Source organism: Bombina bombina, chromosome 2 (assembly GCF_027579735.1).
Source record: "Bombina bombina isolate aBomBom1 chromosome 2, aBomBom1.pri, whole genome shotgun sequence".
NCBI classification, from domain to species: domain Eukaryota; kingdom Metazoa; phylum Chordata; class Amphibia; order Anura; family Bombinatoridae; genus Bombina; species Bombina bombina.
In genome coordinates this window covers 493,816,621-493,960,799 of record NC_069500.1, presented here as the reverse complement: position 1 = coordinate 493,960,799, position 144,179 = coordinate 493,816,621, and the positions used below count along the sequence as shown (strand labels likewise).

Here is a 144,179-nt window from a genome sequence, read left to right as displayed (position 1 = left end):
GATAGGGCGAGAAGAAGGATATAACAATCCTTTAAACAATATGGAGATACAAAAAAACATAAGGTGCACACTTTTACTTACACCAGATGTTTAGGAACTGTCTCGGGGGGCTCCTCTCAGGGCAAACCGCTTGTATTTTCTCAGCGTGCTACTAATCCACCAGGAGCTTGCTTGACGCCCTTTCAGCTTATTTTAACTCATCAACCAGCACAACCTTTTTCCTAAAAGACTTTTAACATACGGACCATTTTCTTCTAAAGAGACTGTGCATTTGCTTGTGCTCTCCCCCCCCCCCTTTTTTTTATCAATTATAATATTTTATTGTATTTGTTGTATATGTTTATTGTATATGTTTTTGTACCGGATTTTATTGTATATGTGTAGTATTTAATATTATATGTGCTTTTACCTATAGGGATCAAATATAAGCCATTAAAATTAAAATTAAAATTAATTTTAAATTTAACCCTTTCACTTTCTTTTGGTTACTGCACTCATTTAGCTGTCTGTATAGATAGCGCAGCAGTGGTTAATTACCTAGTTGCAGTTCTCTGCAATTAGCATAATTAAATCTTCTTTTGGAATTCATTTACTCCTTCTAAACGTTTTAAGCAATTATATCCTGTGCCGTCTGACAGATTAGAATTTTGGGACAAAATCCCTAAAGTTGATGGGGCTATTTCTACCCTTGCTAAACGTACTACTATTCCTACGTCAGATGGTACTTCGTTTAAGGATCCTTTAGATAGGAAAATTTAATCCTTTCTAAGAAAAGCTTATCTGTGTTCAGGTAATCTTCTTAGACCTGCTATATCTTTGGCTGATGTTGCTGCAGCTTCAACTTTTTGGTTGGAAACTTTAGCGCAACAAGTAACAGATCATGATTCTCATGATATTATTCTTCTTCTTCAGCATGCTAATAATTTTATCTGTGATGCCATTTTTGATATTATCAGAGTTGATGTCAGGTTTATGTCTCTAGCTATTTTAGCTAGAAGAGCTTTATGGCTTAAGACTTGGAATGCTGATATGGCTTCTAAATCAACTCTACTTTCCATTTCTTTCCAGGGTAACAAATTATTTGGTTCTCAGTTGGATTCTATTATCTCAACTGTTACTGGTGGGAAAGGAACTTTTTTACCACAGGATAAAAAATCTAAAGGTAAAAACAGGGCTAATAATCGTTTTCGTTCCTTTCGTTTCAACAAAGAACAAAAGCCTAATCCTTCATCCTCAGGAGCAGTTTCAGTTTGGAAACCATCTCCAGTCTGGAATAAATCCAAGCCTGCTAGAAAGGCAAAGCCTGCTTCTAAGTCCTCATGAAGGTGCGGCCCTCATTCCAGCTCAGCTGGTAGGGGGCAAGTTACGTTTTTTCAAAGAAATTTGGATCAATTCTGTTCACAATCTTTGGATTCAGAACATTGTTTCAGAAGGGTACAGAATTGGTTTCAAGATGAGACCTCCTGCAAAGAGATTTTTTCTTTCCCGTGTCCCAGTAAATCCAGTGAAAGCTCAAGCATTTCTGAATTGTGTTTCAGATCTAGAGTTGGCTGGAGTAATTATGCCAGTTCCAGTTCCGGAACAGGGGATGGGGTTTTATTCAAATCTCTTCATTGTACCAAAGAAGGAGAATTCCTTCAGACCAGTTCTGGATCTAAAAATATTGAATCGTTATGTAAGGATACCAACGTTCAAGATGGTAACTGTAAGGACTATCTTGCCTTTTGTTCAGCAAGGGCATTATATGTCCACAATAGATTTACAGGATGCATATCTGCATATTCCGATTCATCCAGATCATTATCAGTTCCTGAGATTCTCTTTTCTGGACAAGCATTACCAGTTTGTGGCTCTGCCGTTTGGCCTAGCTACAGCTCCAAGAATTTTTACAAAGGTTCTCGGTGCCCTTCTGTCTGTAATCAGAGAACAGGTTATTGTGGTATTTCCTTATTTGGACGATATCTTGGTACTTGCTCAGTCTTTACATTTAGCAGAATCTCATACGAATCGACTTGTGTTGTTTCTTCAAGATCATGGTTGGAGGATCAATTTACCAAAAAGTTCATTGATTCCTCAGACAAGGGTAACCTTTCTGGGTTTCCAGATAGATTCAGTGTCCATGACTCTGTCTTTAACAGACAAGAGACGTCTAAAATTGATTTCAGCTTGTCGAAACCTTCAGTCACAATCATTCCCTTCGGTAGCCTTATGCATGGAAATTCTAGGTCTTATGACTGCTGCATCGGACGCGATCCCCTTTGCTCGTTTTCACATGCGACCTCTTCAGCTCTGTATGCTGAATCAATGGTGCAAGGATTACACAAAGATATCTCAATTAATATCTTTAAAACCGATTGTTCGACACTCTCTAACGTGGTGGACAGATCACCATCGTTTAATTCAGGGGGCTTCTTTTGTGCGTCCGACCTGGACTGTAATTTCAACAGATGCAAGTCTCACAGGTTGGGGAGCTGTGTGGGGATCTCTGACGGCACAAGGAGTTTGGGAATCTCAGGAGGTGAGATTACCGATCAATATTTTGGAACTCCGTGCAATTTTCAGAGCTCTTCAGTTTTGGCCTCTTCTGAAGAGAGAATCGTTCATTTGTTTTCAGACAGACAATGTCACAACTGTGGCATACATCAATCATCAAGGAGGGACTCACAGTCCTCTGGCTATGAAAGAAGTATCTCGAATTTTGGTTTGGGCGGAATCCAGCTCCTGTCTAATTTCTGCGGTTCATATCCCAGGTGTAGACAATTGGGAAGCGGATTATCTTAGTCGCCAAACGTTGCATCGGGGCGAATGGTCTCTTCACCCAGAGGTATTTCTTCAGATTGTTCAAATGTGGGAACTTCCAGAAATAGATCTGATGGCGTCTCATCTAAACAAGAAACTTCCCAGATATCTGTCCAGATCCCGGGATCCTCAGGCAGAGGCAGTGGATGCATTATCACTTCCTTGGAAGTATCATCCTGCCTATATCTTTCCGCCTCTAGTTCTTCTTCCAAGAGTAATCTCCAAGATTCTGAGGGAATGCTCGTTTGTTCTGCTGGTAGCTCCGGCATGGCCTCACAGGTTTTGGTATGCGGATCTTGTCCGGATGGCCTCTTGCCAACCGTGGACTCTTCCGTTAAGACCAGACCTTCTGTCACAAGGTCCTTTTTTCCATCAGGATCTGAAATCCTTAAATTTAAAGGTATGGAGATTGAACGCTTGATTCTTGGTCAAAGAGGTTTCTCTGACTCTTTGATTAATACTATGTTACAGGCTCGTAAATCTGTATCTAGAGAGATATATTATAGAGTCTGGAAGACTTATATTTCTTGGTGTCTTTCTCATAATTTTTCTTGGCATTCTTTTAGAATACCGAGAATTTTACAGTTTCTTCAGGATGGTTTAGATAAGGGTTTGTCTGCAAGTTCCTTGAAGGGACAAATCTCTGCTCTTTCTGTTCTTTTTCACAGAAAGATTGCTATTCTTCCTGATATTCATTGTTTTGTACAAGCTTTGGTTCGTATAAAACCTGTCATTAAGTCAATTTCTCCTCCTTGGAGTTTGAATTTGGTTCTGGGAGCTCTTCAAGCTCCTCCCTTTGAACCTATGCATTCATTGGACATTAAATTACTTTCTTGGAAAGTTTTGTTCCTTTTGGCCATCTTTTCTGCCAGAAGAGTTTCTGAATTATCTGCTCTTTCTTGTGAGTCTCCTTTTCTGATTTTTCATCAGGATAAGGCGGTGTTGCGAACTTCTTTTGAATTTTTACCTAAAGTTGTGAATTCCAATAACATTAGTAGAGAAATTGTGGTTCCTTCATTATGTCCTAATCCTAAGAATTCTAAGGAGAAATCATTGCATTCTTTGGATGTTGTTAGAGCTTTGAAATATTATGTTGAAGCTACTAAGTCTTTCCGAAAGACTTCTAGTCTATTTGTTATCTTTTCCGGTTCTAGAAAAGGCCAGAAAGCTTCTGCCATTTCTTTGGCATCTTGGTTGAAATCTTTAATTCATCTTGCCTATGTTGAGTCGGGTAAAACTCCGCCTCAGAGGATTACAGCTCATTCTACCAGGTCAGTTTCTACTTCCTGGGCGTTTAGGAATGAAGCTTCGGTTCATCAGATTTGCAAAGCAGCAACTTGGTCCTCTTTGCATACTTTTACTAAATTCTACCATTTTGATGTATTTTCTTCTTCTGAAGCAGTTTTTGGTAGAAAAGTACTTCAGGCAGCGGTTTCAGTCTGAATCTTCTGCTTATGTTTTTCATTAAACTTTATTTTGGGTGTGGATTATTTTCAGCAGGAATTGGCTGTCTTTATTTTATCCCTCCCTCTCTAGTGACTCTTGTGTGGAAAGATCCACATCTTGGATAATCATTATCCCATACGTCACTAGCTCATGGACTCTTGCTAATTACATGAAAGAAAACATAATTTATGTAAGAACTTACCTGATAAATTCATTTCTTTCATATTAGCAAGAGTCCATGAGGCCCGCCCTTTTTTTGTGGTGGTTATGATTTTTGTATAAAGCACAATTATTCCAATTCCTTATTGTATATGCTTTCGCACTTTTTTATCACCCCACTTCTTGGCTATTCGTTAAACTGAATTGTGGGTGTGGTGAGGGGTGTATTTATAGGCATTTTGAGGTTTGGGAAACTTTGCCCCTCCTGGTAGGAATGTATATCCCATACGTCACTAGCTCATGGACTCTTGCTAATATGAAAGAAATGAATTTATCAGGTAAGTTCTTACATAAATTATGTTTTCTGAAGCGGCATCTCTCAAGATCCCACTGGTAGCCCTGTCACTTTATGCTGAAAAAGCATTTGACAGGGTGCTGTGGGACTATACGAAGCAGGTACTTTGATCATTCCACTTTCCTGACAAGTTAATTTTTGCAGTTATGGCATTATACGCGGCCCCCTCAGCTAGAGTGGGAGGCTCATGATTTTGTGGCACCAGACACCGGTGTCTCCTCTCTCCACTCCTCTTTGTTTTGACCATTGAGCCTCTGGCCAGTAAACTCAGGACAAGCACAGACATTCAAGGTTTGATGTTATACGATACCCCCCATATTTTGGCATTGTTTGCTGATGACCTGACTGTGTTTTTATCAGAACCGGAGGATGCCCTGCCGGCTTTGTTTGACTTGTTGTCAGAATTTGGAAGATTATCTTACTATAAGAATAACTATACAAAGACGGATGCATTTGCCCTGGGCTTGTCATCTGCTAGTCTGGAGAAGCTGAGGAGATTATATCCTTTCAAATGGTTCATTGAAGAGCTGAAGCATCTAGGAGTCGTGCTATCCCCTGATCCCAAGACAATCATTACTAAAAATTATGAGCCTCTTCTACAGGACTTCAGACAATTGTCCACAAAATGGTCTCCATTGGAAGTGTCTTGGACAGGTAGAGAGATGGCTCTGAAAATGATGCTACTCCCCAATCTAACTTATTTCTTCAAGTGTCTCCAAGTGGGTGGCTGTTCCTGTCTATCTTATAAACCACTTCCAATCAGTTTTCTCAAAGTTTATCTGGAAGGGTCGCCCTTCTAGAATTTCGCTTCTGCAACTTCAAAAGCCAATAAAATGTGGCGGCCTATCGGCCCCTAACATTACCACTATTACAAGGCTGCAATGTTGTCACATATCACCGATTGGGCGGTTAAATCTGACAACTTGAGATGGTATCAGCTTGAGCAGGCATCCCTGCCAGCAGGAATGAATCTAGATGATCTGATATGGATTCCCGACCATGCCGATGTCCTTAAAGGGGTGCATAACCCTATTATAAAGACTTGTCTTAGGTACTGGTGGGAACTAAGCTCTCACCAGCAGGGGGCCCCTCACCCCTCTCCGGTACACTCAATTAAGGTGTTACTATATTATCTGCTTGATTCCTGACCTAGATGTTGTGATACATTGGGGATTAGGCAGGTATCAGATCTATATAGGGGAGACACTCTTATGTTGCCACCTAACGACTTCCCAGACACTGATTTCCCTAGAAACGTACAATTTGAATACCTTTGGCTGACCTCATTGCTTTTATCTTGGGGGTTCCCCAAAGCCGGTACCCGGACCCTTACACAATGGGAAAGACGATGGACTGGGGGCAGACCCCTGCGTGGTTCTCTGTCCTGTCACTATAAACTCCTACTTTGTTCCCCTTCATTTACCAAGTCTCAGGCTACGAGGGTCTGGGAGAGAGACCTGGGAGTAGTGCATCGGGATGTGATCTGGCAAAAAGCTATCCAAGACACTAAAACTGCAGTTCGCTGCTTTAACCTATTCGAACTCTATATTAAAATATTACTTAGATGGCATATGGTCCCGACCAGGTTGCATTGAATTTTCCCGCTTCGACAAGCCGGCTGCTGGAGAGGCTGTGATCAGAGGGGCACCCATTTGCACATATGGTGGGGCTGTCATAAACTAGATTTAGTTTTGATCCCAGGTTGTGCATTTGCTGTTCCAGCAACAACTAGTACAACATCTAACTAGCGACATTGCCCTCTTTCATTTGGGGCTACGGAGACTGCGGAAACCAGCTAGGGCTTTGTGTGTTTCCATCCTTTTAGCTACTAATTAGCAATAGATAGGCAGTGGGCAAAAGATACCCCTATCACCTTGTCAATGGTCCTAGACATTCTCACTTATATCCAAAGAATGGAAGAATATTTATTGAGAGTAGAAGGACGTTTAGATTACGAGTTTTGAGCGCTATAGGGAAATTAACGACCGCCACAAAAGCGGCGATATGGTTGCGTTGAGCTCCATACCTCACCCCAATACAAGCAGTGTTTTGACGTGCTTGTGCACGATTTCCCCATAGACACCTGCGATCGCAGAAAAAAAAGCTCTGTAACGCAGCCCCATTGATGTCTAAATAAAACTATTACCCACTAATCTGCTGCCCTTAACATCCCTACCACCTACATTACAGTTATTAACCCCTAATCTGCCGCCCCTAACATTGCCGCCACCTAAATAAAACTATTAACCACTAATCTGCCACTCCCGATATCGCCGCCACCTAAATACACTTATTAACCCCTAATCTGCTGCCCCTAACATCGCCGCCACCTAAATAAAACTATTAACCCCTAATCTGCTGCTCCCGATATCGCCGCCACCAAAATACACTTTTTAACCCTTAATCTGCTGCCCCAACATCGCCGCCACCTACAGTACAGTTATTAACCCCTTATCTGCCGCCCCAATGTCGCCACCGCCACTCCAACATCACTAACACTAAATAAATATATTAACCCCTATATCCTAACCCTAACGTAACCCTATCCCTAAGCATAACCCTAACGTAACCCTAAGCCTAAGTCTAACCCTAACCCCCCTAACTTAAATATAATTAAAATAAATCTAAATTAAACTTACAATTATTACCTAAATAATTCCTATTTAAAACTAAATATTTACCTGTAAAAAAAAAATCTAAGTTAGCTACAATATAACTAATAGTTACATTGTAGCTAGCCTAGATTTTATTTTTATTTCACAGTTAAGTTTGTATTTATTTTAACTAGGTAGACTAGTTAGTAAATAGTTATTAACCTACCTAATAAGTAATTATCTAGCTAAAATAAATACACATTTACCTGTAAAATAAAATAAATTAAATTAAGAAAATACAGTTATATAACAAAAACATTAAATTACACAAAATAAAAAAACAAAATTATCAAAAATAAAAAGGAATTACTCCTAATCTATTTGCCCTATGAAAAAAAAAACAAAAAAACAAAATAAACTAAACTGCCAATAGCCATTAAAAGGGCCTTTGCAGGGCATTGCCCCAAAGAAATCAGCTCTTTTACCTGTAAAAAAATATACAAACAACCCCCTTACAGTAAAACCCACCACTCACACAACCAAACCCCCCAAATAAAAAAACCTATCTAAATAAACCTAAGCTAACCATTGCCCTGAAAATGGCATTTGGATGGGCATTGCCCTTAAAAGGGCATTTAGCTCTTTTACATTGCCCAAAACCTTACTCTAAAAATAAAACCCACCCAATAAACCCTTAAAAAAAACTAACACTACCCCCCGAAGATCCACTTACAGTTTTCGAAGACCGGACATCCATCCTCATCCTTGTGGCAGAAGTCTTCATCCAAGCAGGCCAAAGTCCTCATCGAAGCCGGCAGAAGTCTTCATTCAGACGGCATCTTCTATCAGCCATCCGGCGCGGAGCAGGTCCATCTTCAAGACATCCGGCGCGGAGCATCCTCTTTTTTCGATGGTTGCTGAAGAATGAAGTTTCCCTTTAAGTGACGTCATCCAAGATGGCGTCCCTTACATTCCGATTGGCTGATAGAATTCTATCAGCCAATAGGAATTAAAGGTGAAAAAATCCTTTTGGCTGATCAAATTGACCCTCTTTCACTTTTCATTTGTATAATTGTATCATTAAAAAGGTAGCACTAAAATTTTAGGACGATCATGGTAGTATTTTTTAATATAAAAGCCAGACAGATATAATTTATAGGTTCACAGATTTAACATCTTCAGCTATCATTTCTGACCTTGTATATCTGTAAGAGACATGTAGCTGGTTACCCTTCTGCAGAATCTTAAAGGATGAGATATGTTATCTGGATTGACCCTTCTAAACTCCCTTCCTGTATCAGTATGTTTAGTTCTGGATGCCAACAGATTAACATTGTTTAAATTCTGATGAATAAATAGGCAATTATAAAATACATTACAATATTGAGAATAGTAATTATATGAATAAACTGCATAACTGCTTGTCACAGACATACCAACTTAAAGGGATATTAAACCCCAAACTTTTCTTTTGTGATTCAGAGCAAATTATTTTTTAAAAGTTTCCAATTTGCTTATCAAATTTGCCTTGTTCCCATGATATTCAGTGTTGAAGAGATACCTAGGTAGACACCTGGAGCACTGCATGGCAGGAAATAGTGCTGTCATCTAATGCTCGTGCAAATGGATAACATTCTTGCAAAAATGCTGCCATATAGGGCTACAGAAATTGGCTGGCTCCTAAGCATACGTCCCTGCTTTTCAACATAAGATACCAAGAGAACAAAGAATAATTGATAATAGAAGTAAACTAGAAAGTTGTTTAAAATGGCATGCTCTATCTGAGTCATGAAAGAAAAACTTTGAGTTTCATATCCCTTTAAAATAATATTTCATAAAGTGCACCAATGTGCATAAATTATGTCACAAAGAAGGTTTTTCATGAGTATCTCCTTAAAGGGACATGAAACCCAAAAATTTTCTTTCATGGTTTAGGTAGAACATACAATTTTAAACAACTTTCCAATAAACTTCTATTATTTAATTTGCTTCCTTCTCTTGTTATCTTTTGCTGAAAGGTTTATCAAGGAATGCTCAGGAGCAGCAAAAAAAACTAGGTTCTATCTGCTGATTGGTGGCTGCATATATATATATATATACCGATTGTCATTGGCTCAACCATGTGTTCAGTCAGCAACCAGTAGTGCATTGTTGCTCCTTTAAAGGGCCATAATACCCAAATGTTTAAACACGTGAAAGTGATGCAGCATAGCTGTAAAAAGCTGACTAGAAAATATCACCTGAACATCTCTATGTAAAAAAGAAAGATATTTTACCTCAAAAGTTCCTCAGTAGCCACATCCCATTGTTAAGGATTTCTAAGCAGCATATTAGTATGTCTGTCCCAGGACAGCTGAAGGTATGAGCCTTGTGCACTCTCATGTTATTTCCCTATTCAGTGTAACAATGAAATCTCATGAGAGTTAAGTCAAATCTCATGATCACAGTAAAAGAGTTCATGACCTCAGCACTGCTGATGCTGATTGGCTGCTGTTCATTTTTTTTTTTTTTACCTGCAGCTGGGAGCAGCTGAAGTATAACTTTTTACACAGAATTTACTCTGCTGAGCTGAGGAGATTGTGAGGTAAAATATCTTCCTTTTTTACATAGAGATGCTCAGATGATATTTTCCTGTCAGCTTTTTACAGTTATACTGCATCAGTTTCAAGTGATTTAGCATATGAGTATTATGTCCCTTTAACAAAGCATACCAAAAGAGTTAAGCAAATTTGATAATAGAAGTAAACTGAAAAGTTGTTTAACCCCTTAGTGACCAGACCACTTTTCAATTTGTTGACCATCTGGGACCAAGGCTATGTTTGCATTTCTGTGATGTTTGTGTTTAACTGTAATTTTCCTCTTACTCATTTACTGTACCCACACATATTATATACTTTTTTTCTCGCCATTAAATGGACTTTCTAAAGATATGATTATTTTCATCATATCTTATAATTTACTATAAAAAAAATATAAAATATGAGGAAAAAATGAGAAAAAATGCACTTTTTCTAACTTTGAGCCCCAAAATCTCTTACACATCTACAACCACCATAAAATACCAATGCTAAACAGTTTCTAAATTTTGTCCTGAGTTTATAAATACCCAATGTTTACATGTTCTTTGCTTTTTTTGCAAGTTATAGGGCAATAAGTACAAGTAGCACTTTGCTATTTCAAAACCATGTTTTTTCAAAATTGGCGATAGTTACATTGTAACACCAATATCTGTCAGGAATCCCTGAATAACCCTTCAAATGTATATATTTTTTAAAAGAAGACAACCTAAGGTATTAAATTTGGGGTATTTTGACTTTTTTCATGCAACCATTTTACCACCAATCTATGCCAAAGTTTGGGGGGGGGGAAATAATTAGATTTTTTGACAAAATAGCAATTTAAGAATACATTTACTGATAATATTAAGGGTTACTGCCAAATAACACCCTAATATGTCTTCAGCAGCATCTCCTGGGTACAGTGATACCACCCATGTATAGGTGTGTCGGGTTCTCGGGGGGCTAAAAGCTCGTATTTTTAGAGAGCGCATTCCAGTTTTTCAACTTGGAATTTTCACATCGGTCATCATGCACCCATGTCCTATTTGGGACATTTCTGAAGCTGGCTAATGGAATTTACCCCCATAAAACCATATATTTTTGAAAAGTAGACACCCTAGGGTATTTCAAATGCTGGTATTTTAACACTTTCCATGCACTAATTCAACCACCAGTCTTTGTCAAACTTTTGGGTAGTCATTTTTTGTGTTATTTTTCACACACAATGTACTTTAGGCATGGATTCTCAGTTCCTGTTATGTGTTACTGCCAAAAAACACCTCAATATGTGTTCAACAACATCTCCTGAGTACAGTGATACCACCCATGTATAGGTGTGTCGGGTTCTCTGGGGGCTAAAGGGCCTTAATTTTAGGAAGCGCATTCCAGTTTTTCAACTTGGAATTTTCACATCGGTCATCATGCACCCATGTCCTATTTGGGACATTTCTGAAGCTGGCCAATGGAATTTACCCCCATCAAACCATATATTTTTTAAAAGTAGACACCCTAGGGTATTTCAAATGCTGGTATTTTAACACTTTCCATGCACTAATTCAACCACCAGTCTTTGTCAAACTTTTGGGTAGTCATTTTTTTGTGTTATTTTTCACACACATTGTAATTTAGGCATGGATTCTCAGTTCCTGTTATGTGTTACTGCCAAAAAACACCTCAATATGTGTTCAACAACATCTCCTGAGTACAGTGATACCACCCATGTATAGGTGTGTCGGGTTCTCTGGGGGCTAAAAGGCCTTAATTTTAGGAAGCGCATTTCAGTTTTTCAACTTGGAATTTTCACATCGGTCATCATGCACCCATGTCCTATTTGGGACATTTCTGAAGCTGGCCGATGGAATTTACCCCCATCAAACCATATATTTTTGAAAAGTAGACACCCTAGGGTATTTCAAATGCTGGTATTTTAACACTTTCCATGAACTTATTTAACCACCAGTCTTTGTCAAACTTTTGGGTAGTCATTTTTTTGTGTTATTTTTCACACACATTGTACTTTAGGCATGGATTCTCAGTTCCTGTTATGTGTTACTGCCAAAAAACACCTCAATATGTGTTCAACAACATCTCCTGAGTACAGTGATACCACCCATGTATAGGTGTGTTGGGTTCTCTGGGGGCTAGAAGGCCTTATTTTTAGAAAACGCATTCCAGTTTTTCAACTTGGAATTTTCACATCGGTCATCATGCACCCATGTCCTGTTTGGGACATTTCTGAAGTTGGCCAATGAAATTTACCCCCATAAAACCATATATTTTTGAGAAGTAGACCCCCTAGGGTATTTGAAATGCTGGTATTTTCACACTTTCCATGAACTTATTTAACCACCAGTCTTTGTCAAACGTTTGGGTAGTTATTTTTTTGTGTTATTTTTCACACACATTGTACTTTAGGCATGGATTCTCAGTTCCTGTTATGTGTTACTGCCAAAAAACACCTCAATATGTGTTCAACAACATCTCCTGAGTACAGTGATACCACCCATGTATAGGTGTGTCGGGTTCTCTGGGGGCTAAAGGGCCTTATTTTTAGGAAGCGCATTCCAGTTTTTCAACTTGGAATTTTCACATCGGTCATCATGCACCCATGACCTATTTGGGACATTTCTGAAGCTGGCTAATGGAATTTACCCCCATAAAACCATATATTTTTGAAAAGTAGACACCCTAGGGTATTTGAAATGCTGGTATTTTAACACTTTCCATGCACTAATTCAACCACCAGTCTTTGTCAAACTTTTGGGTAGTCATTTTTTGTGTTATTTTTCACACACAATGTACTTTAGGCATGGATTCTCAGTTCCTGTTATGTGTTACTGCCAAAAAACACCTCAATATGTGTTCAACAACATCTCCTGAGTACAGTGATACCACCCATGTATAGGTGTGTCGGGTTCTCTGGGGGCTAAAGGGCCTTAATTTTAGGAAGCGCATTCCAGTTTTTCAACTTGGAATTTTCACATCGGTCATCATGCACCCATGTCCTATTTGGGACATTTCTGAAGCTGGCCAATGGAATTTACCCCCATCAAACCATATATTTTTTAAAAGTAGACACCCTAGGGTATTTCAAATGCTGGTATTTTAACACTTTCCATGCACTAATTCAACCACCAGTCTTTGTCAAACTTTTGGGTAGTCATTTTTTTGTGTTATTTTTCACACACATTGTAATTTAGGCATGGATTCTCAGTTCCTGTTATGTGTTACTGCCAAAAAACACCTCAATATGTGTTCAACAACATCTCCTGAGTACAGTGATACCACCCATGTATAGGTGTGTCGGGTTCTCTGGGGGCTAAAAGGCCTTAATTTTAGGAAGCGCATTTCAGTTTTTCAACTTGGAATTTTCACATCGGTCATCATGCACCCATGTCCTATTTGGGACATTTCTGAAGCTGGCCGATGGAATTTACCCCCATCAAACCATATATTTTTGAAAAGTAGACCCCCTAGGGTATTTCAAATGCTGGTATTTTAACACTTTCCATGAACTTATTTAACCACCAGTCTTTGTCAAACTTTTGGGTAGTCATTTTTTTGTGTTATTTTTCACACACATTGTACTTTAGGCATGGATTCTCAGTTCCTGTTATGTGTTACTGCCAAAAAACACCTCAATATGTGTTCAACAACATCTCCTGAGTACAGTGATACCACCCATGTATAGGTGTGTTGGGTTCTCTGGGGGCTAGAAGGCCTTATTTTTAGAAAACGCATTCCAGTTTTTCAACTTGGAATTTTCACATCGGTCATCATGCACCCATGTCCTGTTTGGGACATTTCTGAAGTTGGCCAATGAAATTTACCCCCATAAAACCATATATTTTTGAGAAGTAGACCTCCTAGGGTATTTGAAATGCTGGTATTTTCACACTTTCCATGAACTTATTTAACCACCAGTCTTTGTCAAACGTTTGGGTAGTTATTTTTTTGTGTTATTTTTCACACACATTGTACTTTAGGCATGGATTCTCAGTTCCTGTTATGTGTTACTGCCAAAAAACACCTCAATATGTGTTCAACAACATCTCCTGAGTACAGTGATACCACCCATGTATAGGTGTGTTGGGTTCTCTGGGGGCTAGAAGGCCTTATTTTTAGGAAGCGCATTCCAGTTTTTCAACTTGGAATTTTCACATCGGTCATCATGCACCCATGTCCTATTTGGGACATTTCTGAAGCCGGCCAATGAAATTTACCCCCATCAAACCATATATTTTTGAGAAGTAGACCCCCTAGGGTATTTGAAATGCTGGTATTTTCACACTTTCCATGAACTTATTTAACCACCAGTCTTTGTCAAACTTTTGGGTAGTCATTTTTTTGTGTTATTTTTCACACACATTGTACTTTAGGCATGGATTCTCAGTTCCTGTTATGTGTTACTGCCAAAAAACACCTCAATATGTGTTCAACAACATCTCCTGAGTACAGTGATACCACCCATGTATAGGTGTGTTGGGTTCTCTGGGGGCTAGAAGGCCTTATTTTTAGGAAGCGCATTCCAGTTTTTCAACTTGGAATTTTCACATCGGTCATCATGCACCCATGACCTATTTGGGACATTTCTGAAGCTGGCTAATGGAATTTACCCCCATAAAACCATATATTTTTGAAAAGTAGACACCCTAGGGTATTTGAAATGCTGGTATTTTAACACTTTCCATGCACTAATTCAACCACCAGTCTTTGTCAAACTTTTGGGTAGTCATTTTTTGTGTTATTTTTCACACACATTGTACTTTAGGCATGGATTCTCAGTTCCTGTTATGTGTTACTGCCAAAAAACACCTCAATATGTGTTCAACAACATCTCCTGAGTACAGTGATACCACCCATGTATAGGTGTGTCGGGTTCTCTGGGGGCTAAAAGGCCTTAATTTTAGGAAGCGCATTCCAGTTTTTCAACTTGGAATTTTCACATCGGTCATCATGCACCCATGTCCTATTTGGGACATTTCTGAAGCCGGCCAATGAAATTTACCCCCATCAAACCATATATTTTTGAGAAGTAGACCCCCTAGGGTATTTGAAATGCTGGTATTTTCACACTTTCCATGAACTTATTTAACCACCAGTCTTTGTCAAACTTTTGGGTAGTCATTTTTTTGTGTTATTTTTCACACACATTGTACTTTAGGCATGGATTCTCAGTTCCTGTTATGTGTTACTGCCAAAAAACACCTCAATATGTGTTCAACAACATCTCCTGAGTACAGTGATACCACCCATGTATAGGTGTGTTAGGTTCTCTGGGGGCTAGAAGGCCTTATTTTTAGGAAGCGCATTCCAGTTTTTCAACTTGGAATTTTCACATCGGTCATCATGCACCCATGACCTATTTGGGACATTTCTGAAGCTGGCTAATGGAATTTACCCCCATAAAACCATATATTTTTGAAAAGTAGACACCCTAGGGTATTTGAAATGCTGGTATTTTAACACTTTCCATGCACTAATTCAACCACCAGTCTTTGTCAAACTTTTGGGTAGTCATTTTTTGTGTTATTTTTCACACACATTGTACTTTAGGCATGGATTCTCAGTTCCTGTTATGTGTTACTGCCAAAAAAACACCTCAATATGTGTTCAACAACATCTCCTGAGTACAGTGATACCACCCATGTATAGGTGTGTCGGGTTCTCTGGGGGCTAAAAGGCCTTAATTTTAGGAAGCGCATTCCAGTTTTTCAACTTGGAATTTTCACATCGGTCATCATGCACCCATGTCCTATTTGGGACATTTCTGAAGCTGGCCAATGGAATTTACCCCCATCAAACCATATATTTTTTAAAAGTAGACACCCTAGGGTATTTCAAATGCTGGTATTTTCACACTTTCCATGAACTTATTTAACCACCAGTCTTTGTCAAACTTTTGGGTAGTCATGTTTTTGTGTTATTTTTCACACACATTGTACTTTAGGCATGGATTCTCAGTTCCTGTTATGTGTTACTGCCAAAAAACACCTCAATATGTGTTCAACAACATCTCCTGAGTACAGTGATACCACCCATGTATAGGTGTGTCGGGTTCTCTGGGGGCTAGAAGGCCTTATTTTTAGGAAGCGCATTCCAGTTTTTCAACTTGGAATTTTCACATCGGTCATCATGCACCCATGTCCTATTTGGGACATTTCTGAAGCCGGCCAATAAAATTTACCCCCATAAAACCATATATTTTTAAGAAGTAGACCCCCTAGGGTATTTGAAATGCTGGTATTTTCACACTTTCCATGAACTTATTTAACCACCAGTCTTTGTCAAACTTTTGGGTAGTCATTTTTTTGTGTTATTTTTCACACACATTGTATTTTAGGCATGGATTCTCAGTTCCTGTTATGTGTTACTGCCAAAAAACACCTCAATATGTGTTCAACAACATCTCCTGAGTACAGTGATATCACCCATGTATAGGTGTGTCGGGTTCTCTGGGGGCTAGAAGGCCTTATTTTTAGGAAGCGCATTCCATTATTTACACTTCCCATTTTCACATCCCATGCACCCATGTTCTATTTAAGACATTTCTGAAGCCGGCCAATGTAATTTACCCCCATCAAACCATATATTTTTGAAAAGTAGACATCCTAGGGTATTTCAAATGCAGATATTTTAACACTTTCCATACACTAATTCAACCACTAGTCTTTGTCAAACTATTGGGCATTCATTTATTTGTGTTATTTTTCACATACATTGTACTTTAGACATGGATTCACAGCTCCTGTTATGTGTTACTACCAAAGAAGACACCAATATGTGGTCACCAACATCTCCTGAGTTCAGTGATACCACCTATGCATAGGTTTGGTGGCTTGTTTGGGCGGTGCAATGCCAAATGTCTGACATGTGTTTGTGATTTTTTTTCACATTTAACATATTTTCTTTGCCTATCGTCTTTTTTGGGGGTCTTTTAACATACCCCAATTTATTTGTTTTCCATAAATGTGATTATATTTAAAAAGTTGACACCCCAAGGTATTATACATGGAGTGGTTTGATGACTTTGATGCAACCGTTTTAGCCCAAAAAATTGGAGAAAGTATATGGTGGTAATTTTTCAATTTTCATTGTTACAGACACATTGCTTTTTTACTATGATTTAGGAGAGACTGTTGTAAGTTATTGCAAAAGAATACTTCAGGTTGTTTTCTGCAAGGCACCCCGAGTACACCTATGCCCCCCATGCATAGGTTTGCCAGGATTTTGGGAAGGTTATGTTACATGATTTTAGTTATTAAAAATGAGAGTATTTCTTCTGATAGGCCTATCTTTAGTTTGGGGCCTATCGCATACCCCACTTTTATTTATTGCATTCAAAGTGTATATTTTTTAAATGTTGACACCCCAAGGTATTGTATATGGTGTGCTTTGATGCCTTTGAAGCAACCGTTTTAGCCCAAAAAATTGGAGAAAGTGCATGGTGGTAATTTTTCAATTTTCATTTTTACAGACACATTGCTTTTTGACTATGATTTAGGAGAGATTGTTGTAAGTTATTGCAAAAGAATACTTCAGGTTGTTTTCTGCAAGGCACCCTGAGTACACCCATGCCCCCCATGCATAGGTTTGCCAGGATTTTGGGAAGGTTATGTTACAATTTTATGACTTGTGATTTTAGTTATTAAAAATGAGAGTATTTCTTCTGATAGGCCTATCTTTAGTTTGGGGCCTATCGCATACCCCACTTTTATTTATTGCATTCAAAGTGTATATTTTTTAAATGTTGACACCCCAAGGTATTGTATATGGTGTGCTTTGATGCCTTTGAAGCAACCGTTTTAGCCCAAAAAATTGGAGAAAGTGTATGGTGGTAATTTTTCAATTTTCATTTTTGCAGACACATTGCTTTTTGACTATGATTTAGGAGAGATTGTTGTAAGTTATTGCAAAAGAATACTTCAGGTTGTTTTCTGCAAGGCACCCTGAGTACACCTATGACCCCCATGCATAGGTTTGCCAGGATTTTGGGAAGGTTATGTTACAATTTTATGACTTGTGATTTTAGTTATTAAAAATTAGAGTATTTCTTCTGATAGGCCTATCTTTAGTTTGGGGCCTATCGCATACCCCACTTTTATTTATTGCATTCAAAGTGTATATTTTTTAAATGTTGACACCCCAAGGTATTGTATATGGTGTGCTTTGATGCCTTTGAAGCAACCGTTTTAGCCCAAAAAGTTATAAGTTATTACAAAAACATACTTCAGGTTGTTTTCTGCAAGGCACCCTGAGAACATCTATGTCCCCCATGCATAGGTTTGACAGGGGTTTTGGTTTAAAAAAAAAGTGAAATGTAAAAATCTGGCACAGTAAAAGTAAAGAAAACAAAAAAAATCTAACTGTAAACATACCCAAAAAAAAATATATATAACAGCAAATGTATTTATTTTTTTAAAAATTGACCATTGTATGGTACCGCTTGAAGCAGTCCCCAATGCAGAGTGCAGGCTGTCCAGGGCAATCAGGACAGTGATATATGGTGTCCCTTCTCTTCCCCCTCTTGGTACAGACTCTGCATTTTTTTTGTGGTTTCTGCTTTGCGGCAGTAGGGGGGATTTTAAAAATAAAATGGGTAGCCCCAACTCTGCTCTCTCCCATCACCGCCCGGGGAGCAGGTGCATCATGGTACAAAATCCCCGTAATAATCTGGAGCTGAAACTGTAAAAAGGTCTTTTTAACTCTGGGGTTTGCTTTTTTGAACAACAAAAAAGCGTTGTGGGTTGCAATCTGCATTAGGTAAATTGCAACCTTTTTGTACCAGGCCCTTGTCTTCCGCATAATTAGGTAGGGCTGCAGCAGCTGATCAGCCAGATCAACCCCACCCATATGCCGGTTATAAGACTTGATGCACACTGGCTTCCTTATGATCTCAGCTCTGCCACGTACAGAAACCGCCACCGTCCTCTCTGTGTGGATGGTGGTAAGAAGGTATACATCCTTCTTGTCTCTGTACTTAAGTGCCAACAGCTCCTCTTGGCGCAGAGCTGAGGTCTCCCCCCTTCGTAGCCGGGTGCGTACAAGCTGTCCTGGGAAACCTGCGCGGTTCTTTTTAATTGTACCGCAAGCTACTGTATCAAAGCAATACAGTAGCTTGAACAAAAGGACACTTGTATAAAAATTGTCTAAGTACAAGTGATACCCTTTGTTCATTAGGGGTAATATCAGGTCCCAGACAATCTTGCCAGTGGTTCCCATATGTTCTGGGCAACCTGGAGGGTCAAGGTGGCTATCCTTTCCCTCATACACCCGGAAGGCCTGAGTATACCCATTCTCGCTGTCACAGAGCTTATACACCTTTACCCCATATCTGGAGCGCTTGGAAGGAATAAACTGCTTGAATCCCAGCCTTCCCTTATACTTCATTAGGGATTCATCAACGCATATATTCCTTCCAGGTGTATAAGCCTCTGCAAACCTGGCAGAAAAGTGGGTTATCAGGGGGCGGATTTTATACAGCCTGTCAAATTGGGGATGCTCCCTAGGGGGGCACAGGCTGTTGTCGCTGAAGTGCATGAAATGCAGAATCATTTCATACCTCTTCCTCGACATAATCTGGGAGAAAATGGGGGTAGAGCAGATGGGGCTAGTACTCCAGTAGGAGCGAATGGAGGGTTTCTTTATGATGCCCATCAGCATGGTCAATGCCCAGAATTTTTTGAATTCTGGCACATTGATGGGGGCCCATTGCTGCTTTGCCAAATATGTTCCAGGCTTTGCAGCACGGAACTGATGGGCATATAAATTAGTTTGGGCGACAATGTTCCCCAATACATCATCGCCCAGAAACACTTCCAGAAACTGCTGGGGGCTAAAACCTGCCACATCTATATTTATGCCAGCATTTTCTGTGAAGGGTGGGATATCTGGCCTCTGGAGATGAGGTGTTACCCACTCTTCAGCAGCAATGGCAGCAACACGCCTCCTTCTGGCAGGGGGGCTAGCAGGGGGGCTGGTAGGGGGTCTAGCAGCCACAGATACATCACTATCAGTTGAGACTGCATCTAGTGATGTATCTGAGCATATGGCAGGGTCAAAATTGGGGTCTGATTCAGACATAGAGGCATCTGACTCTGACACAAGGATGGCATACGCCTCCTCAGCACTATATATTTTCTGTGACATTTTTGTATCTGTCACAGAAAAAATGTACTAAATTTTTTTAAATTAAATTAATGAACTAAATTAATTAACTAAATAAACTAGCAAAAAAGTACTGCTATGCTACTGCCAGTGATTTATAGCGATCACTGGCAAGCTAGGGGTTAATGGCTCTGAAAATTAAATTAAATTAACTAAATGGTTCTGAAAAGAGCCTCTGGATTTTTAAAAAATTACAACAACAAAATTAACCCCTAAAAAAATGCACAGACAGCAAAAAAGTACAACTATGCTACTGCCAGTGATTTATAGCGATCACTGGCAAGCTAGGGGTTAATGGCTCTGAAAATTAAATTAACTAAATTGTTCTGAAAAGAGCCTCTGGATTTTTAAAAAATTACAACAACAAAATTAACCCCTAAAAAAATGCACAGACAGCAAAAAAGTACAGCTATGCTACTGCCAGTGATTTATAGCGATCACTGGCAAGCTAGGGGTTAATGACTCTGGAAATTAAATTAAATTAGCTAAATGGCTCTGAAAAGAGCCTTTGGGTTTTTTAAAAAAAATACAACAAAATAAATTAACCCCTAAAAAAATGCACAGACAGCAAAAAAAAGTGCAGCTATGCTAATGCCAGTGATTTATAGTGATCACTGGCAAGCTAGGGGTTAATGGCTCTGAAAAGAGCCTTTGGTTCTATATTTTTTAACAAATAAAATAATTAAATCTCTCTCTGCAAAAAAACAGGTCTCTCTCTCTCTCCAACAAAATCGCAAGTGAGGAGAGGGAGGGAGATCCACACTGATCAGTGTCAATATTTACAAATATTGACATGATCAGACAAATGGGGTATTTTATTTATTTATTTATTTTTTGGGGTGGGAGGCTCAGATTGGGTGACCCTAGCTTGCCCCTATGATGAGGCAGGCTAGGGACACCCCCAGAGGCCCCATGATGCACTGGGCATCGCCATCTTGGATGCCTAGTGAAGGGGGAGGGGGGGCTATTTAGGGCTTTTTTTTATTTATTTACGTTTTTTTTTAACTTTTATTATTTTATTTTATAACTAACTAAGTGCCTCGACCCACCGAGGCACTTAGCACACAAGCAGAGCATTGGAAGCGTGTCCGATCGCTTCCGATGCTCTGAAACACTGCCGGGCTCCACATGGAGCGAAACCGGAAGTGATCACTCGTGGGGGAGTGATCAATCCGGTCCCGGCACTCGGGAACAGTATTGCAGGATGCCTAGACCTCAAGGCAAGCCTGCAATACTGTTAGAGCAGCTGGAAGCGATTTCGATCGCTTCCAGTGCTCTGTTTAACCGACGACGTATGCCATACGTCCTCGGTCGTTAAGTGCTTTTTTTTTGAGGACGTATGGCATACATCGTCGGTCGTTAAGGGGTTAAAATTGTATGTTCTACCTAAATCAGGAAATAATTTTTTGGGGTTTCATGTCCCTTTAACTTGATTTTACTATTTTAAATTTTTGGACAGGAACTTATCTTTTTAAAGGGACATGAAACCCCAGAATTTTGTTTCAGGGATAGAGCATGTAATTTTAAAGAATTTTCCAAATTACTTCTACTACCAATTTTGCTTCATTCTCTTGGTATCCTTTATTGAAGATGCAACAATGCTTCATTCTTTAGATATCTTTTATTGAAGAAATAGCAATGCACAAAGGTGAGCCAATCACACAAGGCATCTATGTGAAGCCACCAATCAGCAGCTACTGAGCCTAACTATATATGCTTTTCAGCAAAGGATATCAAGAGAATAAAGCAAATTAGATAATAGACGCAAATTAGAAAGTTGTTTAAAATTGCTTGCTCTTTCTAAATCATGTAAGACAAAATGTGGGTTTCATGCCCCTTTAACAACAAACATGACATGATTTCATCAACACAGGTACAATATAGTTTTTAACATAAAATAGTCTGTTTTTATATAAAAAAACTAATTCTCATTTTTACTATGCTGAACCCATAAAATGTGTTAATAACGAAGTGAAAGGTGTTCAGCTAGTGTTTTACTGTGAAGCTCATGAGAAAATGGTTGGTTTTTGGGTTATACAGACATATGCTACTCCTAACTGGCTTATTGGCTGCATCTTCATTAAAAGGGTATTAAACAGTACTCCTATAGTAAAAACAAATATGTTAATTAAACATAAAAAGAAATAGATAGTGTAAAAAGCAGCAAACAGCTAGCTTCTTTTCTTGCAAAATGAGCACTTTTTTTTTTGTCAGAGAATAATGTAAAAAAAATAAATCCAAAATAAATATTCCCACACGCACAGTCAGACAAATGCACATTTATCTATTGCTGCAGCAATATATATATATATATATATATATATATATATATATAACACAAACACAGATTTCTTGAAACAATACTTCCCCAAACACAGTGCTGAAAGCCAACACAACTAAAGGCAATAGCTACCTGAATAAAAGAGAGGTTCAGAGTTACCTCTAAACTGTAAGCTCAATGGGCAGTCTCTCATCATACTCCCCTAGAATGTAAACTCTTTGGTCAAAATCTAAAATTACAAACTTATAATACTACTAAAATAACTAAGTTTCTTACAAATATAGCCACGGAGAAGTGCTGCCCCGTCCCAATCTGCCGCCCTAGGCAAGTGCCTTGTTTGCCTATGCCAAAATATGCTCGTGCTGAATAGTAAACCAGATCAAATTACTCTAGAAGATGTAGGACATAAAGCTAGATGAGTCTTCCTGTAGAGACCACAGCCTCCTTTTAGAGCTGTGGTAGAGATGTGCATTCGGAGGTTTCGTTAGCTGCCACTTGCAGCACTCGGCTCTTTTTGGAACCGGATTTCTTCTTGTAAAAGTACAACACACTAAGATCTGGATTTGCACAGATCCTAATGTGTTGCACTTTCACAAGAAGAAATCTGGCTTTGAAAAGAGCTGAATGCCGCTAGCGGCTGCTGCCTCCCTCATCCAATCACTAATAAAACTGCCTAATGCACATCCCTAATTGACACTGCAAAAATGAAGTTAAAAATAATAATACTAATTAAAAAAAAAGGTAAAATCCTTTTAAAATTATGCAAAATGCTAGTTAAACAATTCAGGGTTTAGTAATTGGCTGATTAGAAAATGGCTGGAGTTTAAACATTTTAACCAGGAGTATGAATCTAAACCAGAGATATTTTGGGAGACTGCCAAGGCAGTGCTCAGAGGAGAAATTAATGCTTATTTGGTTAAAAAAAAATATGCTGTTTTTATATGTTTGTTTGTTACCTCCATATGGACTGTTAAATCTGAAAAGATCAGCATTTATCTTCCAACAGACTCAATGGAACTCTCCAGGAGAGCATTGTATTCATTCTACTGTTGTTTACTATATTCTGTGTTTTGTCTTGGAAACTTCAATAAAGCTGATTTATTAAAAAAAAATAAAAAATCTGGAAAGCTAGAGAACTCCAATTGGCGAACCAACTTAGGAACAAATACATAACGTATATACAACAGCAGAATAAGGATAATTGGAAGGAATATCAAAAAGCAAGATTGGAAAGAGAAACCATCTTTAATCAACAGATGGTCAAAGCAGAGATAAAAAATAAAGCTATTTTTAATAAATTTGGCCCCAAATCTTCCAAATTCTTGGTTAATATTGTGAAAAATAGGGAAAAAAAATAATCTCATTGAAGCGAATAGAATAGGTGATCAACGGCTGACTAATACCAAATAGATCCAGGAGGTTTTTTTCAGTATTTACAAAAGATATACACTCAGGACCAAATATCTTTGACCAATAAGGAAGCTTTTTGGCGTTCATTAAATCTCCCTAAAATTTCTACAGATTCCCTATTAGAGCTGAATAGAGAAATTCAGCAAGATAAAATTGTACAAGCAATTAAGAGTTTGGCTAACTTGAAAGCCTCATGTCCATCCGAGTTCTATAAGATTCTAGCAGATTATATTACACCTACTCTCCTCTCTTTATACAATAAATATATACAAAATGAGATGTTATCTAAGTTGTTTACAGTATCTAATATAGTCTTAATCTTAAAAAAGGAGATCCTGAGTAAATGGATTCTTATTGTCCTATCTCTCTCCTTAACGCTGACTATACTGTAGATTTCTTGCGTCTATCATAGCGAACCGCCTTTAAAAAGTACTAGACCCTCTTATACACCCCGATCAGACGGGTTTCATGCAGGGGAGAGCATCAATGAAAAATATAAGAACTGTTTTGCCACTCATTGAGTACTACTGGGATAATCTTCATTTTCAGGATGGTAAAAATCAGAATTCAGGGGACTTTGCGCTGATCACTCTAGATGCCGAAAAGGCGTTTGATTCAATCTCATGGGATCATCTGTTTACCTTTCTTGAACAATTTGGGATAGCCGGTCATTTCTTAAACTTTATTAAAATGATCTACAGAAACCCTGCATCTTCCCTTATTATCAATGGTATTAAGTCACCAAACATCTATCTCCAGAAAGGGACTAGACAGGGGATGTCCACTCTCCCCATTGTTATTTAACATCTCTTTAGTATCGTTGGCAGTATCCTGTAGAAATAGACTGGCAGGAGTTTCGATAGGGGGTAGGGGTGTATCTCTATACATAGGCTCTCCCGCACTAAAGAGGATGGAGTCATGGCGCTGCCTGATATTAAAATATAAAATTGGTCTAGTATGGACAAAATTGTGCTAGAATAGCTATCAGGGACGGATTATATCACAAACTCTCAAATGGAAGAGAATATAATTACTCTCTTAAAGCACTTCTGCATATGCCCAAAATTGACGATCTAAAATATAATATTCTTAAATTCACCTTTCTTAATAAATATAGTAAAGGCCTGGAATAAAATTTGTACAGGGCTCAATATAGATAATGCTTTTTCTTCTTTCCTCCCTATTCAAGGGAACCCGGAATTCGAGCCTGGATTAAACTCCAGACTCTTTCATATTTGGGCGCAGAAGGGTCTTAGATTTGTGATTCAATTTCTGACTGAAGAAACAGATTCTATTAAGTAATTTGAACAATTAGTTCAAGATTTATGTTTAAGGAATAAAGATTTTTTTGCGTATCTCCAAGTCAGACATTTTCTCTCAGTAAAGGTGATCTGTAGAAAAAAATATCCTTCTCTGGGAGTCATTGATATGATAATTAAATTGTATAACTCTGGTCTACATTCTACTGCCCTTCTGTATAAAACATATATATCACATCAAGGTAATAAAGATATCAGTTCGCTTTACTCTAAATGGGCCATTGATTTAGAGAACTTGCAATTTGTTGATTTTAAAGATGTCTTCACTAGAATTAATAAATATACCACATCGATATCTTGGAAGGAGTCGCATATGAAACTAGTAAACAGAGCATATATTACTACTTATGAGGTCAAAATGGAACCCTACTGATAGAAGTTTATGCTCTAGATGCCAGTCATGGGAGGCGGACCCTTTTTCACTGTTTTTGGCAATGTCAAGGTGCAAAAACTATGGCCCCGAATTGGATTCTGGCTGAATAGATTTCTTGATACTAAAGTTATCCTAAATAAATTATATATTATTTTTTTGTGTAATGACGTGAGTATTTAGAATAGAGACTTAAAGTGAAGATCAATTTTGATGAATTAGTGCCCGGTTTTTAATAATCCTATTAAAAACAAGGGCACTTTAACTCATCAAAATTGACATTTCACTGTTTTCTTCAAAAACGTACCTTTTAATCCTGGCAGCCGCTCCAGCACTTCCTCCGCCCGTTGCAAGCCGTCTTCGCAGGTCCAAAATGACGAATCCGGCTTCCTCCGATCACTGTGTTTCCCCCCGGGGGGGGGAAGCCGTGATTGGAGGAAGCTGGATTTGTCATTTCTGACATCTGCAGAGGCTTCCGACAGCCAAGGGAATCGCTGGAGCGGCTGCCAGGATTAAAAGGTAAGTTTTTGAAGAAAACAGTGAAATGTCAATTTTGATTAATTAAAGTGCCCTTGTTTTAAATAGGATTATTAAAAACTGGGCACTAATTCATCAAAATTGACCTTCACTTTAATTAATTCAGCTATTCTAATTGCTAGACAACTCATTCTTAAATCTTGGAAGGATAAGTATAGCCCCAGTTTCAAATCCTTTTTAAAGGAAGCTAGATTCCAAATAGCAGTGGAGTAATACGGTACCTTAATTCCCCCTAAGAGCAAAATTAAATATTTTTTAGGTAAATAGGATAAGGTTCTTATGTCCCTCCCACTAGTTTTCCAACTAAAAATTCTCTACCCTATGAGACATTCGTCTGAATTTATGCTAGCAATCCTAGCAACCGATTGGTATCCTGCGGAGTGGAAAAATATTCTGTAATATTGCGAGATGGGGGGGGGTGGAGAAGAATGGGGGGGTTCACACTAGGGGGTGGAAAGATGGAGAACTGAGGAGGTTTTCCTCCTTTTTTCTATTTTTTTGTGTACGTTTGGCTTTCTTTTGTTTGATTGCTGTTTTTCTTGTAATTTTGTTTGTTATTATAATAGTAAAAACTCTAACAATAGGTATACATGGGATATTTGCTATATTTTCTGGGTGTTAAAGGTTTAAGCCATATTAATAGATTTGGAATGAATCTGAAAGTACATTTATATAAAATATGCATGTTTTGCTGATTTTATGTTGGAATATTTTGTTTTGTTCTATTTTCTGCCCTGTAATTGATGTAACATTGTCCATAGATCTTGACAATGTCTCTTATGTTTTGCTTCACCCTGTACTTTTGCATTAACGTGCCACTTGTTGGTCAATAAAAAGTAAAAAAAAACTTAAAAATTAAAAAAAAAAAAAAATATATATAATTTATGTAAGAACTTACCTGATAAATTCATTTCTTTCATATTAGCAAGAGTCCATGAGCTAGTGACGTATGGGATACACATTCCTACCAGGAGGGGCAAAGTTTCCCAAACCTCAAAATGCCTATAAATACACCCCTCACCACACCCACAATTCAGTTTAACGAATAGCCAAGAAGTGGGGTGATAAGAAAAAAGTGTGAAAGCATAAAAAATAAGGAATTGGAATAATTGTGCTTTATACAAAAAAAATCATAACCACCACAAAAAAGGGCGGGCCTCATGGACTCTTGCTAATATGAAAGAAATGAATTTATCAGGTAAGTTCTTACATAAATTATGTTTTCTTTCATGTAATTAGCAAGAGTCCATGAGCTAGTGACGTATGGGATAATGATTACCCAAGATGTGGATCTTTCCACGCAAGAGTCACTAGAGAGGGAGGGATAAAATAAAGACAGCCAATTCCTGCTGAAAATAATAATATTATGAGAATCATGATCTGTTACTTGTTGCGCTAAAGTTTCCAACCAAAAAGTTGAAGCTGCAGCAACATCAGCCAATGATATAGCAGGTCTAAGAAGATTACCTGAACACAGATAAGCTTTTCTTAGAAAGGATTCAATTTTCCTATCTAAAGGATCTTTAAACAAAGTACCATCTGACGTAGGAATAGTAGTACGTTTAGCAAGGGTAGAAATAGCCCCATCAACCTTAGGGATCTTGTCCCAAAATTCTAATCTGTCAGACGGCACAGGATATAATTGCTTAAAACGTTTAGAAGGAGTAAATGAATTACCCAATTTATCCCATTCTCTGAAAATTACTTCAGAAATAGCATTAGGAACAGGAAAAACCTCTGGAATAACCACAGGAGATTTAAAGACCTTATCTAAACGTTTAGAATTAGTATCAAGATGACCAGAATCCTCGATTTCTAAAGCAATTAGTACTTCTTTAAGTAAAGAACGAATAAATTCCATTTTAAATATGAAGATTTATCAGCATCAATCTCTGAGACAGAATCCTCTGAACCAGAAGAGTCATCAGAATCAGAATGATGATGTTCATTTAAAAATTCATCTGTAGAGAGAGAAGTTTTAAAAGATTTTTTATGTTTACTAGAAGGAGAAATAACAGACATAGCCTTCTTGATGGATTCAGAAACAAAATCTCTTATGTTATCAGGAACATTCTGCACCTTAGATGTTGAAGGAACTGCAACAGGCAATGGTACATTACTAAAGGAAATATTATCTGCATTAACAAGTTTGTCATGATAATTAATACAAACAACAGCCGGAGGAATAGCTACCAAAAGTTTACAGCAGATATACTTAGCTTTGGTAGTTCCAGCACTAGACAGCGATTTTCCTGAAGTATCTTCTGACTCGGATGCAACGTGAGACATCTTGCAATATGTAAGAGAAAAAACAACATATAAAGCAAAATTGATCAAATTCCTTAAATGACAGTTTCAGGAATGGGAAAAAATGCCAATAAACAAGCTTCTAGCAACCAGAAGCAAAGAAAAAATGAGACTGAAATAATGTGGAGACAAAAGCGATGCCCAAATTTTTTAGCGCCAAATAAGACGCCCACATTATTTGGCGCCTAAATGTTTTTTGGCGCCAAAAATGACGCCACATCCGGAACGCCGACATTTTTGGCGCAAAAGGACGTCAAAAATGACGCAACTTCCGGCGACACGTATGACGCCGGAAACAGAAAAGATTTTTTGCGCCAAAAAAGTCAGCACCAAGAATGACGCAATAAAATGAAGCATTTTCAGCCCCCGCGAGCCTAACAGCCCACAGGGAAAAAAGAGTCAAATTTTTTAAGGTAAGAAAAAATGATTGAATCAAATGCATTATCCCAAATATGAAACTGACTGTCTGAAAATAAGGAATGTTGAACATCCTGAGTCAAGGCAAATAAATGTTTGAATACATATATTTAGAACTTTATAAACAAAGTGCCCAACCATAGCTTAGAGTGTCACAGAAAATAAGATTTACTTACCCCAGGACACTCATCTACATGTTTGTAGAAAGCCAAACCAGTACTGAAACGAAAATCAGCAGAGGTAATGGTATATAAATAAGAGTATATCGTCGATCTGAAAAGGGAGGTAAGAGATGAATCTCTACGACCGATAACAGAGAACCTATGAAATAGACCCCGTAGAAGGAGATCACTGTATTCAAAATAGGCAATACTCTCCTCACATCCCTCTGATCTTCACTGCACGCTGAGAGGAAAACCAGGCTTTTTTCTGAGGAGACTTGGTGTATCAGAACTGGCTGGCATTATTTCCCTGTATGGGAATGGGGTAAGCAGTAAAACCTATTTTAATAAGAGGGGTGTCCCTATATTATATTTATCATTAGTTGATATTTGGGCATTATGTGACATGGGAGACAATATAAAAAACAATGTTTTATGTTTTTTATTTTTGGCACTTATAACTTATTGGTTTTATGCTTGAGGGTTGTATTGTGTGTGTATTTTTACTTTGGTGCAAAACCGCATTCCCATGCGGTGTTGTTTGGGCCTACTCCGACTTTTGACCTTAAGGGGCGGAGCCTATTTTAGCGCACTTCCTTCAGGCTTAGCAGCAGAAAACAGTAACTCGGTGGCTCCTAGACTGTGTAGCTGGTCTGAAGGGTTGGAAACTTGATTCGAATTACCCTGGGGGCAGGTAGGTCCTCAGGATAGGTCGGTTAAAATGAGGGGTAAACAGAATAATTTTCGTTCCTTTCGGAACTTTAAAGGAACTTTAAAGGAGGACCCCCGCTTCTTCTTCTTCCAGGAAGGGAATTTTTCCCAATCTAAGTCAGTCTGGAGACCCAATCAGAACTGGAATAAGGGTAAACAATCCAAAAAACCCACTGCTGTTCCTAAGACAGCATGAAGGGGTGGCCCCCGATCTGGGACCGGATCTCGTAGGGAGCAGACTTTCTTTCTTTGCTCAGGCTTGGGCAAGAGATGTTCAGGATTCCTGGGCACTAGAAATAGTGACCCACGGTTATCAATTGGAATTTAAGGATTTTCTCCCAAGAGGGAGATTTCATCTTTCAAAATTATTTGGAAACCAGATAAAGAGAGAGGCGTTCTTACGCTGTGTAAAAGACCTTTTTACTATGGGAGTAATCTGTCCTGTTCCAAAATTGGAACAGGGACAAGGGTTTTACTCAAACCTATTTGTGGTCCCCAAAAAAAGAGGGAACGTTCAGACCCATTTTGGACCTCAAGTGTCTAAACAAATTTCTAAGAGTTCCATAATTCAAGATGGAGACAATTCGAACTATTTTGCCTATGATCCAGGAGGGTCAATATATGACTACCGTGGATTTGAAGGATGCTTACCTTCATATTCCAATCCACAAAGATCATCATCGGTTTCTAAGGTTTGCCTTCTTGGACAAACATTATCAGTTCGTGGCTCTTCCTTTCGGGTTGGCCACAGCACCCAGAATCTTCACAAAGGTTCTAGGGTCTCTTTTGGCAGTTCTCAGACCGCAAGGGATATCGGTGGCGCCTTATCTGGACGATATTCTGATTCAGGCGTCAACATACCATCTGACAAAATCTCACACGGACACAGTGTTGTCTTTTCTGAGAACTCACGGCTGGAAGGTGAACATAGAGAAGAGTTCACTTGTTCCACAGACAAGGGTTCCTTTCTTGGGAACTCTGATAGACTCGGTAGCCATGAAAGTATTTCTGACGGAGGTCAGAAAATCGAAGATTTTGAATACTTGCCGAGCACTTCAGTCCATTCCTCGGCCATCAGTGGCTCAGTGTATGGAGGTAATCGGATTAATGGTAGCGGCAATGGACATCGTTCCGTTTGCTCGCTTTCATCTCAGACCACTGCAACTGTGCATGCTCGGTCAGTGGAATGGGGATTATGAGGATTTATCTCCAAAGATAATTCTGGATCAAGAGGCCAGAAACTCTCTTCTTTGGTGGTTGTTGCCGGCTCATCTGTCCCAGGGGACTTGTTTCCGCAGACCCTCGTGGGTGATAGTGACAACAGATGCCAGCCTTCTGGGCTGGGGTGCAGTTTGGAATTCCCTGAAGGCTCAGGGTGTTTGGGCTCAAGGGGAGTCTCTACTTCCAATCAATATTTTGGAACTGAGGGCAATATTCAATGCACTTCAGGCGTGGCCTCAGTTGGCTTCGGCCAAATTCATCAGATTCCAGTTGTCAGTTGGGCAGAGGCCCACTCTTGTCATCTGTCAGTGATCTACATCCCATTGGTAGAGAACTGCGAAGCAGATTTTCTAAGTTGACAGACTTTTCATCCGGGGGAGTGGGAACTTCACCCGGAGGTATTTTCCTCATTGATTTTCAGATGGGGCAGACCGGAATTGGATTTGATGGCATCTCATCAGAATGCCAAGCTTCCAAGATAGGAATCCCGGTCAAGGGATCCTCAGGCCGAACTGATAGATGCCTTGGCAGTACCTTGGTTGTTCAGCCTAGCTTATGTGTTTCCGCCATTTCCTCTCCTCCCACGCGTGATTGCTCAAATCAAACAGGAGAGAGCTTCAGTGATCCTGATAGTGCCTGCGTGGCCACACAGGACTTGGTATGCGGATCTAGTGGACATGTCCTCTCTGCCACCGTGGAAACTTCCGTTGAGACAGGACCTTCTCATTCAAGGTCCTTTCCAACATCCAAATCTAATTTCTCTGCAACTGACTGCATGGAGATTGAACGCTTGATTTCATTGAAGCGAGGATTCTCTGATTCAGTTATCAATACTTTGATACAGGCTAGAAAGCCTGTCACTAGAAAAATCTATCATAAGATATGGCGTAAATATCTTTATTGGTGTGAATCCAAGGGTTACTCATGGAGTAAAGTTAGGATTCCTAGGATTTTGTCTTTTCTCCAAGAAGGATTGGAGAAAGGGTTATCAGCAAGTTCCTTAAAGGGACAAATTTCTGCTTTGTCAATTCTGTTTCACAAACGTTTGGCAAATGTATCAGATGTTCAGTCTTTTTGTCAGGCTCTATCTAGAATTAAGCCTGTATTTAGACCTATTACTCCTCCCTGGAGTTTGAATTTAGTTCTTCGAGTTCTGCAAGGGGTTCTGTTTGAACCTATGCATTCCATAGATATTAAACTATTATCTTGGAAAGTTCTATTTTTGGTTGCTATTTCTTCTGCTTGAAGAGTTTCTGAGCTTTCAGCATTACAGTGTGATTCGCCTTATCTCATATTTCATTCTGATACGGTGGTTTTACGTACCAAACCTGGGTTCCTTCCTAAGGTTGTTTCAAATAAGAATATTAATCACAAAATTGTTGTTCCTTCCTTGTGTCCTAATCCTTCTTCTAAGAAGGAGCGTCTGTTACATAACTTGGACGTGGTCTGTGCCTTAAAGTTTTACTTACAGGCAACTAAGGATTTCCGTCAATCATCTTCATTATTCATTGTTTATTCTGGAAAGTGTAGGGGTCAGAAAGCTACGGCTACCTCTCTTTCTTTTTGGCTGAGAAGTATCATCCGCCTGGCATATGAGACTGCTGGACAGCAGCCTCCTGAAAGAATTACGGCTCATTCTACTAGGGCTGTGGCTTCCACATGGGCCTTTAAAAACGATGCCTCTGTTGAACAGATTTGTAAGGCTGTGACTTGGTCGTCCCTTCACACTTTTTCCAAATTTTACAAATTTGATACTTTTGCTTCTTCTGAGGCTTTCTTTGGGAGAAAGGTTCTTCAAGCAGTGGTGCCTTCCATTTAGGTTCCTGTCTTGTCCCTCCCTTTCATCCGTGTCCTATTGCTTTGGTATTGGTTTCCCACAAGTAAGGATGAAATCCGTGGACTCGTCATATCTTTGAAAAAAAAAAAAAACTAAATTTATGCTTACCTGATAAATTACTTTCTTTTACGATATGACGAGTCCACGGCCCACCCTGTTCTTTTTAAGACAGTTTTTTCTTTATATTTTTTGTAAACTTCAGTCACCTCTGCACCTTTTAGCCTTTCCTTTTTCTCTTCCTATAACCTTCAGCTGAATGACTGAGGGTGGAGGGGAAGGGGAGTGGTTATATATACAGCTCTGCTGTGGTACTCTTTGCCACTTCCTGTTAGCAGGAGGTTAATATCCCACAAGTAAGGATGAAATCCGTGGACTCGTCATATCATAAAAGAAAGTAATTTATCAGGTAAGCATAAATTTAGTTTTTTTCTTTCATGATTTAGAAAGAGCATGTAATTTTAAACAACTTTCTAATTTACTTCTATTATCTAATTTGCTTCATTTTCTTGTTATACTTTGCTGAAAAGCATATCTAGATAGGCTCAGTAGCTGCTGATTGGTTACTGCCCATAGATGCCTTGTGTGATTGGCTCACCCATATACATTGCTATTTCTTCAACAAAGGATAGCTAAAGAATGAAGAAAATTAAATACTAGAAGTAAATTGGAATGTTGTTTAAAATTATATTCTCTATCTGAATCATGAAAGAAAATGTTTGGGTTTAGTGACCCTTTAAATGGACAATAAACACTTTGTTACTTTTATATACTATATATATATATATATATATATATATATATATATATATATATATATATATATATATATATATATATATATATATATATATATATATATAACATTTACAACTTTACAATATATTTTAATTATTCCTTGTCCCCTTTTCATGCAGCTTAGCACTGAAAATTGAGCAAATTCTAATTTAAAAACATGAAATGCACCCTACTGACTTTGCAAGGCTAACTCCGCTTCATATATGCTCCTAATTGGCTTTCTTAGCTAACAACTGCAAAACAATGCACTTTTTACTAACTTTATGATAGTGACATGCCTGGTTGTCTGACTAAAGCCCAGATTGGCTCCTCCAAATAAGGCAAATGGTGGGTGGAGTTTCGCTGCTGAAAAATAATTTCAGTAAAAAGGATGTTAAATGGACATAAAACAGGTTGAGATTTGTGCATATCTGGCAAGTATTTTAAAATCATTTAAAAAAATAAGCAAAATTAATTACATAGCTAAGCTACTTAGAGCATCTAACTTCACCCCTCTTATCAGTGTTTAGACACAGGCATTGTATTTCAACTAAGTTCACAGCTTCTAGGCATGCTCCAACAGATAATCCCTATGCAATTGTGCATTCTACCAAAACAACAATAGATATAGTTATAGAAGGAAATATGTGGGGGGAGTTAGAGCTTTACAATTCAGAAACTAAAAAGAAAGGGTTAATGGCGAGGCACTGCAGTATAAATTTGCAGGTAAAGTAATTAAAGTACATATTATATTTTGTCTCTATCCTAACTTGTTTTATGTCCCTTTAATTGTTTTTAAAAACTTTTGGCTGATATGTTATTCTAAAGCAACAGAAATGGCTTGTAATAACAAGGTGTTTACTGTCTATTTAAATATTATATATGGTATCCCCATTCAGCAGGGACAAATAAGAAATTAATTGACAATATATCCAATCTCTAAAATTTTTGAGATTACACAGGAGATTTACATGGTTTGAGCATCAACCTTAAAATAGAATAATATGCTTATCCATCATAGTGTGATCTGTAAAGTAGACAGGGGCGAAACTACAGGGGGTGCAGAGTTCATAACTGGGACTGGGCTCCCAAGGGTGGGGGCCCAGCTTCAAAAACAAATTATTATTTTTTTAATAAAAAACGTTGACCTGCCACTGTCTGCACTGATATCATGTGAGTGTGATTTGATGCTTCACTAGTGTCTCTGACTACAGGAGTTAGTATTTCTGTTTTACCCATTGGTGTTTATGTGTGTGTGTGTGTGTATTTATGCATGTATGTGTGTGTGTGTATTTATGCATGTATGTGTGTGTATGTTTGTGGAACCAGCAAATTACAGACCTTGTTACTACAGCATGGGGGGTAAACAATGTCACTATACAGTACAGTACGGGGGGCTGGACCATGTCACAGACTACTGTGGTCACTTTATAAAGTACTGAGGCGGGTAGGGTCAGGCCAGCCATCTCACCGACAGATTACAGACTGTGTCACTAACTCACTATATACAGTACTGGTGGGTTAAACAGTGTCACTATATACAGTAATAGGGGGTCAGACCATCTCACAGACTGTGGGCACAGGGTACCTCCTTTTGCAGACATGTAATCTGATTCACCATTTTTTTTCTGGGTTAAATGTTAAAAAGAAGAAGAAAATATGTATCAAATTCACTTTTTTTGGGGGGGGGGCCCTTCGTAGATTCATTTACCTAGGCCCTGTGGTTTCTAGTTACGCCTCTGAAAGTAGACCCCCAAATAATGTGTCATACTAATGATATCGATATGATGAACCTTTGCAATGTTTATTAAGTTAGAGAGGGGGCGAATGACTAACTACTATACAAAAAGTGTTAAATGCTATCCGCCAGATTACAAGTTTTTTCGTTTTGAGCTGTGCGGTGCTAACGAGCAGTTTTTACTCACTGCTCACTTACATGCAGTGCTGGTATTACGAGTTTTTACAAACCCGGCGTTACAAGGCAAGAACTGAGCGTTGAGCAAAATTTTGCTCCTTACCGCACTCCAATACCAGCACTGCTTAAATCAGCGGTGAGCTGGTCGTATATGCTCGTGCACGATTTCCCCATAGGAATGAACAGGGAGAGCCGCCTGAGAAAAAGTCTAACACCTGCAAAAAAGCAGAGTAAAGCTCAGTAATGCAGCCCCATTGATTCCTATAGGGAAATAAAATTTATGTTTACACCTAACACCCTAACATGAACCCCGAGTCTAAACACCCCTAATCTTGCACTTATTAACCCTAATCTGCCACCCCCGACATCGCCGACACCTACATTATACTTATTAACCCCTAATCTGCCACTCCGGACACCGCCGCCACCTACATTATAGTTATGAACCCCTAATCTGCTGCCCCCAACATCGCCGACACCTACATTATATTTATTAACCCCTAATCTGCCGCCTCCTATGTCGCAGCAACCTACCTGCATTTATTAACCCCTAATCTGCTGCCCCCAACGTCGCCGCCACTATAATAAACATATTAACCCCTAAACCGCTGCACTCCCGCCTCGTAAACATTAGTTAAATATTAACCTCTAATCTGCCGTCCCTAACATTGCTACCACCTACCTACATTTATTAACCCTATTCTGCCATCCCCAACGTTGCCAACACTATAGTAAATGTATTAACCCCTAAATCTAAGTCTAACCCTAACCCTAACACCCCCTAACTTAAATATAATTAAAAGAAATCTAAATAAAATTCCTATCATTACCTAAATAATTCATATTTAAAACTAAATACCTATAAAATAAACCCTAAGCTAGCTACAATATAACTAATAGTTACATTGTATCTAGCTTAGGGTTTAATTTTATTTTACAGGCAAGTTTATATTTATTTTAACTAGGTAGAATAGTTATTAAATAGTTACTAACTACTTAATAACTACCTAGCTAAAATAAATACAAAAGTACCTGTAAAATAAAACCTAACCTAAGTTACAATAACACCTAACACTACACTATAATTAAATAAATTAACTAAATAACTACAATTAAATAAATTAAATTAGCTAAAGTACAAAAAAAAACCCACTAAATTACAGAAAATAATAAACAAATTACAAGATATTTAAACTAATTACACCTAATCTAATAGCCCTATCAAAATAAAAAAAAATCTAGCCTAAACTAAACTATCAATAGCCCTTAAAAGGACCTTTTGCGGGGCATTGCCCCAAAGTAATCAGCTCTTTTACCTGGGAAAAAAATACAAACAACCCCCCAACAGTAAAACCCACCATCCACACAACCAACCCCCTAAATAAAATACTATCTAAAAAAACCTAAGCTCCCCATTGCCCTGAAAAGGGCATTTGGATGAGCATTGCCCTTAAAAGGGCAGTTAGCTCTTTTGCGGCCCAAACCCTAACCTAAAAAAACCCCCACCCAATATACCCTTAAAAAACCTAACACTAACCCCCTGAGATCGACTTACAGTTCTGAAGACCGGACATCCATCCTCAAGGAAGCGGCAGAAGTCTTCATCCAACCAGGCCGAAGTCTTCATCCAAGCCGGGCGAAGTGGTCCTCCAGACGAACAGAAGTCTTCATCCAGACGGCATCTTCTATCTTCATCCATCCGACGCGGAGCGGCTCCATCTTCAAGACATCCGACGCGGAGCATCCTCTTCTTCCGACGACTAAAGACGAATGAAGGTTCCTTTAAGTGACGTCATCCAAGATGGCGTCCCTTAGATTCCGATTGGCTGATAAAATTCTATCAGCCAATCGGAATTAAGGTAGAAAAATCAGCCAATAGAATGCGAGCTCAATCCTATTGGCTGATTGGATCAGCCAATAGGATTGAACTTCAATCCTATTGGCTGATTGCATTAGCTAATAGGATTTTTTCTACCTTAATTCCGATTGGCTGATAGAATCGCCAATCGTAATCTAAGGGACGCCATCTTGGATGACGTCACTTAAAGGAACCTTCATTCGTCTTTAGTCGTCTGAATAAGAGGATGCTCTGCATCGGATGTTTTGAAGATGGAGCCGCTCCGCGTCGGATGGATAAAGATAGAAGATGCCGTCTGGATGAAGACTTCTGCCGCTTCCTTGAGGATGGATGTCCGGTCTTCAGAACTGTAAGTCGATCTTCAGGGGGTTAGTGTTAGGGTGTATTGGGTGGGTTTTATTTTTAGGTTAGGGTTTGGGCCGCAAAAGAGCTAACTGCCCTTTTAAGGGCAATGCCCATCCAAATGCCCTTTTCAAGGCAATGGGGAGCTTAGGTTTTTTTAGATAGTATTTTATTTGGGGGGTTTGTTGTGTGGGTGGTGGGTTTTACTGTTGGGGGGGTTGTTTGTATTTTTTTTTCACAGGTAAAAGAGCTGATTACTTTGGGGCAATACCCCACAAAAGGCCCTTTTAAGGGCTATTGATAGTTTAGTTTAGGCTAGGTTTTTTTTTATTTTGGGGGGCTTTTTTTATTTTGATAGGGCTATTGGATTAGGTGTAATCAGTTTAAATATCTTGTAATTTGTTTATTACTTTCTGTAATTTAGTGTTTGTTTTTTTGTACTTTAGCTAATTTAATTTAATTTATTTAATTGCTGTTAATTTAGTTAATTTATTTAATTATTGTTAATTTATTTAATTATAGTGTAGTGTTAGGTGTTATTGTAATTTAGGTTAGGTTTTATTTTACAGGTACTTTTGAATTTATTTTAGCTAGGTAGTTATTAAATAGTTAATAACTATTTAATAACTATTCTACCTAGTTAAAATAAATACAAACTTGCCTGTAAAATAAAAATAAACCCTAAGATAGCTACAATGTAACAATAGCTATTAGTTATATTGTAGCTAGCTTAGGGTTTATTTTATAGGTAAGTATTTAGTTTTAAATAGGAATAATTTAGGTAATGATAGGAATTTTATTTAGATTTCCTTTAATTATATTTAAGTTAGGGGGTGTTAGGGTTAGGGTTAGACTTATGTTTAAAGAGTTAATAAATTTAGAATAGTGGTGGCAACGTTGTGGACGGCAGATTAGGGGTTAATAAATGTAGGAAGGTGGCGGCGATGTTAGGGACAGCAGATTAGGGGTTAATAATATTTAACTAATGTTTGCGAGGCGGGAGTGCGGCGGTTTAGGGGTTAATATGTTTATTATAGTGGCGGCGAAGTTGGGGGCGGCAGATTAGGGGTTAATAAGTGCAGGTAGGTTGCTGCGACATTGGGGGCAGCAGATTAGGGGTTAATAAATATAATGTAGGTGGCGGCGATGTTGGGGGCAGCAGATTAGGGGTTCATAAATATAATGTAGGTGGTGGCGGTGTCCGGAGCGGCAGATTAGGGGTTACAAATGTTATTTTACTGTTTCCAATGCGGGAGGGCCTCGGTTTAGGGGTTAATAGGTAGTTTATGGGTGTTAGTGTACTTTTTAGCACTTTAGTTATGAGTTTTAGTGTAAAAACGGGGTAGGGTGTACCGCTCACTTTTTGGGCACCCAGGACAGACTCGTAATATCAGCGCTATGGAAGTCCCATAGAAAAGACTTTACGAAGTTTACGTAAGTCGTTTTGCGGTAAGGCCAAAAAAGTGTGCGGTGACCCTAAACCTGCAAGACTCATAATAGCAGCGGGCGTAAAAAAGCAGCGTTAGGACCTCTTAACACTGCTTTTCTTTCATGTAATTAGCAAGAGTCCATGAGCTAGTGACGTATGGGATATACATTCCTACAAGGAGGGGCAAAGTTTCCCAAACCTTAAAATGCCTATAAATACACCCCTCACCACACCCACAAATCAGTTTTACAAACTTTGCCTCCCTTGGAGGTGGTGAAGTAAGTTTGTGCTAGATTCTTCGTTGATATGCGCTTCGCAGCAGGCTGGAGCCCGGTTTTCCTCTCAGTGTGCAGTGAATGTCAGAGGGATGTGAAGAGAGTATTGCCTATTTGAATTCAATGATCTCCTTCTACGGGGTCTATTTCATAGGTTCTCTGTTATCGGTCGTAGAGATTCATCTCTTACCTCCCTTTTCAGATCGACGATATACTCTTATATATACCATTACCTCTACTGATTCTCGTTTCAGTACTGGTTTGGCTTTCTACTACATGTAGATGAGTGTCCTGGGGTAAGTAAGTCTTATTTTTGTGACACTCTAAGCTATGGTTGGGCACTTTTATATAAAGTTCTAAATATATGTGTTTAAACATTTATTTGCCTTGATTCAGGATGTTCAACATTCCTTATTTCAGACAGTCAGTTTCATTATTTGGGATAATGCATTTGAATAATCAATTTTTTCTTACCTTAAAAATTTGACTTTTTTTCCTGTGGGCTGTTAGGCTCGCCGGGGCTGAAAATGCTTCATTTTATTGCGTCATTCTTGGCGCAGACTTTTTTTGGCGCAAAGATTTTCATGTTATTTCCGGCGTCATACTTGTCGCTGGAAGTTGCGTCATTTTTTTGACGTTTTTGCGCCAAAAATGTCGGCGTTACCGGATGTGGCGTCATTTTTGGCGCTTAAAGCATTTAGGCGCCAAATAATGTGGGCGTCTTTTTTGGCGCTAAAAAATATGGGCGTCATTATCGTCTTCACATTATTTAAGTCTCATTGTTTATTTGCTTCTGGTTGCTAGAAGCTTGTTCATTGGCATTTTTTCCCATTCCTGAAACTGTCCTTTAAGGAATTTGATCAATTTTGCTTTATATGTTGTTTTTTCTATTACATATTGCAAGATGTCTCAGATTGACCCTGAATCAGAAGATACTTCTGGAAAATTGCTGCCTGATGCTGGATCTACCAAAGTTAAGTGTATTTGTTGTAAACTTGTGGTATCTGTTCCTCCGGCTGTTGTTTGTAATGAATGTCATGACAAACTTGTTAATGCAGATAATATTTCCTTTAGTAATGTTCCATTACCTGTTGCTGTTCCATCAACATCTAATATTCAGGGTGTTCCTGTTAACATAAGAGATTTTGTTTCTAAATCTATTAAGAAGGCTATGTCTGTTATTCCTCCTTCTAGTAAACGTAAAAGGTCTTTTAAAACTTCTCTTTTTTCAGATGAATTTTTAAATGAACATCATCATTCTGATTCTGATAATGATTCCTCTGGTTCAGAGGATTCTGTTTCAGAGGTTGATAATGATAAATCTTCATATTTATTTAAAATGGAATTTATTCGTTCTTTGCTTAAATAAGTTTTAATTAGATTAGAAATAGAGGAATCTGGTCCTCCTGATACTAAATCTAAACGTTTGAATACGGTTTTTAAATCTCCTGCAGTTATACCAGAGGTTTTTCCCGTCCCTGATGCTATTTCTGAAGTAATTTCCAGGGAATGTAATAATTGGGGTAATTCATTTACTCCTTCAAAATGGTTTAAGCAATTATATCCTGTGCCATCTGACAGATTAGAGTTTTGGGACAAAATCCCTAAGGTTGATGGGGCTATCTCTACTCTTGCTAAACGTACTACTATTCCTACGACAGATAGTACTTCCTTTAAGGATCCTTTAGATAGGAAAATTGAATCCTTTCTAAAGAAAAGCTTACTTATGTTCAGGTAATCTTCTTAGACCTGCTTTATCTTTAGAGGATGTTGCTGCAGCTTCAACTTTCTGGTTGGAAGCTTTAGCGCAACAGGTAACAGATCATAATTCCCATAGCATTGTTAATCTTCTTCAACATGCTAATAATTTTATTTGTGATGCCATCTTTGATATCATTAGGGTTGATGTCAGGTATATGTCTTTAGCTATTTTAGCTAGAAGAGCTTTATGGCTTAAAACTTGGAATGCTGATATGTCTTCTAAGTCAACTTTGCTTTCCCTTTCTTTCCAGGGTAATAAATTATTTGGTTCACAGTTGGATTCTATTATTTCAACTGTTACTGGGGGGAAAGGAACTTTTTTACCACAGGATAAAAAAATCTAAAGGTGAATTTAGGTCTACTAATCGTTTTCGTTCCTTTCATCACAATAAGGAACAAAAGCCTGATCCTTCCCCTACAGGAGCGGTATCAGTTTGGAAACCATCTCCAGTCTGGAATAAATCCAAGCCTTTTGGAAAGCCAAAGCCAGCTCCCAAGTCCACATGAAGGTGCGGCCCTCATTCCAGCTCAGCTGGTAGGGGGCAGATTACGATTTTTCAAAGAAATTTGGATCAATTCGATTCACAATCTTTGGCTTCAGAACATTGTTTCACAAGGGTACAGAATAGGCTTCAAGATAAGGCCTCCTGCAAGAAGATTTTTTTCTTTCCCGTGTCCCAGTAAATCCAGTGAAGGCTCAAGCATTTCTGAAATGTGTTTCAGATCTAGAGTTGGCTGGAGTAATTATGCCAGTTCCAGTTCTGGAACAGGGGCTGGGGTTTTACTCAAATCTCTTCATTGTACCAAAGAAGGAGAATTCCTTCAGACCAGTTCTGGATTTAAAAATATTGAATCATTATGTAAGGATACCAACATTCAAAATGGTAACTATAAGGACTATTCTGCCTTTTGTTCAGCAAGGGCATTATATGTCCACAATAGATTTACAGGATGCATATCTGCATATTCCGATTCATCCAGATCACTATCAGTTTCTGAGATTCTCTTTCCTAGACAAGCATTACCAGTTTGTGGCTCTGCCGTTTGGCCTAGCAACAGCTCCAAGGATTTTTACAAAGGTTCTCGGTGCCCTTCTATCTGTAATCAGAGAACAGGGTATTGTGGTATTTCCTTATTTGGACGATATCTTAGTACTTGCTCAGTCTTCACATTTAGCAGAATCTCATACGAATCGACTTGTATTGTTTCTTCGAGAACATGGTTGGAGGATCAATTTACCAAAGAGTTCATTGATTCCTCAGACAAGGGTAACCTTTTTAGGTTTCCAGATAGATTCAGTGTCCATGACTCTGTCTCTGACGGACAAGAGACGTCTGAAATTGGTTTCAGCTTGTCGAAACCTTCAGTCTCAATCATTCCCTTCAGTAGCCTTATGCATGGAAATTCTAGGTCTTATGACTGCTGCATCGGACGCGATCCCCTTTGCTCGTTTTCACATGCGACCTCTTCAGCTCTGTATGCTGAACCAGTGGTGCAGGGATTATACAAAGATATCTCAATTAATATCTTTAAAACCGATTGTTCGACACTCTCTGACGTGGTGGACAGACCACCATCGTTTAGTTCAGGGGGCTTCTTTTGTTCTTCCGACCTGGACTGTGATTTCAACAGATGCAAGTCTGACAGGTTGGGGAGCTGTTTGGGGGTCTCTGACAGCACAAGGGGTTTGGGAATCTCAAGAGGCGAGATTACCAATCAACATTTTGGAACTCCGTGCAATTTTCAGAGCTCTTCAGTCGTGGCCTCTTCTAAAGAGAGAGTCGTTCATTTGTTTTCAGACGGACAATGTCACAACCGTAGCATATGTCAATCATCAAGGAGGGACTCACAGTCCTCTGGCTATGAAAGAAGTATCTCGGATACTGGTATGGGCGGAATCCAGCTCCTGTCTAATTTCTGCGGTTCATATCCCAGGTATAGACAATTGGGAAGCGGATTATCTCAGTCGCCAAACGTTACATCCGGGCGAATGGTCTCTTCACCCAGAGGTATTTCTTCAGATTGTTCAAATGTGGGGACTTCCAGAAATAGATCTGATGGCTTCTCATCTAAACAAGAAACTTCCCAGGTATCTGTCCAGATCCAGGGATCCTCAGGCGGAAGCAGTGGATGCATTGTCACTTCCTTGGAAGTATCATCCTGCCTATATCTTTCCGCCTCTAGTTCTTCTTCCAAGAGTGATTTCCAAGATTCTAAAGGAGCGTTCGTTTGTTCTGCTGGTGGCTCCAGCATGGCCTCACAGGTTTTGGTATGCGGATCTTGTCCGGATGGCTACTTGCCAACCGTGGACTCTTCCGTTAAGACCAGACCTTCTATCGCAAGGTCCTTTTTTCCATCAGGATCTCAAATCCTTAAATTTGAAGGTATGGAGATTGAACGCTTGATTCTCAGTCATAGAGGTTTCTCTGACTCCGTAATTAATACTATGTTACAGGCTCGTAAATCTGTATCTAGGAAGATATATTATCGAGTCTGGAAGACTTACATTTCTTGGTGTTCTTCTCATCATTTTTCTTGGCATTCTTTTAGAATTCCTAGAATTTTACAGTTTCTTCAGGATGGTTTGGATAAAGGTTTGTCTGCAAGTTCCTTGAAAGGACAAATCTCTGCTCTTTCTGTTCTTTTTCACAGAAAGATTGCTAGTCTTCCTGATATTCATTGTTTTGTACAGGCTTTGGTTCGTATAAAACCTGTTATTAAGTCAATTTCTCCTCCTCGGAGTTTGAATTTGGTTCTGGGGGCTCTTCAAGCTCCTCCGTTTGAACCTATGCATTTGCTGGATATTAAATTACTTTCTTGGAAAGTTTTGTTTCTTTTGGTCATCTCTTCTGCTAGAAGAGTTTCTGAATTATCTGCTCTTTCTTGTGAGTCTCCTTTTCTGATTTTTCATCAGGATAAGGCGGTGTTGCGAACTTCATTTTAATTTTTACCTAAGGTTGTGAATTCTAACAACATTAGTAGAGAAATTGTGGTTCCTTCATTGTGTCCTAATCCTAAGAATTCTAAGGAAAGATCGTTGCATTCTTTGGATGTAGTTAGAGCTTTGAAATATTATGTTGAAGCTACTAAAGATTTCCGAAAGACTTCTAGTCTATTTGTTATCTTTTCTGGTTCTAGGAAAGGTCAGAAGGTTTCTGCCATTTCCTTGGCATCTTGGTTAAAGTCTTTGATTCATCATGCTTATGTTGAGTCGGGTAGAACTCCGCCTCAAAGGATTACAGCTCATTAGACTAGGTCAGTCTCTACTTCCTGGGCATTTAAGAATGAAGCTTCGGTTGATCAGATTTGCAAAGCAGCAACTTGGTCTTCTTTGCATACTTTTACTAAATTCTACCATTTTGATGTGTTTTCTTCTTCTGAAGCAGTTTTTGGTAGAAAAGTACTTCAGGCAGCTGTTTCAGTTTGAGTCTTCTGCTTATAATTTCAGTTTTTTTCATTATAAGATTTAAACTTTGTTTTGGGTGTGGATTATTTTTCAGCGGAATTGGCTGTCTTTATTTTATCCCTCCCTCTCTAGTGACTCTTGCGTGGAAGATCCACATCTTGGGTATTCATTATCCCATACGTCACTAGCTCATGGACTCTTGCTAATTACATGAAAGAAAACATAATTTATGTAAGAACTTACCTGATAAATTCATTTCTTTCATATTAGCAAGAGTCCATGAGGCCCACCCTTTTTTGTGGTGGTTATGATTTTTTTGTATAAAGCACAATTATTCCAATTCCTTATTTTTTATGCTTTCGCACTTTTTTCTTATCACCCCACTTCTTGGCTATTCGTTAAACTGATTTGTGGGTGTGGTGAGGGGTGTATTTATAGGCATTTTAAGGTTTGGGAAACTTTGCCCCTCCTGGTAGGAATGTATATCCCATACGTCACTAGCTCATGGACTCTTGCTAATATGAAAGAAATGAATTTATCAGGTAAGTTCTTACATAAATTATGTTTTTTATCTTAATGCACAACTCGTAATCTAGCCGTATGTTTGCACTACTATTATTATTTATTGTGACCTGCAACGCAGCAAAAAAATACAGTGAAATACTGAAATACCTTTTTTCACGCCATAGTTGCACTTAGCAGTTGTATCTTACTACGTAGAATTACTTGGTTACTAATTTTGGTAAAATCTTAGTTTAGCGTTCTAAATTATTTTCTCAGCCGTATATCATTATTTTCCTACAAATATTGGCCTACAGCTTTTTATACATTTGTAACTGTTTACTGTACACAGACACTTAAAGCAGCCCTGTCAGTAACAACTGTACACACTGCTGAGGAAATAATGTTCACACAGCCTTAAAGGTTCACAAAGCCTTAAAGGGCAGGATAGCACCTGGTCACACAGTCTTAAAGGGACAGACAAAAAAAAACACAGCCTTGAAAGGGTCAACTAGCACCACACGCACACAGTCTTAAAGGGACAGATCACAGTAATGTGCACGCAGCACAACCTTAAAGGACAGCTCGACACCTGCGCACAGGGCCTTAAAGGGACAGATCACCGTAATGTGCCCGCAGCACAACCTTAAAGGGCAGCTTGACACCTGCGCACAGAGCCTTAAAGGGACAGATCACCTTAATGTGGACACAGCGCAACCTTAAAGGGCAGCTTGACACCTGCGCACAGAGCCTTAAAGGGACAGATCACCATAATGTGCACGCAGCGCAGCTCGGCACCTGCTCACAGTCTTAAAGGGGAAAGCACACACAACCTTTTAGTGAGTTTACACGCACAGTTTTAAAGGGAGCAATAGTATGCATCCCCATGTGATGCACGCAGCCTTAAAGGGACGCTCTGTCTTTACGGGACAGTGGCACGTGCATACACACAAACACACAGAGCACTCTCAGCCTTTAAAAGGACAACTTGCACCACATGCATACAGCCTAAAGGGGACAGTTCACCGTAATGTTCATGCAGCACAACCTTAAAGGGCAGCTCGGCACCTGCGCACACAGTCTTTAAGGTACAGGCACACACCACCTTTAGTGGTTAAACATACACAGTTTTAAAGTGAGCGATAGTATGCATCAAACGCAAAGCACACCGCCTTAAAGGGACGCTCTGTCTTAAAGGGGCAGGGGCACGTGCACAGCCTTTAAAAGGACAACTTGCACCATAACCACACAGTGTTAAAGGAACAGCTCACACCATGCACACCATGCACACCTAGCGCAGCCTTAAAGGGCAGCTCACGCCTGATCACACAGTCTTAAAGGGGCAGGCACACACAACCTTTAGTGGGTAAAGTCACACCACACGCACACAGTCTTAAAGGGAGCGATAACAGTATACATCCACACGCAACGCACACAGCCTTAAAGGAACATCTCACACCATGCACAGTCTTTAAGGGGCAGGCACACAGGCTTTTAAGCACACCCAAATGCACACAGCCTTAAAGGGGCAGCCAGTATTAAAGTGACAGGCACAAACGCAGACTTTAAAGGGGGAGCACACACCACACACACACACACACAGTTTTAATAGTACAGGTGCACAAACACAGCACACACAGCCTTAACAGCACAGATCACAATACGCTTGCACAGTCTTAAAGGCACGGACACCCCCACACAATGCACACAGTCCTTAAAGTGATAGTAAACTTTTCCCTTTGTCTAAACAAATCTGTAATGTTATAGATATTTTAGAAGGAGTTTAACTCTTCAGTTGTTATGAAGATGCGCTATAACTTACTTTTTAATGTAGCGCTGAAATCCAAATACCCTGCCCTCTGGCCACCAACTTGAAAAGTAATATTTTTATTGAACTAACAGTTTGAAATATTTTCCAATCATCTCTAAACAAAGGTGCTGTATGACTATAGAGCTGATTGGGGAACCGTTCAAACTGTTATCTCAACAACAAAAAAACACACACACTCACAGACTAAAAGCACAGCTTTGTGTGAATGCCATAAAATCTCTATAACTCTTTTTATGATTGCCTTGAGCCATCCCTAAGGGCCGATTTACTAAAGTGCGGACGCACATGATACAATGTAGCGTACCATGTCCGCCGCACATCGATAAATGCTGATAGCATACGCTTTTGGCATTTATCATTGCACAAGCAGTTTTTGTGAACTGCTTGTGCAATGCCACCCCCTGCAGATTCCTGGCCAATCGGCTTCTAGCAGGGGGTGTCAATCAACCTGATCGTATAGGATCGGGCATATTGAAGTCCGCAGCCTCAGAGGCAGCAGATCAGTTATGGAGCAGCGGTCTTTAGACCGCTGCTTCATAACTGCCGTTTCTGGCAAGCCTGAAGGCTTGCGCAGAAACGGGGCATCAAGCTCCATTCCGAACTTGATAATTCGGCCCTTAAGTCTGTGTGTACCATAAACCATCCATTTAAGGCTGTGCGTGAATGCCATGAGCTGTCCTTTTAAAGTTGTGTGTGAACATTGTGGAACCTGTACCATTAAAACTGTGTGTGTGTGGTGTGAGCTCCCCCTTTAAAGTCTGCGTTTGTGTCTGTCCCTTTAATACTGGGTGCCCCTTTAAGGCTGTGTGCATTTGGGTGTGCTTAAAAGCCTGTGTGCCTGAACCTTAAAGACTGTGCATGGTGTGAGATGTTCCTTTAAGGCTGTGTGCGTTGCGTGTGGATGTATACTGTTATCGCTCCCTTTAAGACTATGTGCATGTGGTGTGACTTTACCCACTAAAGGTTGTGTGTGCCTGCCCCTTTAAGATTGTGTGAGCAGGCGGTGAGCTGCCCTTTAAGGCTGCGCTAGGTGTGCATGGTGTGAGCTGTTCCGTTAACACTGTGTGGTTATGGTGCAAGTTCTCCTTTTAAAGGCTGTGCACGTGCCCCTGTCCCTTTATGACAGAGTGTCCCTTTAAGGCGCTGTGCTTTGCGTGTGGATGCATACTATCGCTCTCTTTAAAACTGTGTGCGTGTAACCACTAAAGGTGGTGTGTGCTTGTACCTTAAAAACTGTGTGCGCAGGTGCCGAGCTGCTCTTTAATGTTGCTCTGCTTGGACATTATGGTGATCTGTCCATTTAAAGGCTCTGTGCGCAGGTGTCGAGCTGCCCTTTAAGGTTGCGCTGCCTGCAAATTACGGTGATCTGTCCCTTTAAGGCTCTGTGCGCAGGTGTTGAGCTGCCCTTTAAGGTTGCGCTGCGTGCACATTATGGGGATCTGTCCCTTTAAGGCTCTGTGCGCAGGTGTTGAGCTGCCATTTAAGGGTGCGCTGCGTGCACATTATGGTGATCTGTTCCTTTACGGCTCTATGCGCAGGTGTCGAGCTGCCCTTTAAGGTTGCGTTGCGTGTACATTACGGTGATCTGTCCCTTTAAGGTTCTGTACGCAGGTGTCGAGCTGCCCTTTAAGGTTGCGCTGTGTGCACATTACTGTGATCTGTCCCTTTAAGACTGTGTGCGCAGGTGTTAAGCTGCCCTTCAAGGTTGTGCTGCATGCACATTACGGTGATCTGTCCCTTTAAGGCTCTGTGCGCAGGTGTTGAGCTGCCCTTTAAGGTTGCGCTGCGTGTACATTACGGTGATCTGTCCCTTTAAGGCTCTGTGCGCAGGTGTCGAGCTGCCCTTTAAGGTTGCGCTGCGTGAACATTACTGCGATCTGTCCCTTTAAGACTGTGAACGTGTGGTGCTAGTTGAACCTTGAAAACTAGCACCACACGCTCACAGTCTTAAAGGGACAGATCGCAGTAATGTTCTGTGGTTTTTTGTCTGTCCCTTTAAGACTGTGTGCGCAGGTGTCGAGCTGCCCTTTAAGCTTGTGCTGTGTCCACATTAAGGTGATCTGTCCCTTTAAGGCTCTGTGCGCAGGTGTCGAGCTGCCCTTTAAGGTTGCGCTGCGTGTACATTACGGTGATCTGTCCCTTTAAGGCTCTGTGCGCAGGTGTCGAGCTGCCCTTTAAGGTTGCGCTGCGTGAACATTACTGCGATCTGTCCCTTTAAGACTGTGAGCGTGTGGTGCTAGTTGAACCTTGAAAACTAGCACCACACGCTCACAGTCTTAAAGGGACAGATCGCAGTAATGTTCTGTGTTTTTTTGTCTGTCCCTTTAAGACTGTGTGCGCAGGTGTCGAGCTGCCCTTTAAAATTGTGCTGTGTCCACATTAAGGTGATCTGTCCCTTTAAGGCTCTGTGCGCAGGTGTCGAGCTGCCCTTTAAGGTTGCGTTGCGTGCACATTACGGTGATCTGTCCCTTTAAGGCTCTGTGTGCAGGTGTCAAGCTGCTCTTTAAGGTTGAGCTGCATGCACATTATGGTGATCTGTCCCTTTAAGGCTCTGTGCGCAGGTGTGGAGCTGCCCTTTAAGGTTGTGCTGCGTGCACATTACGGTGATCTGTCCCTTTAAGACCCTGTGCGCAGGTGTCGAGCTGCCCTTTAAGGGTGTGCTGCATGCACATTACGGTGATCTGTCCCTTTAAGGCTCTGTGCGCAGGTGTCGAGCTGCCCTTTAAGGTTGTGCTGCGTGCACATTACGGTGATCTGTCCCTTTAATGCTCTGTGCGCAGGTGTCGAGCTGCCCTTTAAGGTTGTGCTGCGTGCACATTACGGTGATCTGTCCCTTTAAGACTGTGTGCGCAGGTGTTGAGCTGCCCTTTAAGGTTGTGCTGCGTGTACACTACGGTGATCTGTCCCTTTAAGGCTCTGTGCGCAGGTGTCGAGCTGCCCTTTAAGGTTATGCTGCGTGAACATTACTGCGATCTGTCCCTTTAAGACTGTGAGCGTGTGGTGCTAGTTGACCCTTGAAAACTAGCACCACACGCTCACAGTCTTAAAGGGACAGATCGCAGTAATGTTCTGTGGTTTTTTGTCTGTCCCTTTAAGACTGTGTGACCAGGTGCTATCCTGCCCTTTAAGGCTGTGTGAACATTATTTCCTCAGCTGTGTGTACAGTTGTTACCGAGAGGGCTGCTTTAAGTGTCTGTGTACAGTAAATAGTTACAAATGTATAAAAACCTGTAGGCTGAGGGTTTGATACAATGTATCCCCATGTAGGTGAGCAGAGCTGGCTGGGGAAAGTCTATGGGGAAAACAGGGACTTTATACCCCAAAATATGGCTCCCCTTTTTGTTCCTGGAGACACAAACACAGCAGTATTGTTAGTAGAACTCACCTGAACCCCCAATCCAATATTTGTAGGAAAATAATGAGATACGGCTGAGAAAATAATTTAGAACGCTAAACTCAGATTTTACCCTAATTTTATGTTTGCCTAGTATTATACATCAATAACATAAAATTGGTATATTATGGCATTTTGCATATTAAATACGTAAACCAACACAACCAGGTATTGCCAACCTGCCTGCCTCATACACAAGCGCTTCATTTGTAGCGAAAACGCAGAAGTTACATCTCTGAACTATATACTGTAAATGAATATTTCATGTTTTAAAGGACACCCAAGGACAGTTCTGCAATGTGCACTTAGTTCCCATTTTAGGGTCGGTCTCTTCCTGTACCAGGCCCCGCCTCTGTTACAGCGCTGGTGTCCGGAAAGGACAGGTATGGTCTGGAGCTGGTGCTGAAGTACTGCTATAAATTACACTGGTTACATTAGTGCCTTGTGACCGAGGGCTAACTAATGAGAGGGGGTATTAGAGCAATGTCTTATTATATTCCTATTTATATTTGCATGTAATAGTCACATATATGTAATTGTTCCTTAAATCTTTTTTTTTTTATTATTCTACAAACTTCTGGAGTACTTAATATGTGAGCACAAGAAGTGACTGCAAACTGATATGAGAACTGGCTCTGTCTCTTTAAATGTCCTCCTGCAGGTTGAATCCCTGACGTCACCTACTAAAGCACCGTATGACAGAGGAGGAGGGACAACGGCAGCATCTGCTGAGAGGCAATGGAAGAAGACAAGGACCACAGGAGATGCAGGGACATAGATGGGCACAGGAGGCAGGATGGGCAAAGCCAGTGCAGACAGGTAACCTGCAACTACCATGGGGGCAGGAAGTTAGTATCCTACCCTCTTGGCAACACAGAAATAGCTTGTGGTTATAACCTCTATTAGCATAGCTGATAATGCCAGACACAGCAATAAGAGCACACCTTGTAATGTTACAGGGGACATGATGCCACATTGCCTTGTAGGGCTTTGCACTTTGAGATTTCTTTTGAATTACAAGTGAGATGAAATATTAACAACACTCTAATGAGTAAGTTGTATAGGTTGTGAACATTCCTGTAGACAAGAGAGATAACCTTATGTTTCTAACGATTAGCAGTCTGCAGCATAGCCAGCTAACAGCCATTATATAACCAGTAGAGGGATTGATGTTATATGGTTTCTAGTAGCATGCAGTAATCTCTTTAGCACCACTTGTTTTAACTGTGTTATAAAATAGTCACTCTGTTTTTTAAAATCAGCATTTTTTATGTGACATGATTACTGTTAATGATTTAACAACAAAGGGAAAAGGCTCTGGTATGATTTCCAATCTGGCTGCTAGAGACAGCTTCAACACAGGCTAGAATAATAAACCCCTCTCTACCTCTGCTGATTGAAGAGTGCGATTAACCATTGCACATACAGACACAGGTACACACTGTCTGATACTTGTATGTAACATACTGTACATATGTGCTTACAGCTGTAAATGTGCACATTCTTAAAAGTCTTATATCGATCCAAATGAGCTGTTTATTAACATTAAAGGGATTTTCCAGCCCAAATTGGAATCCACATGGATACATTAAAGTTTTGAATAGAAGCATTTTAGTGATATACACTTATAAGCAAAAATGCGTCTAATAAAAGCTATAGCTTTTTCAAAAGTGTATTTAAGTATGCATCATCTGTGCACCATCACTTTCAGAGAGCCTAAGGTGCTTGTTCCATCTGGTAATTACTCAATTTGTTAATTGCTGACATGATAGAAGCCCCACTAGTGCCCTGAGCAACTGTAGTATTTAATATGCTGGTGTACTGAGAATATCCAGCTACGTTCACATGCATGTGCAGAGATAAATGCTAACACTTAAACAGTGATGACTTTTACTAGAACCATTTTGCCAATACATGTACAGGTATATTGCAAATATGTTTCTAATAAAAGATGTAATTCAACTATGTGCATTTACATTTTGACTATAATGTCCCTTTAAGAATGTATAGACTGCTGTATGTTTCAAGAGATATTATAGGATGCTAATCATTAATGAAAAATAAATGGTAACTTTGCACACTGCACGTTTTGACTTATATTGTCCCTTTAACTCTCTATATTTAAAAATATATTTTATGCATTAGTATAGTTTGTTGCTTCTATTTTAACCCCCTTCCACAACATATGCCTGTTTACCCATTCCCCCTCCTTGCTTTCTCTTTCTCTGTTGCTATTAATCTCAGTCTTAGCTCCCTCCCTGCTCTTTACTCTTTTCTATTGTTCATCCGTATTTTTTATTCTGTCTGCTAATCATTTTCTTTGTATTTCACCTCTCTCTCTCCTTGCCTCTCACACCAGCTCATTCTCATTCCTCTCTGTGTCTCTCCCTCCCTCTCCAATGTCACTATCTCCATGCCACTCTGATAAATGCAACGAAAGCTTAAAGTTTATTTTTAGAGCTATTATTTGGAGGCGTGAGAGGAGTTGTGTCATGTGGCTTAGATAAAGAGAATAACCTACAAAAAAACAACATATTTACCCCATACTGAATGAGAAATACAGGGGAGCAACAGCTCAGGGAAATACAAGCTGTAAAAAACCTTATTTATTTTATCTCATAGATAAGTGCTTTCTAGGTGACTTATAAATACACTTGCCTGTGTTTTGTTTATAATACAGTTTACTAGTCCAGGCATTCTATTTTATTATTAATCAGAGCCCCACTCCACAGTGCATTTTTCATTGCACGCTCCTAGATGCGAAACAGCTTATCATGCAGACTGTGTGTGCACACTTACATCCATGTGCACATAACTGGCTGCTGCAAGAGATGGGTAAGTTTTATTTACTATGTCCCTTTAAAGGGACATAAAGTGCACAAAGAAAAATGTGTTATAACATTTTATTATTGCACTATTGCTTGCAAGTAACTATGTATTTAACTTCTGAAAAGTGATTAAACACATAGTCCGCTACAGAACAACAATGCACTAGTGATACCTAGCTCTACACATTTTGTAGTGCGCCAAGAGCCAAATGTGTAGTCAGCAATCACCAACTCGCTCCTGGTAGTGCATTATTGCCCCTGGGCTTACCTAGCTATGTTTTTCAGCAAAGGATACCAAGAGAAGAGGTACATTTAATAATGGAAGTAAACTGAAGTCACTTAGAATTGCATGCTCTATCTGAAACATGAACATTTAGTTCATATGGATGTGATATACACAAGTATGTTTTTGTGTGTTTAGCTATAATTATATAAAATGCTTTATCTATTTCTTTTCATCAGGTGGATCCACATCCTATATGTTCGAACCAGTGTGTATTTGTGGCTCCTCCATCTCCTGAACCACCTTCCAGACCTGCATTTTTAACCTCCACAAGACTTAGCCCTCCTGGACAGGGGAGATCACAGCCTGAGGGTTCCAGTGGATCTAAAACCCCTCTTGCTGGAAGTCAGCTGTCTGCACGTCCTCTATCACCCATTGGCTCTTCTGCTCCTGATCGATCCCAGCCAGAAGGATCCCAAAGACTGCATCCTGTGGGGTCTCCTTTGGAATCAAATACTGAGTTTAGCAGATGCCAGCCTGAGGGATCATGTCCTGGACTACTGTCCCCAACTCAGCAATATAGACGCTTGCCTCCTCCACCCACCTCCCCTCATCGTTCCCCAGCCTCAAGCCCTAGGGGATCACCAGAACCAAGCAGATCCCAATGCACTGTACCCCGCAGACGATCCTATGGGTCACATCAAAAGCTAATTCAACAACACCAAGAGGAGACTGAACATTCAACTGCCAGGGGGGAACCAAGAGGAAGCAACAACCTGGAGGGAACTGTTGACGACTTTCGGTAAGACTTCTACTGTTTGTAGATCACAGATATCACCAAATATACCATAAAGGCTGGATTTCTACTACTGGTGACTCTTGGTTCTGTCACTGATTATATACTAATATATGTTCCCCAATATGGTTTCTGATTGGGTATACTGTGGGCAGCCTAGTGTACAGAGATTAGAAAATATTTTTAGGGAATATAGTGCAAAGTTTTATCTGTTGAACAGTCAGGTAAGTGCTCCTCTGAGAGAGAGTGCTACTAACTGTATGCCTACATTTTTTAATATAAAATCAAGCCCTGATACCCTGTTTTCTCACAGTAAGCTCAATGTCAAAATATCATAAAGAGCAATAGAATAACTTGCTGAGTTATGTAATGTCTACAACAATACTGTAATACCTTGTTGATTCATATAATCTTGTGCAGAGCATTCAGATAATGTGCAGAATAATATAATTAATGGCATAAGAATGCAAACGTACTGGAAATTTTTTTGGCAGTCATAAAAGGTAATTTCAAAGATAGCAAGCAATGCAGTACTGCAGTAGAGAAAGCCTTCATAATGAATGGAGAGATATTAGCAGCAGCGGAGAGTTAGCTTTACCATAGGTCAGTCGTAATACCACACCTAGATACCTGGACATTAAATACTGCATATTTATGGACTACGTAGTTAAACAAATAAAAAGTAGTCTCCACCATTGTATCAAAGGGGCATGATTAAGGGAGAGATCCTGAAACGTTGCTGCTGTTTCTTATTCTGTCTTTGATATATACTGCTTGAATAAAGAAGGGAGTGCTGTCACCATTGGATTTTTTTCTATTGTAACAAAGGGGACCAGGGGATTATTGTATATTATAGTATATAGCATTCAATAAAGATAGAGGGGGGGGGGGAATCATAGTCAGAGAAAGCTGTGCCAGCACACGAGGAAGTCGCGGAGTGTGCACGTTTGTCAGGTGTAAGTGTGAAGATGAATGAATGATAGAGAAACAAAACAATTATCATATTAAACTCCTTTAAACCAGTGCCATTTACTAGGTTTAACTAATGTCATGCAAAGCTGTGTAATGACATCGATGGCGACTTGACAGCCTAGAGAGCAATATAATAACATACAGTAATAAGGCCATATAATCTGCTGGGAGAAGGTAGTGACAAAAAAAAAAAAAAAAAAAACAGATGGGAACAAAAAATGTCAGCTATTAGATTCAATAGGCTGAAGTATTCTAAATGCACACTGTAAAGAGCATCTAAAATAACTTTATGTTGCATTGTGCACAAAACAGCTTTGTGAAGAGATTATTGTATAATTGAAAATAATACTTATAGTGATGGCAAACTCTTATAATGTAAAAGTAATCACCTAAAAATATGTTTGATTTAATTGCAACCTTAAAGGGACATGAAACCCAAATTTTTTATTTCATGATATAGAAAGAGTATGCAATTTTAAACAACTTTCTAATTTACTTCTATTTTCTAATTTGCTTCATTCTCTTGATATTATTTGCTGAAAAGCATATCTAGATAGGCTCATTAGCTGCTGATTGGTGACTGCACATAGATGCCTCATGTGATTGGCTCACCCATGTACATTGCTATTTCTTCAACAAAGGATATTTAAAAAATTAAGCAAATTAGATAATATAAGTAAATTGGAATGTTGTTTAAAATTGTATTCTCTACTTGAATTATGAAATAATTTTTTTTGGTTTAGTGTCCCTTTAATGAATTAGTTCTTACTTTTTATATGTCTTTTGAAAGATATGATTTAATCAGGCATTCTTTTCTTATTGTACCTCTGTCTGCCCTCACTTGACTGCTTTTTTTTTTTCTTCTGTGTGGCATCCAATCACATTGTGTGCTATATAGCACTGCAGTATGGCACGCAATGTGATTGGATGCCACACCGAAAAAAAGCAGTCTAGTGAGTGGTGGACGAAAGTACAATAAGAAAAGGATGTCTGATTAAAACATATCTTTCGAACGCCGTATAAAAAGTAAGAACTAATGAATTAAGGTTGTAATAAAATGATTACGTTTACATTATCAGAGTTTACCATCACTTTAAAATGTAATATAATGTAAAAATTCTTAATATGTTTTTTATTCTTTCACTCCATCAGCCGTAGCTCTGTATGACAGTATTTCGTTACCGGTGGTAGCATTATTCTTTATTATGATTGGTTTCTCAGGGCTCTGGTGCAGTCACAAAGGGCTATGGATGTGCATATTCGTCTATCTGTCTGTCTCTCCTAATCCCATCTCTGTCCCTACAGGATATACATCATCACATGGAATGTTGGCTGCGCTGTTCCTCCTACAGACCTCACCTCCCTCCTGTGCCTCAATGCTGGAGATGGCAAGACAGATATGTTTGTTATAGGGTAAAAAAAAGGAATAGCTTACACAACCAACTCTAGGGAGAGTGTGGATGATGTCTGATGTCCAACTTCCCCCATGTTGTGTTTCTGCAGGTTACAGGAGGTTAATTCCATGATCAATAAGCGTTTGAAGGATGCACTATTTACGGACCAGTGGAGTGATGTTTTCATGGATGTGCTGAGTCCTTTCAGTTATGTGCTGGTGAGAGAACTCTGCTTATCTGTATATTATTATTATTATTATCAGGTATTTGTAGAGCGCCAACAGATTCCGCAGCGCTGTATATGTCTGTTCCTCACTTTATATCAGTGTATCTCTCCATTTATATATCTTAATTTCATCTGACAGAATGCTTTCTTTATAGTTGTCTGCATATTATTCTTAGTTTGTTTCAGATTTTTTTTTTAACCTATTCTGACCTACGTTTCTTATATTAATATATTATTCTCAGTGCTATTCACTGTAAAATGTACTGCCATGACGTGTCCCTTAGAAAAACCTGATCAGGAATAAGCAATCTGGTTTGAACATCCCCTATGCAGTTACCATGTTGTGAGAGTTGGGTTTATGCTTACCAGTTTCGTTACTGTTAAAATCCAGTATAAGAAGATATAAGTCCTTCTAATAGTAAACCATGGTCTCCATCTTGTTTTCAGATCACATCAAACTGTAAACTGTGCTTTTACAAACAATTAATATAAATATTAAAAAAACAATACTTGTAAAATATTAAAAGTGACAATATAATTATTGAGCAATCATACCCAGTGCTCGTTATGCCCATCTTACCTACATACAAATGGCATGCAGATGGTTTAGTGCTGGTGAGGATAGAATCGGTTTTCAAAAGGTTAATCTCATACATGTAAATGAGCATTTCCTTTAAAAGCATTTTACTGTAACCTTAAATGGTGTGAAAGAGCTATTGTATATGTAAGTTTAAGGTGACCTCCCAGTTTCTTTTCTGATAACAGCTACCTAACAGATGAATAGGCCTTTTCGGGAATTTAGCTGGTGAAAAGTCGTTCTCGGCTGCAGGCTTTTAAGGCACAGATCCATTTTGCATTGTGGTCACTTGGAAAACATGACTTTCTAAGAGACCCTTAAAGAAATCAATCGTAAACATTTTTTCTTTCATACAGGTGGTGAGAGTCCATGATCCATTACTCCTTGGAATTACTCTTCCCTACCACTAGGAGGAGGAAAATATTCCCAAAACCCAAGAGCTCTATATAAACCGTTGCACCTCATAGGTACCTCAGTCTTGTCTTTGCTTACGCTGGAAGAGGTTGAAGAACGAAGATCTGCATTTGATTCCTCAATGAGAGGGGTTCTCAGACTGAGTTGAGGCCCATTTTCCCCTCAGAGTACAGTGATTGTTGGAGGGATGTATTTGGAGGATAGGTAGTGCCATAGTTTTCACCTCTGGTGATTTAGTCAAGAGCCTTTCCACAGATGTTGCAGGGACTTGTCCTTTGCCTCCTCCTGTTGGTTTGTTGATTTACTCCTATTCCAGATGCAATGTTTCAGCACTGGTTTTGGCTTCCTACTGGTTTCTTCCAGTAATGGGGTAACTATTGGTAAGTACCGTATTTTTATTATTATTATTATTATTACTTGGCCCCCCTATAAGCCTCTTAGGTCATTGTTTATATATATATATATATATATATATATATATATATATATATATATATATATATATATATATATATTTCCACTGTGTATCTGCACTCACAATTCAAAGATAGTCAGCGACCAGGGTGCTCAGTCAAAATTTCAATAAGTATCAACAAGTAGGGACTGCACTCACTGGATTCAGTTCAAATAATACCTTATTTATTCAATGGTGACGTTTTGGGGTACGCAAACCCCTTCCTCAGGTCTGAGGAAGGGGTTTGCGTACCCCGAAACGTCACCATTGAATAAATAAGGTATTATTTGAACTGAATCCAGTGAGTGCAGTCCCTACTTGTTGATACTTATATATATATATATATATATATATATATATATATATATATATATATATATATATATATATATATATATATATATGACCTTGGGACAGTTATATATGTTATTATGTAAATCTTATTTAAAAACTCTATAATATATTTTCTAATATGCGTTATTTTTACGCCTTCATTCTTTTTTTTTTTTTTTGCAATGCAGACTTATTTTTGCTTGTACAGTTTTTGACGCACACTGTTGCATGATGGCTTGTTGTCCTCTCTTTCAGAGGGGGTGTTTCCCTTTCTTCAAGAGCTCTTTTATGGGGAATATTACCATTTAGCTGTTGGCTTGTTATTTGCTCCATGTAAATTTTGTTTAGTTCTCTGCAGTCATGGAGTCTTCTAATTATGTCCCTAAATCTACCTATCTCTTTTATGGGGTATATTCTTCTATTCCTCAGGACAAAAGTCCAAGGGTAAATCTAAAGCTTTTAATCATTTTCTTCCCTTTTGTCAGTATGGGGCACATAAATACACTTCTTCCTCTCAGAAGCAAGGTACCTCTGTGTCTTCCTGAGTTAGAACAGGGAAAGGGGTTTTATTCCAACCTCTTCATTGCTCCAAAATGGAGGGAACTTTCAGACCAGTTTTGAATTTAAAGGCTCTGAACTAATTCTTTAGAGTTTCTGTTTCTACTTTCAAAATGGAGACTATTCTGATTATTTTACCCTTTGATCAGCAATGTAAGTTTATGTCCACAATAGATTTAAAGGATGCATACCCTCACAGGGAACGTCATCAGTTCCTAAGACTTGCTTTTTTAGACAAGCATTTTCAGTTTGTTGCTCTACTGTTTTCTGTGATCATAGCTTAGATTATTGCTCTATGTTCTTACCTGTACAATATCTTGTTTCATCTTTTCATGTAGCAGAATCCCACACAAGCAGACTGGCAAATTTTCCAAAAAGTTTGATGAAAACTCAGTCAAAGCTTACTTTTCTGGGAGTGCAGATAGATTCATCTAGACTTATTATGCAGGGGGCTTCTTTTGTTAATTCTATTTGGTCTGTGATCACTACAGATGGAAGTCTTTCAGGTTGGGGGGCCGTCTGGGGGTCTCAGAAATCACTAGAGGTTTGGTGTCCTCAGGAGGTGACGTTACCTATAAATGTTTTAGAGCTCCATGTAATTTTCAGAGCCCTTCAGAGTTGGCCGCAATTGAAAAAGGAGCCTTACTTCCATTTTCAGACGGACAATATCAAAGCTATGGCTTATGTCAATAATTAAGGGGGGATTCACGGTTCTTTAGCCATGAGGGAAGTACCACAAATTATTTCCTGTGCAGAAATGTTCCGACAGATAGTAGATCTTTGAGGTCTCCCAGAGATAAATCTGTTGGCCTCTTGGTTGAATTAAAAACTTCTCAGGTACTGTGTGAGATCCAGGGATCATCAAGCAGTGTTTGGGAAGGCTCTGGTAGTTCCTTGGTCATTTCAACTAACATGTCTTTCCACCACTGGTTCTTCTTTCCAAGGTGATTGCCAAGATCATACAAGAGGTGGCATCCGTAGTTCTGATTACCCCATCTTGGCCTTGCAGAGTTTGGTATGAAGACCTAGTAGAGATATCCAGTCATCCTCCTTGGCCACTTCCTCTGCGTTCAGACCTTCCGTCGTTATTAAGACCTTAATACAGGCTTGTAAGCCTGTGACTAGGAACATTTAATATAAGATTTGGAAAAACTTTATTTCTTGGTGTTTGGATAATGGTTTTTCATGGCATTCTTTTAGAATTCCTAAAATGTTGCAGTTTTTGCAAGATGGTTTGGCTAAATGTTTATCCGCCACTTCTTTGTAGGGTCAGATTTCAGCTGTTTCTGTTCTATTCCACAAGAATAAGTTTAAGCTTTGGCTAGAATTAAACATGTGGGTAAAACAATTTCTCCTCTTTGGAGTCTTAACCTGGTTTTAAAGATTTTGTAGGCTTCTCCTTTTCAGCCTATGCATAAAGTGGATATTAAAGGGACAGTCAACTCAATTTGGTTATGGTTTTAAAAGATAGATAATCCGGGGGGCGGAGCTGGCCAGTAAAGAGAACGGACATATTTTCATGGAGCTCCTCTGCTCTAACTAATAGAAGACTGGCAAATGTGCTATTCACTGACAGTATATACCTTTACACTGACCTGAAACTGAACATACACTGTGTGCAGAATTATTAGGCAAATGAGTATTTTGACCACATCATCCTCTTTATGCATGTTGTCTTACTCCAAGCTGTATAGGCTCGAAAGCCTGCTACCAATTAAGCATATTAGGTGATGTGCATCTCTGTAATGAGAAGGGGTGTGGTCTAATGACATCAACACCCTATATCAGGTGTGCATAATTATTAGGCAACTTCCTTTCCTTTGGCAAAATGGGTCAAAAGAAGGACTTGACAGGCTCAGAAAAGTCAAAAATAGTGAGATATCTTGCAGAGGGATGCAGCACTCTTAAAATTGCAAAGCTTCTGAAGCGTGATCATCGAACAATCAAGCGTTTCATTCAAAATAGTCAACAGGGTCGCAAGAAGCGTGTGGAAAAACCAAGGCGCAAAATAACTGCCCATGAACTGAGAAAAGTCAAGCGTGCAGCTGCCAAGATGCCACTTGCCACCAGTTTGGCCATATTTCAGAGCTGCAACATCACTGGAGTGCCCAAAAGCACAAGGTGTGCAATACTCAGAGACATGGCCAAGGTAAGAAAGGCTGAAAGACGACCACCACTGAACAAGACACACAAGCTGAAACGTCAAGACTGGGCCAAGAAATATCTCAAGACTGATTTTTCTAAGGTTTTATGGACTGATGAAATGAGAGTGAGTCTTGATGGGCCAGATGGATGGGCCCGTGGCTGGATTGGTAAAGGGCAGAGAGCTCCAGTCCGACTCAGACGCCAACAAGGTGGAGGTGGAGTACTGGTTTGGGCTGGTATCATCAAAGATGAGCTTGTGGGGCCTTTTCGGGTTGAGGATGGAGTCAAGCTCAACTCCCAGTCCTACTGCCAGTTTCTGGAAGACACCTTCTTCAAGCAGTGGTACAGGAAGAAGTGTGCATCCTTCAAGAAAAACATGATTTTCATGCAGGACAATGCTCCATCACACGCGTCCAAGTACTCCACAGCGTGGCTGGCAAGAAAGGGTATAAAAGAAGAAAATCTAATGACATGGCCTCCTTGTTCACCTGATCTGAACCCCATTGAGAACCTGTGGTCCATCATCAAATGTGAGATTTACAAGGAGGGAAAACAGTACACCTCTCTGAACAGTGTCTGGGAGGCTGTGGTTGCTGCTGCACGCAATGTTGATGGTGAACAGATCAAAACACTGACAGAATCCATAGATGGCAGGCTTTTGAGTGTCCTTGCAAAGAAAGGTGGCTATATTGTCACTGATTTGTTTTTTGTTTTGTTTTTTGAATGTCAGAAATGTATATTTGTGAATGTTGAGATGTTATATTGGTTTCACTGGTAAAAATAAATAATTGAAATGGGTATATATTTGTTTTTTGTTAAGTTGCCTAATAATTATGCACAGTAATAGTCACCTGCACACACAGATATCCCCCTAAAATAGCTATAACTAAAAACAAACTAAAAACTACTTCCAAAACTTTTCAGCTTTGATATTAATGAGCTTTTTGGGTTCATTGAGAACATGGTTGTTGTTCAATAATAAAATGAATCCTCAAAAATACAACTTGCCTAATAATTCTGCACTCCCTGTAGCTGCCACTGATCATTCGGCAAAATACTATATCTATCATTGATGGACTTCTGGAGCTTTTCTGGCAGAATCACAGTTTGAGGCCTAATTTTCCTAAAAGAAGCGACCTAGGTACACATTTGCTCTACATTCTTGAAGAATCCTTTCTTCAATTTCTGCTGCAATGGAACTGAACGCTACGTTATACAGGTTTGAGGATCGTGTCTCTAGGAGCCTGAAAGAATATTTTTCAGAGATGAGCCTACTACTCACACAACTCACTGATCAGTTATCCGCTGCATGTGACAGACAAGATGGCGGTGTTGATTCGAGAACCAATGCGGCTACTAAAATACTGCCCCTATATATGCTGAAGCTACCGGCCCCTTTGAGATCAGATACAGCCCCAGCAAAAGCATGCAAGAAGTTTTACAAACTGAAAAGGGAGCAATTGGAATACCTCATGAAAGTACCGGGCCCGGGAATCATAGAGTCGGATCCTCAGTCAGTCGGCAATCTGAACCTGCGCACCTACCTGGTAGATTCCATAAGTTTGCTCCCGCATAAGCGGGTGTGTGAAGCTGCTGGGGGTTTTATGCCTCCCGGATGGTCAGCTGTTTATGACTTTCTAGCCGGGTGTCACAGAAGCAGCAAGGTTTTGTCTCTTGCAGGCTGCACATTACGGCTGTTACTGAGGGCTTGGAGCCTCTGGGGCGCTGCGCATTTCAGGGTATGGTCCCGACAAGGTATTGGCTAGATCAGCGGTTTGTGACTGTAATGGAGATGAGAACAACTTGGAATTGAGCAGACACACATTCATCTTAATTTCTATGACTCATACTGATCCCCAAGCGTGGTGACATATATGCTAACAGTGCATACCTACAGTCATTAATACAGTTGTTTGCTTTTTCTTTTTCCAATACACCCTGAAGGGTTCAGATAGTGTACACACCGCAAGCCCTGGGGGGTAAATGTCAATATTTATGTCGGCAGAGTTGGGACTGGGTAATCACTAGAGCAACACTATGTAGTAACTCATCTCCTGAGGTCAGTTTTGCACAGTTTCATACAACCACATTATTGAGGACATTGGAACTTATTGATGACGGTTAACAGCCTGATGTGTGTCCTCATTGTCTTCCTCCATCAAACTCTTTATTTATTGCATGCCTAGACCCTTATTAAGCTGTGAACTCCCTATGCTGATATTGTTCCATATGCTATGATACCTGCTCTTCCCAGTTGTATATCCCTTACTATACATAAATATGTTACCTATGTTAGCTTAAGCCTCCTGAGAGCCGTACTGCAGGGGTATTGGATCCACCTGGGTGTTGGATAGTCTGATGATTTTCGTATTATCCGCTTAATTTAACAAATTGATGTATACTAATGCTTGAGCCACTATCTAAGTATAATGGGGCTAGATTTGAGACATTATTAATATCTTTTACATGTTTGGCTGGGTTACCTGCGGCCGAGGTGACCTAGCTATTATACCATATATGTCTACTGACATAGCTATATTTTGGGATATTTTAGATACATAGAGGCATATTGTCTCCTAGCCCACCCATATCTAGATAAATAATAGCATTTTAGTGTTCTCAGGTCTATATTAGCAGCATTATCGCTATATTTTACCCAGTCTGAATGGCCATACTGTTTATGTGGTGCTTTCATATAAGAGTGCTTAAATACTAAACATAATATACCTGACAAATCAATCTAAGATGTTTTGCTATTATAATCAAAGGTGTACATATAAGCCATAGTTAGTTAACTCTAAAAAGAAACATAGAACACTATGAAACCTTAGCGCATGTTTTCACCACTCATCCTTAGTTAAGATGAGGCTTGACTTTAATTCCATGAGCACTATGAGTACTGTTTCCACTAACCGCGTGTGACCAATATGTTTTATGAAGGTAGACTCACAGACCACTTAATATTCTGTTCTATATATATTAAATTTTACTTCTAAGTGTATATCATTGTGTAAACCTAATTTCCCCCCCCAATACCGTCGGCTTACTCGGTAAGCATGGGAAAATATATCCCCTAGAAACCCTTTCTTGATACTTATAAAAGGTTGCTATATAAATTGTTGGTCCTATGAATAATCTCATATGATATTATGATTGTTATATAATGTAATCTATTCTACACATATAAAAAACAAAAAGAGGTTCATCAGTTGAGAAAAAAAAAAAAAAAAAAAAAAAGATAGATAATCCATTTATTACCCATTCCCCAGTTTTGCACAAAAAACATGGTTATATTAATACACTTTTTACCTCTGTGATTACTTTGTATCTAAGCATCTTCTGGCTGCCCCCTGATCACATGACTTTATCTGTTGACTTGCATTTAAGCCAATTAGTGCTGTGTTGTTAGAATCCACGGGCTCCAGTACAATGTTATCTATATGGCTCACATGAATTAGCTTCCCCTGATGTGAAAAGCAAATACAAAAGCATGTGATCATGGAACTGTCTTTAGGGATTTAGAAACAGACACAAATTTAGAGGTTTAAAGGTTATAAAGTATGTTAATATAACTAAGTTGGTTGTGCAAAGCTGGGGAATGGGTAGTAAAGGCATTATCTGTCTTTTTAAACAATACATTTTTTTGTGTTGACTGTCCCTTTAAGTCTTTCTTAGACGTTTTAGTGCTCTTCCTTATCTTATCTTAGGCAGTTTTAAGGACTAAATTTGATTACTTGCCTAAGGTGTCTTCAGACAATATCAGTCGGGAAATTGTGATGCCTTTTGTGTCTTAATTCCAAGAATGCTTCAGAGAGATCTTTGAAGAATTTGTATGTTGTTAGTGCGTTGACGTATTGTATTGATGCTACTAAAGACTTCAGACAAACTTCTAGTTTCTTTGTTCACTTTTCTGGTTCTAGGAAAGGACAGAAAGTTTCTGCTGTTTCTTTGACTTCTTGGTTGAAACGTCTGATTCATAAGGCTTACTTGGAGCAGTGAGGTCGGTGTCTGTGGAATCGCTGGCTAGTATCATAGCCAGATAAACACACATATCAACCCAATACTTAAAAATCTGTAGAAACACACAAACAGAAACATTCAAAGGCACACACACACATAAATAGAATGTAAGGTGCAGAGAAGGCGCTCTGATAGAATGGAAAGTCGTAATAAAGGCGCTGTAAAAAGTGCTGTATACAAAATGACGAGTTCCAGGCAACAAAGTAAAAAGTAAAAAATAACTTTATTCCAAAAAGTTAAAAAGGACAAAACCAGGATGTCCTGTACAGAGCCAGCAAAAACTCTAACAACCAGGCAAGTGAGCAGATCCCCATGCAGACATGTTTCATGCACCAGGTGCACTTGTTCACTGCTTACCTGGGGATCAGCTCATCCGCCCCTTTAAGGCTGAGCTGGATCATGACATCACAGTAATAAAGTACCTGATTAGATACCTATATCCACAGCATAAGCAAACAAGTTTCTCAACAACTTCAAACATTTTCAAAGATATACATTAACAATGGATACATCCTATAGTCATTTACATATTAATGATCTCCCTGTTTTCCTAAGGGAAATATTTAAAGCTTAATAAAATCATAGGATTTCTACATAGTGTAAGCTATTCACAAATGAGACATATAGAGAGCGCATTTTATCATACAATTACTATAAAAGAAACAAGATAGATTAAGGTGAAAGCAATATATAAATGCAGCTTCTTAATGACAATTCAATTCAGGACATTTAAGTTAACATTATTAGGCAGACACTACTCTCAAAGGCCCATGCTAATGTTATATACTCAAGTAAACACATCCAGATCACGTCTGATGTTTAGCCCCTCTGGTTCACTAGTTTGTAATCTAAACATCAAAAAAATCTCCTTCTTGTTCAATAGTGTTTCCCTATTACCTCCTCTCTTCCATTTAGTGACATGATCAATCGCCTGTATTTTAAGAGAAGAAACATCTGAATTATGTTTTGTTTTGAAATGTCTTGACACAGGTGTGTCGCTATCTTCATCCTCAAATGACCTAAGATGTTGCAAAAACCTATCTTTTAGGGATCTTTTGGTCTTCCCTGTGTATTGAATTTTACAAAGATCACAAGTAAGAAGATAGACGACATGTGTTGTAGCACAATTGATAAAAAATCTAATGTCATATTCCACTTTAGTTGTACAAGATACAAATTTATCACCCTCACATATAAAACCACATGTCTTGCATATGGGACGTCGACATTTGAAGCATCCCTTCTTTTGTTTTAACCAACATTTGTTTTTTGTAGGTTTTATATCTGAGGGTGACAAATAGTTAGCCAAAGTTTTAGCTCTCTTAGGAATAAATTCACATCCAGAATCTAGAATTTCTTTGATGATTGGATCAGAGTACAAAATAGGAAGAGATTCCTTAATTATATTACATATTTCAGTGTATTCTACACTATAAGTAGTAATAAACTTGATCTTACTCATATCATCCTCGTCACCTCTGTGTCTCTTGGGCTTATATTGAAGTAACTGTTCTCTGGGAATCTGATCCACGTCTTCTTTTGCTGTTAGGAGAATACCATCTCGATACCCTCGCTGCTTAAAGGGCCACTAAACCCAAAACCTTTCTTTCATGATTCAGATAGAGAATATAAATTTAAACAACATTACAATTTACTTCCATTATTTATTTTGCTTCATTTTTTAGATATCCTTAGTTGAAGAAAAAGCAATGCACATGGTGAGCCAATCACACGAGGCTTCTATGTGCAGACACCAATCAGCAGCTAGTGAGCATATCTAGATATGCTTTTCATCAAAGAATATCAAGAGAATAAAACAAATTAGATAATATAAGTAAATTAGAAAGATGTTTAAAATTGCATTCTCTTTCTAAATCATAAAAGAAAAAATGTGGGTGGCATGTCCCTTTAAATCTATTTGTAGCCTCACTAGCCTGGCGCTGATATTCACTTTCTTTAGAACAATTCCTCTTAATACGGATATATTCTCCTTTCGGTATCCCCCTCAAAACATGACGAGGGTGACAAGATTCAAATTGTAGCAGGGTATTCCCCGCAGTTTCCTTTATATACATCTTAGTTTGTATAAGAGACCCAATTTCCCCACCCTGGACTGTGAGGTTTAAAAAATCCACACTACTTTGACTGTGTGTGCCAGTAAATTCAATGCCTTGCTGGTTGCAATTTAGGTATTGACAGAAAAGATCTGCCCTAGTAGCGTCACAGTCCAGGATGAAGAACAGATCATCAATATAACAATGATATTGGATTATCTCCTCTTTAAATGGGTTACTATCTCCAAAGACGTGGGACAGCTCCCACCAGCCCATAAATAGGTTGGCATAGGATGGGGCAAATTTTGCCCCCATCGCTGTCCCACGCCTTTGGAGATAGTACTCTGTTTGAAACATAAAGTAGTTGTGTGTTAGCAGATATTCAATTGCTCTTATCAAAAAAATCTTGGTGGCTTCTTCAAAGTCACACATAGAATTAATGAAGAATTCTATAGCTTTAAGGCCTTTAGAATGCTCTATAGATGTATACAGTGAGGTAACATCCACGACCATAAGTCTATAGTTAGTTTTCCATTTAACTTTGGCAATTTTGTTTATGAAAGATGTAGTGTCTTGTATGTAGCTAGGTAACTGACTTACCAACGGCTGCAAAAATGTGTCAACGAGTTCAGAGAGTGTTTCATTTAGAGACCCTATACCCGCGATAATAGGTCTACCAAGCGGGGACAGGGGATCCTTATGAAGCTTGGGCAACTGATGAAAAATTGGTTTCACCGGATGTGACACTATCAATTTTTCCTCAACAGATTGTGTAATTATGTTATGTTTACGGGCATAAGTGACAATATCTACAATCTCTTTTTGAAATTTATTAGTAGGATCTTCTTTGAGTTTAATATATACATCTCTTTGGCCAAGCTGTCTCTTAGCCTCTGTGATATAGTCAGTTTTATTCAGAACGACTACATTACCACCCTTGTCAGACTGTCTGATTATGATATTCTCATTTTCAGACAATTCTTTGAGAGCCATTTTCTCTTTATATGTCAAATTGGTGTGCTTCTTTTTATTATTTATTTCTGTCACTGACTTCTCTAGATTGCGTAATTTAAATTCCACTGTTTTTTTGAAAAATGTCAATTACTTTTGATCGTGTTTTGAACGGATAGAAGGTACTTTGATTCTTAATGTGTTTTAAAGAGACATTACTTTCTTGAAGGCATTCGCTCTTAGTTTCCTCTCCCTCGTTTAATTATTGGTCTAGATTTCTCAATGTGTTCAGTTCTGAAAAGTTAAAGGGACATTATACACTCATTTTTTCTTTGCATAAATGTTTTGTAGATAATCTATTTATATAGCCCATAAAGTTTTTTTTTTTTAATTAATGTATAGTTTTCCTTTTTTTTTAAATAACATTGCTCTGATTTTCAGACTCCTAACCAAGCCCCAAAGTTTTATGAGAATACCGTCAGCTACCTTCTCCAGCTTGCTCCTATTTGTGTAAAGGGTCTTTTCATATGCAAAAGAAGGGGGAGGGGGGAGGGTCTTATTTCCCACTTGCAGTGGGCTTTCCAACTACCTTTTCAACAGAGCCAAAGTGACAGCTTCTAAGTAAGTTTTTAAACAGTTTTATACTGGATTTTTAGATCAGTATCTGTGCATATTATTCTTTATAGTAGTGTCTATTACATGCAGTTATATGAAAATGAGTGTATACTGTCACTTTAAGATCAGACAATGAAGCAGCATTATCAGTTACTGCTACTCTTTCCATACTACTATTAGGTTCATTTTGTGCCTCCTCATCCTTCCTGAAAAAATGTTTTTTCAAGGTTATTTTTCTTGCAAATCTATTTATATCTAAGATAGTCTCAAATATATTAAAGTGATGGGTAGGCACAAAATTGAGGCCTTTAGAGAGTAGGTCTACCTGTGCAGAAGTCAAGGATACAGAGGACAGATATCACACACATAAATATGTACTCAAAAAACAGACGCTCAGAAATACACATAATCACAGCTGCCTAGGGATCCTGGGGAAAATAAAAAATCTAGGTATTTTTTATTTAATTTGGTAGAGAGTCTGATTCTGGCTAAAGAATGTGATGTTTCATTATAAGTGATTTGGATTTCAATTAGACAAATTAAATTTTAAAGAGTAGAATTTATGTGAGTAAAATAATCACTTTATTAGAATAAACTGGGAACCTTCTTCACCCTTTCAGAGAAACCTAGGCCTTTAGCTAATTTATTGTCTCCTCTATTAACTCTTTAGCAAAGGACATGATTTACTTTATTAACAAAAAGATAGATGCAAGCACGTCATTTATTTTCTGTTTTACAAATAACAAATAAACATGTTATGATTAAAAAAAAGTATTGTTCCTACACAAAATAGTAAATAAATAGTAAATAATGTCCCTAAAGAAATTATTAAAATACTATTAGTTACATAATAGAGACATGTGGCTTTTTTAAGATAAGATGGAGATAGATGGCTTAAAAAAGATGACATGGTATTTTTTTAAATAATCCAGGCATTTTTTAAATGCTGTCGGTTTTCCTACCACAATTTTCTACCACTCAGAAATCAATTTCCTGACACTCAGAATAAAAGTTTATTTATTTTTATCTTACTTCATGACAGTTGAGGTTCTGCCTCCCCTGACTGCACGTCCCTGACTTGGAGGCAAGTCAGCCTCCACCTAAATGGATTACTGCTTATTCTACAAGATCAGTTGCAATTTGGGTTTATGTTGACCAAATTTGCAAGGCAGCTGCTTGGTCTTCTTTGCATAATATTACTAAATTATACTGTTTTAAAAGCCCTATTTATTTCTGCTTGTTGGTTATTTTTATTTGCATAATTTAAAAAATAAAATAAAATTAATATAAAAAATTATGTTCTTTTGGGGTTGTGCATTAAGTTTCTCAGTAAAAAATGTTTTAAGATGTTTCTTAAATCCCGCTCTTTATGTTTTCATTACTCGTGGACTCCATAGGTTGGGTGTTAGTTACCAGGAGTAATGGATTGTGGACTCTCACCACCTGCATGAAAGAAAACATAATTTCTTTCATGTAATTAACAAGAGTCCATGAGCTAGTGACGTATGGGATATACATTCCTACCAGGAGGGGCAAAGTTTCCCAAACCTCAAAATGCCTATAAATACACCCCTCACCACACCCACAAATCAGTTTTACAAACTTTGCCTCCAAGGGAGGTGGTGAAGTAAGTTTGTGCTAGATTCTACGTTGATATGCGCTCCGCAGCAAGTTGGAGCCCGGTTTTCCTCTCAGCGTGCAGTGAATGTCAGAGGGATGTGAAGAGAGTATTGCCTATTGAATGCAGTGATCTCCTTCTACGGGGTCTATTTCATAAGGTTCTCTGTTATCGGTCGTAGAGATTCATCTCTTACCTCCCTTTTCAGATCGACGATATACTCTTATATTTACCATTACCTCTACTGATTCTCGTTTCAGTACTGGTTTGGCTTTCTACAAACATGTAGATGAGTGTCCTGGGGTAAGTAAGTCTTATTTTCTGTGACACTCTAAGCTATGGTTGGGCACTTTATTTATAAAGTTCTAAATATATGTATTCAAACATTTATTTGCCTTGACTCAGAATGTTCAACTTTCCTTATTTTCAGACAGTCAGTTTCATATTTGGGATTATGCATTGAATTATCATATTTTTTCTTACCTCAAAAATTTGACTTTTTTCCCTGTGGGCTGTTAGGCTCGGGGGGGCTGAAAATGCTTCATTTTATTGCGTCATTCTTGGCGCGGACTTTTTTGGCGCAAAAATTCTTTTCCGTTTCCAGCGTCATACGTGTCGCCGGAAGTTGCGTCATTTTTTGACGTTATTTTGCGCCAAAAATGTCGGCGTTCCGGATGTGGCGTCATTTTTGGCGCCAAAAGCATTTAGGCGCCAAATAATGTGGGTGGCGCTAAAAAATATGGGCGTCGCTTTTGTCTCCACATTATTTCAGTCTCATTTTTCATTTGCTTCTGGTTGCTAGAAGCTTGATATTTGGCATTCTTTCCCATTCCTGAAACTGTCTTATAAGGAATTTGATCTATTTTGCTTTATATGTTGTTTTTTCTCTTACATATTGCAAGATGTCTCACGTTGCATCTGAGCCAGAAGATACTACAGGAAAATCACTGCCTGCTGGATCTACCAAAGCTAAGTGTATCTGCTGTAAACTTTTGGTAGCTATTCCTCCAGCTGTTGTTTGTAATAATTGTCATGACAAACTTGTTAAAGCAGATAATATTTCCTTTAGTAATGTACCATTGCCTGTTGCAGTTCCCTCAACATCTAAGGTGCAGAATGTTCCTGATAACATAAGAGATTTTGTTTCTGAATCCATAAAGAAGGCTTTGTCTGTTATTTCTCCTTCTAGTAAACGTAAAAAGTCTTTTAAATCTTCTCTCTCTACAGATGAATTTTTAAATGAACACCATCATTCTGATTCTTTGGACTCTTCTGGTTCAGAGGATTCTATCTCAGAGATTGATGCTGATAAATCTTCATATTTATTTAAGATGGAATTTATTCGCTCTTTACTTAAAGAAGTACTAATTGCTTTAGAAATAGAGGATTCTAGTCCTCTTGATACTAATTCTATACGTTTGGATAAGGTTTTTAAAGCTCCTGCGGTTATTCCAGAAGTTTTTCCTGTTCCTAATGCTATTTCTGCAGTTATTTCCAAAGAATGGGATAAATTGGGTAATTCATTTACTCCTTCTAAACGTTTTAAGCAATTATATCCTGTTCCGCCTGACAGGTTAGAATTTTGGGACAAAATCCCTAAAGTTGATGGGGCTATTTCTACCCTTGCTAAACGTACTACCATTCCTACGTCAGATGGTACCTCGTTTAAGGATCCTTTAGATAGAAAAATTGAATCTTTTCTAAGAAAAGCTTATCTGTGTTCAGGTAATCTTCTTAGACCTGCTATATCATTGGCTGATGTTGCTGCAGCTTCAACTTTTTGGTTGGAAACTCTAGCGCAACAAGTAACAAATCGTGATTCTCATGATATTATTATTCTTCTCCAGCATGCTAATAATTTTATCTGTGATGCCATTTTTGATATTATTAGAGTTGATGTTAGGTTTATGTCTCTGGCTATCTTAGCCAGAAGAGCTTTATGGCTTAAGACTTGGAATGCTGATATGGCTTCTAAATCAACTCTACTTTCCATTTCTTTCCAGGGAAACAAATTATTTGGTTCTCAGTTGGATTCTATTATTTCAACTGTTACTGGTGGGAAAGGAACTTTTTTACCACAGGATAAAAAATCTAAAGGTAAAAACAGGGCTAACAATCGTTTTCGTTCCTTTCGTTTCAACAAAGAACAAAAGCCTGATCCTTCGTCCTCAGGAGCAGTTTCAGTTTGGAAACCATCTCCAGTCTGGAATAAATCCAAGCCTGCTAGAAAGGCAAAGCCTGCTTCTAAGTTCACATGAAGGTACGGCCCTCATTCCAGTTCAGCTGGTAGGGGGCAGGTTACGTTTTTTCAAAGAAATTTGGATCAATTCTGTTCACAATCTTTGGATTCAGAACATTGTTTCAGAAGGGTACAGAATTGGTTTCAAGATGAGACCTCCTGCAAAGAGATTTTTTCTTTCCCGTGTCCCAGTAAATCCAGTGAAAGCTCAAGCATTTCTGAATTGTGTTTCAGATCTAGAGTTGGCTGGAGTAATTATGCCAGTTCCAGTTCCGGAACAGGGGATGGGGTTTTATTCAAATCTCTTCATTGTACCAAAGAAGGAGAATTCCTTCAGACCAGTTCTGGATCTAAAATTATTGAATCGTTATGTAAGGATACCAACGTTCAAGATGGTAACTGTAAGGACTATATTGCCTTTTGTTCAGCAAGGGAATTATATGTCCACAATAGATTTACAGGATGCATATCTGCATATTCCGATTCATCCAGATCATTATCAGTTCCTGAGATTCTCTTTTCTAGACAAGCATTACCAATTTGTGGCTCTACCGTTTGGCCTTGCTACAGCTCCAAGAATTTTCACAAAGATTCTCGGTGCCCTTCTGTCTGTAATCAGAGAACAGGGTATTGTGGTATTTCCTTATTTGGACGATATCTTGGTACTTGCTCAGTCTTTACATTTAGCAGAATCTCATACGAATCGACTTGTGTTGTTTCTTCAAGATCATGGTTGGAGGATCAATTTACCAAAAAGTTCTTTGATTCCTCAAACAAGGGTAACCTTTCTGGGTTTCCAGATAGATTCAGTGTCCATGACTCTGTCTTTAACAGACAAGAGACGTCTAAAATTGATTACAGCTTGTCGAAACCTTCAGTCTCAATCATTCCCTTCGGTAGCCTTATGCATGGAAATTCTAGGTCTTATGACTGCTGCATCGGACGCGATTCCCCTTGCTCGTTTTCACATGCGACCTCTTCAGCTCTGTATGCTGAACCAATGGTGCAGGGATTACACGAAGATATATCAATTAATATCTTTAAAACCGATTGTTCGACACTCTCTAACGTGGTGGACAGATCACCATCGTTTAATTCAGGGGGCTTCTTTTGTTCTTCCGACCTGGACTGTAATTTCAACAGATGCAAGTCTCACAGGTTGGGGAGCTGTGTGGGGATCTCTGACGGCACAAGGAGTTTGGGAATCTCAGGAGGTGAGATTACCGATCAATATTTTGGAACTCCGTGCAATTTTCAGAGCTCTTCAGTTTTGGCCTCTTCTGAAGAGAGAATCGTTCATTTGTTTTCAGACAGACAATGTCACAACTGTGGCATACATCAATCATCAAGGAGGGACTCACAGTCCTCTGGCTATGAAAGAAGTATCTCGAATTTTGGTTTGGGCGGAATCCAGCTCCTGTCTAATCTCTGCGGTTCATATCCCAGGTGTAGACAATTGGGAAGCGGATTATCTCAGTCGCCAAACGTTGCATCCGGGCGAATGGTCTCTTCACCCAGAGGTATTTCTTCAGATTGTTCAAATGTGGGGGTTCCCAGAGATAGATCTGATGGCCTCTCATCTAAACAAGAAACTTCCCAGGTATCTGTCCAGATCCCGGGATCCTCAGGCGGAGGCAGTGGATGCATTATCACTTCCTTGGAAGTATCATCCTGCCTATATCTTTCCGCCTCTAGTTCTTCTTCCAAGAGTAATCTCCAAGATTCTGAGGGAATGCTCGTTTGTTCTGCTAATAGCTCCGGCATGGCCTCACAGGTTTTGGTATGCGGATCTTGTCCGGATGGCCTCTTGCCATCCGTGGACTCTTCCGCTACGACCAGACCTTCTGTCGCAAGGTCCTTTTTTCCATCCGGATCTGAAATCCTTAAATTTAAAGGTATGGAGATTGAACGCTTGATTCTTGGTCAAAGAGGTTTCTCTGACTCCGTGATTAATACTATGTTACAGGCTCGTAAATCTGTATCTCGAGAGATATATTATAGAGTCTGGAAGACTTATATTTCTTGGTGTCTTTCTCATCATTTTTCTTGGCATTCTTTTAGAATACCGAGAATTTTACAGTTTCTTCAGGATGGTTTAGATAAGGGTTTGTCCGCAAGTTCTTTGAAAGGACAAATCTCCGCTCTTTCTGTTCTTTTTCACAGAAAAATTGCTATACTTCCTGATATTCATTGTTTTGTACAAGCTTTGGTTCGTATAAAACCTGTCATTAAGTCAATTTCTCCTCCTTGGAGTTTGAATTTGGTTCTGGGAGCTCTTCAAGCTCCTCCGTTTGAACCTATGCATTCATTGGACATTAAATTACTTTCTTGGAAAGTTTTGTTCCTTTTGGCCATCTCTTCTGCTAGAAGAGTTTCTGAATTATCTGCTCTTTCTTGTGAGTCTCCTTTTCTGATTTTTCATCAGGATAAGGCGGTGTTGCGAACTTCTTTTGAATTTTTACCTAAGGTTGTGAATTCCAACAACATTAGTAGAGAAATTGTGGTTCCTTCATTATGTCCTAATCCTAAGAATTCTAAGGAGAAATCGTTGCATTCTTTGGATGTTGTTAGAGCTTTGAAATATTATGTTGAAGCTACGAAATCTTTCCGTAAGACTTCTAGTCTATTTGTTATCTTTTCCGGTTCTAGGAAAGGCCAGAAAGCTTCTGCCATTTCTTTGGCATCTTGGTTGAAATCTTTAATTCATCTTGCCTATGTTGAGTCGGGTAAAATTCCGCCTCAGAGAATTACAGCTCATTCTACTAGGTCAGTATCTACTTCCTGGGCGTTTAGGAATGAAGCTTCGGTTGACCAGATCTGCAAAGCAGCAACTTGGTCCTCTTTGCATACTTTTACTAAATTCTACCATTTTGATGTATTTTCTTCTTCTGAAGCAGTTTTTGGTAGAAAAGTTCTTCAGGCAGCGATTTCAGTTTGAATCTTCTGCTTATGTTTTTCGTTAAACTTTATTTTGGGTGTGGATTATTTTCAGCAGGAATTGGCTGTCTTTATTTTATCCCTCCCTCTCTAGTGACTCTTGTGTGGAAAGATCCACATCTTGGGTAGTCATTATCCCATACGTCACTAGCTCATGGACTCTTGTTAATTACATGAAAGAAAACATAATTTATGTAAGAACTTACCTGATAAATTCATTTCTTTCATATTAACAAGAGTCCATGAGGCCCACCCTTTTTTGTGGTGGTTATGATTTTTTTGTATAAAGCACAATTATTCCAATTCCTTATTTCATATGCTTCGCACTTTTTTTCTTATCACCCCACTTCTTGGCTATTCGTTAAACTGATTTGTGGGTGTGGTGAGGGGTGTATTTATAGGCATTTTGAGGTTTGGGAAACTTTGCCCCTCCTGGTAGGAATGTATATCCCATACGTCACTAGCTCATGGACTCTTGTTAATATGAAAGAAATGAATTTATCAGGTAAGTTCTTACATAAATTATGTTTTATGCTTACTTATTAAATGAGTTTCTTTTATGGTGGTGAGAGTCCATGAGACCCCACTCTGTGTTTTTCTACAGGTTTTTTTTTTCTTCAGCACATTTTTTTCCCTGCTGCTTTTATGTTTGTTCTTGTTTCTTTTCCTACCTCATTTTGCTTGGCTATATGTTAGACTGAGGTACCTATTAGGTGAGAGCGGTTTTATAGAGCTCTTGCGGTTTGGGAATCTTTGCCTCCTCCTAGAGGTTGGGAAGGGTAATTCCTAGGAGTAATGGATCGTGGACTCTGACCACCATGAAATAAAGGAATTTATCAGGTAAGCATAAATTATGTTTTTATAGCTGAAGAGCCTCCTTGCACACTAAGTCCAAACTCATTCATGACAGTGCATATATATTATTGAACTCATGGTCACAAATGCTTGTTCCAGATTACAAGTTAAATAATAGATGCACTGTCCTGAACTAATTCTAAACTAAGCATGCATGGAGACTTATCCCCTATAAAACCCATTGAGGATTTCCAAGTCTTGTTTAAAGGGACAGTAAAATCAAAATGAAACTTTTATTAATCAGATAGAACATTTAGTTTTAAGAGACTTTTCCAATTCACTTCTATTATCACATTTTGCACATTCTTTTTATATTTACACTTTCAGAGGCACCTTCTCTTACTGTTTTTGACAATAACTACAGTGTAATACAATCACATATGAAAAATGAAATATTAAAGAGACATGAAACCCCAAAAAAATCTTTCATGATTCAGATAGAAAATATAATTTTAATCAACTTTCTAATTTACTTCTATTATCTAATTTGTTTCATTCTCTTGGTATGCTTTGTTGAAAAAGTAGCAATGCACTACTGGTTTTTAACTGAACATATGGGTGAGCCAATGACAATCGGTATATATATATGCAGCCACCCAATCAGCAGCTAGAACCTAGGTTCTCTGCTGATCCTGAACTTGCCTAGATAAACCTTTCAGCAAAGGATAACAAGAGAAGGGAGCAAATTAAATAATAGAAGTAAACTGGAAAGTTTTTTAAAATTGTATTCTCCATCTGAATCATGAAATAAACATTTTGGGTTTCGTGTCCCTTTAAATCATGCCATTTGTAGATGTTGTTGTCCAGAAGGGACTACAGAAGTCTGTCCATCCTGACAAGATATGCCTGGTACTCATATGGATGTGTGAGCGTGTCTTGTGATGACAATAGGTGAATGTCACACATGTGAATTATTTTCCTTGTCGAGTGAACAAAGGTTTTAAATGAATAGAGATATCCAGTAACTTTAATGGATATGAAACCCAACATTTTTTTTCTTTCTAATTTACTTCTATTATTTTATTCTTTTTTCTTCGATCCCTTGGTATCTTTTGTTGAAAAGCAGGGACGTATGCTTAGGAGCCAGCCCATTTGTGGAGCACTATATGGCAGCAGTTTTACAAGAGCACTAGATGGCAGCGCCATTCCCTGCCATGTAGTGCTCCAGATGCCTACCTAGGTATCTCTTCCACATAGAATATCATGGGAACGAAGCAACTTTGATAATAGAAGTACATTGGAGACTTTTTTACAATTGTATGCTCTGTCTGAATCACAACAGAACATTTTGCTGGAGGATTCTGTTGTAAGCAAAACTCTAACAAATGATCTATGTTTGTTTTATAGCAGCTATGTGCAGTAGCAACAATAATCACAAATAAATGTAGCATAAAAGCAATCCCATACATTTCTTTTCCATAAATAAAATATATAGCACATTACAACATGTTCATTTTGTTTTCACACAAAGATACAAGTCTTTGTATGTATTTTTATATACAAATATACCAGCTTATTCATGAGGTCAGTTGTAATGTGTTTTCTTGTAGTGTACAATACTCATCCATGCACATGAATGATCGATCTTGGTAATTTGTTGCATTTTTTTAGAAAAAGCAGGAGAATACACCTATGGCTTGGCCCATCTGGGCGTGTATTGTAACAAAGTTCACATGCACTCACGCAGTACCCTTTCTCATGCAGGTTAGCTCGGTGAGGATGCAGGGCTGCCTTTTGCTGGTGTTTGCAAAGTATTTCCACCTGCCTTTCCTGAGAGATATACAGACTGACTGCACCAGAACAGGCCTAGGAGGATACTGGGTCAGTGTGCCTTTGTGTAATTGTATATGCATGAAAGTTTGTGTCTTAGTGTTTCTGCCTAATAGTAAAAAAAATAATGTGTTCTCTGTTTTTAGGGTAATAAAGGTGGAGTCAGCATTCGCTTGTCCTTGTTTGGTCACATGGTATGTTTCCTGAACTGCCATTTGCCAGCTCATATGGAGAATTCAGATCAGCGAGTGGATAGTTTTGAGAGCATTCTACAACTTCAGCAGTTCCAGGGACCACTAGCAAATGGTGTGCTGGACCATGAGTATGTGCTTGGGGGGGGTTTGCTCCAGTGTTTAGCAAATCCTGAAATATCCTTGTAAAGGGTTCCTCTAGCTTTCTGTAACTTCTACTCACAAACCAAGATGTATTTCATGCACTGCTCATATTACTAAATAGCTCCTCTTCATGTAAGGTTGTCTTGTAACAGTGTTTCAAATGGTGCATCGTACTATATATATTAAACAATCTTGTGGTTGTTTTTCGGCCGATAATGATCACTGAACCTCAGTATTGTCAATGTGTTTTTTTTCAGTGACAATCCCAAAATGCTTCTGCTGTTAATTTTTACCTCCTGAACACATCACAAAATTGTTATCTTCATTGTTTATCTCCCGAATTGTGATTCAAATACTAAATACGGAGAATTAAGGACAAACAAAATAACAATTTCACTGATTAAATGATTAAATCACCTGTATGCTGATGTATCCATTTGTTAGGGTGACAGCTGTGCAATTAACCTTTTGTGCTTTAAAACCATGGAGTGTATTTATCTGTGATGGGCTTTATCAGTTTAGTGGGCTTTATCAGTTTAGTGGGCATATGTTTGTTGGATTATTGATTTAGCTCATTTGTATTCATGTAAATGTGCTTATTATTATGTTTTAACTTTAGTTGATTCAGCAGGTTGTGTTGGTATCTAACGTTGCTTCCTAATGACATCCAATAGGCTTGGGCTATTTCAGTTTGTTTTGCCTATGCACAAAACCAGTGTTGCATTGTTGAACTTATTGGGGTACTTGTTAATAATTTGATCATCTTATTTTAGCTGGGGAATTTGATAAGTGAATATTGGCCTTGTGAATGTGTTGTTTTAGGGACAGTAAGTTTAAAATGTTGTTATTCATATAGAGCATGTCACAACTTTCCAATGTATTTCTACTATCTAATTTGCTACGTTCTCATTGTATCCTTTGTTGAAAAGCTTAACTATGTAGGCTTAGGATCAGCAATGCACTTCTGGGAGCTAACTACTGATTGGTGACTACGCACATATACTTCTTGTTATTGACTCACCCAATGTGCTCAGCTATCTCCCAGTAATGCATTGCTGCTCATTCAACAAAGGGTTACCAAAAGAATGAAGCTATTTCATAATAGCAGTAAAATGGAAAGTTATTTAAACTCCATATGAATTATGAAAGAATATAGTGTGTTTTGTTTCCCTTTAACCCCTTAAGGACACGGCCATTTTTAAATTTCTTTCCCTTAAGGACCAGGGCTATTTTTACATTTCTGTGGTGTTTGTGTTTAGCTGTAATTTTCCTCTTACTCGTTTACTGTACCCACACATATTATATACCGTTTTTCTCGCCACTAAATGGACTTTCTAAAGATACCATTATTTTCATCATATCTTATAATTTACTATTAAAAATATTATAAAATATGAGGAAAAAATGGAAAAAAACACACTTTTTCTAACTTTGACCCCCAAAATCTGTTACACATCTACAACCACCAAAAAACAACCATGCTAAATAGTTTCTAAATTTTGTCCTGAGTTTAGAAATACCCAATGTTTACATCTTCTTTGCTTTTTTTGCAAGTTATAGGGCCATAAATACAAGTAGCACTTTGCTATTTCAAAACCACTTTTTTTCAAAATGAGCGCTAGTTACATTGGAACCCTGATATCTGTCGGGAATACCTAAATATCCCTTGACATGTATATATTTTTTTTTAGAAGACATCCCAAAGTATTGATCTAGGCCCATTTTGGTATATTTCATGCCACCATTTCACCGCCAAATGCGATCAAATAAAAAAAAATGTTAACTTTTTCACAAACTTTAGGTTTCTCACAGAAATTATTTACAAACAACTTGTGCAATTATGGCATAAATGGTTGTAAGTGCTTCTCTGGGATCCCCTTTGTTCAGAAATAGCAGACTTATATGGCTTTGGCGTTGCTTTTTGGTAATTAGAAGGCTGCTAAATGCCACTGCGCGCCACACGTGTTTTATGCCCAGCAGTGAAGGGGTTAATTAGGGAGCATGTAGGGAGCTTGTAGAGTTAATTTTAGCTTTAGTGTAGTAGAAAACCCAAAGTATTGATCTAGGCCCATTTTGGTAAATTTAATGCCACCATTTCACCGCCAAATGCGATCAAATTTAAAAAAAACGTAATTTTTTTCGCAATTTTAGGTTTCTCACTGAAATTATTTACAAACAGCTTGTGCAATTATTGCACAAATGGTTGTAAATGCTTCTCTGGTATCCCCTTTGTTCAGAAATAGCAGACATATATGGCTTTGGCAATGCTTTTTGGTAATTAGAAGGCTGCTAAATGCCGCTGCACATCACACGTGTATTATGGCTAGCAGTGAAGGGGTTAATTAGGGATCTTGTAGGGAGCTTGAAGGGTTAATTTTAGCTTTAGTGTAGAGATCAGCCTCCCACCTGACACATCAGACCCACTGATCCCTCCCAAACAGCTCTCTTCCCTCCCCCACCCCACAATTGTCCCCGCCATCTTAAGTACTGGCAGAAAGTCTGCCAGTACTAAAATAAAAGGTATCTTTTTTTTTTTCTTTTTTTTTTTTGGAGCATATTTACATATGCTGCTGTGTAGGATCCCTCTTAGCCCCAAACCTCCCTGATCCCCCCCCAAACAGCTCTCTAACCCTCCCCCTCTACATTATTGGGAGCCATCTTGGGTACTGGCAGCTGTCTGCCAGTACCCAGTTTACAAAAAAAATGTATATTTTTTATTTTTTCCCCACTTTTCTGTAGTGTAGCTTCCCCACCCCCTCCCAGATCCCTTCGATTAACATATTTATCCCCCCTCTCTCCCTCTAAATAGAAACCACTGTTCCATAGTGTAATGGTTCCCACCCGCTCCCTCCCCGTGCACTCGCCCGCCCGCCTCCCCTGTGCACGCGCGCGCGCCCTTGCGTGCCCCCCAGCAATCCCGCCCACGATCCCGCCCACCGGTAAGCCATCGATCGCCGCCCACCCGCCTCCCATGTCTGCTCCCACCCACCAACGATCGCGGCATCGATGTCCGGTGCAGAGAGGGCCACAGAGTGGCTCTCTCTGCATCGGATGGGGAAAAATGTTATTGCAGTGATGCCTCGATATCGAGGCATCACTACAATAACCGGAAAGTGGCTGGAAACGATCAGGATCGCTCCCAGACGCTTTCAACCCCAACGTCGTACAGGGTACGTCGCTGGTCTTTAAAGACCAGTTTGTGCAAGACGTACCCTGTACGACGCGTGTCGTTAAGGGGTTAAGTGTGAAGGATTTGTCTTGTGATCAGACAAACTAAACTGGCACATGTTAAAGGGACATGAAACCCAAAATGTTTCTTTTATTATTAAGATAGAGTATACAATTTTAAACAACTTTTCAATTTACTTCTATTATCTAATTTGCTTCATTCTCTTGGTATCCTTTGTTGAAGAAACAGTAATGCACATGTGAGCCAATAGCATGGGGCATATATGTGCAGCCACCAATCAGCTCCTGAGCCTACCTAGGCATGCTTTTCATCAAAACAAATTAGATAATACAAGTACATTGGAAATTTGTTTAAAATTGCATTCTCTATCTGAAACATGATACAAAAATATCGGTTTTCATGTCCCTTTTAAGTATGGGGCTTTTTTTCACAGAAACAATGATGAAAAAACTGCTGTCAATAATTTTAAAATGGCTGATTGAGCTTTGGAAAAGGCTCCAACGTTAAAGGGACATTATACACTCATTTTTTCTTTGCATAAATGTTTTGTAGATGATCTATTTATATAGCCCATAAAGTTTTGTTTTTTTTAAATGTATAGTTTTGCTTATTTTTAAATAACATTGCTCTGATTTTCAGACTCATAACCAAGCCCCAAAGTTTTATGAGAATACTGACGTATACCTACTCCAGCTTGCTCCTGTTTGTGTAAAGGGTCTTTTCATATGCAAAAGAAGGGGAGGGTCTTATTCCCCACTTGCAGTGGGCTTTCCAACTACCTTTTCAACAGAGCTAAACGGAGAGCTTCTAAGTCAGTTTTTAAACAGTTTTATACTGGATTTTTATATCAGTATCTGTGCATCTTATTCTTTATAGTAGTGTCTATTACATGCAGTTATATGAAAATGAGTGTATACTGTCCCTTTAATATGCTGATAATTATCAAATGATAGATTTGATGCAAACCCTTAATGTTTTAAAAGCTTTGTTATATATTGTTAAAGAAATACTTCCACCTATCTGTAATTTAGTTTGGAATTGGCACCTTCTGTTTGCCTGCAAGTCCATTCTTGTAGTCAATGTTTTTATTTACTGTTGGGATACAATAGCTTTGTTTATTGAGGGCAGCATGTCCTTTGAATAAATAAATTTACTGCTTCTGTGAAACACATGCAAAGTATCAATGCAAAACCAGACAGTCTTACACAAGCCGATGCAAATATTCACTAAAATAAATATATATATATTCTTTCCAAAACATCAATGAACAATTCTATCATATTGATCAGTATTGCTGAGACCTGAGGAAGAGAGAGAGCTCTCAATAGCTTGTCTTTGACTAGGTAATGATAGTCCAGTAAAAAAGGTATTACTGTGCATATTGCAATACTCTTTTATATATATATATATATATATATATATATATATATATATATATATATACACACACACATACATACATATATATATAGGTGTATATACATACATGCACGCACACACACACACTTTATGTTTATGACAGAGTATAATGTGAAAAAGCTTTGAAAATCCTGGTTATAGAAAGCCCTTAAAGGGACAGTATACACTCATTTTCATATAACTGTATGTAATAGACACTACTATAAAGAATACAATGCACAGATACCGATATAAAAATCCAGTATAAAACTGTTTAAAAACTTACTTAGAAGCTCTCAGTTTAGCTCTGTTGAAAATGTAGCTGGAAAGTCCACTGCAAGTGGCAAATAAGACACTCCCCCTCCCCCTTCTTTTGCATATGAAAAGACCCTTTACACAAACAGGAGCAAGCTGGAGTAAGTAGCTGACGGTATTCTCATAACACTTTGGGGCTTGGTTAGGAGTCTGAAAATCAGAGCAATGTTATTTAAAAATAAGCAAAACTATACATTTTTTAAAAAAACAACAACTTTATGGGCTATATAAATAGATCATCTACAAAACATTTATGCAAAGAAAAAATTAGTGTATAATGTCCCTTTAAAGGAACATTAAAGTATTTTCTTTGTTCTATATAAAAAAAAAGATATTTTTTTTCTTGTGGGCTTATCGTCCAGTGAAGCTGTGGGTGTATTCCTATTAGCTAGTGCGCTTTTATTCCACAGAACAACATTGTACAGACATGCGCTTCATGTTAGTTTGAAAACAAAAAACAACAAACAAACAAAAAACAGCTTTAACTTAAACCTTTTTATTCAAAATATTTTAATATGTTTAAATAGTTGTCTTTTGCATGCATGATATAAACGTTTACTGTTTAATGTCAGAAACTCAAAAGGTCATAACTGTGATAAAATGGAATGTTCTAACACTAGCGACGCCCCACAACACTCCATAGAAAGGCCAAAAAAGCTAATTCTAGAACTTAGATTTTCTTCAAAATGCTGAAAAATTGCCTAAACCAGCTACTGGTTTGTTACCAAGGTTACAGAATTAGCTTTGGTCTCTCTTTGGATTGTGGTGCTTAATGTGTATTAAGAGCGCTCAGACCTTTTTCTGTATTATTATGTATTCTTTCCAACACTTCAGTAGGTTATATTTTTTCCTATATAGGCCATGCACATTAGCATTAAAGGGGACATTCCACACAAACCTGAAATGCACCTCAGTTTCAAACAGACCTGTTTATTCAGTACATTTATATTAGCTACCAAAAGCTTCACCTGCATATTACACGTGTAGCAAAAGGCTTATTGCACATGCTCATAAAATACAACCATCTACACCTGTATACACATACAAAAACACCTTCTCTATACAGATATGCTATTCATAGTGTTTAGGGTAAGCACAAGTTTTTAGGGGATGTATTACGTTTTCCTAACATCATTTTCCTTTTTCCCTTACAGCTTGGTTTTCTGGTTTGGAGATTTAAATTTCCGAATTGAAGATCTGGATTTGCATTTTGTGAAATCTGCAATCCAGGGCAATAAGCTTTCATTGCTATGGGAGAAGGACCAGGTGAGGGGGCAGGGAGAATGTAAGTACGGCGCATATTCATAAGAAGCGCAATGTATGTATATTCTGGGCATCATCTTTTCATATTTATGTAGTGCACTAAGTAACTTAATCCCATATGATCTGCTTATTGAATAGTCTACATTATATTGGGTATTTATGAACTTATAGAAGAACCCTTTGTATAAATATACAGCCTAGTGTTTTGCCAGTGTCCTTGAGTCACCACGGTCACCACGACCTTCACACCTCATCCCCTCTGTTGACGTGCTGAGATTTCATGCAGTGAAATGTTTTACCTGAGGGCTAAGGCAATAACAATGTTTACAAAGCCTCATAACCAGCAGGGCTTTCTTCTCATAGGTGTTTGTCACCTGCAAGAGACCTGAAAGCATCTGCAGCTTCATATGAAATATGCATTAAAGGGACATTTTATGCAATATTAAAAGATTCTTTTTTTTTGTAGCCTTATATTATTACCCAAATGTTGATTGGTATCTATGTGTTTAACCACTACAAGGGGATAAAACACATAATAATGCTGTAGCACCAGGAGTGATCCTGAGCAGGACACAGGTGATGATTGACTGCTGCATCCATACGCAACTCCTGATTTGCTCATCAGTCATATACCCACTGGATGATGCACTTGAGTAATATAGAATTGTATTTACCTGAAGATTAACGCTATCATAAGTCTCTAAGTTTAAATCATAAGTATAATGCTTATTTAATAACATAAAATATGCTTAGTTATAGGCAAACAATTTCTGGAAATAGTATTGTTTCAAAACAAATACATACTTTTGTCTTGTACTGTATATTTTTATTGTACTGTATTTATCTTTGTATTATTTTCTGTTGCCTGTCTAGTAAGCCAGACATTTACCTGTTTATATTTGCATATCCCGTTTTTCCTATTATAGCTCAACATAGCAAAATGTTACGAGCCAGTTCTGAGTGGATTTATGGAGGGTTCTCTAACATTTACACCCACGTACAAATATGATGTTGGCACAAACACGTTTGATACAAGGTTAGCAAATGTGTTTTTCCTGTTGAAGAAAGTTGTGAAGGTTATTTGGGATTGTATGATTGTATTACCTAATATAAGATGTATAAAAGTGCTACTAAATTAAACTAAATATTTAAAGGGATATAAACCCACGTGCTTTCTTTCATGATTCAGATAGAGCATACATTTAAAAACAACTTTTCAATTTACTTCATTCTCTTTGCAACCTTTGTTGAAGGAGCAGCAATTCACTATTGGTAGCAAGCTGAGCACATCAGTAAGCCAATGACAAGAGGCATATATGTGCAGCTACTAATCTGCAGCTAGCTCCCAGCTCCTGAGCCTACCTATGTATGCTTTTGAACAAAGGATATAAAAAGAACTAAGTAAGTTAGATAATAGAAGTAAAGTATTTTGCATATTATTCTCTGGATATTCTTTGTTCTGAATACACAATTCTATCAATAATTTATTTACGGCTAGATTTAGAGTTGGGCGGTAGCCATGAAAACCAGCGTTAGAGGCTCCTAACGCTGGTTTTTACCGCCCTCTCGTATTTGGAGTCAGTCAGGAAAGGGTCTAACGCTCACTTTGCAGCCACGACTTTTCCATACCGCAGATCCCCCTACGCCATTTGCGTATCCTATCTTTTCAATGGGATCTTTCTAACGCCGGTATTTAGAGTCTTGGCTGAAGTGAGAGACAAACGACAAAACTCCAGCCGCAGAAAAACATAATTTATGTAAGAACTTACCTGATAAATTCATTTCTTTCATATTAGCAAGAGTCCATGAGCTAGTGACGTATGGGCTATACATTCCTACCAGGAGGGGCAAAGTTTCCCAAACCTCAAAATGCCTATAAATACACCCCTCACCACACCAACAAATCAGTTTAACGAATAGCCAAGAAGTGGGGTGATAAGAAAAAAGTGCGAAGCATAAATATAAGGAATTGGAATAATTGTGCTTTATACAAAAAAATCATACCCACCACAAAAAAGGGTGGGCCTCATGGACTCTTGCTAATATGAAAGAAATGAATTTATCAGGTAAGTTCTTACATAAATTATGTTTTCTTTCATGTAATTAGCAAGAGTCCATGAGCTAGTGACGTATGGGATAATGACTACCCAAGATGTGGATCTTCCACGCAAGAGTCACTAGAGAGGGAGGGATAAAATAAAGACAGCCAATTCCGCTGAAAATAATCCACACCCAAACAAAGTTTAAAACTTATAATGAAAAAAACTGAAATTATAAGCAGAAGAAACAAACTGAAACATCTGCCTGAAGTACTTTTCTACCAAAAACTGCTTCAGAAGAAGAAAACACATCAAAATGGTAGAATTTAGTAAAAGTATGCAAAGAAGACCAAGTTGCTGCTTTGCAAATCTGAACAACCGAAGCTTCATTCCTAAACGCCCAGGAAGTAGAAACTGACCTAGTAGAATGAGCTGTAATCCTTTGAGGCGAAGTTTTACCCGACTCGACATAAGCATGATGAATTAAAGATTTCAACCAAGATGCCAAAGAAATGGCAGAAACCTTCTGACCTTTCCTAGAACCGAAAAAGATAACAAATAGACTAGAAGTCTTTCGGAAATTCTAAGTAGCTTCAACATAATATTTCAAAGCTCTAACTACATCCAAAGAAAGCAATAATTTCTCCTTAGAATTCTTAGGATTAGGACATAATGAAGGAACCACAATTTCTCTACTAATGTTGTTAGAATTCACAACCTTAGGTAAAAATTTAAAAGAAGTTCGCAACACCGCCTTATCCTGATGAAAAATCAGAAAAGGAGACTCACAAGAAAGAGCAGATAATTCAGAAACTCTTCTGGCAGAAGAGATGGCCAAAAGGAACAAAACTTTTCAAGAAAGTAATTTAATGTCCAAAGAATGCATAGGTTCAAACGGAGGAGCTTGAATAGCCCCCAGAACCAAATTCAAACTCCAAGGAGGAGAAATTGACTTAATGACAGGTTTTATACGAACCAAAGCTTGTACAAAACAATGAATATCAGGAAGATTAACAATCTTTCTGTGAAAAAGAACAGAAAGAGCAGAGATTTGTCTTTTCAAGGAACTTGCAGACAAACCTTTATCCAAACCATCCTGAAGAAACTGTAAAATTCTCGGAATTCTAAAAGAATGCCAGGAAAAATGATGAGAAAGACACCAAGAAATATAAGTCTTCCAGACTCTATAATATATCTCCCTAGATACGGATTTACGAGCCTGTAACATAGTATTAATCACAGAGTCAGAGAAACCTCTTTGACTAAGAATCAAGCGTTCAATCTCCATACCTTTAAATTTAAGGATTTGAGATCCTGATGGAAAAAAAGGACCTTGTGACAGAAGGTCTGGTCTTAACGGAAGAGTCCACGGTTGGCAAGAGGCCATCCGGACAGGATCCGCATACCAAAAACCTGAGAGGCCATGCTGGAGCCACCAGCAGAACAAATGAGCATTCCTTCAGAATCTTGGAGATTACTCTTGGAAGAAGAACTAGAGGCGGAAAGATATAGGCAGGATGATACTTCCAAAGAAGTGACAACGCATCCACTGCTTCCGCTTGAGGATCCCTGGATCTGGACAGATACCTGGGAAGTTTCTTGTTTAGATGAGAAGCCATCAGATCTATTTCTGGAAGACCCCATATTTGAACAATCTGAAGAAATACCTCTGGGAGAAGAGACCATTCGCCCTGATGAAACGTGTGGCGACTGAGATAATCCGCTTCCCAATTGTCTATACCTGGGATATGAACCGCAGAAACTAGACAGGAGCTGGATTCCGCCCATACCAAAAAGAGATACTTCTTTCATAGCCAGAGGACTGTGAGTCCCTCCTTGATGATTGATGTATGCCACAGTTGTGACATTGTCTGTCTGAAAACAAATGAACGATTCTCTCTTTAGAAGAGGCCAAGACTGAAGAGCTCTGAAAATTGCACGGAGTTCCAAAATATTGATCGGTAATCTCACCTCCTGAGATTCCCAAACCCCTTGTGCTGTCAGAGACCCCCACACAGCTCCCCAACCTGTAGGACTTGCATCTGTTGAAATTATAGTCCAGGTCGGAAGAACAAAAGAAGCCCCCTGAACTAAACGATGGTGATCTGTCCACCACGTCAGAGAGTGTCGTAAATCGGTTTTAAAGATATTAATTGAGATATCTTTGTGTAATCCCTGCACCACTGGTTCAGCATACAGAGCTGAAGAGGCCGCATGTGAAAACGAGCAAAGGGGATTGCGTCCGATGCCACAGTCATAAGACCTAGAATTTCCATGCATAAGGCTACCGAAGGGAATGATTGTGACTGAAGGTTTCGACAAGCTGATATCAACTTTAGACGTCTCATGTCTATCAAAGATAGAGTCATGGATACTGAATCTATCTGAAAACCTAAAAAGGTTACCTAAGTCTGAGGAATCAATGAACTTTTTGGTAAATTGATCCTCCAACCATGATGTTGAAGAAACAACACAAGACGATTCGAATGAGATTCTGCTAAATGTGAAGACTGAGCAAGTACCAAGATATCATCCAAATAAGGAATACCACAATACCCTGTTCTCTGATTACAGACAGAAGGGCACCGAGAACCTTCGTAAAAAATTCTTGGAGCTGTAGCTAGGCCAAACGGCAGAGCCACAAACTGGTAATGCTTGTCTAGGAAAGAGAATCTCAGAAACTGATAGTGATCTGGATGAATCGGAATATGCAGATATGCATCCTGTAAATCTATTGTAGACATATAATGCCCTTGATGAACAAAAGGCAGGATAGTCCTTACAGTTACCATTTTGAATGTTGGTATCCTTACATAACGATTCAATAGTTTTAGATCCAGAACTGGTCTGAAGGAATTTTCCTTCTTTGGTACAATGAAGAGATTGAATAAAACCCCAGTCCCTGTTCCAGAACTGGAACTGGCAAAATTACTCCAGTCAACTCTAGATCTGAAACACATTTCAGAAATGCTTGAGCCTTCGCTGGGTTTATTGGGACACGGGAAAGAAAAAATCTCTTTGCAGGAGGCCTTATCTTGAAGCCAATTCTGTACCCTTCTGAAACAATGTTCTGAAACCAAAGATTGTGAACGGAATTGATCCAAATTTCTTAGAAAAAATGTAATCTGCCCCCTACCAGCTGAGCTGGAATGAGGGCCGCACCTTCATGTGGACTTAGGAGCTGGCTTTGATTTTCTAAAAGGCTTGGATTTATTCCAGACTGGAGATGGTTTCCAAACTGATACCGCTCCTGAGGATGAAGGATCAGGTTTTTGTTCCTTGTTGTGATAAAAGGAACGAAAACGATTATTACCCTGGAAAGAAAGGGAAAGCAGAGTAGACTTAGAAGACATAACAGTATTCCAAGTCTTAAGCTATAAAGCTCTTCGAGCTAAAATAGCTAGAGACATATACCTGACATCAACTCTAATGATATCAAAGATGGCATTACAAATAAAATTATTAGCATGTTGAAGAATAAAAATGCTATGAGAATTATGATCTGTTACTTGTTGCGCTAAAGCTTCTAACCAAAAGATGAAGCTGCAGCAACATCCGCTAAAGATATAGCAGGTCTAAGAAGATTACCTGAACACAAGTAAGCTTTTCTTAGAAAGGATTCAATTTTCCTATCTAAAGGATCCTTAAGGAAGTACCATCTGCGGTAGGAATAGTAGTACGCTTAACAAGAGTAGAGACAGCCCCATCAACTTTAGGGATTTTGTCCCAAAACTCTAATCTGTCAGATGGCACAGGATATAATTGCTTAAAACGTTTAGAAGGAGTAAATGAATTACCCAAATTATTCCATTCCCTGGAAATTACTTCAGAAATAGCACTAGGGACAGGAATAACTTCTGGAATAACTACAGGAGATTTAAAAACCTTATCTAAACGTTTAGATTTATTATCAAGAGGACCAGAATCCTCAATTTCTAATGCAATTAGGACTTCTTTAAATAAAGAACGAATAAATTTCTTTTTAAATAAATATGAAGATTTATCAGCATCAACCTCTGAGACAGAATCCTCTGAACCAGAAGAACCATTATCAGAATCAGAATGATGATGTTCATTTAAAAATTAATCAGAAAAATGAGAAGTTCTAAAAGACTTTTTACGTTTACTAGAAGGAGGAATAACAGACCTAGCCTTCTTAATGGATTTAGAAACAAAATCTCTTATGTTATCAGGAACACTCTGAGTATTAGATGTTGACAGAACAGCAACAGGTAATGTAACAGTACTAAAGGAAATATTATCTGCATTAACAGTTTGTCATGACAAAACAGTACAAACAACAGCTGGAGGAACAGATACCATAAGTTTACAGTAGATACACTTAGCTTTGGTAGCTCCAGCCCCAGGTAGCTATTTTCCAGAAGTATCTTCTGACTCAGTTTCAATGTGGGACATCTTGCAATATGTAATAGAAAAAACAACATATAAAGCAAAATTGATCAAATTCCTTAAATGACAGTTTCAGGAATGGGAAAAAAAATGCCAGTGAACAAGCTTCTAGCAACCAGAAGCAAAAAAAAAATGAGACTTAAATAATGTGGAGACAATAGCGACGCCCATATTTTTTTTAGCGCCAAAAATGACGCCCACATTATTTGGCGCCTAAATGCTTTTGGCGTCATTTTTGGCGCCAAAAGCATTTAGGCGCCACATCCGGAACGCCGACACTTTTGTCGCAAAAGAACGTAAAAAATGACGCAACTTCCGGCGACACGTATGACGCCGGAAACAGAAAATAATTTTTGCGCCAAAAAAGTCAGCGCCAAGAATGATGCAATAAAATGAAGCATTTTCAGCCCACGCGAGCCTAACAGCCCACAGGGAAAGTCAAATTTTTAAGGTAAGAAAAAAATGAATTATTCATATGCATTATCTCAAATATGAAACTGACTGTCTGAAATAAGGAATGTTGAACATCCTGAGTCAAGGCAAATAAATGTTTGAATACATATATTTAGAACTTTATATAAAAGTGCCCAACCATAGCTTAGAGTGTCACAGAAAATAAGACTTACTTACCCCAGGACACTCATCTACATGTAGTAGAAAGCCAAACCAGTACTGAAACGAGAATCAGTAGAGGAAATGGTGTATATATAAGAGTACATCGTCGATCTGAAAAGGGAGGTAAGAGATGAATCTCTACGACCGATAACAGAGAACCTATGAAATAGACCCCGTAGAAGGAGATCACTGCATTCAAATAGGCAATACTCTCCTCACATCCCTCTGACATTTACTGCACGCTGAGAGGAAAACCGGGCTCCAACCTGCTGCGGAGCGCATATCAACGTAGAATCTAGCACAAACTTACTTCACCACCTCCATAGGAGGCAAAGTTTGTAAAACTGATTTGTGGGTGTGGTGAGGGGTGTATTTATAGGCCTTTTGAGGTTTGGGAAACTTTGCCCCTCCTGGTAGGAATGTATATCCCATACGTCACTAGCTCATGGACTCTTGCTAATTACATGAAAGAAAAAGTCAGTAGTTAAGAGCTTTCTGGGCTAACGCCGGTTTATAAAGCTCTTAACTACTGTGCTCTAAAGTACACTAACACCCATAAACTACCTATGTACCCCTAAACCGAGGTCCCCCCACATCGCTGCCACTCTATTAAATTTTTTTAACCCCTAATCTGCCGACCGCACGCCGCTGCCACCTACGTTAACACCTAATCTGCTGCCCCTGACACCGCCGACCCCTATATTATATTTATTAACCCCTAATCTGCCCCCCTCAACGTCGCCTCCACCTGCCTACACTTATTAACCCCTAATCTGCCGACCGGACCACACCGCTATTATAATAAAGTTATTAACCCCCTAATCCGCCTCACTCCCGCCTCAATAACCCTATAATAAATAGTATTAACCCCTAATCTGCCCTCCCTAACATCGCCGACACCTAACTTCGAGCATTAACCCCTAATCTGCCGACTGGAGCTCACCACTACTATAATAAATGTATTAACCCCTAAAGCTAAGTCTAACCCTAACCCTAACACCCCCCTAACTTAAATATAATTTAAATCTAGCGAAATAAATTAACTATTATTAAATAAATTATTCCTATTTAAAGCTAAATACTTACCTGTAAAATAAACCCTAATATAGCTACAATATAAATTATAATTATATTGTAGCTATTTTAGGATTAATATTTATTTTACAGGTAACTTTGTAATTATTTTAACCAGGTACAATAGCTATTAAATAGTTAATAACTATTTAATAGTTACCTAGTTAAAATAATTACAAAATTACCTGTAAAATAAATCCTAACCTAAGTTACAATTAAATCTAACACTACACTATCAATAAATAAATTAAATAAAATACCTACAATTACCTACAATTAAACCTAACACTACACTATCAATAAATTAATTAAATACAATACCTACAAATAAATACATTTAAATAAACTAACTAAAGTACAAAAAATAAAAAAGAACTTAGTTACAAAAAATAAAAAAATATTTACAAACATTAGAAAAATATTACAACAATTTTAAACTAATTACACCTACTCTAAGCCCCCTAATAAAATAACAAAGCCCCCCAAAATAAAAAAATGCCCTACCCTATTCTAAATTAAAAAAGCTCAAAGCTCTTTTACCTTACCAGCCCTTAAAAGGGCCCATTGTGGGGCATGCCCCAAAGAATTCAGCTCTTTTGCCTGTAAAAGAAAAATACAACCCCCCCTAACATTAAAACCCACCACCCACATACCCCTAATCTAACCCAAACCCCCCTTAAATAAACCTAACACTACCCCCCTGAAGATCATCCTACCTTGTCTTCACCACACCGGGTATCATACCGATCCGTCCTGGCTCCGAAGTCTTCATCCAAGCTCAAGCAGGGGCTGGCGATCCATAATCCGGCTGAAGTCTTCTATCAAGCGTCGGCTGAAGAGGTCCAGAAGAGGCTCCAAAGTCTTCATCCTATCCGGGAAGAAGAGGAGATCCGGACTGGCAACCATCTTGATCCAAGCGGCATCTTCTATCTTCATCCGATGAACGGCTCCATCCTGAAGACCTCCAGCGCGGATCTATCCTCTTCTTCCGACGTCCAACTGAAGAATGAAGGTTCCTTTAAGGGACGTCATCCAAGATGGCGTCCCTCGAATTCCGATTGGCTGATAGGATTCTATCAGCCAATCGGAATTAAGGTAGGAAAATTCTGTTTGGCTGATGGAATCAGCCAATCAGATTCAAGTTCAATCCGATTGGCTGATTGGATCAGCCAATCAGATTGAGCTCGCATTCTATTGGCTGTTCCGATCAGCCAATAGAATGCGAGCTCAATCTGATTGGCTGATTGGATCAGCCAATCGGATTGAACTTGAATCTGATTGGCTGATTCCATCAGCCAATCAGAATATTCCTACCTTATTTCCGATTGGCTGATAGAATCCTATCAGCCAATCGGAATTCGAGGGACTCCATCTTGGATGACGTCATTTAAGGGAACCGTCATTCGGCGAGTAGGCGTCGCTTGAAGAGGTTGGATCCGCGTCGGCTGGGAAGAAGATGGCTCCGCTCTGCTCCGGAAGAAAGAAGATTGAAGATGCGGCTTGATAGAAGACTTCATCCCGATGATGAACTTCCGACTTCAGCCCGATGATGGAGTTCTTCAGCCGCCGCTTGGATCAAGACTTCGGACCCTCTTCTGGACCGATCGCTGAACCCGGTGAGGTGAAGACAAGGTAGGGAGATCTTCAGGGGCTTAGTGTTAGGTTTATTTAAGGGGGGTTTGGGTTAGATTAGGGGTATGTGGGTGGTGGGTTGTAATGTGTGGGGGGGTATTGTATGGTTTTTTTTTTACAGGCAAAAGAGCTGAATTCTTTGGGGCATGCCCCCCAAAGGGCCCTTTTCAGGGCTGGTAAGGTAAAAGAGCTTTTCTATTTTAATTTTAGAATAGGGTAGGGCATTTTTTTATTTTAGGGGCCTTTGTTATTTTATTAGGGGGCTTAGAGTAGGTGTAATTAGTTTAAAATTGTTGTAATATTTTTCTAATGTTTGTAAATATTTTTTTATTTTTTGTAACTTAGTTCTTTTTTATTTTTTGTACTTTCATTGCAGTTATTTGTAGGTATTTTATTTAATTAATTTATTGATAGTGTAGTGTTAGGTGTAATTGTAGGTAGTTTATTTAATTAATTTATTTATTGATGGTGTAGTGTTAGGTTTAATTGTAACTTAGGTTAGGATTTATTTTACAGGTAATTTTGTAATTATTTTAACTATTTTAGCTATTAAATAGTTATTAACTATTTAATAGCTATTGTACCTGTTTAAAATAATTACAAAGTTGCCTGTAAAATAAATATTAATCCTAAAATAGCTACAATATAATTATTATTTATATTGTAGCTATATTAGGGTTTATTTTACAGGTAAGTATTTAGCTTTAAATAGGAATAATTTATTTAATAAGAGTTAATTTATTTAATTAGATTTAAATTATATTTAACTTAGGGGGGTGTTAGTGTTAGGGTTAGACTTAGCTTTAGGGGTTAATCCATTTATTAGACTAGCGGCGAGATCCGATCGGCAGATTAGGGGTTAATTATTGTAGGTAGCTGGCGGCGACGTTGTGGGGGGCAGATTAGGGGTTAATAAATATAATATAGGGGTCGGCGGTGTTAGGGGCAGCAGATTAGGGATACATAACTATAATGTATGTTGCGGCGGTATACGGAGCGGCAGATTAGGGGTTAAAAATAATATGCAGGGGTCAGCGATAGCGGGGGCGGCATATTAGGGGTTAATAAGTGTAAGGTTAGGGGTGTTTAGACTCGGGGTACATGTTAGAGTGTTAGGTGCAGACGTAGGAAGTGTTTCCCCATAGAAAACAATGTAGCTGCGTTAGGAGCTGAACGCTGCTTTTTTGCAGGTGTTAGGGTTTTTTCAGCTCAAACTGCCCCATTGTTTTCTATGGGGGAATCGTGCACGAGCAAGTTTTTGAAGCTGGCCGCGTCCGTAAGCAATGCTGGTATTTAGAGTTGCAGTGGCGGTAAATATGCTCTACGCTCCTTTTTTGGAGCCTAACGCAGCCATTCTGTGAACTCTAAATACCAGCGGTATTTAAAAGGTGCGGGGGGAAAAAAGCATGCGTAGCTAACGCACCCCTTTGGCCGCAGAACTCTAAATCTAGCCGTTAGTGTTTAATGTCTCTTTAATGGGACTTTTACGTAATTTGTTTATATCTATATATATATATATATATATATATACTTTGTTGTTTAACATTTGCATACAAAATAAATAAATACAATCATTTAAACTCTCAGTTTAGCACTATTTGCAGGAAGTTGCTTTTCCAAACCAATGATAAAAATTATAAATTTGTTTTGCCTTTACTGTGGCCTATTAAAGGGACAGTATAGTCAAAAATTAAAATACAATATTTTAATCAAGAAAAATGTATATATAAGAGGTGCCATTGACACTTATTAAAATGTTTGCAGCTAAATGAGTTAAAAATAAGTATTATATTCCCTGTCCCGGCAGTGCTTTGTGTATGGACGTAATTTACACTCCCCACACAGTTTGTACTTTGGCTACAGCCCCTTGTCAGTGACTGATAACATAGGGAAGTTCAGTAAAGGTGAAAGAAAAAAAGGTAGGTATGTGCCAGTCCCGCTGCCCTCCTAGCTTGGCAGACATTATTTAAACTTGCTGCATGGTTTATCTTAATAATAAATCAGGTGCTGCAGAGGCATCAGCAGCTGCAATTTACATCCAATGCTTCATGAACTTATGTTGTAGGGTTAAGTTCATTATCAAGGGATGTACTTATAGTGGGATGGAGGGCACTGGGATTGTCATAGGGTATGCTACTGGGCAAGGAGTGTAATAAGATGCTAGCGAGGCCCTCCAAGCGCAGTTATCTCAATTTGCGAAGCCCTATCTGAGTTGTGTAAACAAAACAACTTTCTTACTTTGTCACAGATATTCAAAACATTGACAGACTAACAAGAAACTGCCTTACTGGCCTTGTCGGCCTCAGAGTCCGTCAGTCTGTCAAGATTTGCAAAGAGAAGTCAATGGGAGCGTGACATCACAACCCACGGCCACAGGGGGCCCTAATTGAAGTGAGCCTTAATGGTGCAGACAGTGCGCTCACTGAAACTTAAAATAGTTTTCTGTGTAGGCACAGTCCAAATATTGCCTTCAGGACCTAAGTTTTAATACACCTACTCTAACTACCTCAGGTGATGGAGTCTTCCTCGTAACCTGTGCTTCACTGATTCAAACATATCAAACTAGTGTCGATGTGTCAGAATCAAAGTGAAACCTACTCCCACTTGCAGGCCTCGCTAACTCCCCCTGAACGCCTCTAACTATGTCACACCTAACCTACACTCACCCTGCTATGCCTCGCCACCTACCACCGATCACCTACATCAGAGCTTACCTACACTCCCCCTGCACATCCCAGCTAACTCCCCCTACCTGACTACGTCACACCTAGCCTACACACCCCTGGAACTCCCAGCTAAGTCCCTAATACCGCCTAAACTTACGTAATGTCTAACCTAAACTCCCCTTGAACGCCCCAGCTACTGTAACTGCCACAAACTGGCTACTGTATGAAAAATACCTCACTATAATTAACAATACTAAATAGTAAACTTCCGTATTATAACTATAGATGCTTTGTCGCTAAAATTATAAACAATGATGTATATATTTTACTTCATTTATCATTTATCATGTTGTTTGTACTGCGACCCATGCGGGTCTTAGTCAGGATTAGAGTACGCCCACGGTGGGCGGGGCCTAATTTTGCACGCTCAGACGCGCAGTTTTCATCCGGATCGCATAGCAGCAGTGACCTAAGTTGTCTACAAACCTATTGAAAAGTCCTTTCATGCTATATCAGCTTCAACAAGTACATTCCGGGGGCAGGTAGACGCCACAGCTCTGCAGGAGCCATATTTAAATAATTAATAAAATCCTGTTATGATCGATATATACTGTATTTTTGCATATCTAAGCAAGTGGATGCAATATTAAGGGAGTATTTGGGCACTTTAAAATAGTTTTTATCTGGTCAAAAAACGTTTTTGCAGTTTTCAGAAAAATAGTTGCGCTTTTAAAATTTAAAGGCGCAGTACAGTTTTTTTGCGATTCATTTTTTTTTCACATTTAATTTAATTCAGAGCTCAATATTTAAGCAAAGTACGACTATAATTAGTATTGCTAGTCTGTTTAACATGTCTGACACTGAGGAGGAAACTCCTTGCTCTATGTGTTTAGATGCCACTGTGGAACTCCCTCTGACTTTTTGTCCCTCGTGTATTGAGAGGGCCTTACAATGTAAAGCTCAAATTTTATGTAAAGAAAATATTTTTAAAGATGATTCTCAGTCTGAGGAGAATCAGGGTATACCGCTAACTTCTCCCCAAGCGTCACAACCTTTAACGCCCACCCAAGCGATGCCTGGTTCTTCAACCGCGTCTAATTAATTTACTCTGCAGGATATGGCTGCAGTTATGTCAACTACCCTTACAGAGGTATTATCTAAGTTACCAGTGTTACAAGGTAAACACAGTAGGACAGAGGTCAATGTGAATGCTGAACCCTCTGATGCGTTGTTAGCTATTTCCGATGTACCCTCACAGGGATCTGAACTGGGGGTCAGGGAACTTCTATCTGAGGGGGAACTTTCCGATTCGGGAAGTGCGTTACCTCAGACGGACTCGGACGTCATGTCCTTTAAATTTAAGCTTGAGCACCTCCGTGTTTTACTTAGGGAGGTTTTAGCGAATCTGGATGACTGTGACCCTATTGTGGTACCACCAGAGAAATTATGTAAGATGGACAAATACTTAGAGGTACCTGCTTACACTGACATTTTTCCGGTTCCTAAGAGAATTTCGGAGATTATTAAGAGGGAATGGGACAGACCGGGTATCCTGTTTTCACCCTCTCCTAATTTCAAGAAAATGTATCCTATATCTGACACTGTTCTGGACTCTTGGCAAACAGTCCCTAAGGTGGAAGGAGCTATATCTACCCTGGCTAAGCATACAACTATTCCTATTGAGGACAGCTGTGCTTTCAAAGACCCTATGGATAAGAAATTGGAGGGTCTTCTAAAGAAATTGTTTATTCATCAGGGTTTCCTCTTGCAACCAATGGCCTGCATTGTACCAGTTACCACTGCGGCGGCCTTCTAGTTTGAGGCCTTAGAAGAGTCCCTTAAGACGGAGACTCCTTTAGGGGATATTTTAGACATAATTAAGGCTCTTAAACTGGCTAATTCTTTTATTACAGACGCCGCCTTTCAGATTGCCAAGCTGGCGGCTAAGAATGCAGGATTTGCTATTTTAGCACATAGAGCGTTATGGTTAAAATCTTGGTCTGCTGATGTGTCATCTAAGTCAAAGCTTTTGGCTATTCCTTTCAAAGGGAAAACCCTATTCGGGCCTGACTTGAAGGAGATCATTTCTGACATTAAGGGAGGTAAGGGTCATCTCCTACCTCAGGATAGAATGGCTAAACTGAGGGGCAAACAAAATGATTTTCGTTCCTTTCGGAACTTTAAAGGAGCACCCTCTTCTTTTCCTCCGCCAAGCAGGAAGGGAATTTTTCTCAGGCCAAATCTGTCTGGAGACCCAACCAGACTTGGAACAAGGGTAAACAACCCAAGAAGCCTGCTGCTGCTACCAAGACAGCATGAAGGGGCGGCCCCCGATCCTGGACCGGATCTAGTAGGAGGCAGACTTTCCGTCTTTGCCCAGGCTTGGGTAAGAGATGTTCAGGACCCCTGTACACTGGAAATCGTGTCCCAAGGGCATCAACTGGAATTCAAAAGTTCTCTCCCAAGGTGAGGTTTCTTCTTTCACGATTGTCTGTAGACCAGATAAAAAGAGAGGCATTCTTACATTGTGTAAAAGACCTCTCTTCTATGGGAGTAATTTGTCCCGTTCCAATTCTGGAACAGGGGCAGGGATTTTACTCAAACCTTTTCGTGGTCCCCAAAAAAGAGGGCACTTTTCGACCTATTTTAGATCTAAAAAGTCTAAACAAGTTTCTCAGAGTCCCATCCTTCAAGATGGAGACTCTTCGAACAATTCTGCCATTGATCCAGGAGGGTCAATATATGACTACCGTGGACTTGAAGGATGCATACCTTCATATTCCTATCCACAGGGATCATCACCAGTTCCTAAGGTTTGCCTTCCTGGACAAACATTTTCAGTTTGTGGCTCTTCCCTTCGGATTGGCCACAGCACCCAGGATCTTCACAAAGGTTCTAGGGTCACTTCTAGCGGTTCTCAGGCCGCGGGGTATTGCAGTGGCGCCTTATTTGGACGATTTTCTGATCCAGGCGTCGTCCAACCATTTGACAAAGTCTCATACAGACATGGTTCTGTCCTTTTTGAGGACTCACGGGTGGAAGGTGAATCTGGAAAAGAGTTCATTAATTCCACAGACCAAGGTTCCCTTCCTGGAAACTCTAATAGATTCCATATCCATGAAAATTTTCTTGACAGAGGTCAGAAAGTTAACGATTCTGAATACATGCCAAGCTCTTCAATCCAATCCTCGGCCATCAGTGGCCCAGTGCATGGAGGTAATTGGATTGATGGTGGTGGCAAGGACATCATTCCGTTTGCTTGTTTTTATCTCAGACCACTACAGCTGAGCATGCTCAGACAGTGGAATGGAGATTATGCAAATTTGTCTTCTCAAATAGATCTGGATCAAGAGACAAGAGACTCTCTTCTTTGGTGGTTGTCTCAGGATCTTCTGTCCCAAGGGATGTGCTTCCACAGACCCTCATGGGTGATAGTGACGACGGACGCCAGCCTTCTAGGTTGTGGTGCGGTCTGGAATTCCCTGAAGGTTCAGGGTGTGTGGACTCAGTCAGAGTCAATTCTTCCAATCAATATTCTGGAATTGAGGGCAATATTCAATGCGATTCAGGTGTGGCCTCAGTTGGCTTCGGCCAAATTAATTCGCTTTAAGTCGGACAACATCACGACTGTGGCTTACATCAATCATCAGGGAGGAACAATGAGTTCCTTAGCGATGACAGAAGTATCCAAGATAATTTGGTGGGCGGAGGCCCACTCTTGTTATCTGTCAGCAATCTACATCCCAGGAGTGGACAACTGGGAAGCAGACTTTTTAAGCAGACAGACATTTCATCCGGGGGAGGGGGAACTCCATCCGGAGGTCTTTGCCACTCTGATCCTCAGATGGGGCAGACTGTAGTTGGATCTGATGGCATCTCGTCAGAATGCCAAACTTCCAAGATATGGATCCAGGTCAAGGGTTCCTCAGGCCGAACTGATAAATGCCTTGGCAGTGCCTTGGTCGTTCAGCCTAGCTTATGTGTTTCCACCGTTTGCTCTCCTTCCCCGGGTGAGAGGGCTTCAGTAATTCTAATCGCGCCTGCGTGGCTTCACAGGACTTGGTATGCCGATCTAGTGGACATGTCCTCTCTGCCGCCGTGGAAGCTTCCATTGAGGCAGGACCTTCTCATTCAGGGACCTTTCCTTCATTCGAATCTAGTTTCTCTGCAGCTGACTGCTTGGAGATTGAATGCTTGATTTTGTCTAAGCGGGGGTTCTCTGATTCGGTCATTGATACTTTGATTCAGGCACGTAAGCCTGTTACTAGAAAGATCTACCATAAGATATGGCGTAAATATCTTCATTGGTGTGAATCCAAGGGTTACTCGTGGAGTAGATTTAGGATTCCCAGGATTCTATCTTTTCTCCAAGAAGGATTGGAGAAAGGGTTATCAGCAAGTTCCTTAAAGGGACAAATCTCTGCTTTGTCAATTTTACTACACAAACGTTTGGCAGATGTTCCAGACGTTCAGTCTTTTTGTCAGGCTCTGACCAGAATCAAGCCTGTGTTTAGACCAATTGCTCCACCCTGGAGTTTGAATTTAGTTCTTAATGTTCTTCAAGTGGTTCCGTTTGAACCCATGCATTCCATAGATATTAAGGTGTTATCTTGGAAAGTTTTATTTTTGGTTGCTATTTCTTCTGCTTCAAGAGTTTCTGAGCTTTTAGCATTACAATGTGACTCGCCTTATCTTATCTTCCATTCTGATAACGTGGTTTTACGTACTAAACCTGGGTTCCTTCCTAAGGTTGTTTCAAATAAGAATATTAATCAGGAAATTGTTGTTCCTTCATTATGTCCTGTGACAGACCCTTCTGTCAGGACTGAAAGAGTTAACTGTGTTTAGCTTTAAGAATCTAATTTCTAAAGACAGGTTTTCTGGCCTCAGTTATTGTGTGCTATAATTACATTTAAGTAATAAACAGGCCATTGTTTAATCACCCTCAGAGAACAGACGCTAGGTGATAAGACAAGCCAAATGTGTTTAAGTTGTTATCTGCCTAAGTAAAGTATTTAAGTAATGTAATTCTACTGTTTCATAAAAGGGCGTCTTCTCCCTTTTATCTAATGTACAACATTCTTTCAACCCCCATCTGGGGGGGGGTCAAAAACCTGTATAAATCTGTATGCTGCTCAAATAAAGATGTCATTCTGTTTTAAACCTGAAACTGGCTGGGTTGTGAATTGCTGATTGTCTATGCAGGACATTGTTCATCTGGGGTTAACCCTTGGTACACAGTTGGTACCGTAACATTGGTGGCAAGCGACGGGAGAATCCTTATCGCCCAAAGGAGCAACTACGGATCCAGACCGAATGGGAACACCGTATGAAAGGCTAAAAAGAGCTACCCTTAAAGACCTGCTAGAGCAACGGGGCCAACAAACCAGTAACCTCAGGAAGAGGGAGATTATTGCAAGACTGACCGAGATGGACGGAGTATCAGGGCACGAAGGAACCAATGAGCCCAGCATGTCAGACAGAACCCCCGAAGAAGCAAGCTTTGACCGGGCGGTCAAAATAAGACTGGCACACTATGGCCCCAACCCATCTGCGGAAATTATCGACCGGGTCATAGCAGCTGTGGAGGCCAACCTACTTCGCCAAAGCGGCGCTGCAGCAGTCCAAGTCACCGCAACCCCAGTGGAAAAGAGAAAAGTGCATTTTACCGCTTTTAAAAACTTTCTGGAAACAGAAGGAGAGATTGATGGGTACCTTGCGGATTTTGAGAGACAATGTGCACTACACCAGGTACCCGCAGAGGACTGGGTCACGATATTATCCGGAAAATTATCCGGCCGGGCCAGTGAGGCTTTTCGGGCCATTCCAGATGAGGAAGTCGGGGATTATAATACTGTAAAAGAGGCTCTGCTCTCCAGGTATGCGGTTACACCGGAGGCGGTTCAGAGACACTGTTAAATTGGCTGGTGATTCCTACCTTGAGTGGGCATGTAAGGTGCACCGCACAGCAGCTCACTGGATAGCGGGGTGCCAAGCCGTATCTGGGGAAGAGGTGCTGCAGCTATTCCTGTTGGAACATTGCTTCGACAAGTTACCCGCAGGAGTTCGAGAGTGGGTTCGGGACCGTAAACCCTCCACCCTGCATGAAGCGGCTCGCTTGGCAGATGAGTATACGGATGCCCGCAAACTGGACACTGCTACCACTAAGCCCCCTGCCAGAGTGGAGTACAGACCCCCAGTCACCCCAGCACCTGCCAGTTACCAACCCCCAGCGCACCGCTATACCACACGGTCTCGGGCCACGAACTACCCTCAGAGAGCCTGGTTCAATTCGCGGGGCTACTCACAACCTATTCGGTGCTTTGGATGTAAGCAACTAGGGCACAAAAGACCAGAGTGTCCCCTAAACGCAGCGAACCAAGCACAGTCCTGGAGAAGACCCGCTAGCGGAATCCCACGTAATCCTCAGCCTGCGGCCCGCTATGTAGAGGCGCAAGAATGCTGGGGCATCCTACATGAGGCAGACCTTGTGCAAGCTGCCCACCGGAATAACCGGCAACTGGTTAAAGTGAATGGGAAGGAGGTCAGTGGTCTACGGGATACTGGTGCTACCATGACCTTGCTTCGAAAGAACTTGGTGTCTGAGAAACAGCACACAGGAGACACTGTGGCTGTGAGGGTAGCAGGGGGCACTGTGTTCCGCCTGCCTGTTGCCAGGGTGCATTTGGATTGGGGAGGGGGCGCTAGACCTGTGAATGTGGGGGTCATGAAGGATTTACCAGCTGATGTTCTCCTTGGAAATACCTTGGTCCCCCTTGTTTCTGCCTATGCTCCCATGGGTCCCGCTGATGTTAACCCTGTGACTACCCGTGCTCAGATCCGTGCAGCAGAGACTGACCCCCCTGCTGCTAAGCCCCAGGACGCTGAGCTCAGTAAATCTCTATCCGCTATTGATATGTGGGAGTCACGTTACAATGCGCTGATGAAGGAGAAGAGTCACGTAGAGGATAAAATGGTCACGTTAAATAATCATGTAACAGTGCTAGCGGGAGAGAAGAGGAGTGCAGAGGAAAAAGCACGTTTAGAACAGGAATCTCTGCTAGACAGGCTGCACCGACAGACTGCAGAAAACACCAGCTTGAGAGTGGAACATGAAACATTAAAGAAAAACTTAGCGACACTTGAGGAGAAGCTGACGCTGGCTCATAGTGAGGTGCAGCAACTCAAGGGCACCCTATGTCAGTATGAAGGGATTGTGGATACCTATAAAGAGCAGGTACAGAAAACTCGTAAAGAAGCTGATGAGATTTTGAAGGACTGTTTAGCCCTAGTCTGGGCACTGAGGAAGTTGAACCCTTGTTTGTATGGACAGGAATTCTCTCTCATAACGGGAATACAAATGGATTGTCCCAGCAAACTGACATGCCTACCACCCCTTAGTCCGGTCATCCCCAGGTTGACCCGCAAAAGGGTCAAGCCGGGTCTGCCGGAGTGTTCCACAAGGGGGGAGCTATGTGACAGACCCTTCTGTCAGGACTGAAAGAGTTAACTGTGTTTAGCTTTAAGAATCTAATTTCTAAAGACAGGTTTTCTGGCCTCAGTTATTGTGTGCTATAATTACATTTAAGTAATAAACAGGCCATTGTTTAATCACCCTCAGAGAACAGACGCTAGGTGATAAGACAAGCCAAATGTGTTTAAGTTGTTATCTGCCTAAGTAAAGTATTTAAGTAATGTAATTCTACTGTTTCATAAAAGGGCGTCTTCTCCCTTTTATCTAATGTACAACATTCTTTCAACCCCCATCTGGGGGGGGCTCAAAAACCTGTATAAATCTGTATGCTGCTCAAATAAAGATGTCATTCTGTTTTAAACCTGAAACTGGCTGGGTTGTGAATTGCTGATTGTCTATGCAGGACATTGTTCATCTGGGGTTAACCCTTGGTACACAGTTGGTACCGTAACATGTCCTAATCCTTCTTCTAAGAAGGAGCGTCTGTTGCATAACTTGGACGTGGTCCATACCCTGAAGTTTTGCTTACAGGCGACTAAGGAATTCCGTCAATCATTTTCATTATTCATTGTGTTTTCTGGAAAGCGTAGGGGCCAGAAAGCTACGGCTACCTCTCTTTCTTTTTGGCTGAAGAGTATCATCCGTCTGGCGTATGAGACTCCTGGACAGCAGTCTCCTGAAAGAATTACGGCTCATTCTACTAGGGCTGTGGCTTCCTCATGGGCATTTAAAAATGATGCTTCTGTTGAACAGATTTGCAAGGCTGCAACTTGGTCGTCTCTTCACACTTTTTCCAAATTTTCCAAATTTGATACTTTTGCTTCTTCTGAGGCTGGTTTTGGGAGAAAGGTACTTCAAGCAGTGGTGCCTTCCGTTTAGGTTCCTGTCTTGTCCACTTCCTGTTAGCAGGAGGTTAATATCCCACAAGTAATGATGAAATCCGTGGACTTGTCATATCGTAGAAGAAATAAATTTATCAGGTAAGCATAAATTTCCTTTTTTGTTTGTATTCCCTCTGCCCCTGTGTTCTCACTTTGGTGTGCTTGGTTAGTTGTTGTCTGATATGGATTTCTATTGAGGACCTTCTTGTGCTTTGAACCTGTCATACCCCTGGTTGATTTGAAGCTAACCTGATAGGCTTGTATGATCTCCACTTGTTATCGCTATTTGGGAATATTTAATACGTGAGTGTGCTCTACTATGTGGTTGGTTCTCCTTATTCTGCCACGGGGTTGAGTTGTCACTTTGGTACACTGTGGTGTTTGTGTTTTGTTCACCTTTTGTGGGCTTTGCTGTTTTTTTTTTTAGTTTGTTGTCTAGCTGTTTGTGTATGGGATGTTAGCCTGTTATTTAGGCTAGTTTGTGTTCTTGTATGGTTCTGGTCTCATCACTGCCAGTTGATCAATTGTCTCGTGATAGTTTGTGACTGTTTGTCACTTGTTTGTGGGCCTATGAAAGGCTCTGTGTCAGTGCCCTCTTTATGTCTCTTAAGTGCGGTGTAGTACTTCTGAGTACCTGATGACGAGCAATGTCAGGGTACGTTGTAGATGTATCGCCTGTAGTTCCCACTGGAGTGGGTGTGTGTATACACCAGTAATGATTGGACTCCTCTGTTCTGTGGGTTAGCCTATCGCATGGGGGGATGGTCCATGTGGAACTGAGCTCCGCTGTGATTGGTCTGGTGAATTGGTATGGGACTTATTTAAGCCTTTGGCGATCTGTGTTTGAGTTATGGTTGAATCCAACCTGTCGCCTTGGAGACCGGCTTGCATGCCGTTGTGAGCGATACTGATTGTGTCCTGTATGTAAGTACACACTGTATTGGTAGCTACCTACTGCCTTTAAGCTTGGGTTTTGGTTTTTATGGTACAATCTCTAAGGCTACTGTGTTACAGAGCTGTTTGCAGATTGTTTTTTAAACTTTTTGTAGTGGTTTCACGACTGGAGGTGTGGTATACACTTGCTACTGTTTCACAGGGTTTGTAGTCGTGAGGCTTAGAACTGGAATTCTTTGCTTTTATCTTAACATCCTTTGCCTGGTGTGTCCTATGAAATACATTATCTGTCACGGTGGTGTTGTTTATGACTGTTGATACACATTGATCTGATATGTGATTTCTCTGTACCCCTGGTATACCTCTTGTATAATTTTTCTCGTATGAGTTTAGCATTTGAATGAGGTATTGCTATTAGGACTGGCTGACTGAGCGTTCAATGCGCCTTTGGTGTTGTGATTGGCAGTTTCTAAGGTGGGTTGTTTTCCTACCCTGATAGTATGTTTGGCCTGTTTTGTTGCTGTATATTTCGCTCTGAGGTTGTAGTCTGTCTATGTTTGCCTTGGCCTCCTTAGCTTTTATTATATGTTTAAGTATTTGGCTGTTAAGCTATTTTTGAAGGTGGAGGGGTGTCACTGTTGTAACTAATTGTCCTGTTATGTATTTTTTACATTGTGTTGTGTCTTTCACTTAGACTCCAACTGTGTGTTTTGTTTCCCTTTTAGGACATTCTTGTCTAGAGAAAGGCCCACATTGGGGCAGAAACTGTTATATTCACTTGGAAATAAAATTACACTGTCTTGCTTTAAAAAGCCCTGAGTGCCCTCCTTCCATAAGAAAGTTACTATATATGTGGTCCAATCAATGCGTTCAGAATAATGAGACTTTGCATAATTATTATTATGCAGACTCGCTCCTGGCTGCATGTGTGTGCCTAGTGCGCATGCTGCTGAGCCTGATAGGAAGGATTTACCTTGGCTACACAGACCCCAGATACACATCACAGCCCATATATTATCACCCACCGCATTCTATATATACTTATACACCCATGTTGTTCTACAGCAGCACAGAAATAACTAAATATAGCTTCAATAAAATTAACGTATAGTCACAGCAGGACAGCCTCCTTGCATGCCATTCTTAGCACTGAGTATAGTCGGAACAAATAACGCAGGCAAGTTTAAAAATTTTGATAAATACTTAATCTTTACTCTTTTCAATTATATTATGTTTTTTTTTCCATTAGGGATCGTTCACTATTATGGGCATATTTAACAAAGGTCTGTCGGACCTGATCCGACAGTGCGGATCAGGTCCAACAGACCTCGCTGAATGCAGAGAGCAATATGCTCTCCGTATTCAGCATTGCACCAGCAGCTCTTGGGAGCTGCAGGTGCAACGCCGTCCCCTGCAGATTTGCAGCCAATCAGTCGCCAGCAGGGGGTGTCAATCAACCTGATCGTACTCGATCGGGGTGAATTGCGGCAATGTCTGTCCGCCTCCTCAGAGCAGGCGGACAGGTTATGGAGCAGCGGTCTTTAGACTGCTGCTTCATAACTGGTGTTTCTGATGAGCCTGCAGGCTTGCACGGAAACAGGCGCATCAAGTTCCATACGGAGCTTGATAAATGGGCCCCTTAGTCTGAATAACATTTTTACCTGGAAGTTGGGGGGCTGATAAGAAGTTTGTACAACCAAGGGGGCAATTATACATATAACCTAAAGGTAGTTTTATATCATTTATAATACTTTTGTATACAAAGCACCACCTGGAACCTTTTTGTTTTTGAATCATTTTATTTTTAAAAAAGTATTAATTCAAAAATTCAACTTCATTATCAATAGCTACATAACAAGATAGCTTATATATTAGTGTCTGGTCTGTAGTATGTGTGTATGTGTGTATATATATATATATATATATATATATATATATATATATATATATATATATATATATATATATATATATATATATGTGTGTGTGTGTGTATATATATATATATATATATGTGTGTGTGTGTGTGTGTATATATATATATATATATATATATATATATATATATATATATGTGTGTGTGTGTGTGTATATATATATATATATATATATATATATATATATATATGTGTGTGTGTGTGTGTATATATATATATATATATATATATATATGTGTGTGTGTATATATATATATATATATAATGTGTGTGTGTGTGTGTATATATATATATATATATATATATATATATATATATATATGTGTGTGTGTATATATATATATATATATATATATATATATATATATATATATATATATATATGTGTGTGTGTGTGTATATATATATATATATATATATATATGTGTGTGTGTGTGTGTATATATATATATATATATATATATATATATGTGTGTGTGTGTATATATATATATATATATATGTGTGTGTGTGTATATATATGTGTGTGTGTGTGTATATATATATATATATATATATATATATATATATATATATGTATATGTGTGTGTGTGTATATATATATATATATATATATATATATATATATGTGTGTGTGTGTATATATATATATATATATATATATATATATATATATGTGTGTGTGTGTGTGTGTGTATATATATATATATATATATATATGTGTGTGTGTGTATATATATATATATATATATATATATATATATATATATATATATATATATATATATATATATACAGTATATATGTTTGCAACATAGAACTGTATGTATTGTTTAGGTGCCTAGATAGACTTTAGAAGTAATTAATTCAAAGAGAGTTCTTTTCCAGTGAATGAGACATTTCTTTCTTTCATGTAATTAGCAAGAGTCTATGAGCTAGTGACGTATGGGATATACATTCCTACCAGGAGGGGCAAAGTTTCCCAAACCTTAAAATGCCTATAAATACACCCCTCACCACACCCACAATTCAGTTTTACAAACTTTGCCTCCCATGGAGGTGGTAAAGTAAGTTTGTGCTAGATTCTACGTTGATATGCGCTTCACAGCAGGCTGGAGCCCGGTTTTCCTCTCAGTGTGCAGTGAATGTCAGAGGGATGTGAAGAGAGTATTGCCTATTTTGAATTCAATGGTCTCCTTCTACGGGATCTATTTCATAGGTTCTCTGTTATCGGTCGTAGAGATTCATCTCTTACCTCCCTTTTCAGATCGACGATATACTCTTATATACCATTACCTCTACTGATTCTCGTTTCAATACTGGTTTGGCTATCTACTATATGTAGATGAGTGTCCTGGGGTAAGTAAGTCTTATTTTTTGTGACACTCTAAGCTATGGTTGGGCACTTTATATGTAAAGTTCTAAATATATGTCTATAAACTTATATTTGTCTTGATTCAGGATAATCAGTATTCCTTTAAAATCCAGACTGTCAGTTTCATTATTTGGGATAATGCATTTTAATTCAATTTATTTTTCTTTACCTTGAAAATTTTCAATTGATCATTTTTCCCTGTGTGCTGTTAGGCTCGCGGGGGCAGAAAATGTTTCTTTTTATTGCGTCATTCTTGGCGTGGACTTTTTTGGCGCAAAAATGTCTTCATTTCCGGCGCCGTAGTTGACGCCGGAAGTTGTATTCTGTTAAAACGTCATTTTTGACGCATGTGTATTCAGACATTTTTTTGCGCCAAAAAATGTGGGCGTCGGTTCTGGCGTCAGAGGATGTGGCGTCATACTTGGCGCCAAATATATGGGCGTTGTATTTAGCGCCAATAATGTGGGCGTCATATTTGGCGCCAAAAAATGTGGGCGTATTTTTTGTTCCACTTTTTTTCCTCACATTATTTAAACCTCCCTTTTTATTGCTTCTGGTTTCTAGAAGCTTATTATTTTGCATTCTTTTCCCATTCCTGAAACTGTCATTTAAGGAATTTGATAATTTTGCTTTAAATATTGTTTTTTTCTATTACATATTGCAAGATTTCACTGTTCCTGTTTCAAAACAATCTAAGAGGATTCCTGTTGACTGAGTTCAGTCCTACCAAAGCTAAGTTCATTTATTTTAAAATGTTATGAATGTTTATCTTTAGCTATGGTTTGTAATAAGTTATCATGATAAACTTTTACATGCAGAATCCATTAGTATTTATGCTTTATATATTGCTATTCTTTTTACATCTTATGTACAAGAAATATTTAGAAGATTTATAAGAAATATTTTTCTGATTCTATTTTAAAGGCTTTGTCTGACATCGTGCCTTCTAATAAAATTTTTAGGTCTTTTTCAAACTTCTTTTTTAATTATTGAAGTTTCAAATGACCAACAACATACTGATTTATCCTTCTCTGCTGATGTTTTTTCTCATTCAGAATTTTCTTCATCAGATATTGACACTAACAAATCTACTTTTTTATTTTATTTTTTTATTAAAGTACATTTGTTCTTTGTTGAAAAGGTGTTGATTATTTTGGATATTAAGGTAACTAGTTCTTTTTCAAGACTAGCTAACACTATTTCTGCTTATTTATTCTTCTGTGTTTTCAGAGGTTTTTTTCCAGTTCCTCATCCTAGGGAATGGAATAGGCTGAGAATTTTCTTTTATTCCTTCTTCAAAGCTTTTAAACTATATTCTTTGCCGGCAGTTAAATTCAATTTGGAGGGTTCTCCAATTTATTGGGGCTATCTCTACTTCTACTAATTATGCTATTGTTTCTATAGCAAAATAGTATTTATTTTCCTTTAGATGGTTGTATCTTATTTATGGAAAATTATTTAGTTTCAGGTACTTTTCTTGGACCTGTGATTTATTTGGATGATGTTGCAATTGCTTCATTTTTTCTGTTTACTTTAAGATCAAGTATCAGATTATGATTTATTTTAGCATTGTTAAAGGGACAAAATTTACTAGACTAGGTACTGTTGCATTTGTCTTGTTGTTTTGCATTTATTGATTATGCAAGTCCAGTGTATTGACTGGTCCTTTAACTGGTCTATCATGCTAATAATTTCATTTGTGTCTTCATTTTATTGAATATTTTCGCAAATAAGGTTTAATCTATGTCTTTAGCTGTTTTAGCTAGAAGAATTTTGTGATTTCTAAAAATCCATATTTCTTTTGTTCTAAGATAATCAATTATTTGTTTTATAATTGGATTCAATTCTTAACTGTTACTCTGGGCTTCAAGATTGAGTTCTAAGACTAAAACTTTAAGCTTATACTAGTTTGGTTGTTCTTCTTAAGGAACAAATTCCTGAATTCTTTCCCAAGTAACATGTTTTTAATTGGAAATTTTTCAGTTCGAAATCAGCTCCCTAAATTGCGATGTACGTGCCGTATTCCAGCTTGGCTGGCAAGGGGCAGGTTAAGACTTTTTTGAAATTTATTTGGTTCTATTCGGTCCAAATTTCTTTGATTTTATTCCAGTAAGGCTAACACTTTCTTTAAGTGTGTTTCAGTCCTATATATTTTGGGTACTGTTGAAGCATGGCTGATCACCCGTGGGGTTCAAGCGCTGCTCAGACCTGGAATCTTCTGGGATATTTCTTCCAGTTCCATTTTTAGGAACTGGCTTTTGGAGTTTTATTCAAACTATTCTGCCTTTTTTTGCTCAGTGATAGCATTATTTGTTTTCATTAGATTCAATAAATGCATATTTTCATTTTTCTGTTTTCATTCAGATTATTTTCTGAGGATGCGGAATCTCATATGATTCACTTTGTTCTTCCAGGACATAGTTAGAGGATCTTTTTTTCAAAAGCTCTTGATTCCTCACACAAGGGTCACCTTTTTTAGGTTTCCAGATAGTTTGTGTCACTGTCTTTGTCTCTATCAGACAAGGGACAATTTTATTGGGTTCCGTCTGTCGGTACCTTTAATCTCTATTATTTCCTTTAGTTGCTATATATGCATAGAAGTTGTAGGTCTTATGGCCACAGCATTGGATTCAATTCCCTTTGCTCATTTTCAATAGAAAGAACCTTTCCAGTCTTTTATGCTGAATTATGGTGCAGGGATTCTAGGATTTCGCATTTTAAATCTTCGAATCCTAATATTTATCTCTCTTGATTTGGTGGTTAAGATCACCATCATTTAGTTCTATAGGTCTCTGTTTCTTTCAACCTGGACAATGATCTTTACAGATGTGAGTCTTTTTGGTTGGGAGGCTGTCTGAGGATCTCTGTCAGCACAAGGGGTTTGGAAATCTCAGGAGGCGAGATTACCATTTGATATTTTAGAACTACGTGCTTTCTCAGAGTTTTTTAGTTAGTTTCTTTTTGAAGAAGAGACGTTTATTGTTTTTCAGACAATATCACAACTATGGTGTATGTCAATCATCAAGGTAGGACTATCAGTCCTTAGGCTGTGACAGAAGTGTCTCGGATATTAGCTTGGGCTAAATCCAGCTCCTATCTAAATTCTGTGTTTTTTTTTCCCAGGTATAGATATTTGGGAAGCAGATTATCTCTGTTAATCAAGCTTTACTTCCGGGAGAATGGTCTCTCTTACCCAGATATGTTTTTCAATTTTTCAGATGTGAGCATTTCTAGAAATAGATCTGTTGGCATCTCATATGAATAAAGAACTTCCCAGGGGCCTATTCAGGTCCGGGGATCCTCAGGCGGAAGTAGTGTATGCATTGACATTTCTTTGGAATTATCTTTTTGCCTATTTCTTTCCGCCTCTAGTTCTTCTTCCAAAGTGATTTCCAAAATTCTTATGGAGTATTTGTTTGTTATGCTGGTGGCTCCAGCATGGCCTCTCAGGTTTTGGTATGCGGATCTCATTCGGATGGCCAGTTGCCAACCTTGGACACTTCCGTTTAAACCAGACCTTCTTTCTCAAGGCCCATTTTTTCCATCAGGATCTCAAATCATTAAATTTGAAGGGATGGAGATTGAACGCTTGATTTTTAGTCATAGAGGTTTCTCTGACTCATTGATTAATACTATGTTTCAGGCTCATAAATCTGTCCCTAGAAAGATTTATTATTGAGTCTGGAAGACCTACTTTTCTTGGCATTCTTTTAAAATTCATAGAATTTTATTATTTTTTCAGGTTGGTTTGGATAAGGTTTTGTCTTCAGTTCTTTGTTGGGACAAATCTCTACTCTTTCTGTTCTTTTTTCACAGAAAGATTGCTAATCATCCTGATATTCATTGTGTTGTACAGGCTTTGGTCCGTATCAAGCCTGTCATTAATTCAATCTCTCCTCTTTGGAGTCTCAATTTGGTGCTGAGGGCTTTACAGGCTCCTCCGTTTGAAACTATGCATTCTCTGAACATTAAATTACTTTCTTGGAAAAGTATTGTTCCTTTTGGTTATTTCTTCTGCTAGAAGAGTTTTTGATTTATCTGCTCTTTTTGTGAATATCCTTTTCTGATTTTTCATCAGGATAAGGCAGTGTTACTTCCTGATATTCATCATTTTGTTCAGGTTTTTATCAAACCTGTCATTAAGCCAATTTCTCCTCCTTGGAGTCTTAATTTGGTTCTGAAGGTTTTTCAGGCTCTTCTATTTGAGCATATGCTTGCTCTGGACATTAATTACTTTCATGGAAAGTATTGTTCTTTTTGGACATCTCTTCAGCTAGAACAGTTTTTTTTTTTTTTTTTAATAAGTTTTTTATTGAGGTTATTGACAAATCAACATCAAATAAACATGTTACATAAACATTCAAAAACATTCTTTCAAACTATAACAATATTTTGAAATTCAAAACTGTTCTATGGTCACATATAGGGGAAAACTGTTCGCGAGAAAACCCAAAGTAATCTCTCTATATTTATATGTAACAGGCAAAACTGAAACCTCATTTTCTGCTTTATAGTATTTTCCTCTCGTAATAAAATAAGCCACCTTTGGGCTCCTGTCTTCTAAAATGACGTCTAGAGGAAATAGGATGGTAAGACTAGTCTCTTTTGGATATATGTCTAAGTAGGATAAAAAAAAAAAAAAAATTTTTTAACTGAGTTAAAGAAGATAGTTAGGGTGCGAAACATTAAGGGTTATTATAGAGTAAAGACATATGGTGCTAATGAGAAAAAACTATGAAGAAAATGCGGCATAGGAAAGATAAGCCGCGTAGGTAGCCCTCCTGTAAAAGGAGGTTCTTTATGGTGGTGGGGGGGGAGGAGGTGGTAATGATAGTAAGATGAAAGGAATAAATATCAGACGGACTTAGAGGTATGTTGTGAATAAAAAGGGAGGGTAGGTAAACACATATAATAGACAGGAGGTGCTTAAAGAATTGAGTAGGCTGGTTACAGTATTGCAGGGTAGTAATTATAGCCTGATGTTCTAGTTAGAATATAGGAATTATAACATGTCTTGAGCTTTAACCCAGAAAGAATTAGAGAGCATCATGTACACAGGCTGGCTTGCATTGCGATATGAGACTATACCAGAACCCTATCTATGGAGCTATATATATATTTACAAATACATGAGCTTCGCGCAGCCACGTCCTCTGGCAGTAACGCTCCATGGAGAAAAGCTACACCATACATGGGGTATTATATTAAATAGTGCCTAGATGCTGTTTATATCGCGGTGGAGGCAAATAAACATTAAGGAGCTTGTAACCATAAAGCCCATGTAGGCAGAGATTTGTGCAAAGCTCAGATCTAGGGGTTGTCAATATTATACTTTAAATAAAACAGTACTTAGCTGCCGGCAACACCTGTAGAAAAGATAGTACCAGCACGTGAAATTTGTAATAAAAAGTTAGAGTCCAACAGTAAGTTAGGAGCACCTATACATTTTCAGTTTCCAATATAGCAGGTATAGTGAATATAATAGCAACAGTGCATACAATGCGAGAATTACAATCATCCCCCTCTTAGAATATGAACAGCCTTAATTTATACTTGAAGCAAGTGAGACATATAAGAGGTCTAGCTGTGTGGCACATCTTATAAATCTTAGCTCTGGGACTATGATGAGGGAGACTGTATATACTGCAGGACCAGCCTGCGTGAATACTATGTTAGGAACATAGTTTCCTATAGTGATATGTGACTTTACTAATGAGCAATAATCTAGGGCTATCATGGAAGGGCATATGAGAGCATCTATTACAATGAGTAGTTATGTCATTGAGATCCCCTGAATTTGCTGTGGTTGTACATATAAGTTAGCTATACTGTTAATTTAGGGGAGGAGACTTAAAGCAGTTAGGGCTATATATGCACAGTAAGATTTCTCTAAGCTTTGACTGAGATAAACAGAATGAGAAATTAAACTGTTGCAGCAACCATCACCAAGGGTACACAGAAATATAGAGATCATCCAAACTAGAAAATAGCTAAACCTTTAAAATTAGCTTATATAAGACAATATTAAATTATGGGAACCCGCTCCTGGGCATGGGCCCTATGCCCACGAGCAGGCAAAACACTTAAATTAGGAGTTAGGTGCTTCCAGATAGTAAGTTGTTCCATGTCTCTAGTACGGCTATTAAAATGGATTTATGTTGGGATTATCTATGTGTGGAAGATAGGGTGCGTAGCTGTTAACTTGGAAGAGCTATATAGTGAGACAGGAGAGGACTTATCAATAACATATTGTGAACCCATTAGGAGTTACATAGGTAAATACGTAGGATCATCGAGCAATTTCAATATATATCAAGGCTGGTAGTCTGCAATCTGATGGGGAAGTTCCTACGATGCAAGTGACAAATTGTGTATATTTAGATCAGCTATCCAACAAAACATAGTGCAACATATGTACTCCCACTTTTATAAAAATATACATAAAGCCTGGTGTCCTGATTTCATGCAAACAACAGGATAAGAATAGAAGAAAAAATACAGAGATGACATGCTAATATGAATAAGCTTATATGAACTCTATGTATAGTCCTCTTGCAAATTGAGGGTAGAGTTAGGGAGCTTTAGAGAATGGTGAGGGGTCCGGTAAAATAAAAAGCTCAGCAATCATGCGCTCATATATAATTATGAATCTTGATAAGCTGCATTATGCTACTCATCTGTCCAAAACTGCTTTATTATGCATCAAATAAATTGTAAGTCCCCGGTTGGCGTGGTCCTCGTGATGCTCAAACATGAAATGTCATCATATAACCACGGCAGTCAGACACTTGGGTGATGCAAAGTTAAGGATAAGGTTCTGTATCTAGGATTATAGGCAGACTTGTGAAACTGCAAGGTGCCACAAGGCCTCCATGTCAAGGGGGCAGAACGCTGCAAGATCCTGTAGCACAGACAGCAATAAAAGTTCAAGCTCAACCAGTGACCTAGCCTATACCACATCTGAAGTCGCCTTGTCCAGGGGGTAATGGAAAACAGCAAACCATCAGGCGATGAAATAGCCGGTGTCTGTCTCCCCATCGCCTCCGTGTATCGAGTCCCCCACCGGTGGTAGGAAATACTGGTCGGTAATGATCCTCCTCCATGTCCCAATAGACCGGGGCCTCCAGAAATGTCAGACCCCCTTGTGTAGCCGAAAAGCAGGCAGCCAAATAGCCCGTGAGGAAAGGTAGGTAGGCTTTTTCAGAAGCAACTGAGAGGCAGTGGCTCATTCTATCCCAGGAATGGGCATGAGGTTGCGGGCACGGGATTGTAAGATGGAGCGAGGCCTCCTCTCTAGGAGTTTCTGCGTTGGTAAAGGAAAACGGCACTCCGTCTTCCACCCTGCCCAATGCCCGGTCTGGAGTTGTCTGAGTGGGTAAGCTGCAGCCGTTAGTGGGAAAGAGTTTAGGCAGTTGTGTCTCCAGAAGCCGGAGGACTGACTCAATATGGCCTTGTGCTATCAGCTCCCAGTCTGCAGCGGCCGCCATCTTGTTGTTCCCGGAGATCAAAAGTGCGGCTGGTATAACTATTGAGGCTGCTCCGGTACCTTAGTATAGTGGGTTAGCAGGATACAGTGAGTCGCTGTGCGAGTATTATGGGTCTCAAATCTTACCACAATCGGCTCCTATCCTCTAACCGCTGCGTCTTTACAGTGGCATTAGCTGGTCTATACCAGGCTTGAATAAGGTGTGTAGATGCCCAATTTTGGATTGGTTATAGTCTATGAGATGGGTTCTTCAGAATAATATAAACTTGCAAATTAAGTCTTAGTTTTACCCCCAAAATCAGGCTATAGAGCCGGAGCTCTTGCAATGTGCGTCCGGCTGGTTAGAGAGTTGGCTCCGCCCCCAGCTAGAACAGTTTTTGAATTATCTGTTCTTTCTTGTGAATCTCTTTTTTCTGATTTTTTTTCATCAGGATAAGGTGTTTTTTGCTGTCCTCATTTCAATTCTTACCTAAAGTTGTAAATTCTAACAAACATTAGGGAGGAATTATTGTTTTCCTAAGACTTCTTTGATGAGATTCTTACTTTCTTTGGATATGGTAAGAGTTTTTGAAATTCTATGTTGAAGCTATTCAGATTTCAGATAGACTTCTAGTCTATTTTTTATCTTTTCTGGTTTTAGGAAGGTCAAAAGGCTTCTGCCATTTATTTGGCATCTTGCTTAAACTTTTGATTCATCATGCTTATTTGGAGTCGGGTGGATTCCCGCCTCGGAGGATTACAGCTCATTCTACTAGGTAAGTTTCTACTTCCTCGGCTTTTTAAGAATGAAGCTTCTGTTGATCAGATTTGGAAAGCAATGACTTGGTCTTCTTTGCATACTTTTACTATGTTCTAACATTTTGATGTTTTCTCTTCTTTAGAAGCAGTTTTGGTAGAATGGTACTTCAGCAGCTGTTTCAGTTGGATTCTTCTGCTTATACTTTCAGTTTTTTTCATTATAAAAATTGAAACTTTTTTGATTTGGGTAGTGGATTAATTTTTCAGCGGAATTGGCTGTCTTTATTTTATCCCTCCCTCTCTAGTGACTCTTGCGTGGAAGTTCCACATCTTGGGTATTTATTATCCCATACGTCACTAGCTCATGGACTCTTGCTAATTACATGAAAGAAAACATAATTTATGTAAGAACTTACCTGATAAATTAATTTCTTTCATATTAGCAAGAGTCCATGAGGCCCACCCTTTTTTGTGGTGGTTATGATTTTTTTGTATAAAGCACAATTATTCCAATTCCTTATTTTTTTGATGCTTTCGCTCCTTTCTTATCACCCCACTTCTTGGCTATTCGTTAAACTGAATTGTGGGTGTGGTGAGGGGTGTATTTATAGGCATTTTAAGGTTTGGGAAACTTTGCCCCTCCTGGTAGGAATGTATATCCCATACGTCACTAGCTCATGGACTCTTGCTAATATGAAAGAAATGAATTTATCAGGTAAGTTCTTACATAAATTATGTTTTTTCTGCTCAGCTCTAAGAAAAGAAAACCGGCATGGACAGACCGCATTCTGTGGAAGATGAAGCACCCTATGTTAAGGAATCCAGTTGGGGGGCCTGGACCAATCAGTTCTAAGTCAGAAGAGTTAAGTGTAACACTGCTCAGTTATGGAAGTCACATGCAGTATACAGAGAGCGACCACAAGCCTGTCTCTTCCATCTTCTCGCTACAGGTAATGAAGGGCTACAGCAACAGACCTGTACAGAATGTTCGTGCTGCCTGGTTCTGGGTCACCTGGCGAATATCAGCCACCAAAACAAATCTGTCAATTCTGCCTAAACAGACATAATATCAACGTTGCAATCTACTTTCCCTTTAAAATGTTTGATCAAGCACATGTACACAAACTTGTAACTCCTCCACTGCTTAGTTGTTTTCACACCTCTTTGCTAGAGTTGTTTGGTCCTCATTGCATTTTCACAAATATCATAATATGAGAACATAATCATATGAAATGCAGGGGAAAAAAATGGGTAATTTCCTGTGATTTACATAGTAAATATTTTCAACCAACATTTTATTGTCTAGCAGTTGGCATCAGTTCACTTTCCCAAAACATCATAAATTAGGAATGTAAACTTATATTGTTCATTTAAAATTAATAATTAAAAGTCAGGAAATACAATGTATTATTTTTGTTACGATGCACCACCTTGCAATTTATGCAGAGAACAAGGAGGTATAAAATATCTAACCATACAAATATTAGATACTTCCACAACATTTTATCCCAGAGTTATGGCTTAACCCATTTATATAATTTTATGTATGGTCCTACCTCTGTCCAAACTCACTCAACGTAGTAAAAAATATTTAAAAAGAAAAAAAAAAAGAATAGAATAGTAGTTCCAGAAGATATCTAATCGTTCCTGCTAGAGTTGTAATATTACTATGATGATCACCTTATAGCTTCAAGGACATGAAAGCCCGTATTTTAAGTGTAGGACCTCTTTTTTCAAATGCAGAATCGTATGATATATTTCTATGATGAGGGGTTAATAAGGGCCTCATAACAAGTCCTAGAATCTTTAAAAAGGTGTATCACAGTAATTACAATAAATGTAATAAGGTAGATCTCATACCCCTATGTGTTTTATGGGGTGCTCCAAAAGTGCCCCCCTCCTCTTCCTAAACCTCCTCTTCCTAAAACACGGAACTGGTGTACTTTTGGGTCAGATGACCACTCATTAAAAGAGGGGAATTCCCTCTTTCACATGAGGGGTCTCATACCCCTCTAATTAAATCAGAGGACGAGATAAATGTTAGTAGCACACTCCCCACACTAGAAATCTCTTAGCTTCTAATGGGGCAGGTGATAAGTTGGGATTGGTGTTCCGTCTGTGCCTTTGTCTAGAAGAGACTGGTGCTGTTCCAATCTGTTTCTGAGGACATGTGTGGGCTGCTTAGGCATGTATGTTGTTTCTTTATTTATAATAGTCAGAAAAGGCTGAAGCATGGGGGCCCTGAGGGGTTATATGGATGACAGTAGGATACATGTTAGTAGAGAGAATTGGGGCAGTCTTGCACTGGGTTAGTGTGCCACCCAATATGTGCTGAGAGCTGTGATATGAAGTCTGTGAGGTAGGGTTAATGAAGTTGTTGCAATTTATAGGTTTTAAATGTGGTTTGTGGCCCATGTGACATGTATTGAGGTTCTTGGGATAACAGAGGGTTCCATAAGGATAGAGGGCATTACACATATACCTATTTTATAGAAGTACCAGGACTTGATTTTGTCCTATACATCTCATCCCATACACTGTGGAGTAAGTAGGAGGTACGGATTGTATCCACCTAATGCACGTATTCCAATTGTTAAAAATAATTCTGTACTTGATATGTGGTATTATAGTGGGTGAATAGTCCAGGACCAGGGTCTGTACTGGGGTCTGTTGCGTGCTTTTTTTCTGCCAATTGTAAGCCCACATTACAGTGATCTTAGACCAGTCCAATGTATCTGCTTTATGGCAACTACCTATCAACACCTGAACAAATCTAGTCTTCTGCACCCCTTCTATACAAGATGAATGACTACATCAGATGTCAGAGCAGAACCATTGTCCCTACACCTCATTTATTACTAGCTGCCTCTGCATTTTGACATGTTTACCATATGTTACAATATTAAATACATCTAAATGATTGGATTTGGGTGCACTTTAAATATTAGGCTAAATTTAAATTAATGGAAAGGGTTAGAGGCATTCTTGTAGCACACGTGGCTTTGACAGCTTGCATACCTGTCCATCTCATCTAAGGTACCTTTGTTAAAATTGTTTCAAGCCTTTCACATATGTAAATGACTTTACTTCTCTTCAGCCATGAAAATGAAAAATATTGTAGGCAGAGATTAGAGATGTGCATTTAATTTATGTGTTTAGAGATGTGCATTTAATTTATGTGTTTATTGTCTCTGTGGGCCTCATAGTTAATACATTTTTCACTCTCCTGTACTTTCATCTGTAGTTTTGTTCCCGAATCAAGTGTCCACTTGTCCACATATGGGTATGTGATGAGTGGCTGCAGCCTACTGATGCCCATGTCACTTACCGATGGTCACCCACCTACATGAAGAGCTCATGGGACTGGATTGGACTATATAGGGTAAAATGCATCAACATAACCATCAGCCATAGCATCTGGCTATTTCAAGTATCAAAGCCAATCCATCTTTCATTACTGATAAACTACTACTCAATTAACTTAACTTTCACTTAACTCATCTCATTCCCTTTTGCTTCTCCTTTATCTCTATAAATTATTCTCTTTTGTTTTTATTTTTAGGTTGGATTTCGTCATCACAAAGATTATGTGTCTTACGTGTGGGCCAAAACCGAGGAAGAAACAGATGGAGGAAAACAACAACATCAGGTATAGATGTCAGACATTCCGCATCAGGTAGTCAAGTCTATTATATATCACTAGAGACTTGACCAATACCCATTCATTACTGTAGCACCCCTTAAACATCAAAGAAGCCAGATGCCCTGAATTTGCCAGGTATCCCATTTTGCACATGCCCAGTGCTCTAAGCAGAGAAAAGAAAGAGAGAAAGGAATGAAAAGGGGATTAAAAAAAGGTAGGTAGTGTAAGTAAGGTTCCTCAGCAGTACCCCTTGCATCCCCTATAATGTTTTCACCACAATAGGGTCTTGAACTCCTTTTTTCTTGACTAAGATACACATCCCTGTTAGCCACCCAGCCGTCCTATAATTTCTAATACTATAAGGGACTGTCCCTCCTGCCTCTATTTATGCCCAGGTTCTTTCATAGAATCCTGAAATACCCCAAAACCCCATTAATGAATGTCCTGACTAAGTGTCCCTAGCCAGATTATGTGTACAGTGAATCAATATGATCTAGATTTTACAATCAAATATTATTATGGTCTGGGCCCCTGTCTTTTAGTAGATTCATTTTCATATCAGCTGGTATTCCAACCCGCTCAAACCACTTTTGGGTCACTAGATGTTAGAGATGATTGTGTGGGGAGTTAAATCAGGTCAGGATCTATGTACCCTTACACAAATAACAAAACAAAATAAACTAGTGGTTGCTGTCAGGATATTATTATTACTGTGTTTGTGGTGTGACAACTTTAAGGAAATAATTCTCATTATTTAATTAGGCAAATTATGGTTCTTAGATGCTGGGCAATGCTATGAGCCCTCATTCGTCATTGTATCACCCCATTCCTTAAAGTTGTCAGTGGTCCTGAATTTATATAGCTTGTGCACTATCACATTGTTTTTGTTATTTTTTTTTATGTTGATTGTGATTCAGACAAATCTATATATTGTTTATATATATATATATATATATATATATATATATATATATATATATATATACACTCACACATATACATATTTAGACATGTGTATGTGTGTATCTCTCTGTTAAAGCCATTTGCCTGCCTTTTTTTTTCTAACACCTGAGATTTCATATATTTGAACCCTTTTTAATGCAATATTTTTTGTAATGATTTTTATCAGACAGTGTTATTATGTGTGTAACTGTACTGTTAAATGTATTTTTGATGTGTTTTGTGCCACTTATTTCTCTCGTGTAACGGTTAACCAGAGCTCTGAATTCAGGCTAACCTGATGTTCATTAAATTTGATTGTGCTTAAGTGAAAGCGTTTACTTTCAGCTCATAAAAAAACGTGTATCTTCCGTCACGCGCAAAGAGCCGCAAAATACCTCATATTGCTTGTGTGGCTACAGTTAGCGCTCCACTTGTGATCCAGCCGTGAATGTTTATGTGTTAGACCCCCACCACTGATTTATGTGGTCTAGAATCACCCCTGAATGAAACATGCTCTTTTAAATGAGGAGTCTTTCTATGGTATTTGGGTAACGTGGCTCTTTTAGACCAATAATAACAGCACTATGAGCTAGTTGCCTTTGCTATAACAAACACCTGGTGATGAGGAGCTAGCGCATCCATAAAGTTGTGTAGTTTATAGATGACGTGTCCCAGAGCTGCGTTAGCGTGTAATGAGAGCATGTGAATGCATTACTTGCTGTCTTTAGAAGCCTGTATACCTCAATAAAGTAAATTCTGTATATGTGTGTGTATATACACCATACCACTAATACTATAGTGATCACCTCCTGCAAACTGAGGCAATTTCTCTAATTTCTCTCTTTTACATAAGAGATTAAAAAAAAAATCCCTGGTAATTACAGTTTCCATAATGCTACAGAGGGAGATGGAAACTATTCACATGTGTCAGTAGAACAATGGTACCACTAATGGGCAAGCTCCCTAGTCTTATATTCAGTTGTTTAGTTATTACCTAATACTTTCATGTATAGTTAGGGAGGGTTATATTGCACACATCGTGAGAAAGCAAGGGAGATTCCCACTAAAGAATGCGATTTAAGCACTCACTGCCCTGACTACTGGGCAGAAATAATGGAGAACTAAATTAAAACATAACATTTAATATTACTATATAAAAAAGGGGGGGGGTGAAGAAATCTTAAAAACAATGGAAGGAGTAGTCCGAATGATAAAACCCTAATATATAAATACAATTCTGATAATAGGCCTCTGAGGTATGGTAGCCTTGGTAAATATTAGGGTTATGTGAACAGCATTGATTATAGAGTTAGAGTGATCTTATAGTGTAATATGAACTAAATTAGCTCAGATTTGCGTAAATGACAATAAGGGCCTGGTGCATGTAAACCAGTGGATATAATATTTTGCTTATGCACTTGTCATACAGTGTAATATCACCAATTCATGAGTAACAGTAAGGGCCTTAGGGCTCCATTTATCAATCATTTGGGGAATTCTCCTTTCTGTTCTCCTATCAGTTCTCCACAGCTCTCCTTAGGAGAGGGGCACATGTGCTCCCATATTTATCATAAAAAAATTGTTTTTTTCTCCATGGGAGAGCTGAGAAGAGCTGGGGAGAACTAATGATATATAGGACTCAGAAGGTATAATGTTGTGCTTTGACGCGTGTTTCACAGTACGTTATCAACAGGTGCCCTTAGGCACCTTCTGGAGCCAGAGTTGTTGGCGTTATATTGTGTTAGAGCACATGAGCTCTAGATTTTGAATGTCTTCCAATATCGATCTCTAAAGCATGAGATTGTTTTCCAGTGAAAACATTAGTACTCTTATGGGTTATTACCACTATATATTAGCATACTGTAAGTAAGATATCTAATCAGTAGCCAGTATCTAAAGGGTTAATTCAATAATAGTCATATAGCCATAGAGGTAGCGTTAATCGTCTGACTATAATGGTCCGTAAACCTAACTTGTGTTACTCGTTCCTTAAATGCATACAATAGTAAAAGTCGCACTTAACAGTAACTTTGTATATTAAAGTATTAAGTATGCTGTTTATTTCTATCACGGACAAATTAACTTAGTATCTCATATGAGTAATTATAAGTGGCTATTGGTAAATTACCCTAAGTTACTGGAGAGAAGATCTGTGCAGTAAAACCACGGTATGCAAATCCTATATTGAACTTAAGCGTGATACGCTCATGCTATTGCAACATTATATATTATAATACTATGGCCTAGATTTAAAGTTTGGCGGTAGCCGTGAAAACCAGCGTTAGAGGCTCCTAACGCTGGTTTTAGGCTACCGCCAGTATTTGGAGTCACTCAAAATAGGGTCCAACGCTCACTTTCCAGCCGCAACTTTTCCATACCGCAGATCCCCTTACGTAAATTGCGTATCCTATCTTTTCAATGGGATTTTTATAACTCCGGTATTTAGAGTCGTGTCTGACCGGTATTTAGAGTCGTGTCTGAAGTGAGCGTTAGACATCTAACGACAAAACTCCAGCCGCAGGAAAAAAGTCAGTAGTTAAGAGCTTTCTGGGCTAACGCCGGTTTATAAAGCTCTTAACTACTGTACTCTAAAGTGCACTAACACCCATAAACTACCTATGTACCCCTAAACCGAGGTCCCCCCACATCGCCGACACTCGGAAAAAATTTTTTAACCCCTAATCTGCCGACCGCCACCTACGTTATCCTTATGTACCCCTAATCTGCTGCCCCTAACACCGCCGACCCCTGTATTATATTTATTAACCCCTAATCTGCCCCCCTCAACGTCGCCTCCACCTGCCTACACTTATTAACCCCTAATCTGCCGACCGCAAAGCGCCGCCACCTACGTTATCCTTATGTACCCCTAATCTGCTGCCCCTAACACCGCCGACCCCTATATTATATTTATTAACCCCTAATCTGCCCCCCACAACGTCGCCTCCACCTGCCTACACTTATTAACCCCTAATCTGCCGACCGGACCTGAGCGCTACTATAATAAAGTTATTAACCCCTAATCCGCCTCACTAACCCTATCATAAATAGTATTAACTCCTAATCTGCCCTCCCTAACATCGCCGACACCTAACTTCAATTATTAACCCCTAATCTGCCTACCGAATCTCGCCGCTATTCTAATAAATGTATTAACCCCTAAAGCTAAGTCTAACCCTAATACTAACACCCCCCTAAGTTAAATATAATTTAAATCTAACGAAATTAATTAACTCTTATTAAATAAATTATTCCAATTTAAAGCTAAATACTTACCTGTAAAATAAATCCTAATATAGCTACAATATGAATTATAATTATATTATAGCTATTTTAGGATTTATATTTATTTTACAGGTAACTTTGTATTTATTTTAACCAGGTACAATAGCTATTAAATAGTTAAGAACTATTTAATAGCTAAAATAGTTAAAATAATTACAAATTTACCTGTAAAAGAAATCCTAACCTTACAAATAAACCTAACACTAGACTATCAATAAATTAATTAAATAAACTACCTACAATTACCTACAATTAACCTAACACTACACTATCAATAAATTAATTAAATACAATTGCTACAAATAAATACAATTAAGTAAACTAGCTAAAGTACAAAAAATAAAAAAGAACTAAGTTACAAAAAATAAAAAAATATTTACAAACATAAGAAAAATATTACAACAATTTTAAACTAATTACACCTACTCTAAGCCCCCTAATAAAATAACAAAGCCCCCCAAAATAAAAAAATGCCCTACCCTATTCTAAATTACTAAAGTTCAAAGCTCTTTTACCTTACCAGCCCTGAACAGGGCCCTTTGCGGGGCATGCCCCAAGAAATACAGCTCTTTTGCCTGTAAAAAAAAACATACAATACCCAAGCCCCCCAACATTACAACCCACCACCCACATACCCCTAATCTAACCCAAACCCCTCTTAAATAAACCTAACACTAAGCCCCTGAAGATCATCCTACCTTGTCTTCACCATACCAGGTTCACCGATCGGTCCAGAAGAGCTCCTCCGATGTCCTGATCCAAGCCCAAGCGGGGGGCTGAAGAGGTCCATGATCCGGCTGAAGTCTTCATCCAAGCGGGCCAGAAGAGGTCTTCCATCCGATTGAAGTTTTCATCCAAGCGGCATCCATCCGGAGCGAAGCGGCAGCATCCTGAAGACCTCCACCGCGGAACATCCATCCTGGCCGACGACTGAACGACGAATGACGGTTCCTTTAAATGACGTCATCCAAGATGGCGTCCCTCGAATTCCGATTGGCTGATAGGATTCTATCAGCCAATCGGAATTAAGGTAGGAATATTCTGATTGGCTGATGGAATCAGCCAATCAGAATCAAGTTCAATCCGATTGGCTGATCCGATCAGCCAATCAGATTGAGCTTGCATTCTATTGGCTGTTCCGATCAGCCTAGTGTTAGGTTTATTTGTAACTTAGGTTAGGATTTCTTTTACAGGTAAATTTGTAATTATTTTAACTATTTTAGCTATTAAATAGTTCTTAACTATTTAATAGCTATTGTACCTGGTTAAAATAAATACAAAGTTACCTGTAAAATAAATATAAATCCTAAAATAGCTATAATATAATTATAATTTATATTGTAGCTATATTAGGATTTATTTTACAGGTAAGTATTTAGCTTTAAATTGGAATAATTTATTTAATAAGAGTTAATTAATTTCGTTAGATTTAAATTATATTTAACTTAGGGGGGTGTTAGTATTAGGGTTAGACTTAGCTTTAGGGGTTAATACATTTATTAGAATAGCGGCGAGATTCGGTCGGCAGATTAGGGGTTAATAATTTAAGTTAGGTGTCGGCGATGTTAGGGAGGGCAGATTAGGGGTTAATACTATTTATGATAGGGTTAGTGAGGCGGATTATGGGTTAATAACTTTATTATAGTAGCGCTCAGGTCCGGTCGGCAGATTAGGGGTTAATAAGTGGAGGCAGGTGGAGGCGACGTTGTGGGGGGCAGATTAGGGGTTAATAAATATAATATAGGGGTCGGCGATGTTAGGGCAGCAGATTAGGGGTACATAGGGATAATGTAAGTAGCGGCGGTTTACGGAGCGGCAGATTAGGGGTTAATAATAATATGCAGGGGTCAGCGATAGCGGGGGCGGCAGATTAGGGGTTAATAAGTGTAAGGTTAGGGGTGTTTAGACTCGGGGTACATGTTAGAGTGTTAAGTGCAGACGTAGGAAGGGTTACCGCATAGCAAACAATGGGGCTGCGTTAGGAGCTGAACGCGGCTTTTTTGCAGGTGTTTGGGGTTTTTTCAGCTCAAACAGCCCCATTGTTTCCTATGGGGGAATCGTGCACGAGCACGTTTTTGAGGCTGGCCGCGTCCGTAAGCAACTCTGGTATCGAGAGTTGAAGCTGCGTTAAAAATGCTCTACGCTCCTTTTTTGGAGCCTAACGCAGCCTTTATGTGGACTCTCGATACCAGAGTTATTTTTATGGTGCGGCCAGAAAAAAGCCGGCGTTAGTTTTTCGGGTCGTTACCGACAAAACTCCAAATCTAGGCCTATGTGTTAAACTTGTCGTTAAGTGTGCAATATGTTGTTACATGTCACATATCATGGACATGATTAGCTATATATCCTGTATGAGAGACTATAGGTAACTATATAAAAGTAACTCCTGGCTACTGTGAGGAGAATCTGTGTAGTTAAAGCAGGGTTTGCAGCTCGTATGTTAAGCTTGAGCGTGATGCACTTATGCTGATTCAGCGTTATGTCAAAGTGCTGCTCTAATGCAAATGGTCACGCTGAAAAATCGTACGCTGCAGGCCCACTATGCCACATGTATAAATTCAAGTCCCCTTGTCAGCTTAAGTCTGACCGCAAGTTACACGCTACGGTAACTACTATAAGATCAATACCACCATAGATCATAATATTATTAAGGTTAAATGCTGTTAAAACATCTACTCCTATCCTTTAAAAAAAGAGCTCCCATAAGCTCTCTGGGGCTGGGGCTCATGTCTTGCCACCAAAAGCTCCCTGGTGTTGCTGTTAAATACAATGTTTATGACAATCATCTATGTCTTAGAGGGAAATTTGATTATTAATTTGAATGTGCCAGTTAAGTTACTCTGTGGTTGCATATCTTTCTAAGTGCTGCGCCTCTGTCCCACAAAACCAAGGTAATAATGAATTGCATCAGTGTTAATCCAATGTGTTGCCATTGGAAACAAGGGTAACATAACTGTATGTAGTCAGTCACCTCTGGATCCTTCTCAGTATGGAAATTATACAATGGAAAGGACAACACAGTATCATCCTCTCCAAAAAATAAATAAAAGTGGCGCTAACTCCCTCTTAAAATTATAATAAAATCGCTAATGTCAATTCTGTTTATCAATTTTTACAACAAACATGTGTGGTATCCAACAAATGTTAGATAAATAAATCAAATCCCTGTATGCAATTATAGGGTAATCAAAACAGAATACACACAAATCAATATTAAAACAAATGGAATAACAAAAACGTTTTACCACTTTCCAAAAGATGTCAGTCCATAAATCACTATAGTCCTCTGCTGCTTGTTTACCAAATGGATCCTTCACACCAAATGAAGTAGGGCAAAAACTTTCACTCTGAAAAAGAAAAAAGCGCAAAGAGAGACTCAAGTGCAATAAATAACACAAACGCTGCTGCTCTTAAAAATATGCACTTACAATGTTTTATTAATAATACAGCAGTTTAAAAACACAGCTTTCTCCTTTAGGGTAAAATATCCAAATACTCAGCTGCTCCGGTCTGTTTTCACAGCCTAGTTGTCTTTTTTTCTTTTTTTCCCAATGTCCGTTCCCTTCCGCTGTTCACCGGAACTGTCAGTGTATGGGAAATCCTTGTTCCTGGGGCTATGGTAGCCCTGAATGTCCAAAAAACAAAAAGCGTTCTATTCCTAGAACTACGGCTCCTCTGAAGAGCCAAAGTACAATCCTATGATACCTCTACGCGTTTCTTCTGCTATCGTGCAGACTTTCTCAAGAGGATGAAGAGTCAAATGCTGGGTGTATGCGATATCCGTCACAATATAAACCCTCATAGCAGATCCTATTGGTTAAAATTTCCTCTATGTTCTACAGGTAAAAAGTATATGCTCTGGGTCCTAGAGACCAAATCCATAATGCTATGTTACTTTTCCTGATAACAAAGATATACGGTTTAATAACAACAAATCTAAAATTAATACATGCCGCAAACAACAATTAATTAGTACCAAATATAAATATCCTAAAACATAAGTATGTAGCAATAATATTAAAATCCTTTAACTAGGTAAAATTTTATAAGAGATATGTGTAAAATTAATACTTAAAATTAATACAAACTGTTTTATGCACATATTAAGAAATTGAATCCCTGCAAGTTAATCAAAATTTATCTATACATGAAAAACATTCTGGGGATAACATTTAAACTGTATTGTATGTATTAAAAATATGATTATTACCTAACACTATATTATTAAGAAATTCATTTTATATTTAAAATGTAATAATTGGAGGTTATTTAAACTTTATTTAAAACTTTATTTAAAAATGAGGAGAAATGAAAAGGAAAAATTGAAAAAATTATACAAAAGGTGCTACTAAGGAACCCTAAATCTATTTAGAACAAATCACATAAAAGCTGCTATGTCGATATCTATATTCAATCCTTTTGGATGTAAGCTATTAAGTTTTTGTATCCAAAAAGTTTCTTGCTTCCTTAGGCTCATCAACCTATTACTACAACTGTTAGGTATCCAATCAATTGCTTGTATTCTAAGAGACCTAGGGTCTCCCCCATGGTGTTCTGCAAAATGTATTGGTACACTGTGATTATCGACTTTTTCTTTTATATTGTATAAATGTTCTGTCAGTCTACTTCTTATCTTCCTTTTAGTACGCCCTACGTAGATTTTGTTACACCCACAGGTTAAGAGGTACACTACATAAGTGGTGTCACATGTACATCTACTCTTAATATTAAAAGACTTAATGCCATCGCTATCTTTAAATTGATTATCCTTATTGATATGTTTGCACATACTGCAGATTTTCTTCCCACACTTGTATGTGCCTGGTTTTAGACTCAGCCAATTGCTTTTTCTATTGATTTCTGTTGTTTCAAACTTCCTCAATTTACTGGGAGCTAGAAGGTTTTTCAAACTTCTCCCTTTCTTAAAGGTGAACACAGGTTCTTCTGTCAGAATAGGAGCCAATACAGGGTCAGTCTTAAGAACACCCCAATGTTTTTTAATAACATTTTTAATAATTTTATGACCCTCATTATAGGTAGTAATAAACCTTAAAGTATCCTTATTGTCTTGAATTGATTTATTACTTTTAGGTTTTAGGATGGAATCTCTATCTGCTTCCTGCGCCCTATTGTATGCTAGTTCTATTGTATTTCTGTTATAGCCCTTTTCTCTGAATTTAGTCCTCATATTTTCAGCCTCTCTTTTAAACATCTCTATATCCGTACAGTTGCGTCTGAGTCTTAAGAACTGTCCATATGGCACATTATCTTTCCACCTTTTAAGGTGTGCACTTCCATTGTCTATGTAACTATTTCTATCTGTTGGTTTACTAAAATTACTCACCGCTGTTTTTAAGTTGTCCTCTACATATAACCAAAGGTCTAAAAATTCTATTCTTGTTCTTGAGTGTTTACCTGTAAAATTTAAATTAAAATCATTATTGTTCATATGTAGTAGAAAATGATTTATCAATGATTCGTCACCATCCCAGAGGATAATTACGTCATCTATATAACGATAATATTTTATAATATTATTTATAAAAGGATTATTGTTCCATACCTTCTCAATTTCAAATCTGTGCATATAAATATTAGCATACGATGGGGCAAATGTAGTCCCCATCGCTGTTCCTTTGACCTGTCTATAAAACACATTTTCAAAACTAAAATAATTGTGCTCTAAAATGAATCTCGTGCAATCAAGGATAAAATTCAATTGTTCTATTGAAAATTTCCAGTTCAACAGTTCCATTTCAAGGGCCTTCAATCCTTTCTCATGGGGGATTGAGGTATAAAGCGCTGACACGTCTAAAGTTACCCAACAGTAACTTTCTTTCCAATCTAAGCCTTCAAATATATTGATGGTTTGTGTGGTGTCCTTGATATATGATTTAGTATTTTTAACAATTGGTTGTAAGTAAAAATCAATATATTTTGAGACTTTGTCACTCAGGGAATCAATCCCTGAGATTATAGGCCTCCCAGGTGGCTTTTGTATATCCTTATGCACCTTTGGCAGGTGATAGAAAATTGGGATCCTAGGTTCATTCTCCTGTAGGTATCTAAACTCATCGTTATCAAGGACTCCTTCTGTTTTTGCTAACACTAATATTTTATTTAGCTTATTCTGATATTGTTTAGTTGGATTCCCATTAATAATTTGATAAGTATCTGTGTCTTTTAGTAGATTGTAAGCTTCAGCTAAATAGTCTTCCCTCTTCTGTATGACAATCCCACCCCCCTTATCTGCTGCCCTAAAAATGATATCTTTATTATCCATCAATTTCTTAAGAGAATTTCTCTCCTGGGAGGTTAAATTATCATTGTACTTATTAACTAAATTCTTCCTTTTCTTGTGAAATAAATTAAATACTTCTTCCATAACCATTTTTGTAAAAACTGGAATTTGATCACCCTGTGTCCCAACTGGATAAAATGTGGAAGGTCTTTTCAGATTACTATGCTTAATCGTAGATTCTTCCTCGTATATAGAAATATTTAGCAATTCCTCTATTGTATTGATACTCTCATTAACATCCTGGCCATTCACACCCATATCTTCTAGGGATTTCAGAATGGACAAAGTTTCTATATCTTTCCCTTCTAAATGATCTTTGTTAACGGTTGATTTCAAATTACATTCCTTTTTAGCATAAAATCTTTTTAAAACTAACTTTCTAACAAATTTCTGGATGTCGATAAACACTTCAAAATCATTAGGTAATATTTTAGGTGAAAAATTAAGACCTTTGTTTAAAAGTTTGATATCATTCGCATCTAATTCTAAATTAGCCAAATTAAAGATATCTAATTCCTGTCTTCTTCTCGTCTCTGCCTTCTGTTTGGTTGTTGTAGCTCTTGTCCCTCCTCTCTTTCCTCTCCTTGTTCTAAACCTCTTTTGTTTTGTCTTTGTCTGGTCTCCCACGCTCCTTGTTGTGTGTGCCTCAGTTCTGGTTCTAGTCTCGGATTGTGGGGCAAAGTTGTTTTCCCTAAAAAATGGTTCTGATGGTTGATATTCCCCTCATGTCTTTGACTATTTCTCCATTCATTATTCTCTGATCTATGGTTATATTCTTGATAGTCAGATTTGGGGCGAGCCCCCAAAGTAGACCAGCTTGATTCATTTTGAAATTGATTAAGCACTTCAAATCTATTCGATGTACTAATGTTGGGACCATTTAAATTTTCTCTGTGATTGTCCCTCCTATTAAAGTTAGGTGGGCCATCTCTATCCTCCCTTCTTCCCTTCCATTGTTCATGATTGCCATAACTATTATGATTATTATTTGGATATTCATAATGTTTATTCATCCAAACCTGCCTATTAGTGTTATCATTAAAGGGTCTTCTATGGTTCCCACTCTTATTGTGATTATAATTATCCACATATGTTCTATTAGTTGGCGGAACTATCCTATTGTTGTTATTAAAACCTACTTCATTTCTATTCATACCTCCTTCAGGTTTTTCTTTTAAGGATACTTTAAGGTTTATTACTACCTATAATGAGGGTCATAAAATTATTAAAAATGTTATTAAAAAACATTGGGGTGTTCTTAAGACTGACCCTGTATTGGCTCCTATTCTGACAGAAGAACCTGTGTTCACCTTTAAGAAAGGGAGAAGTTTGAAAAACCTTCTAGCTCCCAGTAAATTGAGGAAGTTTGAAACAACAGAAATCAATAGAAAAAGCAATTGGCTGAGTCTAAAACCAGGCACATACAAGTGTGGGAAGAAAATCTGCAGTATGTGCAAACATATCAATAAGGATAATCAATTTAAAGATAGCGATGGCATTAAGTCTTTTAATATTAAGAGTAGATGTACATGTGACACCACTTATGTAGTGTACCTCTTAACCTGTGGGTGTAACAAAATCTACGTAGGGCGTACTAAAAGGAAGATAAGAAGTAGACTGACAGAACATTTATACAATATAAAAGAAAAAGTCGATAATCACAGTGTACCAATACATTTTGCAGAACACCATGGGGGAGACCCTAGGTCTCTTAGAATACAAGCAATTGATTGGATACCTAACAGTTGTAGTAATAGGTTGATGAGCCTAAGGAAGCAAGAAACTTTTTGGATACAAAAACTTAATAGCTTACATCCAAAAGGATTGAATATAGATATCGACATAGCAGCTTTTATGTGATTTGTTCTAAATAGATTTAGGGTTCCTTAGTAGCACCTTTTGTATAATTTTTTCAATTTTTCCTTTTCATTTCTCCTCATTTTTAAATAAAGTTTTAAATAAAGTTTAAATAACCTCCAATTATTACATTTTAAATATAAAATGAATTTCTTAATAATATAGTGTTAGGTAATAATCATATTTTTAATACATACAATACAGTTTAAATGTTATCCCCAGAATGTTTTTCATGTATAGATAAATTTTGATTAACTTGCAGGGATTCAATTTCTTAATATGTGCATAAAACAGTTTGTATTAATTTTAAGTATTAATTTTACACATATCTCTTATACAATTTTACCTAGTTAAAGGATTTTAATATTATTGCTACATACTTATGTTTTAGGATATTTATATTTGGTACTAATTAATTGTTGTTTGCGGCATGTATTAATTTTAGATTTGTTGTTATTAAACCGTATATCTTTGTTATCAGGAAAAGTAACATAGCATTATGGATTTGGTCTCTAGGACCCAGAGCATATACTTTTTACCTGTAGAACATAGAGGAAATTTTAACCAATAGGATCTGCTATGAGGGTTTATATTGTGACGGATATCGCATACACCCAGCATTTGACTCTTCATCCTCTTGAGAAAGTCTGCACGATAGCAGAAGAAACGCGTAGAGGTATCATAGGATTGTACTTTGGCTCTTCAGAGGAGCCGTAGTTCTAGGAATAGAACGCTTTTTGTTTTTTGGACATTCAGGGCTACCATAGCCCCAGGAACAAGGATTTCCCATACACTGACAGTTCCGGTGAACAGCGGAAGGGAACGGACATTGGGAAAAAAAGAAAAAAAGACAACTAGGCTGTGAAAACAGACCGGAGCAGCTGAGTATTTGGATATTTTACCCTAAAGGAGAAAGCTGTGTTTTTAAACTGCTGTATTATTAATAAAACATTGTAAGTGCATATTTTTAAGAGCAGCAGCGTTTGTGTTATTTATTGCACTTGAGTCTCTCTTTGCGCTTTTTTCTTTTTCAGAGTGACAGTATCATCCTCTACATAGAGGAGCAAATGCAGAGTACATTATTGTGTTGATCTCTGCTAACCCTTATATGTGTTGTATTATACTGATGATTCTTACACAAGGTGTGTAGAAAATCTTGTATGACATAGCACCTGCATGGGAGGTTAACAGAAAATGGGTGCTGGAGGTGATAAGTTTATCTACTAGTTAAACGTTCAAATTACTAACACTCTTTATATATTGTAGGTTAAGGTTCAGTTTAATAATAAACATAATTTGTATGCTTTATTTTTAATTTGGTACTGGGACATTCTGAGGTATCACATATTTGAAAAATGTTCAGGGGTCTCAAAAGGAAAAATAAATTTGGGATAAGGTATATTCTACCCTCAGATACCATCTCTGTACAGACCCACAACAGACCCCAACATCAGTAAGCACACAGAGGCATTGCTAGGACTAATTTGAATAGGTATCAAGCAGAGGTGCCCAGTTAAGACAAGACCAGAGTACATGACTGGGTAGAGAATGGGGTTCAAGCGCTCTCACTATTTTCTTTCCCCAGGTGGTGTTTAGTGAAGAAGCACTGCCTAAAGGGACCGGGGAATATCTCCTGGGTTATTACAGCAACAATATGGGTACTCTAATTGGTGTCACTGAGCCATTCCAGGTGAGTAGTTCTGATCTTGTGGCTTTTACAATCTGTCTAAACGTCTAGGTCCCTCTGTTTCCTGTGCAGTGATTTCTGACTCTAACATTTCTCCTGCTTTCCCTGTCATAATTTATAAAATTTCTCTTCTTGATTTTCCTGCCTGTATTCTCATATATATTTATTACCATTTTCATCCTATATCTTTTGATATGATTTTCCAGACCTCCTGCTTAATTCAATGTATGTCTTTTCCTTTCCAGATCTCTCTGCCATGTTCTGATGTCAGTGCATCATCTGACAGTTCTGACTCCAGCTCAGATGAGGATGATAGTACACACGTCCTTCTCCGGCCTAAATCCCGCAGTCCTAGCCCAGCTCCCTCTCGATCCCCCCGTAGTCGGAGTCCAGCTATTACACGTCTGCATGATCTTATTCTACCAGGCTCCCGACAAAAAAGCCGCAGCCCCTCCCCCTGCCGGGCTAAAAGCCCTAAACATGAGCACCGGGAACGACCCCGTTCCAGGGATCCTGTTCGTACTCCCCACAGTCCCAGAATTCACAGTCCTCAGCCGACCATTTCAATGCTCGCTTCAAGACCAGCAGTGGTGGGACAAGGCCACAATTCACCAGGACCATTTTTTTTCCCTTCTAGCCCCCCTACACAAGAGGCCAAGCTAAATATACCTGTTTCCCAACAACACAGAGAACCACAAAGCCCATCATAGAACATGCTGTAAACAGAAAGAACATATAATTATTTGCACTAGGGTGGTCATTAGGACATATCAAAAAATGTGAAAATGTATGTGCACTGTGTAAATAAATATATATATATTTAAAAATAACAGGCATGGTCTTATGTGCAATAATTGGCACACAAAAGTTCATCCTCTAAAAAATCTTAAACTAGGGCCCTCATTCCAATCCGTTACAATTCATATTTTTGACTTTGTTTTATATTCCTTTCTTATCTGTTTCAAGTGCTGCCATTTGGACATGGAGCTTTCTGAATTATATATATATATATATATATATATATATATTATTTTTTTCTTTGTTTTTTGTTGTTAATTTTTGCTGAGGTCTTAACAGCCCACATACCGCTGTCAAAGTCTGTAAATGCAAATATTGGAAGAATTTACGTAGTGCAAAGGGAAAAAATAAAACATTAGAAAAACGTGAAATCAGGTTTTTGATAGATTGAAATGGTCTTGAATTTGAAAACCATGTAAGTACTCTAATGTATTGGAATAGACCTCTTAGAGTTTTACTCTTCATTTCTGTCCAACAGCGGTAATAGTGGTCACTAGGGTCACCTAACTGTTGAAGTGTGTTGGTCATGATGTCATCAATAGTGGCTGGGGCCTTCACTCAAACAGTTGCCACTCCATAAATCACCATCAAAAGTTAATATTAGCTATAGCAATACATATTTAATATTTATACACCTTAAAATGAACTAGTCCCCTTCATTAACTAAAACATTTTACATTTTAATCAAATTAAGGGCTAGCTTACAAGTGAAGCGCTAAATAATTGCGCTCCCGCAAACAGGCAACTTTGCCCATTTCACGGGAGCAAGATAATTAACCAGTCATTACAAGTGGATGGTTATTGCTACCGCAAGTTCGGATCTCTAGTTAATTTTATAAATCTACCCCAAATGCCCTTAAATACTGTCTAATGTAGTTTATTAAAAAAATTAAGATGGCAGCATTTTTATTTTTTAATAAAATTACTGCACCAGGTAGTATTTTCACATTAAAGTTGGTGGGAGTGGGGTGTTAGAGCCTATGGAAGCACTCTCTCATAAGTGCAATGCTTCTTTAGCAATGCGAACGCGAGCTTGTGTTCGCATTGCGGCTAACTTGTAATACCAGTGCACATTTTCGTGTGCTGGTATTACAAAGTGGAGCGCTAATATCGCTTTCATGAAAGCGATATATAGCGCTCCACTTGTAATCTAGCCCTAAGTGTCTCTATGATGTTAGTGATCCTCTGCTCAGTTTGTACTGCTTTTAAAGGGACATAAAACAAGTTGGGATAGAAACAAAATATAATAATACTAGTCCTACTAGTCCTAAAGCCTTTGTACATGGGCCAAAATCCTCATCCACTTGGATCCCCTCTCCCTCCTTCCCCTTCCCCTCTCAACATTTTTTTTTTCTGCAGTGGAGTGGTCCCACCCGCTCCCGTACCCCTCCTGCCCCCCCCACACACACGGGGGTGGATCAGTCTACTCATGACAGCCTGGATATGTAACTTATTTTGTTTTGTTTTTAAAAAAAAAAAAAAATTAGCCCTTTTAGGATATGTACAGATCTTAACATGTTTTATGGCGCTTTAACTAAAAGATTAAAACTAAACGATTTGTCCACTTTTGCAAATGATTAAGGGCAAGATTACAAGTGGAGCCGGTAGTTTGTGCTTCCTCTCACGTGTTAACAGAAACAGAAAAGGTACTAGAGCAGTACTAGCTTAAAAGGACAATAGGACAGTTTTATAAAAAATATATTGTTTTTAATAAAGAAAGTAAGGGTTAAAAAGAAAGTAAGAGTTTTGAAAAAGCTGGCTAGGACCGGTAAAACGTATTTTGGATCTGATTGGACCATTGGGACTCTGATGTCACAAGGAGGTTTGGAACTTTGAAATTTACACTCTGCAGCTGTCTGTGAACGCCGTGTTTGGCATTTCTACAGTCGGCTTTGTGTTTTGCAATTGTTCCCTTATCCTGAGTGATTTTACTTGAGTAAATAAATTGTTTTTACGAAGTTTGATGTCTCATGATCCATCTATACCTTAACACATGAGCCATTTTACTGAGAGCTAAGTTATAGCTCCCAAGAGTGTGAGTAGATACATCCACCTCTTTTCTATATTATCTGTGTATACAGGACTTCACTATTTGCTGTTATTTTCCTTTTCTTCCAAGGACTTTAACTTCTGGATACCTGAAGATCATATATTCTTACCAGTGCTTTATCACATTTTTTATTGTTTGGTTATATATTTATTTGTGATATTACAAGTTAACACTTATTTTTTAAAAGGAGAAATACTATACATCTAAAAACACTAAGTAACATATGCAAAATATTAAATGACTGGTCACTATATGTCAGGGTGACTGTCTCTTTAAGGGCTACAATATCCTCTTCCCCTAGCACTATTTATTCTACACACACCCCTTCTCAGGTGCCTAGTAATTTGTGTGTTTCCTGTGAACACAGCTGAGTTCTCTAGCTCAGCTCCAGTTACCGGCTCAGCATACTCAAGTGAAACGCTCTCTGCAGCTATTACCAAAGCCTACGCTACATTTTCAGAGTCTCCCTTCGTGCTGCAGATTGCAGCTTCCTAAGTTTGCAGCTTTCCACAGTTTGTGTATTTTCGGACGCCAGCTTACCTCTATCAAAGACCAGACTGCACCTATGCATTCAGCTCTCTCTCCTGAGATTACCGGACCGCACACAAACATCTACTGAGTTGCCTGGGAACCTCCGGTCTGTACCTTTCTGATCCACTGATCACTTTATATATATATTTGGAACTGTTGATATTTCTGCAATATACTAGCTGAAGTGAACTTAACTAAAAGAGTCCTTTTTAGTTCCGATCAAGGAAGGTTGCGGTGACCACACCCACTAGCGTGTCATCACAGATAAACTGGCACATATTTCAAAACAACTTCTGTCACAAGAGTATTGATACTTTGTCTACATTGCTAAGTGTCCTTTTACCTCTGCTGACATACAAACACATGTACATTTAATGTTGTTTCTGCAGTTGTGATCCTCTAATCTTGTTGTGTGAATCATAAAGATATTGTTACTCTTACACTATAGATATACTAAGAAGTCCGCTTATGAAGAATATAGAATTTTTTATATTTCAAGAATGAGTGTAAAATAAAAATACAATAAAAGATCCGTTTTGGAACAGTGTATACTTTCACTTTGATGCAGTTCACTTTAAAGTGCTTGAGAAGTTATTGCTCTCCATTGTGAAATGATTAAGGAAAAGAAGGCTACCTTATCTCCGTAGTTCCTTCTGTTCGATCCGTTATTTTCGTTATAGGTATATTGGCGGTTTACCTGTATCCACGACTTTATCCACTTTAGCAGTTCGCTACCTTAGTTACCTCTAGGAGCTTGGCTAGACCCTCTGTCCTTTTCACGGACGCCAAAACTTCAGTGTACTTTGCCGCTCGTATGACAGGCTCTTGCTGATTAGTACCCTGTATACCACGTGATCAGATCGACCTGTGGGATATTCGCTTTCTCAAAAGCACTTTAATTTGTTGTGTCCTCAGGTTACTCTGTGCAGAGATTTACTTGTCAGATGCACCACTACTAGTGACTGTATATTTAATTCATGAGCTTATTGACCATCAACGCGTTTCGCCGTTATCACGACTTTATCAAGATGATATATCATTATTCATTGTCCGTATTTATACACTCCCCTTTCTTCCAATTGGTGGTTTCCAATGCTTGTTATTTTTCTTAAGGTGGTTTAACATCCATGGTGTATACCCCATTTCATTTAAACATTAACACATTATTGACAGATAATAGTAATAAATATATGTACTATAAGCACAATACACAATTCATAATTATTTAATCTGTGATAAGATATAATGTATGTAATTGTTTAGTAAGCTTAAATATGTGTAATTATTTTACAGATTTTAAAGCTATGCTAGTACAAATGAATTTAGATCCAATTCTGAATTCAGACCCAAAGGTTATAACATCTTCATCTCAGATATATTCTTTCTGCCACTTTTTTTCAATAGTACCTTTTCAAAGTCGCCCCTACGCCAGTCTTTTGTCATTTTGCAAATCCCCCAATATTTAAGGTCTTGTATGTGGTTATTATGACCTACTCTGAAATGTTCATATAATCTGGTTTCTTTATTCAATTTCTCTATGATATTTAAATATTCTCGTATTCTAGTTCAGAGGGTCCTGGTTCTCTCACCTAAGTATTGTTTCTTACAGGTACATTGTATAAGGTAAATCACCCCTTTATCTGTGTATCTTATTGTCTCATGAAGTTTTGGCGTCCATGAGAAGGACAAAGGGTCTAGCCGAGCTCATAGAGCTAACTAAGGCAGCGAACTGCTAAAGTGCATAAAGCCATGGATACAGGTAAACCACCAATACACCTATAACGGAAATAACAGTTTGAACAGAAGGAACTACAGAGATAAGGTAGCCTTCTTTTCCTTTTTCTGAATCGTTCCACAACGGAGAACAATAACTTCTCAAGCACTTTAAAGTGAACTGCATCAAAGTGAAAGTATACATTGTTCTAAATCGAACTTTTATTGTATTTTTATTTTACACTCATCCTTGAAATATAAAGTTCTATATACTTCATAAGCGGACTTCTTAGTATATCTATAGTGAACGCTCACTTAATATTTTGTATATGTTATTTGGTGTTTTTAGATGTACCTATAGGGTTGTATAGTATTTCTCCTTTTAACCCTTTCAGTTTTATTAAAAGCAATATATTTTTATAAAGCTGTCCTATTGTCCTTTTAAGCTAGTAGCGCTCTAGTACCTTTTTTGTTTCTGTGTCTTCCCAGCCTGAAAGTGTGAGCAGGCAGTGTATTAGAGCTTTAAGGTTCTGTGTAGCGCAACTCTTCTCTTTGTTTATAATACTCTTTCGTGTTAACTCTGCTTGACTTCGGCTTTTTGTGCGCCTCAGGTAGTGCGACTATTACAAGTCGAAAGTAAAACGTTTTTGTATGAGCGCTAACCCGTCGCGTGCAAAAAGTCGAAGTCCGTGTTAACATATACCCTCATAGACTTCAGTGGAGCAGGAAAAGTGGAAAGGAAACCTAACACCCTTACTAGTGCGCAAACGCAATCATATTTTGTGATATTATTGATGTGTTTTGTGACACTTTTAATTTAGTCAAGCATAAAAATTAACCAGAGCGCTGAAGTAGCACTATCCCAATACGCATTAAATTGCGCTCAAGCGAACACTTTTACTTTCAACTCATAATACACGCAATAAACTCATAATCTAGAACAAATAAGGGAGGAATTACTATAAAATGGCTGAGGCTAGTACGTTTGCATAATGTATACTGATATATAATAGATATTCAAATATAAATTCACAGACAGATGGCGTGAAACTGAACACACAAATGCAGAAGTGTTCAAAATAAAGACAGGGAATGCAGCACTTCTTTTGAATAAAGTTAAATAGTATCGTATTTATTATTTCACACAAGATATCATGTAACATATTTCAGATGAGTGAAGGCAACAGACCCCCTGACATACAATGCACATGAAAATAATGTGGACATAGTGACATAAAAAGTTTCAATCAAACAAAGAAATTCTTTAAAATCAAGACAAACATGCAGAGCCGTATATATTAGAGGGGCTGACAACACCACAGCCGACCACAAGCTTCACACATTGGTGGATAGTGCATGGGCGGGTTCAAATGTCAGGATCTATGACACCCCTAAAAGTATAGTGCAGATTTATATTATGCATATATAGATTAGTCAGTAACACCCAGCCAGTCACTAGCCCAAACCGCAGCCCCAGAAAGGGAAATGCTAGTGTGGGCAAAATAACGGAATCTATACCGACTAAGTGCTATATAGCAAATTTGTGCATATATTGTTTTTATAGCCGGTGTTCTATCAGATTCTGCTCCTTTGTCAGAATCTGCTCTCTCTGACTGTGCATGCTCTGTATGATGTAATCGCACTCCACATATGTTAAATAGGAATGTGTTGAATGTGATTATGTCAATCAGCAACATGCACAGTCAGAGGGAGCAGATTCTGACTTGGAAGCTGTAGTGTCGGATTTCGCTGCCCAAACTAATGCGCGCATGCGCTGTTAGATCTCTTGTCCCGGTGAGAAGGATAAAGGCTACACTGCATGGGATTAAATAGAAGAGATGTGTGGATGAATCCTGGGAGGAGGGAAGGGGGAGAGAGAAGGGGAGTGTAAAGGAGTGCCAAAAAAAAAGACTGAAGTGTGTAAACAAGGAGAAATGAAACATATTAAAAACATATTAAAAATATATTAAAAAGTATGATCTGAAACATACTAAGGCCTAGATTTAGAGTTCGGCGGTAGCCGTCAAAACCAGCGTTAGAGGCTCCTAACGCTGGTTTTGGCCGCCCGCTGGTATTTGGAGTCAGTGATTAAAGGGTCTAACGCTCACTTTGCAGCCGCGACTTTTCCATACCGCAGATCCCCCTACGCCATTTGCATAGCCTATCTTTTCAATGGGATCTTTCTAACGCCGGTATTTAGAGTCGTTTCTGCAGTGAGCGTTAGAGCTCTAACGACAAGATTCCAGCCGCCTGAAAATAGCAGGAGTTAAGAGCTTTCTGGCTAACGCCGGTTTATAAAGCTCTTAACTACTGTACCCTAAAGTACACTAACACCCATAAACTACCTATGTACCCCTAAACCGAGCTCCCCCCACATCGCCGCCACTCGATTAAAAATTTTAACCCCTAATCTGCCGACCGCCACCTACGTTATACTTATGTACCCCTAATCTGCTGCCCCTAACACCGCCGACCCCTGTATTACATTTATTAACCCCTAATCTGCCGCCCCCGCTATCGCTGACCCCTGCATTACACTTTTAACCCCTAATCTTCCGCTCCGTAAACCGCCGCAACCTACGTTATCCCTATGTACCCCTAATCTGCTGCCCTAACATCGCCGACCCCTATGTTATATTTATTAACCCCTAATCTGCCCCCCACAACGTCGCCGACACCTACCTACACTTATTAACCCCTAATCTGCCGAGCGGACCTGAGCGCTACTATAATAAAGTTATTAACCCCTAATCCGCCTCACTAACCCTATCATAAATGGTATTAACCCCTAATCTGCCCTCCCTAACATCGCCGACACCTACCTTCAATTATTAACCCCTAATCTTCCGATCGGAGCTCACCGCTATTCTAATAAATGTATTAACCCCTAAAGCTAAGTCTAACCCTAACACTAACACCCCCCTAACTTAAATATAATTTACATATAACGAAATAAATTAACTCTTATTAAATAAATTAATCCTATTTAAAGCTAAATACTTACCTGTAAAATAAATCCTAATATAGCTACAATATAAATTATAATTATATTATAGCTATTTTAGGATTAATATTTATTTTACAGGCAACTTGGTATTTATTTTAACTAGGTACAATAGCTATTAAATAGTTAAGAACTATTTAATAGTTACCTAGTTAAAATAATTACAAATTTACCTGTAAAATAAATCCTAACCTAAGATATAATTAAACCTAACACTACCCTATCAATAAAATAATTAAATAAACTACCTACAATTACCTACAATTAACCTAACACTACACTATCAATAAATTCAATAAACACAATTGCTACAAATAAATACAATTAAATAAACTAGCTAAAGTACAAAAAATAAAAAAGAACTAAGTTACAGAAAATAAAAAAATATTTACAAACATAAGAAAAATATTACAACAATTTTAAACTAATTACACCTACTCTAAGCCCCCTAATAAAATAACAAAGCCCCCCAAAATAAAAAATTCCCTACCCTATTCTAAATTAAAAAAGTTACAAGCTCTTTTACCTTACC

General features: G+C 38.6%; 1 protein-coding gene across 1 annotated transcript; it reads left to right on the top strand.

Annotated features, from left to right (window-relative positions):
- The first annotated feature begins 50,487 nt into the window (after positions 1 to 50,487).
- On the top strand, positions 50,488 to 136,381 carry INPP5J (inositol polyphosphate-5-phosphatase J). Its single transcript, XM_053700558.1, has 14 exons — positions 50,488 to 50,518; positions 50,797 to 50,954; positions 53,426 to 53,988; positions 56,260 to 56,367; positions 56,458 to 56,566; positions 78,049 to 78,165; positions 78,261 to 78,436; positions 84,507 to 84,618; positions 85,542 to 85,651; positions 118,588 to 118,786; positions 121,081 to 121,218; positions 121,399 to 121,485; positions 135,450 to 135,554; positions 135,797 to 136,381. Exons 2-14 carry the CDS (start codon positions 50,874 to 50,876, stop codon positions 136,259 to 136,261), a joined length of 2,370 nt encoding a protein of 789 aa, XP_053556533.1. The 5' UTR covers positions 50,488 to 50,518; positions 50,797 to 50,873; the 3' UTR covers positions 136,262 to 136,381.
- The last annotated feature ends 7,798 nt before the right edge of the window (positions 136,382 to 144,179 follow it).

Excerpts from the sequence above, each read along its gene's own strand:
- INPP5J (XM_053700558.1), top strand. The coding sequence starts at position 50,874 with ATGGAAGAAGACAAGGACCACAGGAGATGCAGGGACATAGATGGGCAC. Across the intron at positions 56,368-56,457 it reads ACAGATATGTTTGTTATAGG|GTTACAGGAGGTTAATTCCA; the intron begins GTAAAAAAAAGG and ends GTGTTTCTGCAG. Across the intron at positions 85,652-118,587 it reads ACAAACACGTTTGATACAAG|CTCTAAGAAAAGAAAACCGG; the intron begins GTTAGCAAATGT and ends TTTTCTGCTCAG.